We start from the raw sequence: 131,720 nt of genomic DNA on the forward strand, positions 1-131,720 counted from the left end.
ATGGAGTGAAAATTAAACACTATTTGTTCTAATTTCTTAAGACTTCACTCACTCAATCAGTTCTCAGTACACACTCTCTGGTTTGTTCCTGGTTGAAGTAACCTTAAGCTGAAGTAGAAAGAAACAGCTTTATCTGTGAGTGCTTTAGGAGAATGTAGGCAAATACCCATGTACTGAAATAGCTGAAAACTTTTTAGGTTGGATTTCTTTGATACTGAGCAAGATTTATTCTTTACCTAATCCCACTAGGCTTTCCAAATCTGGGTCTTCTAGGTTCAAAATTTAGCTGTTGGGAGCAGTTTGCATTTCATGTTTTACTTCATTTTTCCCTATAGGGATGAATGGAAAGGGAAGAGAAAATCAAACAGGGTTTGCACATACTGCTTGAAACTTCACCTACTCAATCACTTCTCTGTGAGAACTCTTCAGTTTTTCCTTGTTGAAGTAGCCTTAAGCTGAAGTAGAAAAAAAAATCTTTATATTTGATCACTTTAGTAGAAAGCAGGCACATGCCAATATACTGAAGTAAATGCAAAATTTTATTGGTTGGATTTCTATGATACTGAGCAGAATTCATCCTTCTCCTAAACCCACTAGTCTGCCAAAGTTTGGGTCTTCTAGGTTCAGTGGTTTGCTTTAAGGAGCAGTTTGAATTTTCATGTTTTATTTCATTTTTCCTTATTCAAATAAATGGAAGAAAAATCAAACAGGGTTGGTGCGAGTTTCTTGAAGATTCACTCACTCAATCAGTTCTCAGTGCATATTCTATGTTTGACCCTTGTTGAAGTAGTCCAAAGCTGAAGTAGAAAGAAACAGCTTTATCTGTTAGCACGTTAGGAGAACATAGGCAAATACCCATGTACTAAATTAGCTGAATATTTTTTTGGTCGGATTTCTTTCATACTGGGCTGGATTCATCATTTGCCTAACCCCACAGGCTCAACAAGTTTGGATCTCTAGGTTCAAAGGTTCTCTAACAATTTAGGTTTAGGTTTAGTGTTAGGGTTAGGGTTATGTTTATGGTTGGAGTTAGTGTTAGGGTTAGGGTTAAGTTTGGTCAGATTTAATTGATACTGGGCAGGATTCATCTTTACCAATTCCAACTAGGATCCCCATGTTTGGACATCTAGGTTCAATGGTTTGCTAACAGGTTAGGGTTAGGGTTAAGATTAGGGTTATGTTTAGGTTAAAGGTTTGGTTTAGCGTTAGGCTTAGGGTTTAGTTTGCTTGGATTTCATTGATACTGTGCAGAATTCATCCTTTACCTAGCCCCAGTAGGGTCCCCAAGTTTGGGAATTATCAGATCAATGGTTCGCTGTCAGGAACAGTTTGAATTTTTATGTATCAATTCATTTGGACTTAAGGAGATGAATGGAAATTGAGGTGGAAATCAAATATTGTTTATGGTAGCTGTTTGAAACTTCACTCACTCAATCAGTTCTCAGTGTGCACTTTCTGGTTTGTTTCTTGTTGAAGTAGCCCTAAGCTGAAGTACAAAGAAAGAGCTTTATCTGTTAGTGCATTAGAATAAATCAGGCAATTACCCATGTACTGAAATAGCTGCAAAATTTACTTTTGCAGGATTCCTCTGATAATGTACAAGATTCATCCTGTCCTTAATCCCAATAGGCTCCATGTATGGGTTAGGCAAATAACTGTGGGAAGCCATTCTCGCACGTGATTGGGCACCTCCCTGATTGGGTGTGAGGCGTTCTGGCCAAAGTGTGTTGGAGCTTATCCCCACCCTCTCCAGGTGCGAGAGCCTGTCCGTGCGGGGATGTGACTGACCATTGACCCTGAGACCAATCACTGACCCTGACCTTGGAATGCTGCCCCCCTCGACCTTCATTGGATGGAATTTTCCCCTGAATTTCTTGTTCCCCAATAAAAGGCCACTCCCTGGCATGCTTTCTCTCTCTGTCTCTCTCCTGCTACTCCTGAGTAAGCCTTGCTGCCCCACCAGGTGGTTCAAGGTGAGAGCTAGAGGGAGGGCCATCTCGGACCTGGTCAAAGAAAAAGGTAATTGAGTCTTGTGTGTTTATTTTGATCTCACTAGTTAACTTCTATGCTACAAACCTCTTGTATGAAACCAGCATGCTGGTCGCGTGGTGGAAATAACCATGTACTGAAATAGCAACAAAACATTTTGGTCAGATTTCTTTGATCTGGGCAGGATTCATACTTTACCTATCCCCATTAGGCTCCCCAAGTTTGGATCTTCTAGGTTAATTGGTTTGCTGTTAGGAGCAGTTTGAATTTTCATGTTTCACTTTATTTTGCCCTCCAGGAATTAATGTAAATTGAGTTGGAAATCAAACAGTGTTTGCACTAGCTGCTTGAAACTTCACTCACTCAATCAGTTCTGTGTTCACTCTCTGGTTTGTTACTTGTTGAAATATCCCTAAGCTGAAGTAGAAAGAAACAGCTTTATCTGTGAGTACTTTAGGAGAACACAGGCAAATAACCATGTACTGTAATAGCTGCAAGGTTTTTTGGACAGATTTTTTTCATACATGGCAGAATTCATCCTTTACCTAACCCCACTAGTCTCCCTAAGTTTGGGTCTTCCAAGTTCAATGGTTTGCTAACAGGTTAGGGTTACATTTAGGGTTAGGGTTAGGGTTAGCATTAGGGTTAGTGTTAGTATTAAGGTTAAGTTTTGTAGGATTTCATTGAACCTGGGCAGGATTAATTTTTTACCTATCTCCGCAGTCTTCCCAAGTTTGGACTTCTAGGTTCAATGGTTCACTGTCAGGAACACTTTGAATTTTCATGTTTCACTTCATTTTGCCCTATATGGATGAATGGAATGGGATGTAGAAATCAAACAGGGTTGGTGCTAGCTGCTTGAAACTTCACTCACTGAATCATTTCTCAGTGCACACTCACTGATTTGTGCTTCGTTGAAGTAGCCCTAAGCTCAAGCAGGCAGGAAAAACTTTATCTGGGAACAAAAGAAAATACTCATGGACTAAAATAGCTCCAAAATTGTTTTGGTCGAATTCTCTTTATACTGGACAAGATTCATCCTTTACCTAATGTGACTAGGCTTCCTAAGTTTGGGTCTTCTAGGTTCAATTGTTCATTAACAGGAATAGGTTAGGTTTAGGTTTAGGGTAAAGGTTAGGGTTAGCGTTACGGTTAGGATTAGGTTTGGTGGGATATCTTTGATACTGGGCTAGATTTATTCTTTCACTAACACCATTTGGATCCCAAGTTTGGTTCCCCAGGATCAATGATTCACAAGCAGGAAGTGTTTGGATTTTCAGGTTTCATTTCTTTTTGCCTTGTAGTGTTATATGGAAATGGAGCTTCAAGTCAAACACCATTTGTGCTAGCTCCTTGAAAGTATACACACTCAGTAAGTTCTCAGTGCTCAATCTCTGATTTGCTCCTGTTTAAAATATCCCTAAGCAGAAGCACTCAGGCATAGCTGTACCTGTGAATGCTTTAGGAGCTCACCATAGAATATCCATGCACTGTAACAGCTGCAAAAATTTTTTCATTGGATTTATTTGATACTGGGCAGGATTTATCTTTTCACTATCCCCACTTGGCTTCCCAAGTTTGGTTGTCCTAGGTTCGAGCCTTCTCAGGCAGGAACAATTTGAAATTTCAGGTTTCACTTTGTTTTGCCCTGTAGTGATGAATGGAAATGGAGCTTCAAATCTAACACCATTTGTCCTAGCTCCTTAAAACTTCACACACTCAATTAGTACTCAGAATGCTCTTTATAGTTTCATTCTGGTTGAAGTAGACCTAAGCAGAAACACACAAGAAGAACTCTCCCTGGAGTACTTGAGGAGCTACAAAAAGCATACCCATGTACTGAAACAGCTGCAAAATTTTTTTCATTGGATTTCTTTGATACTGGGCAAGATTTATCCTTTCACTACTGCCACTTGGCTCTCCAATTTTGGTTCTCCTGGGTTCAACCGTGTGAATGCAGGAACAATTTTAATTTGCAGGTTTCACTATGATTTGCCCTGTAGTGATGAATGGAAATGGAGCTACAAATCAAACACCATTTTTTCTAGCTGCTTGAAACATCACACACTTAATCAGGTATCAGTGTGCACTCTATGGTTTGTTCCTGGTGAAGTAGCCCTAAGCAGAATCATGCAGGAACTACTTTCCCAAAGAGTACTTTAGGAGCTAGCAGGAGAATATCCATGTACTGAAATTTCTCCAAAAATTTTTTTCATTGTATTTCTTTGATAGTCAGCAGGATTCATACTTTCACTAACCTTTGGATCCCAAGTATGGTTCTCCTAGGATCAATGGTTTGCAAGAAAAAATAGTTTGAATTTTCAGGTTTCATTTTGTTTTGCTCTGTAGTGATGAATGGAAATGGAGTTGCAAATCAAACACCGTTTGTGCAACTTGCTTGAAACTTCACACACTCATCAGTTCTCAGTGAACACTCTTTGTTTTTTTTTCTAGTTAAAGTAGCCCTAAGCAGAAGCACTCAGAAACAGCTTTCACTGGGAGCATTTTAGGAGCTACCAGGAGAATACCCATGCACTGAAATAGCTGCCAAAATTTTTTTGTCTGACTTCTTAGATACTGGGCAGAATTCATCCTTTCAGTAACTTCTTTGATACTGGGCAAGATTCATCATTTGTCCTAGCTCCTTAAAACTATGCTGCAAGTTTGGTTCTCCTAGGTCATAGGCAGGATCAATTTGAATTTTCAGGTTTCACTTCATTTTGCCCTATAGTGATGAATGGAAATGGAGCTACAAATCAAACAGAATTTGTGCTAACTGCTTGAAACTTCACACATTCCATCAGTTCTCAGTGCACACTCTGGTTTGTTCCTGATTGAAGTAGCCCTAATCAGAAGCATACAGGAATAGCTTGTTCTGGGAGCTCTTTAGGAGGTAGCAGAAGAATATCCATGTACTGAAATAGCTGGAAAAATCTTTTCATTGTATTGGTATGGCACTGGGCAGGATTCTTTTTTTCACAACCCTCAGTTGGCTTCCCATGTTTGGTTCTCCTTGGTTCAACTGTTTTCGGGTAGGAATGCTTTGAATTTTCAGGTTTCACTTAATTTTGCCCTATAGAGATGAATGCAATTGGAACTGGAAATCCAACACGGTTTGTGCTAGATGCTTGAAACTTCACACAGTTAGTTCTCAGTGCGCACTCCCTGCTTTGTTCCCTGTTGAAGTAGCCCTAAGCAGAACCATTTCCCTGTGAGAGCAAGAACACCTTCATTCAGGAGTACTTGAACAGCTTTCAGGAAATTCTGAATTTAGTGGAATCTCTGCCCAAATTCTTCTTGTGGATTTCCTAGATACTGGGCAGAATGGATCCTTTCACCAGTTCCATTGTACCACCAAAATTTGGACCACCTAGTTTCAAAGGGTCACTGGCAGGAATGCTTTGAATTTTCAGGATTTATTTTGTTTTCCTCTATAAGGATGAATGCAATTGGATCTGGAAATCCAATTCAGTTTGTGCTAGCTGCTTGAAACTACACATCCTCAGTTAGTTCTCAGTGTTCACTTCCTGTACTGTTGCCTATTGAAGTAGTCCTAAGCAGAAGCATGTGGAAGAACACCATCTTTTGGGAACGTTTGTGCAGCTTGCAAGAAAGTCCAAATTTACTGAAATCTCTGCCCAAATTTTTCCTGCCAATTTCATTGATAATGGGCTGGATGAATCAATTCACCAGTTTCACCTTGTCCCCCACATTTGATCCTCCTAGATTCAAGAATGTGATGGCACAAACGCTTTGAATTTTCCCGTTTCACTTCATTTTGCCCTAAGGGGATGAATGCAATAAAAAGTGTGAATCCAACATGGTTTTTCTAGCAGCATAAAACTTCACATACTCCATTAGTTGCAGTGTGCACTCCCTGCTCTGTTCCCTGTTGAGGTAGCCCTAGGCAGAAGCATTTCCCAGAGCCTAGAGAAACACCTTTCTGGGGGAGCATTTGAGCAGCTTGCAGGAAAGTCTGGATTTATTGGAGATTTTGCCCAAATTTTTCCTGCAAATTTTGTTTATTCTTGGCAGGATGGATTATTTCATGAGTCCCACCTTGCCTCCCAAATTTGGCATCCTAGGTTCAGGGGTGCACTGCCAGGAATGCTTTGAATTTTCAGGTTTCACTTTGTTTTGCCCTATAGGGATGAATGCTATTGGAACTGGAAATCTAACATGGTTTGTATTAGCTGCTTGAAACTTCACATGCTCAATTATTTCTCCATATGTGCACAATAGTTTGTTTCTAGTTGAAGTAGCCAGAACACAGAAACACATTTTCCTGTAAGTGCTTTTGGAGATAGCTAGAATATAACTTTACTGAAACAGCTCCAAAAAATTTTTCATTGGATATTTTATGTACTAGGCAGGATTGATCCTTTCACCAGAACCACTTGGCTTTTCAAGTTTGGTTTTCTTAGGTTCAATGATTTGCTGACAGGAACAGGTTGAATTTTCAGGTTTCACTTTGTTTTACACTGTAGGGTTGAATGGAAATGGACCTAAAATCCAAACACGGTTTGTGCTAGGTGCTTCACATTTCACACATTCAGTTAGTTATCAGTGGGGGCACAGAGGTTTGTTTCTAGTTGAAGTTTCCCTAAAAAGAAAAAAAAGATGCAGGAAGATGTTATACTTTGAATGCTTTAGAAGCTAGCAGGAGAGCAGCTATTTACTGAAAGTGTTCAAATCTTTCTTTTTGTCAAATTTCTTTGATATTGGGCAGGATTGGTCATTTCACCATCCCCAATTGGCTCCCCAAGTTTGTTTTTCCTAGATTGAATGGTTCCATGTCAGTAACAGTTTGAATTTTCATGTTTCTCTTCATTTTGCCCTGGAGAGTTAAATGGAATTGGACCTGTAAATCAAATACAGTTTGTGATAGCTGCTTGAAACTTCACACACTCAGTTAGTTCTCAGTGTGAACTCCCTACTTTGTTCCCTGTTGAAGTACCCCTAAGCAGAAGCATTTCCAAGAGCAAGCAGAAACACCTTCATTTGGGAGAATTTGAACAGCTTGCAGGTAAGTCCAAATTTACTGTAATCTCTATCCAAATTTTTCCAGCAGATTTTGTTGATACTGGGAGGAATGGATCCTTTCACCAGTTTTATCATGCTCCCCAAGTTTGGTCCTCCTAGATTCAAGGGTTCGCTTGCAGGAATGCTTTGAATTTTCAGGTTTCACTTTGCTTTACCTTATAGGAATGAATGCAATTGGAACTGGAAATCCAACACAGTTTGTGCTAGCTGCTTGAAACTACACATATTCAGTTAGTTTTCAGTGTGCACTCCCTGCTATGTTCCCTGTTTAAGTAGCCCTAAGCAATCATATTTCCGAGAGCATGGAGGAATACCTTCTTTGGGGAGAGTTTGAGCAGCTTGCAAGGAAGTCTGAATTTACTGGAATCTCTGCCTAAATTTTTCCTGCCAACTTCATTTATACTGGGATGGATGAATCCTTTAACCAGTTTCACCTTGTCCCCCAAATTTGGTTCTCCTAGGTTCAAGAATGCAATGGCATGAACACTTTGAGTTTTCCCATTTCACTTCATTTTGCCCTAAGGGGATGAATTCAATTAGAAGTGGAAATCCAACATGGTTTGTGCTAGTATCATGAAACTTCACATATTCAGTTCTCAGTGTGCACTACCTGCTCTGTTTCCTGTTGAAGTAGCCCTAAGAGAAGTATTTCCCAGCACAAAGAGGAACACCTTCTTTTGGGAGCGATTGAGCAGCTTATAGGAGTGTCCGAATTTACTAGAATCTCTGCCCAACATTTTACCTGCAGATTTCATTGATACTGAGCAGTATGGATCCCTTCACCATTCCCACTTTGCCCTCCAAATTTGGTTCTCCTAAGTTTAAGGGTTCACCTGCAGGAATGCTTTGAATTTTCAGGTTTCACTTCATTTTGCCCTATAGGGATGAATGCAATTGGAACTGGAAATACAACACAGTTTGTGCTAGGTGCTTAAAACTTCACACAATCAGTTAGTTCTCAGAGTGAACTTTCTGCTTTGTTCCCTGTTGTAGTAGCCCTAAGCAGAAGCATTTCCCAGTGAGAACAGGAACACCTTCACTCTGAAGCATTTGAACAGCTTTCAGGAAATTCTGAATTTAGTAGAATCTCTGCCCAAATTCTTCCTGAAGATTTCCTAGATACTGGGCAAAATGGATCTTTCACCAGCTCCATCTTGCCACCAAAATTTGGTCCTCCTACATTCAAGGGTTCAAGGGTTAGGTGGCATTTTCCAATGGACAGGTAAGATGTCTTTGAAATTTGTGGCTTTTGCCAAAATGATTTTTGGTTTGCAGAGTACGGATCAAGAATTTATGGGCTCCTCTACCAATCTGAGGATGAAGTTTGTGTTCTTTGGGTGGAGCAAGCCTTATCTTGCCCAGATACTAGGTGGGATATATAGCTGTCAGCAAGATCCAGAAGGCTGCAAGTGTAGATAATATAGGCAAAGTTCCATGTATGATTTTTCTTGGAGAAAGTGGCATAAATAAGAGATGGAAAGAACATGTAATAGAGCTGGAACCAAGGGACAAGAGAACTGAGGCACTGGCAGGGGAACATGAGAGTGAAGCAAGCCCCTTCCATGTAGTGTACAGGGGAAGAGAAAGGGGGAGGCTGGCTGTCCATTCACCAGGATGCTTGGATTTAGTCTCCCTAGGATTGGGACTGAAAACTGGAGGGGTCTATCAACCAGACCATTTTAATAAATAGCAAAATGGAAACATAAGTTTATCTGTTTGCCCATCCCCATTTATCATTCCCCTGATAAAATGCTTTATTGGATATTTTAAAGTGTTTTGCCTTTTAAAAATGAAGTATATACAGCATTTTAATTTTAATGTATTTATTTACAAAACTATAATGTTACACACACCATAGAAAGATGTATAAGAAATACTACCCATAAAACATCAACTTCAGGGCTACAGTTTGTTTGATTAACACTTAATATCTATCAGTGTACATCTATGTATGTATATATTTTCAATGAGAAATCTTTCAAGGAATCTCTGGTAAAAATGACTGGGTGTTTGTTTTTATAAAAGTTCTTTTTTATTGGCTTAAATAAGTGTTCCATTCCACTCCACCATAGATTTTTTGTATTAGCCATATGCCTTTCACTCATTTTACATCCTCTAGCTTTCAAGTGTTTATTCATTGTCATTTTGATCAATGAATCATCTTCATAACATTTGTTGAAAAGCCCTGGGTTTTCTGAAAGTGCTTCATTAAGCTTTAATCTCTTACTCTGATAAAGAATGGCATTCACTGGCAGCTTTCACACTTTCTAAGATACCAAAATCATCTTGATTTTTACATTTTTTCCAAATTCAAGCAGACTACAGGAAACACTTCCCCAAGCTTCCTATGAAAAATTGGTGATTTCAATTGTTACAGTCCACATCATTTCCTATAGTTTTCTAGGAAATATGACAATCCCCATCATCCCAATACAATTTCCTGATCTTATTCATTCACATTTCTCTGAAATGTTAGGCAAGGAGGGCAAACCCTTATCCCCAAAGGGCCATGGACAGTGTGCAGATGGCACCCAGCCTGAGCAGTGTGCTGACAACAGTCCTGAAACTCCTGGTTTTGTCTGTAGGGTATTATCAGAGTACCCAGGGTTACCTGAAGCACCTGAGCCCTGGTTTCCTGTTCTTGAATAAGAAGACTCATTATTCCCAAAGTGCAAATTTTATGTTGATCAATTTTTCATAAACCAAATAAAGATACTTTTAATATTTTTAATTTCCACATGCTGTCTTTTACTATTGTGACCAAACTAAGAAAATGTATGCAATCAGCAAAGATATGCTCTTCTAGTTATCAATGTATGCTCTTGATTTTTACAAATTAATTATTTATTAATAACCATATAGGTGGAACAAAAAACACCCAATTATCAGTAAAAATTTAGAAGTGAAGGCCTGCTGACATTTCATATTTGTAGGAGTAGAAGAATCATTCATGAATAAAATAGCTTTTAATTGGTTGGAGAAAATTAGCTGCATTTTGTTGTTGCTATTTCCTACTGGAGATTAAAACCAGGGATTCTTTACAACTAAACTATATCCCCAGTCTTTTTATTTGTTATTTTGACAAAGATCTTGTTGAGTGGCCTAATCTGATCCAGAACTTGCCGTTCTGCTTGTTGAGCATTGCAGTATCTGGGATCACAAGTACATGCCACCATGCTCATAAACTAGTTATATTTTGATGTCACAAACATAAAGTGCATGACAAAACATTTAATTTTTTCAATAATACAAAATGACAAAAAAAATTAGAAGCAAATATAAATGCCTACTTATACATATTATGTTGGCAAAGACTTTGCTAAAAATGACCTGAAAAGCAAGTTGGCCACTGTTTTTCTCTTCTTTGAGGGTTTTAGATATTAAAACCCAGGACCTGGCATCTAAACCAAAACTCTACCTTAGAGTCATACCCTCAGCCCAAGAGCAAGCATTTTTAATTTCAGTTTATCAAAATAAAAATCAACCCTCCAACACCTGCACCACCTACACTGAGTCCGAAATACCTGCACTGCCTGTTCAGAGAGGAACACCATGCTGATGTTCCCTATCCATCAACATGCAGTTCCACCCAAACTGCCTCAATCTTGGGACATTTGAGCCACTGCCATAGGCCTCCCCACACTGTAATCTCTACCAAGGGAAAATGGATAGGACCAGGAGGAAGCATGATACACCACACTGTGCATCACTGAACAGGCCACCCATTGACATAGCACAGTCCATCCTTCCAGCCTCATCTCTAAAAATGGTTGCCTCCATCTTGGGACATCTCTGCCACATCTTGGGTTACCTCTGCTACCATCTATGCAATATTTAGTTGAGGGAGCTTCCACCTTGAGATACCAACTGGGGTCTGGAAGCCTAACATCAAGGTAACTATAGATTTGACACTACTGCTACCACCAACTAAGGACATGGCCGGTTCCATTTAAGGACAACAACCAGGACTTGGAAGACCATCACCAAGGTCCCTGTGGGCCAGGTTTGCACCAGAGGTATCCCTACTAGGTTTGTTGACAGACCCCACCCTGTTGCATAGGCAACAGGGAGTCTTGCATAGAGTCACCTTTCTCTCTTTTTTTCTTCTACTAACAGCCAACTTCTTTTAATTCCTCTTTCACTCATCCTATAATATAATTCCTCTGTATTCTCATATCTTGCCTCATAAACATCACAACATACCCCCAACCCCATTCTCTCTCTATCCACCATTAGAAACTATAAATCCTTATGCAAACCTACTGGCTATGTGGTAGAAGAAAACAAACTCATTGTTTCTGTTTATAGCAAAAAAAATAAACAAAAAACTGTAAATATCTAAATAGAAGCTAATTGATTTATGGCTGCATATTTGTTCCATTTGGTGCTAAAAACATTGATTTCACCTTTAAAGATGAAGTATTGGTAACCTGAAGGGAAACTATAAGATTATAGAGTTGAAACTTCAATATCTCAGAGCCATACTGCAAAAGAGGAAGACACATGGACAACATAAAAAAAAAAACAAGGAAGAAAAGTGCCCCAAACAAACCAAGATACTACAATAATAGAATCTACTGACAGTGCAGTAGATGTAATGTCAGAGAAGAAGTTTAGAATGTACATAATTAAAATGATCTACAAATTAAAAATGACATAAGAGAGCAAATACAGGGAAAAATTGATCACTCCCACAAAATGATAAGAGAGCAAAGACAGGCAACCATTGATCACACCAACAGAGAGATAAGAGAGGAAATACAGATAGGAAAAGATTATTTCAAGAAAGAATAAAAATTTTGAAAAAAAAAACCCAGAAGTCCTTGAAATAAAGGAAACAAGAAACCAAATAAAACACTCAATATAAAGCATGACCAACAGACTAGATCACTTGGAAAACAGAACCTTAGATAATGAAGACAAAATACACAATCTTGAAAATAAAGTTGATCACACATTAAAGATAGCAATAAACCGTGAACAGAACATACAAGAATTATGGGATAACATCAAAATATCTAAGATTTATCAAGATAGAGGAAGGTGCAGAGATTCAAAACAAAGGAATGTAAAATCTTTTTAATGAAATAATATCATAAAATCTCCCAAATATAAAGAATGAATTTAAAAATCAAATACAAGAGGCTTATGAGATACCAAAGGTACAAAATTATAACAGATCTAAATCAAGACACATTATAATGAAAATGCCTGGCATACAGAATAAGGATGGAATTTTAAAGGCTGCAAGAGACAGGAAACAGATTACATAGAAGAGGAGACCAATTCAGATCTCAAGCAATTTTTCAACACAGACCCTCAAAGCCAATCTCTGAAATAAAATGAATCCCAACCAAAAATCTTATATTCCAGCAAAATTAAGGTTCAGATTTACTGACAAAATAAAAACTTTTCATGATAAACAAAAGTTAAAAGAATTTACAGTGAGAAAGCCTGCAGTACATTCTTTACAAAATATTCTATGAGGAGGAAATAAAAAACAACGATGAAAATCTACAAAGGAAGGAACTACAATAAAGGAAAGATTAATCAAAGGGGAAGATGGGCATAATGGTACATGCCTGTAATTTCTGCAGCTAGGTAGGCTTAGGCAGGAGAATCACAAGTTCAAAGCCAGCCTCAGCTACAATGAGTCACTATGAAACTCAGTGAGACCCTGTCTCTAAATAAAATACAAAATAGGTCTGGGGATTGAACTCAGGGTCAAGTGCCCCTAAGTTCAATCCACAGTATAAAAAAAAGAAGAGACTAAGTCCTGCTAAAATACCAAAATAAACCAAAATGACCTGGAATACAAAATATAGCTCAATAATAACCCTGAATGTGAATGGCATACACTCATCAATTAAAAGACAAACTCACAGAGTGGATTAAAAATAAGACCCAACAATATGCTGCCTTCAATAACATTTCACAGGAAAAGACATCCACAGAGTGGAGGTAAATGAATGAGATAAGGGCTGGGGATGTGGCTCAAGCAGTAGCGTGCTCGCCTGGCATGCATGTGGCCCGGGTTTGATACTCAGCACTACATACAAACGAAGATGTTGTGTCTGCCGAAAACTAAAAAATAAATATTAAAAAATTCTCTCTCTCTCTCTCTCTCTCTCTCTCTCTCTCTCTCTCTCTCTCTTCTTTAAAAAAAAAGAATGAGATAAAATCTCACACATGGACCACATAAACAAGCAGGGTTCTCATCCTCATATCAGATAAAGTGGACTTCAAACCAAAGTTAATGAAAAGGGATAAAGAAGGTCATTTCATACTACTTAAGGGAATCATACATCAACAAGACATAACAATTTAAATATCTATGACTCAAACAATGGGGCATATATGTATATCAAACAAATCCTTCTCAACTTCAAGAATCAAATAGACCACAATACAATAATACTGGGTGACTTTAACACACCTCTCTCACTGCTGGATAGATCTTCCAAACAAAAACTCAACAAAGAAACTATAGAACTCAATAAAACCATCAATAATTTAGACTTAACTGACATGTATACAATATTCCATCCATCAGTGAGTGAATATACTTTTTTTTTCAGCAGTACATGGATTCTTCTCCAAAATAGACTACATGTTATGGCACAAAGCAAATCTTAGCAAATACAAAATAATAATAATTATAATTATAATATATATAGTACCCTATATTCAATCTAACCATAATGGAAGAAAATTAGAAATCAATGGTAAAATTTTAAAAAATAGAAACTATTCAAACAGCTGGAGACTAAATAATACACTCTTGAATGATGCATGGATAATAGAAGACAGAGAGAAGATTTTTAAAAAATCTTAGAGGCAAATAAAAACTCCTATACAACATATCAAAATCCCTGGGACACTATGAAGGCTGTGTTAGGAGAAATGTTCATTTCATTCATTAAAAGAAGAAAAAGTCAACAAATAAACAACCTGACATTACATTTCAATGTCCTGGAAAAAGAAAAACAAACCAACACAAAAAGTAGTAGAAGACAGAAAATAATAAAATCAGGGCTGAAATCAATGAAATTAAAACAAAAGGAACAATTAAAAATACTGATAAAACCAAAAGTTTGTTCTTCAAAAATAATTAAATAAAATTGACAAATCCTTTAGCTACCTAATAAAAAGAAGGAGAGAGAGAATTCAAATTACTAAAATTAGTGATGAAAAAAAGAAATATCATGATAGAATCTACTGGAATACAGTAGACAATTAGAAATAATTTTGAAAATGTATACTCCAGTAAAATAGAAAAACTCAAAAACACTGAAAAATTTCTAGAAGCGTCTGGTCTACCCAAAATTAACCATGAGGACATACATAATTTAAACAAATCAATTAAGTAATAAAATAAAAAACACCATTAAAAGCCTACCAACCAAGAAAAGCCCAGGACCAGATGGATTGTCAGCTGACTTTTACAAGACCTACAAAAAGGAATTAATACCAATACTCCTCAAATTAATCCATGAAACAGAAAAGGAGGGAACACTTCCAAACTCATTCTACGAGGCTAGTATCATCCTGATACCAAAACTAGAGAGAAACACATCAAAGAAAGAAAATTTCAGACCAATATCCATGGTAACATGGATTCAAAAATTCTCAAAAAATTTTTGGAAAATTTCATTCAAAAACATATTAAAAAATAGTGCACCATGATCAAGTGGGATTTGTTCCAGGGATGCAAGATTAGTCCAACATTCAGAAATCAACAAATGTAATTTATCACATCAACATACTTAAAGATAAGAATCATAAAATTATGTTAATTCATGCACAGAAAGCATTTGACAAATACAGAATGCTTTCATGTTCAAAACCCTAGAAAAACTAGTGCTATTGAACATACCTCAGCATTGGGAAAGCTATCTATACTAAACTCAAGGCCAAAATTATTCTAAAGGGAGAAAAATTGAAAGCATTCCCTCTAAAAACTAGAACAAGACAGGGACACCCTCTTTCACCACTTCTATTCACCATACTCCTTGAAACTCTAGCCAGAGTAATTAGACATATGACAGAAATTAAAGGGACATGAATAGAAAAAGAAGAATTTGCCAACAACATGATTCTATACTTAGAGGATCCAAAAATTTAACCAGAAAACTTCTAAAATTAATAAATAAATTTATTAAAGCAGCAGGATTCAAAATCAATACCCATAAATCAAATGCATTTCTATATATCAGTGATGAATCCTCTGAAAGAGAAATTAAGAAAACTACCTCCATTCACAAAGCCTCAAAAAAATACTTGGGAATCAACTTAACAAAAGAGGTAAAAGACCTCTATAATAAAAACTACAGAATGCTAAAGAAAGAAACTAAAGAAAACCTCAGAAAATGAAAAGATCTCCCATGCTCCTGGATAGGTAGAATTAATATTGTCAAAATGGCCATACTACCCAAAGCACTATACAGATTCAATGCAATTCCAGTTAAAATCCCAATGTCATTCCTTATAGAAATATAAAAAATAATCACAAAATTCATGAGCTGTGCCTCAGTGGTTAAGTACCTCTGGATTCAATCTCTAGTATAAAAAATCCTTAAAAACATTAAATTCTATTTAATATTAATATTTGAATATTAAACTCTATTTTTCATCTGTTTTATTCCATTTATTAACCAGAAACAATTTTAACACTTTTTATGTAGCAGATAAACTGTACTATTTCTTAGAATCCTTCCATCTTTAAAAAGTTTTTGCTATCCTCCTCCATTTAGCAAGTGAGAGATTTAAAAGGAAGTAATAGAAGGCAATTTCAATTGAAAAATTTCCTCTTCTTTTTAAACAAAAGCATTTCTGAAGGAAGGTAATTATAGAAGATAAAATATAACTTGCATTTGGAAATTTTCTAACAGTGTTAAAGACTGATATTAAACCTGGAAATATCTAATTTCCATATTTTCTATAAGTCTAAATATTGAATAAAGTGAATCATACTTCTTCATTTGAATCTTGAGTTTTGTGGGGACAAGTGCATAGAGTACTGCATATGTGGCATATGTTGACGGTGCCTGAATGGCAAACCAATCCCCTTGTCCTAGGCACCTGAGCAGCAAACCACTTACCCTATAGGCACAACCCTGGGCATAAGGCTACATGTTGCACTCACAGCACTTGCTCAGTGGCCTGCTCCTCAATTGGTTGCTGCAAGAAGAGTTGAAAAGAAATTGTATTGGTGGTTGCCTATAATCTGCTTAACTACTGCCTGAGTATATATACATGGTAACTACACAATAAAATCAGACCTGCTTCCAGCTTGGTCTCCAGAAGGCTTGATTCATGACTCCACAGCCACACTCTCCTCTACCCTCTTCCATGGACCTCCTTACTGAATGGGAGAGAAGAGAGTCCAAGCAGAGTTTCCTTTAGCTTCAAGTTCTCTGAAAATCCAAGTAAAATTTCTTTTTTGTTTTTAATTTTTGCTGTTCTCATTGTTTTTTAACCCTCTTTATTCATAATAATTTCCTGCTTTGAAGAGGACAGATTGTTAAATTTATCCAGGATAAAATTTAAAATTGTTAACAAAAGTTGTTCTGACAGTACTACAGCAAAGATGAGTTTTTATCAGAGACAATCTTTGCTATCATGCTTCTAGTCTTCTTCTGGTAGCTTGTTTAGTAGATATTTCTCTTGCTTCTATAATTTCCTCACCAGCAGCATTAATTAAAATTTTGCTCCATGTGGTACCAGCTTTCCTAAATTTGTCTTGAAAGGAGACTAGGACAATCTTTTCTCTCCTCCCTTCTCTCTCTCTCATTCCAGGACTTTGCTGTCCAATCCCTTATAGTACAGTTATGGAATTAGAGATAACATATGAAAGTTAAATCACCACAGATGATATTTTAGAAGTCTCAATACATATTTTTTATTAATCCAAGGAGTAAATTCCATGTACCCCAGAAGAGTAGAAAGAGTGTACTTGCTTCTTTGATATAAGGAGAGTAACTAAGAACAGAGTAGGGTCGAAGAGCATGAGAAGAAGATTAACATTAAACAGGGATGAGAGGTGGGAGGGAAAGGGAGAGAGAAGGGAAAACGCATGGAAATGGAAGGAGACCCTCAGAGTTATACAAAAGTACATACAAGAGGAATTGAGGGGAAGGGGAAAAATAATATAAGGGGGACAAATGAATGTCAGTAGAGGGGGCAGAGAGAGAAGAGGGGAGGGGAGGGGAGGGGAGGGGAGGGGAGGGGAGGGGAGGGGAGGGGAGGGGAGGGGAGGGGAGGGGAGGGGGGATAGTAGAGGATAGGAAAGGCAGCAGAATACAACAGACACTAGTATGGCAATATGTAAATCAATGGATGTGTAACTGATGTGATTCTGCAATCTGTATATGGGGTAAAAATGGGAGCTCATAACCCACTTGAATCAAATTGTGAAATATGATATATCAAGAACTATGTAATGTTTTGAACAGCCAACAATAAAAAATTAAAAAAAAAAAAAAGAGTGTACTTGTCTGATGCTACCAAACAATAACTTGGGTAGGACTCCATCCACTCTCCAAGTTCCAGGATACTTTGCTCTTCTGAGAATTCTTGGAATTAATGTTGTACTTTAGTTAAGGAACATGATGTTCATTGATAGAAATCCTGTCAGGTTACTTTAGTTTGAGCTTTCAGCCCCTTTTTAAATATCTTTTAATCCCTATGTAAGAAAATCATTACAGGAGAATTTTTCTAAGCTTTTTTGACTAGCTGGAAGTTAGGCTCACTCATAGCTTGAAACTGGGAATTTTCTCCATACTTTAAGTCTGTGTTTTGTTTTTTTTTTAAGAAAAGTTGAGAGTTTTGATTACCTATCCCATAACTGAAAACATATTGAGGCTTCACAAACAATAACAAAAAAAGGCATGTCCCAGGATGTTCTTAAGTTCTTCAAAGATAATTTGATTCCTCAAAACATTTTTACAGCTACTTTCAAAAATATTTTCCTTGTAAGATTTCTCAATTCAAAGCTTTTTTTCATAGTCACCCTATTGACATGAATATTTGGCCCTTAGCAACTGTAAGTTAGACATTTATAGTTGGCTTAGTTTGTGTTGGGATTGAGATTCTAATTTTTTTTCTAATTAAGTGTGTATTTTAGCTTCTTAGAAGAAATCTTTGCATTTTGCTTGCATTTTATTTTAGTATGGTTGGTTATTCTTTAAAAGGCTTATGCCTGCAATATTCAGAAGACCATAATTAATGCACTAAGAAAAATATTGTGTCCATCCCTCTCCAACATAAAGCTTACTAATAGAATGAGAACGCATTTTTTAAATTTGCAGAAGCATTAACTTTTCAAGAGTACAAAAATAAAGCAGAGTCATTTTCTCTAGCATAAATAATTTAGGAAAGCTTATTTTGCATAATATATAAACAGATATAATTCTAAAATAACTACAAATGGAGTCATGTAATTTCTTGAAAGTTATCTTGAAAAGAAGCAAATCTGAAGAGTGATGGACAACTTCCAAATGTCCCAAATCTTAATGAAATCCAAATTAAGACTCAATAATAATTTCCTTCATCTTAGTATGTTTACTATAAATAGCTCTAACATCAACTTTGATTATTTATTTGCCATTCTTCATTTTACTCTAGTGTCCAATATCGTTCTCTCTAGCCATCTGATTTTCTTCTAATTTGATATTTCTTCCTATGTTTTAAGGCATTTACTGGAACCATTCTATCTTTGTTTTCCTAGCTCAGGTTTAGATTTATTCTCCTTTTCCCTCTTACATTATCTGGTACTGCTTCAAATTCCCCTATCCATTTTTTTGTCATTTTACTGTGAAGAACAATATCAACAAGTCATTGGATTTTCCTAAGGTTGTATAATATGTGGCTTTGCTCTAAAGTGATTGTAGTAAATAGAACTTAATGTCTTCTTTCAAAGTGGTGCTGATACTGGGAGGGAACAGCAGAGTACACACATGAGTGTGTTTTAAAGAAAAAAAAGAATGAGAAGTTGTGCTCCATTTATGTACAATGTGTCAAAATGCACTCTACTGTCATATATAATTAATAGAACAAGTAAAAAGAAAAACAGAAAAAAATAAAAGAAAAACAGGCACATTCTACTGTCGTGTATAAGTCGCAAAACCTCAGACTTGGATATAGTTCATTGGTAGTTCCTGTATTCAACATGAACAAAGCCCAGCTTCAATCAATAAAACAAAAGTAAAGATGCAAAACCAAACTTCTATGTCTTTCAGCCTCTGCTGATCCACATTTCAACATAGTACGATTTCTCATCTTCTCACCCCCACCAATCCACATCATTACTAACTACAAATATACTGAAGGAGACAATGCCTTTTAATGAGTTCTCTGCTCTGTTACTATGAGGATGCTTGTAAAGCTGCCTGGAAATCTTTTCTCTTTCCCCTTGTTTGCTTGGCTAAATCCCACTCCTCTTCAGATTGAGGTTAGGAGTCACTTCATTCAAGAGCTTATTCCAGACCTCTATGCCAGCTCAATCTTCTCCAAATGTGCTCTCAGGACTCCTGATATTATCTTCATGAATAGTATTTATTTTTTGATACATACCTCTCTCTCTCCTCTCCTCTCCTCTCCTCTCCTCTCCTCTCCTCTCCTCTCCTCTCCTCTCCTCTCTCTGTCTCAGATGCTGGAGCTTGAACCCAGGCCCTCATTCATGATAACCATGTGCTCTACCATTAATCTATCCTTAGCTACACCTCCCAGCCCTCCTTAGCCTCTCTCTTTCTCATCACATTTTATTCCACTGAGGATAAGATAGTGACTTCCTTACCATAGCATCTAAAGCAACTGCACCCATACCTGGGATATCATAGGTGGATATCTACTGAATGTATAAATGTACTTCGTCCTTACATTGTATTAATGCTGAAGTCATAAGAAAGGTTGATTCACCCTATGGTCTCTGCCTATAGTAATTTCAAATAAGAACGTGGCAAGAAGACAAGCAAAGAATTAAAAAAAAATACGGTATGATTAATAGTAATAATAGGTGGCAATAAATGTTTAGAGAGATGTCAAAGTGCTTGACGAAATGATTGAGATAAAATAAAATCCTTGAAGCTTTTACATTTTCTCTTTGGTATTTAAACAGTTCTGGGAAAAGGGTATTTTGCCCTTGTTCAAGGCAGTGAATGATTAATTTATCATCATTTTTTCCCAAAACTGAAAGTGATCATGCCAAAGAGAAGTATGGCAGATTGCCTTATGACTTTCATCTGGAAGAAGTTTAAAGCTTGTGTTTTCAATTCACTACTTTTTTTAAAAATTCAGTTCATAATTGATCACAATTAATGTAGGCAGACATGAGATTGTATAGAAATTTTATTGCAGCAAATAGATTACAATGTTCCTCCAAGAGGAACATGAGGAACTACTCTACTTGAAAAATATCTAATGGTGTCTCATTTAAACTGATCACCAAGTGAGCTGCTTCCCTTTGCCACACTCTTCTGCCATTATGTTCTGCCTCACCTTGAGCCCCAGGGAATGGAACCAGCCTTCTATGAATTAAGACCTCTGAAACTATGAGTCCTCAAGTAAACTTTTCCCCTTCTGAATTTTTTTTGAGAAGATCTTTTAGTCACAGCAGCAAAAGAGCTGACTTAAACATGTATGTTGAACCAACTCTGCATCGCATGTATGAATCCCACTTGCTAATGGTACACTCTTTTTAATATGTATTTTATGTGCTTTGCCAGAATTTTATTGAGAATTTTTAATCTATATAAATTAGAGATATTTGTCTGAAGTTTTTTTTTCCTTGATGTGTCTTTGTCTGGTGATACTATCTACATAGAATGAGTTTGGAAGTGTTCTCTCCTTTTCTATTTCATGGAATAATTTCAGGAGTATTGGTGTTAATTCTTCTTCAAAGGTCTGATAGAATTCAGCTGAGAATCTGTCTAGTCCTGGGCTTTTCTTAGTTTGTAGACTTTTTAAAATTTTTTAAATTTGTTTTAATTAATTATACATGAGAGTAGAATGCATTTATGCACTTTAATATATAATACATAGATGGAATATATTTTTTCATTTTTCTGAGGGTTCATGTCACAGAATTACATTGATCATGCAGTCACATATATACATAAAGTAATAATATCTCTTTCATTCTACTATCCTTCCTATCCCCACATTCCTACCCCTTTCCTCCCATCACTTCCCTCTACCTAATCTAACTATTCTCTAGGGCATCCCACCTCATTATGAATTAGCACCCACATATTAGAGAAAACATTTGGCTTTTTTGGTATTGGATTATTTCACTTAGCATGATATTCTCCAACTCCATCCATTTACTGGCAAATGTCATAATTTCATTCTTCTTTAAAGCTGAGTAATATTCCATTGAATATATATACTACATTTTTTTTAACAATTTATCTATTGAAGGACACCTAGGTTGGTTACATAGTTTAGTCATTGTGAATGGAGCTGCTATAACTGTGATGTGGCTGCATTACTGTAGTATGCTGATTTTAAGTCTTTGGGGTATAAACCGAGGAGTGGGATAGCTGGGTCAAACAGTTGTTCCATTCCAAGTTTTCTGAGGAATCTCCATACTGCTTTCCATAGTGGTTGTACCAATTTGCAGCACCACCTGCAATGTATGAGTTTACCTTTTTCCCCCACATCCTCACCAACATTTTTTGTTGCCTGCATTCTTGATGATTGCCATTCTGACTAGAGTGAGATGAAATCTTAGAGTAGTTTTGATCTACGTTTCTCTAATTAATAGAAATGTTGAACAATTTTTCATATGTTTGTTGATCAATCGTATTTCTTCTGTGAAGTGTCTGTTCATTTCCTTAGCTCATATATGGATTCGGTTATTTGTTTTTGTTGTTGTTGTTTCTTTCTTTCTTTCTTTGGTGTTAAGTTTTTTGAGTTCTTTATATATCCTAGAGACTAATGCTTTATTGGAGGTACATGTGGTAAAGATTTCTCCCAATCTGTATGCTCTCTCTTCACATTATTGATTGTTTCCCCTGCTAAGAAGAAGCTTTTTAATTCAAATCCATCCAATTTATTGATTCCTGATTTTATTTCTTCAGCTTTAGGGGTCTTGTTAAGGAAGTCAAGTCCTAAGGCAGCATGGCAAAGATTTGGACCTACTTTTTCTTCTGTTAGGCCCAGGGTCTCTGTTCTAGTGCCTAAGTGTTTGATCCACTTTGAGTTGATTTTTGTGCAGGGTGAGAGATACAGGTTTAATTTCACTTTGCTACATATGGATTTCCAGTTTTGCCAGCACCATGTGTTGAACATCATTTCTCCAGTGAATGTTTTTGGCACTTTTGTCTAGTATGAGATAACTGTATTTTTGTGGGTTTGTCTCTGTGTCTACTATTCTGTATCATTGGTCTACAAGTCTATTTTGGTGCCAATACCATGCCATTTTTGTTACTGTGTATAGTTTAAATTCTGGTATTGTGATGCCTCCTGCTTCACTTTTCATGCTAAGGATTGCGTTAGCTATTCTGGGTCTCTTATTTTTCCAAATAAATTTCATGATTGCTTTTAATATTTCTATGAAGAATGTCACTGAGATTTTAACTGGCAATTCATTTAATCTGTAAAACACTTTTGGTAGTATGGCCATTTTGACAATATTAATTCTGCTGAAAATAAAGTAGATTTGCTTGTTGATGTATGAAATATTTTATGCATGTCTGTTAAGTCTAAATTATTGATTTATTATTTATTTCTATAGTTTCTTTATTTAGTTTTTGTTTGGAAGATCTGTCCAGTAGTGAGAGAGGTGAGTTAAAGTCACCCAGTATTATTGTGTTGTGGTCTATTCTACTCTTGAAATTGAGAAGGGTTTTTTTTATGTACATAGATGCTTCATTGTTTGGGGTATATATACTTTCCTTTAGAAGTATGAAATGCCCTTCTTTTTCTCTTCTAACCAATTTTGAAGTCTGCTTTATCTGAGATAGTATGGAAACCCCTGCTTGTTTATGCATATGAGTGATAGTTTTTTTCCTCTTCTTTCATCTTCAGCCTGTGAATGTCTTTGCCTATGAGGTTAGTCTCTTGAAGACAGTATATTGTGGAGTCTTCTTTTTAATCCAATCTGCCAGTCTGTGTCTTTTGATTGATGAGTTTAGGCCATTAACATTCAAAGTTATTATTGAGATATGATTTGTATTCCCTTTCATTTTTATTTATTTATGGTTTTTAATTTGACTTAGTTTTTCCTTTGTTATTCCTTGAATTAGTTATTCCTTAGTATAGATCATTCCTTTACTAGTTTTTACTTTTTTAAAATTTAATCCTCATGTAATATTTTGTTGAGGATGTTCTGTAGTGTAGGCTTTCTAGTTTTAATTTTTTTAATTTTTATTATCATGTAAGATTTTTAATTTCATCTTCAAATCTGAAACATAATTTTGCTAAATATAAAATTCTTGGTTTGCATATTTTTTCTTTCAGAGTTTGAAATATATAATTCCAGGACCTCCTAGCTTTGAGGGTCTGCATTGAGAAATCAATTGAGATATAAATTGGTTTTCCTCTATATGTAATTTGATTTTTTTTCTCACAAGGCCTTTAAGATTTTATCTTTATTCTCTATTAGTCATTCTCATTATATAATTCTCATTATACTGTGTCCTGGTATAGGTCTACTATAATTTTGTACATTTGGGGTCCTGTAAAGCTCTTATATTTGATTTTCCATTCCATTCTTTAGGGGTTTGGAAAATTTTCTGCTATCATATCATTTAAAAGATTGTGCATTCTTTTGGTTTGTATCTCTGCTCCTTCATCTATATTGATAACTCTTAAATTTGATCTTTTTATGTTATCCCATAATTCTTGAATGTTCTTTTCATGGTTTCTTACTATCTTCTCTGAATGGTGAGCTCTACTTTCACAATTATATTTTGTCTTCATTGCTTGAGGTTCTGTTTTCCAAGTGGTCTAGCCTATTGGTAATGCTTTCTATTAAATTCATAATTTGGTTACTGATTCCTTCATTATGAGGATTTCTGCTTGTTTTTTTTCTTCAATCTTTCTTTATTGAAGTAATCTTTCACTTCCTGTATTTTTTCTTTGATTTTGTCCTTTATATTATTCTGTACTTCACAGAGCAATTGAACAATGTACATTCTGAACTCCTTCTTGGACATTTTTTCCACTGTGTTATCGGTAGTTTCTATTGTTGAAGCATCTTGGTTTGTTTGGGGTCCCTTGTTTTTTTATGTTCTTCATGTGTATTCCTATCTAGAAGCATGGCTCTAAGGCAGTACAAATTCTACCCTGTAGATCTAATTGTTCTAAATGTTTCCAGAACCTCACCTTTAATGGTCATACTGATATCAACAACATCCAATAAAAACAATATATAGTTTTAAATATAATAGCTCCCACTAAAGCATCTACTGGTTTCTCACATTAAACCAAAATGATGAGTTCAATAACTATCTATAATATAAATAGAAAATTTGCTAAAACAGTTTACAATTTCAAATAGATGAGAGAACAGAAGTAGTGTAGTACACAAAGTTAGCAAGTGAGGAAGAGAATACCTAGAAGCAAAAAATTACAGAAAGAGTGGAAGAGAAGCCAAAAGAGATTGGATATTTTTTGGAGAAAAGTTGGAAAGAAAATCTAAGAAAAAAGACAAGTGAGAGGAAGAACATGAACAAAGAGAAAAAATTAAAGACTTAAGAATACAAGAAAGATGCAGACACCATTCATATAATATTGTCCTCCATACACTGATACATTAAAAATACCATGTTCCAAATATGGTAGAGATATTAGCAAATCAAAAAATAAAATAAATCTCAATGGAAAGTTGAACTTTCTGTGTCAGTGTTCAAAAGTTTCTCAGTCATGTTTTGGACATCTCTCAGGATCACCAAGCCCAGATCAGCCCTCACAGACCCAGGCACTATGTCACTGATCTGGGCTTCAGATACCTCAAGCTCAACCATGCTGCAGTCCCAATATTTCAGTGCTGCTCCTACTTGCAGAGAGGTCGCCAGGGATACATTCATGCAAAGGAGCAACCCTGAGATGCAGCAGCAAGACAAGGGCTACCAGCACTCCCAACAGGAAGACCCTAGGCACCCCCACACTGGACCTGTAGGTCCTGGCCAGAGTTCCCATACAGAGGCTCTTGTGGTGGCAAACCTGCTATAACTCTGGCCCCAGGCCCTGGCCTGCATCCCAAAATAGGTGCAGCCACGTGCAACCAAACCTGGAGTCTCCTGACAGTAGACCTCTAGGAGATGTTGGCAAAGGTAGTGGTAATGGTTGGTGCCAGCAGGCAGCAGGTCAGCAGCAGCGGTAGTAAAACACTGTCAGCAGCACTGCAATCACAGCTGTGAGGGCAGTGATCTCTGGGTGGCAGCAGCTTGTCGCTATCAGTCACATTGGGAGCACATGTGTCTATGGTTGCAGCAGCGGGTGGCTGTAGCTGCAAGGGCAGCAGCACCCAGAAAGAAGATCTCCAGGTGACCTCGAGGTGGCAGTCACAGTAACAGAGGCAGGGGTTATGGTGGTAGTGGTGTAGGCATAAGCCAATTGGAGAAGAACCTATGGTGAGTCAGCAGAAGTAACCTCAAATGTAAAGTCCAGTTGGTAGGCTTTTGATGGTGTCTTCTACTTCATTGCTTGATATCGATCGGTTTAAATTGTATGTTTCCTCCTGATTCAGTTTGAGTAAATCATATGTCTCTAGAAATTTGTTGATGTCTCCAAGATTTTCTACAACAAATATATGAAAAAATATTCAAAAGCTCTAGCAGTTAAAGAAATTTCAATTAAAACTAAGTGTAGGGCTATGGTTGTAGCTCAGTGGCACAGCACTTACCTAGCGTGTGTGAGGCACCACATATAAATAAATAAAATAAAGATTTATTAACAACTAAATTTTTTTAAACTACACTGAGATTTCATCACATTTCAGTCAGAATGGCAATTATCAAGAATACAAGTAACAATAAATTTTGGCAAGGATGTGAAGGGAAGGGCATACTCATACATTGATGATAAAACTGCAAATTGGTGCAACCACTCTGGAAAGCAGTATGGAGATTCATCAGAAAACTTAGAATGGAACCACCATTTGACTCAGTTATCCCACCCAAAGGACTTATATTCGGCAAACTACAATGATGCAGCCTCATCTATATTTATATCAAATTAATTCACAATAGCTAAACTACAGAACCAGCCTGGGTGCCCTTTAATGGATGAATGGATAAAGAAAGTGTGATCTATATACATGATGGAATACTACTCAGCCATAAAGAGAAATTAAATTATGGCATTTGCCAGTAAATAGATGGAAGTGGAGACTATCATGCTAAGTGAAATAAACCAATCCCCAAAATCAAAGGCCCAATATTCTCTCTGATATGGAGATGCTAAACTCACAATAAAGGGAGGTAAGAAAGAATAGAAGTAGCTTGGATTAGACAAAGGGTAATGAAGAAAAGGGAAAAATGGGAGTTGGAAAGATAGTAGAATGAATTACACATTACTTACCTATGTGCGTATATGAATACACAATCAATGTAACTCCATATCATATACAACTAAGAAAATAAGAAGACATATATATATAATATATTTTATATATATATATAATATGTGTGTGTGTACACACACACACACACACACACAAACACACCATGTCAAAATTCATTCTACTACCATGTATAACTAATGAGAACAGTTTTTTTTTTTTTAAGGGGCTGGGGATATAGCTCAGAAGCAGAGTGAAGCCCTGGGTTTAATCATAGTACTTAAAAACAAAAACAAACAAACAAAACTCTAACAAAGATGTGACTTCTTATGTGTAAGAAGCAATTTTGGTTTTGCTATCACTGCTACAGATGATTATCAAGTGATATTATCACTCTTGATCATATTTTTACTTAAAAAACTAAAATAATATTATCCATATTTATATAATATATAGTGCTACAAATAACCTAATTGTATCTGGAAATAAATACTCAGAAAAAAATGTAAGACTTCAAATAAAAGTTTTCAATGAAGAAAGGTGAATTGCAATACATGAGCCAAAACTTAACTATGTAAATGCAGACCTCAAACAGGAAACCTTGAAGACTAGAAAGCCCTTCTGGTGATATGATTTGAGGGATAAGGAGGTTAATTGAGGTCCATGGGAGGCAATTTTGAGTAGAAGGTCAACAACACACAAGGACTGCAGTTTGGTAATGGGTGAGGGAAACAGGGATGCAGTCAGAAGGTTGCCTTAGGCAGAGTTGAGATTGAACCTCATGTAGAAGGATAAGAGGGTTAGAAATGTATGCAGATGCCAAGTAAATCAATTCTGCATAAAGTAGGGGGATACTGAGGAATGAACACAAATAGGAATGTATCAGAATATATTAAAGTAAGGGTAAAATTACTGGAGAACATGATCTGTGGTAGAGGTAAACAATGGGAATGAGATGGGGAATATGTCTTCATATGTACAATGCACAGAAATGACATTTTGTAAGACCAATACTGTATTATTTATAGAACCTTTATTCTATTTTAAAAATATAGATTTTTTAAAGAGTAATAAAGGTCTTCAAGAACAAAAATTATAATGTCTGCAAATAAAAATAAAGAAATTGTTTTTCAATGCCATTGAAAGATTGGATGAGATTAAGGAGGTCTTAAGAGAAAAAATAATTTTATTTTGAGGGCTAGGAAAAATATCATATGCCATGTAGGAGTTTTTGTTTGTCTGTGGTACTGGAAATCAAACTGAGGGCCTCATGTGTGGACATACACTATTACTGAGATATACCCCTAACCCTGCCATGTAGTAGTTTTGTGATATCAATAAATGAATAAACAAAATGACATATAAAATATATAAAATTTATTAAGTAGTTAGAAATTATTAAAATTTTAAAGGAGTTAAAATTAACATACTTCAATGATGCAGCACATCAATGTTTATAACAGATCAATTCACAATAGCCTAGCTATGGAATCAATCTAAATGCCTATCAACAGATGAATGGAATATTATTCAGTCATTAAGAAGAATGACTTTATGACATTTGCTGGTAAATGAATGGATGGATTTGGAGACTATCATGTTACATGAAGTAAGCTAATCCCAAAATCTAAAGTTCACATATACTCTCTAATAGTAGATGCTAAACCTAAATAAGGGTGGGAGGGAAAAAAAGAAGTTCAGTAAACTAGAAAAAGAGGAGTGAAGCAAAGGGTGGGGGGGAATAGATAAAGGAAAGACAGTGGAAAGACTCTGACATAACTTTCCTATATACAATATGAATACATCACAGTGAATCTCAACAACATGTACATCCATAAGACTTGGATCCTAATTAGAAAAAGATATATTCTATGCTTGTAAAAATGTATCAAAATATATTCTACTGTCATATATAACTAAAAATAGCAAATAAAATTTCTTGTTGTTGTTGTTGTTGTTGTTTTAAAGCCACAGATGGTTTAACTCTATGTATTGTAGAGAAGGTTCAATAATGTCAGAAAATTGGACAATAGTTAGTAGGGTTTGGGTTAGGGTCAGTGATTGAATATGTTAATGATGAAATCTGAAAATGCAGGGAATGGCCCTATGAGCATGTGTTAGCCAAATTGACTTCCAAATGCCTTCCTAAGGAATGACATGAAATTATCATCACCCCAAATCAAACACAGAGAGGGAAGAAGAAGGATATCTGTGATGTAGTATCTGTAATGGAATATGCTCAAGAGCTCACAAGGATGGTGGAGGCAGAGAAGTGTGTAAAAGTCAGGTAGGGGGTAAAACTTCAATAAACATGGAGGTGAGCTGACTTAACACTTTCTTCACAGCCTGTCTCTAAGCTTTTGGTACTTGAGCTTGATGTTGCTGTCAGGAGCATTGGTTTTCTTGGACCTGATACCATCACAACTGGATATCTTTTATGGTGATCTGGAAGACATGGTTTTCTATTTTTAATGTGCCTGAGGCAGAACAGCTGAATCCTCTTCCTATAGGTGAACCATGGCCACTGGGGGATGAATGTCTCCGTGTGTGCATTGTGTATCCACTGAGCTATTCTCAAGATTTTACTGAGGCTCAAACTCCATCACATGGAATTTGGTATTTGCTTTAAGAAGAATATGAAGACCAACTGGAACATGGTGCTGGAGGGAGTGACATCACAGGTGGTGAATTAAACTCTGCAGGAGAAAACACCAACCTGACAGCTATCACATACATCTTTCTCATTTCAGACTAGAAACCTGTTTCTCAGCATAGCTCCCAACCATACCCATAATAGGATGCCATGATATATGACAGTCTAGTGGTTGCATGATGTCAAAAACATGCTGTTTGGAAGCCAATGCCAGAGTTATGTGGCCTTGTCACATATTTCTTGGCCAACACCTTTTCTCTTCTGACCCAGGTCCATCATCAGTAGGCTCAAACTTACTGGATCTGTTATCTCAAGCATTTTCATGAGTTGCAGTCAATGAAGTCCCACCGTGGTGCAAATAAAATTAAAAAAAAATAAAGTGAGTCATTTTGCAGACAAAAAAATTAAACATTTTGCATATCATTATACACCTAGTTTTAAAAAAAATACAACAAAGGTTTGGTCATGTGAATAATTGTAGGGTGCATGCTTCATATGCTTGAGGCCCTGAGTTCATTCCTCAGCAACAAAAATAAATGTATATGATATATGTACACATGTAATAAGCATTGAAATATTGAATATACTTTGGCATCAAAATTAAAGAGAGCTCAACATAGTTAACTGATTCTTCCTGTAAGCTTACAGGATACATGAGCATTCCTCATAGCCTGCACAGAAGGATAATATGCAGATCATTTATATTCAAAATCTCAAATGCAGCCACTTGTGTAGTTAAGAAGAGAAGTAAATACTTCTTTCTTCAATTAATTTGCTTATAAATAATGTTGCTTAAAATATTGAACAAGTTTTTATTTGTCTACTGTGCTTTATAAGGAAGTTAGTTTAAAAACATAAGGGATTAAAAAAAAACATACAGACTAGCAAAAAGCAGAAGTTATCTTTTCATGGAAAACATATTTTAAATGAGGCTACTAGGTGTGGTGGCACATGTCTGTAATCCCAGCAGCTTGAGAGGCTGAGACAGGAGGATCACAAGTTCAAAGCCAGTGTCAGCAAATGTGAGGCACTAAGTAACTCAATGAGACCCTGTCTCTAAATAAGATACAAAATAGGGCTGGGATGTGGTTTAGTGGTCAAGTACCCTGAGTTAAATGCCCAGTACCTAAATAAATAAATAGGCATATGGGATTTTTTTTTTTGCATTGCTATAAATTTTATATTCCACTTTAAAGTTTAACTATAATTTTCAGGCTGATGGCTTGGGCAAAACTCATGGCAACTTCTAAAAATCAGACAAAGTTCAAAATTACACTGTGACTTCTTGAAGCAGATGTGGAGGAAAGTTAAGTGTTTAAAACCCTTTGATTAGCTCTTCTTGCAGTAGATTAACAATTCTAATTTTTATGGCACAGAAGCAGATGCTGAAGCAAATTCATAGTTAATGATGTTATTCAAGCTCACTAAGTGAATCAATTGCAGATCTAGGGCTAGACTTCTAACAACAGAGTCACTATGTACAGTCTGTCTCCTGAGCTGCTCTTGCCATTAACTGACACTCTAAACTTTGGATTTTCAAAACTGGTTTAAAAATTTAATGTGATAAACTGGGTGTGGTGGCACATGCCTATAATCCCAGGAATTTGAGAGCCTGAGGCAGGATAATAAGTTAGAGACTAGCCTTAACAACTTAATAAGACCCTGTCTCAAATTTAAAAGTAAAAAGGTCTGGGGACATGGCTCAGTAGTTAAGCACCCCTTGGTTCAATACCCAGTACTCAAAAACAAACAAACAAACAACAAAAAAAAACCTTAATGGGATGAAACTATAAAAATGAAATATATCTCTCTCTCTCTCTTTCTCTCTCTCTCTCTCTCTCTCTCTCTCTCTCTCTCTCTCTCTCACACACACACACACACACACACACACACACACACACACACCTTTATCTACTTTGCAGATTGAAACTTTTTTTTCTAAACTGCTAGTTTAGGAACCTGTGATTAGTCAACTTTTTCATCTCTGTGACCAAAAGATCTAACAAGAACAATTAGAGAGGGAAAAGTTTATTAGGACTAATGGTCTCAGAGGTTTCACACAATAGACAGCCGACTCCATTACTCTGGGTAAAAGGTAAGGCAGAATGCCACCACAGATCTCAGGCAAAATGAACAAATTTATCATAATGCACCAATTTCTAACAATGGAAAGCAAGCTCCATTAAAACAAAATATAGATTCCTAGTATTTGGTGTTCAATATATTGTCCATCTTATTAACTTGACCATTTTTATCTGTGAGTTTCATATTTTTTAGTTCAACCAACCATGGATCAAAACTATTCAGGAAAAAGATCGCATCTACATTAATTGGTTCAGGCTTTTATCCTCACTCCTTTAAAAAAATATAGTATAACAACTGTTTATGTAGCCCTTTATAGTTTATTAGGAATTATAAGTAATTTAGAAATAATTTAGAGAATATGTAGTTTAAACAATAGTATGAAAGTCTGTACCTTTTTTAAAATAAATCTACATAGAGGAAATGCAAGAGGGTCATGGAACTAGTAACCTATAGAAAATGAAGGAAAAACTATAGTAGGTAGAGATGCTTGAATGTTGCTCACAGATAATAAATGATACTGATTTTCTTCCTACTCCTCACAACCAAGAGTATGCATGAAATCCAGAAAGCTACCTTGCATACTTTTGTTTTATTTATTTATTTATGTGTTTACTTATTTATTTATTTTTGTTTTCTTGATTTTATATTTTTAAATAAATGACAGTGGAATGCATTACAATTCTTATTACACATATAGAACACAATTTTTATATCTTTGTATATAGAGTATGTTCACACCAATTCATGCCATTATACATGTACTTTTTTTGCATTACAATTCTTATTACACAAATATACCACAATTTTTTATATCTCTGTTTATACATAAATTATGTTGACACCCAATTTGATTCTTCATACATGTACTTGGATAATGATGTCCATCACATTTCACCATCCTTGCTAATCCCCTGCTCCCTCCCTTTCCCTCCCACCCTTCTTCCCTATGCGCCCCCTCTCTACCCCACTATGAGTCAGCCTCCTTATATCAGAGAAAACATTCAGCATTGGTTTTTTGGGGATTGGCTAACTTCACTTAGCATTATCTTCTCCAGCGCCATCCATTTACCTGCAAATGCCTGATTTTATTCTCTTTTATTTCTGAGTAAAATTCCATTGTGTATATATGCCACATTATTTTATCCATTCATCCACTGAAGGGTATCTAGGTTGGCTCCACAGTTTAGCCATTGTGAATTGTGCTGCTATGAACACTGATGTGGCTGTGTCCCTGTAGTATTCTGTTTTTAAGTCCTTTGGGTATAGTCTGAGGAAAGGGATAGCTGGGTCAAATGGTGGTTCCATTCCCAGATTTCCAAGAAAATTCCATACTGCTTAGCATATTGGCTGTACCAATTTGCAGTTCCACCAGCAATGTATGAGTGTACCTTTTTCCCCACATCCTCACCAACACTTATTGTTATTTGTCTTTCTAATAGCTGCCATTCTGACCGGTATGAGATGATATCTTAGAGTAGTTTTGATTTGCATTTCTCTGATTGCTGGAGATGATGAACATTTTTTCATTTATTTGTTGATTGATCATATATCCTCTTCTGAGAAGTGTCTGTTCATGTCCTTGGCCCATTTGTTGATTGGGTTATTTGGTTTCTGTTTGTTTGTTTGTTTTTTGTGGGTTTTTTTTTTTTGTGTGTGTGTGTGTGTGCTTAGCTTTTTGAGTTCTTTATATACTCTAGAGATTAGTGCTCTATCTGATGTGTGAGGGGTAAAAATTTTCTCTCAGAATGTGGGCTCTCTGTTCACTTCACAGATTGTTTCTTTTGCTGAGAAAAAACTTTCTAGTTTGAGTCCATTCCATTTATTGACTCTTGGTTTTAATTCTTGTGTTATAGAAGTCTTGTTAATGAAGTTGGGGCCTAATCCCACATGATGATGTTTAGGGCCTACTTTCTCTTCTATTAGACACAGAGTCTCTGGTTTAAATTCTAGGTCCTTGATCCATTTTTAATTGAGTTTTATGCATGGTGAGAGATAAGGGTTTAATTTCATTTTGTTGCATATGTATTTCCAGTTTTCCCAGAACCACTTGTTGAAGATGCTATCTTTTCCCCACTGCATGTTTTTGGCACCTTTGTCTAATATAAAATAATTGTAATTTTGTGGGTTAGTCTCTTTGTTCTCTATTCTGTTCCATTGGTCTACCAGTCTATTTTGGTGCCAATACTATGCTGTTTTGTTACTATTGCTCTGTAGTATAATTTAAGGACTGATAAAGCAATGCCACCTGCTTCACTCTTCCTGCTAATGATTGATTTAGCTATTCTGGATTTCTTATCTTTCCAGATAAATTTCATGATTTCTTTATCTAATTCTATGAGGAATGCCATTGAGATTTTGATCAGAATTGCAAAATATCTGTATAGTGCTTTTGGAAGTATGGTTATTTTGATAATATTAATTCTGCCTATCCAAGAGCAAGGTAGATCTTTCCATCTTCTAAGGTCTTCTTTGATTTCTTTCTTTGGGGTTCTGTGGTTTTCACTGTATAGATCTTTCACCTCTTTTGTTAAGTTGATTCCCAAGTATCTTATTTTTTTCGAGGTTATTGTGAAGGGAGTAGTTTTTCCTCATTTCTTTCTAAGAGGCTTTGTCACCAATATATAGAAATGCCTTTGATTTATGGGTGTTGATTTTATATCTTTCTACTTTGCTGAATTCATTTACTAGTTCTAGAATTTTTCTGGTGAAGCTTTTTGGGTCTTCTAGGTATAAAATCATATTGTCAGCAAATAGTGCTTATTTAAGTTCTTCTTTTTCTATATATATCCCTTTAGTTTCTTTTGTCTGTCTAATTGTTTTGGCCAGTGTTTCAAGAACTATGTTGAATATAAGTGGTGAAAGAGGGCATCCCTGTCTTGTTCCAGTTTTTAGAGGGAATGTCTCCAATTTTTTTCCATTTAGAATGATGTTGGCCTAAGGCTTAATGTAGATATCTTTTATGATGTTGAGATATGTTCCTGTTATCCCTAGTTTTTCTAGTGTTTTGAACATAAATGGTATTTTGTTGTGCAGTATTTTGTCAAATGCTTTTTCTGCATCTATTTGAAATGATCATATGGTTCTTATCTTGGAGTCTATTGATGTGATAAATTACATTTATTGATTTCCATATGTAAAACCAACCTTGCATCCCTGGGATGAATCCCAATTGATCATGGTGCACAATCTTTTTGATATGTTTTTGTATTGATTTGCCAGAACTTCATTGAGAATTTTTGCATCTATGTTCATTAAAGATATTGGTCTGAAGTTTTCTTTCTTTGATATGTCTTTGCCTGGTTTGGGGATCAGGGTGATATTGGTCTCATAGAATGAATTTGGAAGTGCTGTCTCTTTTTCTATTTCCTGAAAAAAAATTGAAGAGTATTGGTATTAGTTTTTCTTTAAAAGTCTTGTAGAACTCGGCTGTATATCCATCCTATCCTGAGCTTTTCTTGGTTGGTAAGCTTCTGATGGCATCTTCTATTTCCTCACTTGATATTGGTCTGTTTAAACTGTGTATATCTTCCTGACTTAATCTGGGCAAATAGTATGACTTAGGAAATTTGTTGATGCCTTCAATGTCTTGTATTTTATTGGAGTATAAGTTTTCAAAATAATTTTTAATTATCCTTTTCATTTCTGTATTGTCTGTTGTGATATTACCATTTTCATCATGTATGCTGGTAATTTGAGTTCTCTCTCTCCTTCTCTTTGTTAGTGTAGCTAAGGGTGTGTCAATTTTATGTATTTTTGCAAAGAACCAACTTTATGTTTTGTCAATTTTTCCAATTGTTTCTTTTGCTTTGATTTCATTGATTTCAACTCTAATTTTAATTATTTCTTGCCTTCTACTGCTTTTGCTGCTGATTTGTTCTTCTTTTTCTAGGGCTTTTGAGATGTCGTGTGAGGTCATTTATTTGTTGACTTTTTTTTTCTTTTAAGGAATGAACTCCATATAATGAATTTTCCTCTTAGTACTGCTTTCATAGTGTCCCATAGATTTTAAAATTTATATCTATTTTCTCATTTACCACTAAGTATTTTTTAATCTTCTTCTTGATGTCTTCTGCAACCCATTGTTCATTCAGTAGCATAGTGTTTAGTCTCCAGATGATGGAGAAATTTTTATTTTTTTATTTTGTTGATTTCCAATTTCATTTCATTATGATCAGATAAAATACAAGGTAGTATCTCTACTTTTTTGTATTTGCTAAGAGTTGCTTTGTGGCATAGTATATGGTCGATTTTAGAGAAGGACACATGTGCTGTTGAGAAGAAAGTATATCCGCTTGATGCAGCTTGAAATACTCTCTCTCTCTCTCTCTCTCTCTCTCTCTCTCTCTCTCTATATATATATATATATATATATATATATATATATATATATATATCAGTTAAGTCTAAGTTATTGATTGGGTTACTGAGTTCTATAATTTATTTATTCAGATTTTGTTTGGAAGATCTATCCAGTGGTGAAAGAGGTGTGTTAAATTCACCCAAGATTATTGTGTTGTGGTCAGTTTGACTCTTGAACTTGATAAGAGTTTGTTTGATGAACATAGCTGCATCATTGTTTGGGGCATATATATTTAAGATTGTTATGTCTTGTCGGTGTATGCTTCCCTTGAGCTGTATGTAATGTCCATCTTTATCCCTTTTGATTATCCTTGGCTTGAAGTCTACTTTATTTGATATGACTATGGAAACCCCTGCTTGCTTCTGCAGTCCATGTAAGTGATATGATTTTTCTCAACCTTTCACCTTCAGTCTGTGTATGTCTTTTCCTATCAGATGAGTCTCCTGGAGGCAGCATATTGTTGGGTGTTTTTTTTTTAATCCAATCTGCTAGCCTGTGTCTTTTGATTGGTAACTTTAAGCTATTAACATTTAGGGTTATTATTAAGACATGGTTTGTATTTCCAGCCATATTTGTTTATTTTGTTATTTTACTTGAATTATTTTTCTTCTTTGATTAGTTTTTCCTTTAGTGCACTACCTACCTCTGCTGGTTTTCATTTCTTCTTAATGAAATATTTTACCAAGGATGTTTTGTAGTGCCAGTTTTCTAGCTATAATTTCTTTTAACTTTTGTTTATTGTGGAAAGTTTTTATTTCATCTTCAAATATAAAGCTTAATTTTTCTGGATAAAAAATTCTTGGTTGGTATCCATTATCTTCCAGAGCTTGAAATATGTTGTTCCAAGATCTTCTAGCTTTCAGTGTCTGTGTTGAAAAATCTGTCCATTATCCTAATGGTTACCCCATATGTAATCTGATTCCTTTCTCTTCTGGCTTTTAAAATTCCCTCCTTATTCTGTATGTTGGGCATTTTTATAATAATGTGTCTTGGTGTGGATCTGTTGTGATTTTGCACATTCAGCATCCTATAGTCTTCTTGGATTTGGATTTCCAATTCATTCTTCATGTTTGGAAAATTATCTGATATTATTTCATTGAATAGATTGTTCATTCCTTTTGTTTGCACCTCTATGCCTTCCTCTATTCCAATAACTCTTAAATTTGGTCTTTTTATGCTATCCTATATATGTTTTTAATGTTCTGCTTGTAGTTTCTTATCATTTTTTACTGTGTGGTCTATGTTCTTTTCAAGATAATTATTTGATCTTCATTGTCTGATGTCCTATCTTCTAAATAGTCTACTCTGTTGGTGATACTTTCATTTGAGTTTTTAATTTGGTTTATTATTTCTGTTTGTTGTTGTTGTTGTTGTTGTTGTTGTTGTTTTGTAGAAACTTTATCTCCCTGTTGAGGTTATCTTTTGCTTCTTGGATTGTTTATGTAGGTCCTCATGGAAGTGATGTTTCACTGTTTGTATTTTTCTCTTATATCTTCCTTCAATTCACAGAACATATTAACCATGTATATCCTGAACTCTTTCTCTGTAATTATTTCTGCTGTGGCTGCCAATGTTTCCAATAATGTGATGTTTATATAATGTGATAATGTGATTTGTTTGTGGTAATTTCTTCCCTTGTCTTTTCTTTTTTTTTAATTTATTTATTCTGCTTATAAATCTTAATACACCATTATACAAAAATTTATCATTTCTCTGATTATATATATGGTATGTTGACACCAAATTCACATCTTCATACATGTATTTTGTATAATGATGAGGGTCTTCTTTCACCATCCATGCTATTCCCCTTCTCCCTCCCATTCCCTCCCACCCCAATTCCCTATCTAGAGGTAATCTTCCTCCCTTGCTCTCCCTCCCAACCCCATTTTGAGTCACCCTCCCCCCTTATATCAGAGAAGACATTAGGCATTTGTTTTTTGGGGATTGGCTAGCTTCACGTAGCATAATCTTCTCTAATGCCATCCATTTTCTTCCCTTTTCATGTTGCTCATGTGTCTTCCTTTCTAACTCTGTGAGTCTTGGAGTTATTGTTTTTACTCTATAGGTTTGTAATGCTCTTGTAGGATTCCAGGATCCCTCCTTTGTGGGGAAGGACTATGTTAACAGATCCCAATATCAACAATATATCACCTATGAACAATTTATTGTAATTAAGACATTAACAGTTTAATCTCAATGTACAGAAATGTTGGGTTCAATTATGTTTTAAAATATAATCAGTAGTTTTGTAAAAAGATATACAGTTTCTGACAGTGGTCAATATACTAGGGGTGGGGCATAGTACAATATGCTGAGGGGAAATATTGTGAAGGTATAGAGTTAATATATCTTAGGAAATGTGAAAGGGAAATCTAATGAAGAGGGTTAGTAGCAGGAGAATAGACAGGAAATAATTTAGGGTAGATAGGTACATGGAAAGACAGTAGATTACATAAAACAACACATATACATATTTAGAAAAATACAGGATGTTAAAATAATAAAATTTGGAGAGGGAAATGAAAATGAAAGAAGAAAAATGGAGCATACACAATGTTTTTTGTTTTATATTATTCAGATGACTCAATCCTCAAAATCCTATTTTATGCAGAGTTCTTGGTTTCACATATGTTGGGGATGTGAGGGCCAGAGAATAGAGGGGTAGAAGAGAAAGAGAAAAAAAAATTCAAAAGAATTTCTTTTCTCCTCCAATAGGTGGTGTTTTCTGTTTTAAACTGGTATCTCTGCCCTCAGGATGGTATAGGTAATCAGGGAGAGAAGACTGGTCTTGGTGTAGGGTGTCTGGGAGTTGGAAGTGCCACCTGCCAGTCACTGCAGGAAGATTGTACCTCACAGGTCTCCTTTTGGAGCCACTCATTTGACTTGAGCACCCAGTATCATCTCTCTCTCTCTTGCCTGGAGATTTCCCAGTTCCTGGTCTCTCTGTTAGGCTCCAAGCATTAGTCCCAACCCCTCTCACTTAGCAGTTCCCATCTTCCAGGTCTCTCACACCCAGGCTCACACCAGGTGGGCAGAACCCTGGTCATACTTTACACCTACCCAACTGAGAGCTGTTTTTGTGGTGGGTGGTCACTGTGCTTAGTTATCGCTGCTGGGGGCAGGGGTTGGGGGGAGTTGGATATTTGGTTCCTGGCAAGATGGAGACCCAATCTGAGAACTGCCACCACCAAATATGGCAAGAAAGGTTATCCAAGATGGAGTTGATCTCCTTCCAGTGCCAGGGAGTCTAGTGAAGTGGGGGGAGCCAGGCGATGGCATTGTGCTGTGGGTAGGTAGTAGCTGAGTGACCTGCGTGAGAGCGGAGTGCAGTCTGGAATTCTGCAGAGGTGCTTGTAGGTGATTCTGCTTAGCTGCTTGAGAGTTATGCATGGGCTAGAACTGCGGGATCTGGGTTTCAGGAGCCAGGGGCCCGGAGTCCTACTCAAATACTGAGGCTCTGAGCCCTGTGTGGGGGTCACAGTGCTGGTGATTTCTGCAGATATCAGCTGTATATGAGTCCTCTTACACTCTCTGATATGCAGTATCTATATTTCTTCTTCTATGAAGTCTCTGTTCAATTCCTTAGCCCATTTATTGATTGGATTATTTGCTTTTTTGGTGTTAAGTTTTTTGAGTTCTTTATATATCCTAGAGATTAATGCTTTATAGAAGGTGCATGTGGTAAAGATTTTCTCCCAATCTGTAGGTTCTCTCTTCACATTATTAATTGTTCTCTGCTGAGAAGAAGCTTTTTAATTTGAATCCATCCAATTTATTGATTCTTGATTTTATTTCTTGAACTTTAGGAGTCTTGTTAAGGAAGTCAGATCCTAGGCTAATGTGGTGAAGATTTGGGCCTATTTTTTATTTTATTAGCTGCAGGGTCTCTGTTCTAGTGCCTAAGTCTTTGATCCATTTTGAGCTGGTTTTTGTGCAGGGTGAGAGATAGAGGTTTAATTTTATTTTGATACATATGTATTTCTAGTTTTGACAGCACCATTTGTTGAGTAGGCTATCTTTTCTCCAGTAAATTTTTTGGCACCCTTGTCTAGTATGAGATAACCATATTTGTGTGGGTTTGTCTCTGTGTCCTCTATTCATACCTTTGGTCTACAAGTCTATTTTTGTGCCAATACCATGCCATTTTTGTTACTATAGCTCTGTGGTATTGTAATTCCTCCTGCTTTACTTTGCTTGCTAAGAATTGCCTTCACTCTTCTGGGTCTCTTATTTTTCCAAATAATTTTTTTTTTTTCTCAACTCTTCATCTACAGCTTATTGGCCCCTGCTCTGGAGGCCATGTTCTGAGTTCTCTGTTGTTTTGTATATTATGAAGTGTTTATTTTTAACTCTGGCTGTGGGGAATGTGAACTATTCCTGGGCCTGTGTGAGCTCTGAAAATTGTATCACCTGCTCCTTTCCAGGCATTTTTTTTCACCTTTGGGAAGTTTCTCCATAAGTTTGAGGGGGCCCCTCTACAGGTCTCCAGAGTTCTCTTCCTTTGGGACTCTAGTTCTCTTTCCTCTCCTTTCCAAATAAATTTCATGACTCCTTTTTCAATTTTGATGAAGAATTTCATTGAGAATTTAATTAGAATTGCACTAAATATGCATAATGCTTTTGGTAGTATGGCCATTTTGATAATATTGATTCTGCCTATCCAGAAGCATGGGAGATCTTTCCATCTTCTGAGGTTTTCTTCAATTTCTTTCTTTAGTGTTCTGTAGTTTTATTGTATATATTTTTTACCTCTTTTGTTAGATTGATTCTGAGGTTTTTTTATTTATTTGTTTTGTTTTGAGGCTATTGAGAATGAGGTAGTTTTCCTAATTTCTCTTTCAGTGGATTCATTGCTGATGTATAGGAATGTACTTGATCTATGCGTGTTGATTTTATATCCTGCTACTTTGCTGAATTTATTTATTAGTTCTAGAAGTTTTCTAGTAGAATTTTTTGAATCTTCTAAGTATAGAATCATGTCATCAGCAAATAGTGATAGTTCTTCTTCACCTATTTGTATCCTTTTAATTTCTTTCTTTTGTCTAATTGCTCTGGCTAGATTTTCAGCGATGATGTTGAGTAGAAGTGGTGAAAGAGGACATCCTTGTCTTGTTTCTGTTCTTAGCAGAAATGCTTTCAACTTTTCTCCATTCAGAATGCTGCTGGTCTTGGGTTTAGCATATATAGCTTTTACAATATTGAATTATATTCCTACTATACCTAGTTTTTCTGGTGTTTTGAATATGAAGCTTTGCTGTATATTGTCAAATGCTTTTTCTGCATCTATTGAGATGATAATGATTCTTGTTTTTAAGTCTCTTAATATGATGAATTATGTTTTTAGATTTTCATATGTTGAACCAACCCTGCATCCCTGGAATAAATCTCAATTTATCATGGTGTACTATCTTTCTGATGTGGTTTTTATGTGATTTGCCAGAATTTTATTGAGAATTTTTGCCTCTGTGTTATTCAGGGATATTGGTCTGAAGTTTTCTTTTCTTGATGAGTCTTGTGTGGTTTTGGTATCAGGGTAATATTAGTCTCATAGAATGAGTTTAGAAGGATTCTTCCTTTTCAATTTCATGGAATAATTTGAGGAGTATTCATGTTGATTCTTCTTTGAAAGTCTTGTAGAACTCTGCTGAGAATCCATCTGGTCATGGGCTTTACTTGGTTGGTAGACTTTTGATGGTGTTTTCTATTTTATTAATTGAAATCCGTCTGTTTAAATCATGTATGACCTTCTCATTCAGTTTGGGTATGTCATATGTCTAGAAATTTGTCAATGTCTTTGACATTTTTTATTTTATTATAGTATAAATTTTTAGAATAGTTTCTAATTATCTTCTGTATTTCAGATGTGTCCATTGTGATATTTCCTTCTAAATAATACACAATTAAATGATGAGTGGATAGTCAAAGAAATCAAGGATGAAATAAAATAATTCTTAGAGGTAAATGATAACACTGATACTATGTATCAAATCTCTGAGACACTACAAAGGCAGTATTAAAAGAAAAATTTATTGCATTGAGTGCATTTATTAAAAAATAAAAAGTTAACAAATAAATGAACATGATGCTCTCCACTTCATCCATTTACCTGCAAATGAAATAATTTTATTCTCTTTTCATGCTGAATAATAGTCCATTGTGTATATATACCACAGTTTCTTTATCCATTCATCTATTGAAGGGCATCTCGGTTGATTCCACAGTTTGGCACTTGTGAATTGTGGTATTATAAACATTGATGTGACTGCATCACTGTAAAATGCTATTTTTAAGCCCTTTGGGTATAGGCAGATCAGTGAGATAACTGGGTCAAATGGCATTTTGTTTGTTTTGAGACACAATCTTACTATGTAATTCAGTCTGGCCTCAAACTCCTAGACTCAAGTGATCCTCCTATTTGAGCCTCCCATGTAGCTGGGACTATAGATGCACCAAACTGCTCCTAGCTACTTAATTTATTTTCACAACAGCATCTTTCGAAGAATGTGTCTATTTCTTCTAAATTATAATTTATTCATATAAAATCATTATATTATTTTTAACCACTGAGACACATCCCCAGTCATTTTTTGGTTTTTTGTTGTTTTATTATTTATTTATTCTAATTTGTTATATATGATGGAAGAATGCAATTCATTTCATATTACACATATAGAGCACAATTTTTCAAGTCACTGATTGTACAGAAAGTATTTTTACACCATTCGTGTCTTCATACATGTACTTAGGGTAATGATGTCTAACTCATTCCACCATCATTTCTATTTCCTTGTCCAATTACTTCCCCACCATCCCCTCACCCTATCTAACATTTCTCCATTCCTCCCATGCTCTTCGCACCCCCCCAATATCGCCATTATGACTCAGCATCCTTATGACTTATATCAAAGAAAACATTCGGTCTTTGGTTTTGGGGGATTGGCTTACTTCACTTAGCATTTTATTCTCCAGTTCCATCCATTTACCTGCAAATGCCATGATTTGATCCTCTTTCAATGATGAGTAATGTTCCATTATGTATTTATGCCAAAGTTTCCCTATTCATTCATCTACTGAAAGGTATATGGGTTGGTTCCATAATTTAGCTATTGTGAATTGTGCTGCTATAAACATTGATATGGCTGTGTCCCTGTAGTAGGATGTTTTTAAGTCCTTTTGGTATAAACTGAGGAGTGGTATAGCTGGGTCAAACAGTGGTTTCATTCGCAGTTTTCCAAGGATTCTCCATACTGTTTTCCAGATTGACTGCACCAATTTGCAGTGCCACCAGCAATGTATGAGTGTATCTTTCTTCCCACATCCTCACCAACACTTACTGTTCTTTGTAGTCTTGATAGTTGTCATTCTGACTGGAATGAGATGAAATCTTAGAGTAGTTTTGATTTGCATTTCTCTAATTGCTAGAGATGTTGAACATTTTTTCATATGTTTGTTGATTGGTTGTATATCCTCTTCTGAGAAGTGTCTGTTCAATTCCTTGGCCTATTTATTGATTTGGCTATTTGTTTTTTTTTTTTTTTTTTTTTTTTGGTGTTAAGGTTTTTAAGTGACTTAAATATCTTAGAGATTAGTGTTCTATCTGATGTGCTTGTGATAAAGATTAGCTCCCATTGTGTAAGCTCATTCACCTCACTGATTTTTTTTTTTTAGTTTGAATCCATCCCATTATTGGTCATTTTTGTTTTTGTATTTTATTTAGGGTCTCACTGTGTTGCTTAGAGTCTCATAATTATCATGCCTCAGTCTTTCAAGCCACTGGGATTACATGTGTGCACCATCACACCCAGCAGTTTCATGCTCGAGACTGGCAATTTTTAATTTGTCTCTCCTGACCACATTGGCAAAAGATTCTTTTAAAAAATGAGGTTTTGGTTTCATTTATTTTGTTCTTTTTGTTGTTGTTGTTGTTGTTTTCAATTTGGTTGATTTCTGTTCTGATATTTACTATTGCCTTTTTTCTGCCTACTTTACATTTTGTTTGTCTTTTTTTTAAGAAAATTACTTTATTCTAATCAAATCACAAATAATAACATCACAGGAGATGGCTTAAGGAGGCCACAACAATTTCACCAGCCCTGAATTTTGTCCCATCTCAGTGAACTTTTATAAAGTCAGAAAACATTCTTCCCTGGAAGAAGGGGTTTAACTGATGCTTTTGTACTGTATGTTTTCACTGTCTATTAAATTTTTATATCTTTAGTTACTTTATAACTAGGTCAGGACAGCTGACTTTTATTTCTAAATTTAAACTTCTTGATTAGACTAATTCATTTGCAAGTCTGAACTGTTTCCATCCCTGATTCCCGGAATTCAGGGCACACTCCAAAAACTGTTTTCTCTTATAAAATCAATAGCCACTAAACAGCTGCTGCTGTGACTGGGTTTCCTAAGAATCCTGCTAAGTGACATTAGGCCTTGAGAGCTCACCATTACTTTCTCCATGGAAGTGTCCTCTAATGGAATGACCTAGTGTGAGCCTGAGAGCACAGACCATAGCCATGCCAGCTGCAGGGGTTGCCATCTGGGCCACAGAACTTGCTATGGGGTGAAACATTGGAAAACCCACTGTAATTAGTAGGGATGCTATTGATTGTTGAGCTGCTGTGCTGGGCTTATCTCCCATATGGGGGTGCAGCTTGCTGCAGAGGCCTTTCAGAGAAATAAACTTTTCTTCCCCCAACATTGTAAATGTGTAGTAGAAATCCTCAAAGTCCTCTTCTGTGGATAATGACAGTATTCTTCTTCTATTTTTAAGGTGGAAACAGAGGTGATTGCTTTGTGACTTTTATTTCTTTTTTAAAAATCAAAAAGGTAAACTCAATTCAATAAAAATAATAATATGAGGATAAATAAATCCACAACAGGCTCTGAAGTTTGGAACTATTTTTTCTGTTTTTTTGCCAAGAAAATGGATTTCTGAAAGCACCTAGAGCTGAAGATGTTAAAATAAAACTGAATTTCTTAATATATGGGTGGAACAGGCTTGGTGCTCCCAGTTGTTCTCCTAACATTCACTGTGGCCAAGGTGACAGCCAAGGTTTCTTGGTGCCCTCATGGTGAGTTAGTTAGTTTCAGAAGTACCTGTAGAGTTTTTTTTCCTGAGATATTATCTTGTGAGCCCATACTCTTTTGCACTAACTGGAGTTCCACTGTGTCCTTCTTTTCTTTATAAATATAGGTATTTAATACTGTAAGCTCTTTGGAAACAATTCTGAACAAATCTCTTACATTTCTAGACATTTAAACATAGAACAACAGGGATAGCTTCCCTGGAAAGTTATATATATATATATATATATATATATATATATATATATATATATATAGGCAGCCTGGAAGGATGGAAAACATGATTTTTCCTGAATGAATTTATTTTTATCCCTGATTAGGAAAACCAGAGAGAATTTGTCTCCCTTCCACAGAGAGATAGTTTACAATCAAGGATAATAAATATCATGACTCAGAGCTTAAAAGGCAGGTAGACAACACCCACATATATATGAATTACCAGAGGAGCAATAAATTTAATTTATGTACTTAAGGGTCTTCTATACTAAATTTGAGTTTAGTTTTTGACTACCCTGGAAATCAGTTTCCTTTTACTGTGACAAAATATCAGAGATGATCAACTTAGTAAGTGAAAAGGTTTATTTTGGTTCATGGTATCTGAGGATTCAGGCCACGGTTTCTTGGAACCCTTGCTCTGGACCCATAATAGCTCAGTACATTACATGAAGAGGTGGGCCTGTTTGCCTCATGGTATCCAGGAAGAAGAAGAGAAAAATAGAAAGGGACGGGTTCCACAATCCCCTTCAAGGACATGCTTCCAGTGACCTAAGTTTCTTCCACTAGACCCAACCTCTTAAAGGTTCCACCACCTCCCAAAGCACCTCAGCCTGGGACCAAGATTTTAACAAGTGTGACTTTGAGAAACACTTTAAACTATAATATTTAGGCTATCAGAAGTTAATGCTATTAGGACACTGATCAAAAATTGAACAGATTTTTGTCAATTTTGAAGAACTTAAGGATTTACACTCACTATTTCTTGTTGAAGCTTTCCAGTCTGTCATATTTAGACAGACTCTAAGCTTTGACTTTTTATCTTCACTCCCTGATTTATTGAGGACTCAGTTTGATCCCCCAATGCATGTCCTTAGCAAATATTTTATTTCAGATGACTATAGGTATAATATAATTACTTGTAAAGAAATCAAAAGGAAACAGAAACAAGATGTAGAGCCACAAGTGACCCCTTTGCCAAGCTGTCAGCTTTATTATATCAATAGGTTACAGTAGATCACTGGCATCATTAGTACATTATTATTCATTGCATCATTAGGCAGGTACAGAGTTAACAACATTATTCAGCATATTCCTCAGTTATACACTAAGACACAATGTACAATGTTAGAAGCCTGTGTAGCTCTCAAGAAAGTCCATTGTTTGAAGTTAATGTTATGCAAACAGGTTTAGGAGGAGCAGAACTTGGTGAAACATTGTGGTTGTGTAACAAGAGAGCTGCTTTACGCCCAGGAGCTGAGTGTCTGAAATCAAGTTCAATGCTGACAAGACTCTAGCTCTAATGAGAGAAGAAGAAAATTTGGCTATTAGTGAGAGAAGAGTAAAGGAGAAGCAATAAGAGGAATAAAAAAGGTACAAACAACAAATATAAGATAGTAACAACTCAAACCTACATATTATTTTACCCCACCTAAGTCAACTTAAGGCTAAATAATTATGGGTAAAGATGAAAGCAATTAAAACAAAGGTAAACTGATATATATATATATATATATATATATCTTTTGTATGCTGAGAAAACCCCTCTACATACAATCATACAGAATGGAAAATAGAAAATAAATAAATAAATGAAATAAAATTTTGAAAACATTTGAAAAAAAATTTTTTAAAGTTTAAAAATGTGGGGAATACAAAAAAAAGAAAAAAATTTGATGAGAAATAAATAAAGGATTATTTCTGCTGAGGTGATCGAAACTGTTGGCAATGATGAATTTTCATTTATTCTATTTATTTTGGGGCTCTGTAACTCTTGTGTCAAGCAAGAGCTGGGGATTGTTAAGTTCAACTTCTTTGTGTTCCTCACTGAGCTGCCAATTGTGAATAGGAGCCTAATCTGATTGTAGTAGCTCTTGGTTTCATATTTCCCAGTATCGCATGGTTTAGATTGGGGAATACTAACAAATTGTGTACTCCTGTAGCAGGGATGGCACAGAATTACAAATTGGAAGTTCCAGTAGTTGGGATCTGGTCTTGGCTGAACTTTGGAGCTCTATTGGTGATTATTTGAGATTTCATCCATACCTCTCTTGAGAGCTGTGTTCCATCTTCAATCCTTCAAAATTAAAATTTTTCAAAATTAAGCAAAATAAAATGAAGCAAAGCACAAGAAATAATCCATAATCCTAAAACCAGGAAATAATCATTATACGAATTTTGGTCTATATCCATTATTATTCTCTTCTTGTATGTTTATATTTCTAGGTCTCTCTCTCTCATATGACGTATGACAAAAAGTGAGGGAAACCCTTGATCCCAGTCCCCCATACAGACTTCAACATGTCTGAATTTCAATATATAGGCAAATTTGTTTCTACTCTCACATCCTCACTGTAGACATAGTAAATGAGTTTGCAATGAAGTTGTGCATAAAGGAAATATTAGCTGTCGGTATGTGTCTGATTTGAAATTTATATTAGGACTAGATCTTCAAATGTATATACTATATCCCATTGTATAAAATGTTATTTGCCATTTCTTATATTCTTCTAGAACTTTCCTTCAGTATTTCAACTGAAATTCTTTCAAATTTTGCTTCAACAATTGCTCCTCATGGAATATGTGCCTGCAGAATCTCGAAAGGACTCCAAGATTAAAGATCCAAGCCACTTCACATGTTTGGTCTCTAGATGGCAGCAATCACCACCACACAGGTGTAAAATCCACCAGCAGATCACAGGGACAATTTTTTTTTTCTCTCTATAAAATTTTGCAGAAGAGAATTTCTAAAGGAATAAAACACTGCTCATCGTTATGTAACAGTATAATTTGTAAACTTATTATTGTAAATTCTCTGTTCCACTATTTTAGATTCTTCCAAGTCCTTTTAAGACTTTTGAAAATTGGGTAAATACCCCCATAATTCTGCAGTCTATTTGTGCATTCTTCCTCCATGTTCAGGAATAAGAATATTTTGTAATATATCCGAAGTTCTGTAATGTGCAGCATTAACGTTGTATAACACCACACATTAGAGCACATACTTCACTGTGTAGCTACTTGTACTACTTTGGTCAGATTGGATCGTAGCCAAAGTAAAAGCTCATTTTATTCTTTATTTTAAGGAAATGATAGCCTCCAAAGATATCATGCCTCAGAACATTTCATGATATGTATATGCAAATATATACATACATGAAATATATCTAGCATGTGTACATATATATGTATGTATGTGAATATATATATATATATATATATATATATACTGATATATATCATATAAGCCTTTTATATTTTTTATAAATATATCATATAAGCTTTCTATATCTAATATATCTGTAGTAAGCAATATATACAAAATAAAAATGTAAAGGGCTGTGGGGTTGTAGTTCAGTGGTTGTCCCAGGTATTCAGGAGACTGAGGCAGGATTGCTTGAGCCTAGGAGTTCTAGTACTGCCTGGGCATCATAGTGAGATCCTGTCTTAGTTGTATGTTGCATTATTATAATAAAAATGCCCAAGTAGAATAATTTAGAGTAGGAAAAGTTTAATTGTGACTTATGATTTCAGAGGTCTTAGTCCAAAGGTCTTAGTCCAAAGGCAGCTGACTCCATTAATCTAGGCCCAAGGTGAAGCACCACCAAATAGATAAATAATATAATTCAGTTGTTTGTGTTACATTGTGGATCAAAACCCACCACAATGTTGAACAATGTTGATGAATATTTTCCAAGCTATTATTTTACACAACAAATTATTCTCCCACTCCTATGCTTATTGTCTGGCATGGAAAAAAAGATGAGGATGGGACAAGTAGATCCAACCTGAAACTAAGCAGCCATCTCATACACTAACTCATCTGGACCCCACAGTCCCAAATACCCTTCAAGTGACATCTAAACTTCTAAAATAGACAGAAAATAACCCAATAGCAAGCAAATTTTCTTATATGAATTAATTTGTAAATTATAAATAAACATAAATTATATATAAACATACACATGTATGTATATGACATAATTAACCTTAGAAAGTTATATATATATATGGTGTGTGTGTGTGTGTGTGTGTGTGAGCACTTGCCTAAAAGATAGGAAAAGTGAATACGATGCTCTGATACACTGGTTCTAACTGGCTAAAACTGTTAAATAGCCACAAGCTTTTAGTTATTCTGGTACATCAGGTCCTGGATGCACTAACTCAATTCTCTTTCCTTTCCTCATCAGCAGATGGTGACATTAAAGATATACTGCTCAAATGACTTTTAACAAAACTCTGGATTACTGCCTTCCTATTCAGATTGCTGGCATGTCTTTTGCTTAGTTTGTCTGTTTCTTTGTTTATTATCATGGTAGGCTGGTGCTCTAGAGTCTCCAAGTCCAGAGTACTGGTGAGAAATCATCATTTACCATCATCTCAACTGGAAACCCTTCTTGCCTATTAAAAGTGCTCCTTGACTTTTCCTTCCTGCAAACTGCTCAGTGAATTTCTTCCTTGTTGTCGATTTCCTTAACTGGAAAAATGATTAATTCCCATTTGGCTTTTGTTTTGAGGGATGTTGTTGCTAGATTTTTGTTGTTGTTGTTGTTGTTCTAACTTTTTGGCTTTTGTCTGAACTTTCTTATTCCTAACAAACACTTTAATTTAAATATATATGCAAATTTGTTTACACACTATCCTTCTCTATATTTAAATATTTCTTAAAATTTCAGGTGCTTATGATGTCCTCTGTATTTGAGCTCTCTTATATACATTGCCTCATTTCATCATCCCTAAAGATGTAGGGAGTCAGTGGAATAAATTACCATCTGTTTGTATTTTGTTTTTGTTTTTGTTTTTTTGCCTGGGTGATCCTCCCTACCCCTTTTCAGTTGGGAGAATCCCCTTTCATGTGAGTTATTACAAAGCTCTTGGTGTTTTCTTCCACTCTAGAAAACAAAGAGGTCATTTCCCTTCCTCCCCTGCCTCCAGGGCATAGCACCAATGCCTCTGTATGGAACTTTTCATCTTGCAAAGATACACCTATTATCATGTTTGATTTCTGGTGACTTAGTCCTCAGATAGCTTCAATATGTAGCTGAAGCATGTGGAAATTTGCATCAGAGGGACTAGTCATGTTGTTCTAATTCCTAAAACTTCCTTTTTACCTTTTCATTTTCTTTTTTTTTTAAAGAGAGAGTGAGAGAGGGAGAGAGAGGGAGGGAGGGAGGGAGAGAGAGAGAGAGAGAGAGAGAGAGAGAGAGAATTTTAATATTTATTTTTTAGTTTTCGGCAGACACAACATCTTTGTTTGTATGTGGTGTTGAGGATCGAACCCAGGCCACACGCATGCCAGGCAAGCGTGCTACCGCTTGAGCCACATCCCCAGCCCGTACCTTTTCATTTTCTAAACTTAGTTCTTCAACTTCACCATCAATTTTGCAGGTTACTGATAGTCTTCCAAAAGAACTTCCAAGTTCTTTTAATGTAAGTTATATGTAAGTTATCTGGAGCCATTTCTATTGTTTTCAGCTGAGGAATGTGACAGAAAATGCAACCATGTTCTAAGTGGTTGGCAGTAGCCAACCCCTTTGGAGAATTATAGGGAACCTGAGACTTGTCTGACTGCCTGGAAGCTGAAGGCATTAAACACCAGGCACGAGACTCTGATGGTTCACAGTGTATAAAGTGACAAAGTGACTAATTATATTATACCTCACTGTCTTGTGAAATAACATGCTCACTAAGAACACGAATTGGGGGATTACACTGAGTTCTCAATAAAACAGGGAGTAAAGATTAAAAAGTCAAAACTTAAAGCTTGTCTAAATATGACAGACTGGAGAGCTTCAACAAGGAATAGTGAGTGCAAATCCTTAAGTTCTTCAAAATTGACAAAAATCTGTCAATTTTTGATCAGTGTCCTAATAGCATTAATTTTTGATAGCCTAAATGCTATGGTTTAAAATGTCTCTCAAAGCCCCATGTGTTAAAAACTTGGTCCCAGGCCAAGGTGCTTTTGGGAGGTGATGGAACCTTTAAGAGGTGGGGCCTAGTGGAAGAAATTTAGGTCAAACATGCCTTTGAAGGGCATTGTGGGACTCTGGTTCCTTCCTATTTCTCTATTCTGCTTCCTGGATGCCATGAGGCAAACAGGTCTGCTTCTTCATGTAATGTACTGAACTACTTACTATAGGCTCATAGCCAGAGGTCCAAGAAACCGTGGCCTGAATCCTCAGATGCCATGAACCAAAATAAACCTTTTCACTTATTAAATTGATCATTTCTGATATTCTGTCACAGTAAAAGGAAGATTATTGCCAGGGTAGTCAAAACTACACTTAAATTTAGTATAGAAGATCTTTAATTATACAAATTATAGGTCTTTCTTGAGCTCTGGAGGAGTTAATCATACAGAGGTGAGGCCTGTATTTCTGCCCTTTATGCTCTCAGAGACATGATGTTTATTATCCTGGAACTTAAGTAATTTCTCTGGAAGGGAGACATATCTCTCTGGTTTTTCTGTTCAGGAATAAAAACAAATTAATTCAGGGAAAAGTCACTGTCTCTATCTTTCCAGGGCTTCTTATTTACAAAACATATTCTAGGAAAGATAGAACTGGTGGTCAATATCTAGATATCTAAAAGCTTATATAAGAGATTCTTAGAGAATTGTCTCCAAAGAATTGTTGCTGGATTTTTGTTGTTGTTGTTGTTGAGTTTGTTATTGTAAGTTTTTGGCTTTTGTCTGAACTTTCTTATTCCTAACAAACACTGTAATGTTCACACACTATCTTCTATATTTAAACTATTTCTTAAAATTTCAAGTGCTTGTGTTATCCTCTGTATTTGAGCTCTTTTATGTACATTGCCTCATTTCATCATCTCTAAAGATCTAGGGAGTCAGTGGAATAAATTACTATCTGTAATTAACTTACATTAAAAGAACTTATTGGAAGACTATCAGTAAGCTGCAAAATTGATGGTGAAGTTGAAGAACTAAGTTTAGAAAATGGAAAGGTTAAAAGGAAGTTTTAGGAATTAGAACAATGTGACTAGTCCCTCTGGCTTGAACTTGCAATCCTCCTGCCTTAGCTTCCAGAGCTGCTTGGATTACAGGCATGCCCCACCACACCCTGCCAATTTGTTTGTTTATTTTTAAAGAGAGAGAGAGAGAATTTTAATATTTATTTTTTAGCTTTTTTTTTTTTTTGGCGGACACAACAACTTTGTTTGTATGTGGTGCTGAGGATCGAACCCGGGCCGGGCCGCAAGCATGCCAGGCGAGCGCGCTACCGCTTGAGACACATCCCCAGCCCCAAACTGCCAATTTGTTTTTTTTGTTTTTTTTTGTTTTTTTTTTTATCGAGAGAGTGAGGGGGGGAGAGAGAGAGAGAGAGAGAGAGAGAGGTTTAATATTTATTTTTTAGTTATCGGCGAACACATCTTTGTTTGTATGTGGTGCTGAGGATCGAACCCGGGCCGCACGCATGCCAGGCGAGCGCGCTACCACTTGAGCCACATCCCCAGCCCGCCAATTTGTTTTTAATGGTATGAACTAATAAAGCTCATCCAGAAGAGAGAGAGAGAGAGAGAGAGAGAGAGTAGGAATAGCCCTATATATATATTAAAGAATTTGGATTTATAATTAAAAACCTATCCACAAAGAAAATTCCAGGCACAGGTAGTTTTGTTACAGAATTCTACCAAAAACTTTGTACTCTACATAAATTATTCCAGAAAACTTAAGAAGAAACACTTCCCAACATATTCTGTGAGGCTTGTATTAACTTGATATAATTCATGAACAAAGAAACAAATATTTAATGAATAAAATTAAACAATATATTTTTTAAAAGAGAGAATACATTTTGACCAATAAAATGTGCATCCCAATAATTCAAGACTGATTTGACCTGTCAGAAACAGTCAGTAAGCAAGCTTGCTGTTTGTCATAGAGGAAGGACTACTTCATCCTTAAAGGTTGCTCCCTGCAAACACAAAACTGAGAAATGCCCCAGAATGAGAATGATCAGGGTCTTGCATTCTTGGAATACCTCTCAATATGTACAGCAGTATAAGAGATGTATCCGAAAGTATCACTCAATTCCTATCCAATTCCCCTTCTCATCCCCTTCCTTGTTGGAATAACTTTCAGTCTCAGCTAGCAGCTACTAGCAGCTCAGAAGTGTCTGAAATATCCACCTTCCTTCAGGCCTGACAGGAGTGCCTGCAGGATGGGGTGAAACCACATCCTCAGCACTTGTGGTTAGCATTGCCAAACTGCCTGGTGGGGAAACTGAGAGTCAGGGGTTTCAGGGCATGAAACCTCTGACTCAGTAAGGGCCAAAGACCCTTCCAGATTTCTTTCTGCCACGACAGCAATATTTAGAGTTTCCTCACAGTACGGTTACGTTAGGCAGAAGATGATTGGCTTATGGATATTGTCTTGCTTAGGTATGATTGACAGGCATGCCCCACTCAAACCCTATAACAGTTGTGTGCATTCCAAAAATTAACTGAGCTACTGGATGATGACCTGAGGTGGGTCTCCAGCCAGTTCTCTCACCAGCTCCCAGAGTCTGTGTGTTGAATCCGTGTCTCTACCCCCCGCAACAAGGTAGCCGAGTGACCAACAACCATGAAGGGACTAGGAACACATGCACTTCCTCTTTTTCTTTTTTTTTTTTTTAATAGAAACTCTCTGGGTTTGGATATGAGGTGTCCCTCAAAAGCTCATGTGTGAGACAATGCAGGAATGTTCACAGGTGATAAGATTCGATTATGATCACTGTAACCTGGATTAATAATTTGAATGTATTAATGATCATGAAAATAGGTAGCTAGGGTATGGAGGAAGTATGTTTCTGGCAGCATGCCCTTGGGGATTAGGTTATCCCTACTCACAGTCTCTCTGCTTCCTGGCTATAAAGAAATGAGCATCTTTCCTCCATCATGCCCTTGCACCATGGTGTTCTGACTCACCTTGGGCCCAGATCTATGAAGTCAGTCAACTACAGAACTGTGAGCCAAAATAAATTCTTCCTTCCCTAAGTTGTTCTTGTCAGGTCTGTGGGCCACAGTGATGAAGAGCTGACTAACACCTCCTCCTTTTTACTTTTTGTTTAAATAATAGATCCAAGCTGAGAGAGGTAGCACAAGCCTATAATTCTAGCAACTTGGGAAACTTAGACTGGAGGATCACTTGAACTCATAAGTTGGATACCAGCTTGGGCAAAGGAAAATGATCAAATAAATAAACAAATGAATAAATAAATCCACATTCAAGGATAAAGTATATTAAAAAGTAAAATCCAAGCTGAATATGGCAGTACATGCCTATAGTTTTAATTACTTGGGAGGCTGAGGCAGGAATCACTTGAACCCAGGAGTTCAGGGCTAGCCTGGGCAACAGAGAAGACACTGCCAAGAAGAAAAAAGAGAAGGAGAAGGAGAAAGAAAAATGAAAATTCTAGCTAACACTAACAATTCATGCTGCCCTGATCAGTGAACAATAGGACTTGTTATCACCCAATGTATGCCTGGCTCATGAACTCTTATCTCTTCTCCACAGTCTAGTTTTCAACACTTAAATAGCATAAGCACAAACTCCTTTTTACTCTTAGTTAAAGAATCCTGACTTTTCCCAGTGAGTAATTTTTTTTATTTTTTATTTTATTTTTTTTTTTTGCTTTCTATTCCCTTGCCTAGAAAGTTTATGGAATAAGCTTTATTTTGTTTGTGTCTTTTTTTTTGGGGGGGGGGAGGGGTACTGTTGTTATTTTAGTTCAAGTCACTGTCAATCTTATTTGTCAATGTAACCATGACTGTGCCATCCCTAGCTTGTCAGATACTTGTCAGATACTCACAGTTTTGCCCAATAAACAAGAACCAATAAAAAATGGGAACCCAGTTGGGAAATTTCTGGTCATATTTTTCCTCCCTAATAGGACAAAGCTATTCTTCCCACACCCATCTTTCAATTGTAAGGCAACAATGGGAAAGCAGAAAGCTCACAAACTTAGAAAGATGAATTAGAAGAATCTGGAGTACCGAGGTTCTTTATGACATTTTTAAAATTTGAAGTCAATCATAAGATAATAAGACAAAGCTAAAAAAAATATAAAAACCTTGGATCTTGGAATTGAGTTGTTATTCCAAACAGACCCTAAAATAAAGAAATGAAGGAAGGAGGTATAACAGGACAGTAAGAACTCAAATATTCCAGGCTGATAATATCGGCAAATATTTCTTAATTCTGTGTTTCAGGGAAGTCATAGAGGAGAAATTAAAATAAAGAAGCTGGTGATTGAAAGAAAAATATAGCTTTATAAAAAGTGGCATTCAAGCCAGGTGTGATGGCACACACCTGTATTCATAGGAAGCCGAGGCATAAAAATCACAAATTTGAGACCAGCCTGGGCAACTAAGTGAGAATCTGTATCAAAATGAAATTTCAGATGGGACTGGGAATATAGCTTAGTGGTAGAGGGCTTGCATAGCTTGTGCCAGGTCTTGAGTTTAATCCCTAGTACTGAAAGAAAGAAAGAAAGAAAGAAAGAAAGAAAGAAAGAAAGAAAGAAAGAAAGAAAGAAAGAAAGAAAGAAAGAGAAAGAAAGAAAGAAAGAAAGAAAGAAAGAAAGAAAGAAAGAAAGAAAGAAAGACATTTACCTGGATAGTAGCTCAGCAATAGAGTACCTCCCCAGCCCTTGAGAGGCCCTGGGTTCAATTCCCATCAGAGTAAAAAAAGAAGAAAAAAAAAAGTCAGAGGAAATCACTATTAATTTGTTGAGCTGGTGGCACACACCTGTGAGTCCAGGAGTTCCAGATGAGCCTGAGTAGCATAGCAAGACCCATCTTAAAGGCAAAAAAGCGGGGGAGGGGCAAGAAAAGGAATTAATTGTAATCTGTAGTGTTAATTAATTGATGCTCAATAATTTGGAATCCAACTGGATTGGAAAAACAAATATCTATACCCAAGCTAAGCCAAGCTTCAGTGCCGAAGTGATAGATTAATAGCAAGTAGTATTTACAAGTCTGAAGCTCTAACTTTGTTGGAAGATATCTATCTAGTTATTTATTTATTATTTTCTTGTTGTGTGGGATTAAAGCAATGGTCTCCTTCATGCTATTAAGTGTTCTTTGACAGGCAAAAGAAATAAATATTGCAGAAAGATTGTTAATCTTAGTAAATAATATATTAATATATATTAATATATATAAATAATATATTATTTAAAATTGCCTCAGATGACAGACCATTTAGGACTAGAAGAATGCACAGCCTCAATATCAATACTGTACTTAGGAAACTGGAATATTCTGACTTAAAACCTATGTATAATCTGGGCACAGAAGAGTGTGCTTGTAGTCTCATCTACCCAGGAGGCTGAGGCAAGAGTATTACTTGAGTCAGATGTTCAAGGCCAGCCTGGACAATAAAGCAGGACCCCATCTCAAACAAACAAACTATGTGAAGACAAAATCTTTGAAAATATAATTATTAGGACACGGAACTATTAGAATCAACTAAAAAAAGAATTTTTTTTAGTTTTTGAAAGAATTGTATTGTGAAAAAATCATGAGGCCTGTCTATATTTTGCATGTGACTGTTCAACTCCTAAGGAAAGCCTGGGTTTTATAACTTAAACCAAATAGTTTGCATCTACCATAAATTACCTCCTACCACTATGTGCCTGTGAGGTCATGAATAATACTGAAAAATAAGAATTCCCCTAAAGATCATAAATACATGTGGACACATTAGATTGTCCAATTGGGGAATTTAATGCACTGCAAAGGGTATTTACTCTTGGACAAAACTGGGACAGAGGTGAGGCAAAAGAGGAACTCACCAGAGGCACAAGTTAAAGTGAGGGATCCATATGTAGAAAATGAAATTAAACCCCTCTCTCTATATATATGCATAAAATTCAACTCAAAGTGGATCAAGGACATAGGAATTAGACCAGAGACCCTGCACCAAATAGAAGAAAAAGTAGTCCCAAATCTTCATCATGTTGGATTAGGCCATGACTTCCTTAACAAGACTCCTAAAGTGCAAGAAATAAAATCAAGAATCAAGAAATGGGATGGATTCAAACTAAAACTAAAAAGCTTCTTCTCAACAAAAGAAACAATAAATGAGGTGAAGAGAGAGTCTACAGAATATGAGCAACTTTTACCCCACAAACATCATATAGAGCACTAATCTCTAGGATATATAAAGCACTCAAAAAACTTAACACCAAAAACAAAACAAAATACAAACAACCCAATCCATAAATGGCCTGAGGAATTGAACAGACACTTCCCTAAAGAAAGCATACAGTTGATCAACATAAACAAGAAAAAATGTTCAACATCTCTAGTAATTAGAAAAATGCAAATCAAAACTACTTTAAGACTTTATCTCTCTCCAGTCAGAATGGTAGTTATCAAGAAATAAAGCAACAATAAGTTTTGGCAATGATGTGGGGGGAAAGGCACACTCATACATTACTGGTGGTACTGCAAATTGGTGGAATCAATCTGGAAAGCTATATGGAGATTCCTTAAGAAGCTTGGATGTAACCACCATTTAACCCAGCTATCTTACTCCTCAGTCTATACCCAAAGGACTTAAAAATAACATACAACATTGACGCAGCCACATCCATGTTTATAACAGCACAATTCACAATTGCCAAACTGTGGAACCAACCTAGATGTCCTTCAATAGATGAATGGAAAAAGAAATGGTGGTATATATACACAATGGAATATTACTCAGCAATAAGAGAGAGTAAAATTATGTCATTTGCAGGTAAATGGATGGAGTTAGAGAATACCATGCTAAGCAAATTAAGCCAATCCCAAAAAACCAAAGGCTGAATATTTTCTCTGATAAGTGGATGCCTTCCATAATGGGGGGTTAGGGGCATGAGATGAATGAAGGAATGTTGGATGGAGCAAAGGCAGGAGGGAAAGGAAGGGGACATGGGAATAGGAAAGATGGTGGAATGAGACAGACATCATTATCCTAGGTACATGTATGATTGCATAAATGGCATCATTCTACTTTGTAAACAACCAGAGAAGTGAAAAATTGTGCTCCATTTGTGTACAATGAATTGAAGATCATTCTGCTTCATCTGTAACTGATTAGAACAAATAAACAAATTTTTAAAAAATAAATGAAACACTCAATAATTAAGATAAATAAGAGAGAAGATGAAAGATTAGAGGATGGGTGCATTTCCCAGCAGTTCCTTAGATCAAGACTTGAAAAGCAGGAAGATTTATCCTTGGTGAGGTGGGTAACTCACTGAAATTCAATTCTGTACAGTAAAAGAAATCATTGAGACACAGAAAGTCAGAAACTCTGAACATACTATAAGATAAAATATGTTATAGATAGCCAAATTAGGTGGCATGGTAGTCGTAGATGCTAAGAGGACAGGAACAAAGGCAAGAGAGAAAAAAGTGTAGTGAAAAAATTAGCTTGGGGAAGTTGTGGAATAGATAGGGAGACTGATTTTTGTGGACCAAGTATGAGTGGGGGAAGTTGTTGAGTGAAAAGCAACCAAAATCACTCTGCCCCTGGATGAATAGTTTAGTAGGAAATGAGTCACTAGAGCAGGGACCATTAATTAGTTCTCGGTAGCAGAGGCAGAAGATAGAGAAATCATAAAGAAAATTGCCACCATAATCCAGCAGGCACCTATTATGGGCCCCAGAGTGTGCCTGGGCCAGTATGACTGAAACAGGCAAAAGAAAATTGTGACTAAGTCATCTAGGCTTCAGTTTTCATGGAGAGAGAGCAAGATCTCTTTGTTGCTGGTATCCCATAAGAGCTATTGGGAAGATGCCAATAATGGCCAGACAGGAGCATATGCACTTCAGGTCTGAACCTGAGTAATTCACATTCATAGTGGTGAATGTAAACCTTGTGAAGGTTTAGACTCTGCACCATAAAAGTGGACTTTACAGGAGGCCTCTGAGATCAAGACATGGGGCAGAGATCAGCATCCCCCAAGCAACAAGAGAGTTATGAATAAAATCTCAAATAATCACCAGTAGAGCTCCAAAATTCATCCACGACCAGATCCCAACTACTGGAACTTTCCATTTAGGATTCTGTGCCATCCCTGCTACAGAAGTACACAATTTGTTAGTATTCCCCAATCTAAACCATGCTATACAGGGAGATACGAAACCAAGAGCTACTACAATCAGATTAGGCTCCTATTCACAGTTGGCAGCTCAGTGAGGAACACAAAGAAGTTGAATTTAACAATCCTCAGCTCTTGCTTGACACAAGAGTTACAGAGCCCAAAAATAAATAGAATGAATGAAAATATTTCAAACATAGTATATTCACACCAATTCTTGTCTTCATACACGTACTTTGGGTAATAATGATCATCATATTCCACCATCATTGATAACCCCATGCCCCCTCCCTTCCCTCCAGCCCCATGGTCCTATCTAGAGTTTGTCTATTCCTCCCATGCTCCCACTCCCTGTCCCACTATGAATCAGCCTCCTTATATCAAAGAAAACATTTGGCATTTTTTTTTGGGGGGGGGGGGGATTGGCTAACTTCACTTAGCATTATCTTCTCTAACTCCAACCATTTACGTGCAAATGCCATGATTTTATTCTCTTTTATTGCTGAGTAATATTCCATTGTGTATATGTGCCACATTTTAAGTCCTTGATCCATTTTGAGTTGAGGTTTTTGCATGGTGAAAGACAGGAGTTTAATATCATTTTGTTGAATATGGACTTCCAGTTTTCCCAGCAGCATTTGTTAAAGAGGCTATCTTTTTATATCTTATTTTTAAGTCTAATATTGTAGTTTTGTGGGTTAGTCTCTGTGTCCTCTCTTCTGGACCATTGGTCTACTGGTCTATTTTGGTGCCAATACCATGCTGTTTTTGTTACTATTACTCTGTAGTATAGTTTAAAGTCTGGTATACTGATGCCACCTGCTTCACTCTTCTTGCTAAGGATTTCTTCAGCTATTCTGGGTCTCTTATTTTTCTAGATGAATTTCATTATTGCCTTTTCTATTTCTATGAGGAATGTCATTTGAATTTTGATCAGAACTGCATTAAATCTGTATAGTGCTTTTGGAAGTATGGTTATTTTGATAATATTAATTCTGCCTATCCAAGAGCAAGGTAGATCTTTCCATCTTCTAACGTATTCTTTGATCTCTTTCTTTAGGATTCTGTAAATTTTCATTATATAACTCTTTCACCTCTTTTGTGAACTTGGTTTCCAAGTATTTTTCTTTTTCTGAGTAGTTTTTTCTGGGGTAGTTTTCCTTATTTCCCTTTCTGAGGATTTGTCACTGATATAAAGGAATGCTTTTGATTTATGGGTGTTCATTTTATATCCTGCTACTTTGCTGAATTCATTTCCTAGTTCTGGAAGTTTTCTGGTGGAACTTTTAGGATCTTCCAGGTATGGAATCATATCATCAGCAAATGGTACCAATTTGAGTTCTTGTTTTTCTATGTGTATCCCTTTAATTTCTTTCATCTATCTAATTGCTCTAGCCAGTGTTTCAAGAACTATGTTAAATAGAAGTGGTGAAAGAGAGCATCCCTGTCTTGTTCCAGTTTTTAGAGGGAATGCCTTCAATTCTTCTCCATTTAGAATGATGTTAGCCTGGAACTTAGCAGAGATAGCCTTTATGATGTTGCTAATTTTTCTAGTGTTTTGAACATAAAGGAGTGCTATATTTTGTCAAATACTTTTCTGCATCTATTGAGATTATCATCTATATTTTGTCAAATACCTTTTCCTGCATCTATTGAGATGATCATATGATTCTTATATTTAAGTCTATTGATGTGATAAATTACATTTATCACATGTAGTATGTTACATGTATGTTAAGCCAACCATGCATCACTGGGATGAATCCCACTTGATCATGGTGCACAATCTTTTTGATATGTTTTTGTATTCAATTTGCCAGAATTTTATTGAGAATTTTTTCATCTATGTTCACTAGAGTTATTGGTCTGAAGTTTTTTGTTTGTTTGTTTGTTTGTTTGTTTTTGATATGTCTTTGCCTGATTTTGGAATCAGAGTGATATCAGCTTCATAGAATGAGTTTGGAAGTGCTGCCTCTTTTTCTATCTCCTGAAATAAATTGGAGAGTGTTGGTATTAGTTCTTCATTAATGGTCTTGTAGAACTCAGCTGTGTATCCATCCAGTCCTGGGCTTTTTTTGGTTGGCAGAATTTTGATGGCACCTGCTATTTTGTCACTTGAAATTAATCTGTTTTAATTCTGTATATTTTTCTGATTCAATTGGGCAAATTATATGATTCTAGAAATTTGTTGATGCCTTTGATATTTCTATTTTATTGGAGTACAGGTTTTCAAAATAATTTCTAATTATCTTCTATATTTCTTTGTGTCTGTTGTGATATTTACTTTTTCATTACGTATGTTAGTGATTTGAGTTTTCTCTCTCCTTCTCTTCGTTAGCATGGATAAGGGTCTGTCTATTTTATTTATTTTTTCAAAGAACCAAATTTTTGTTCTGTCAATTTTTTCAATTGTTTGTTTTGTTTCAATTTCATTGATTTCAGCTCTGAATTTAATTATTTCCTGTCTTCTGTTGCTTTTGGTGTTGATTTGTTCTTCTTTCTCTAGGGTTTTGAGATGTAGTGTTAAGTCATTTATTTGTTGAATTTTTCTTCTTTTAAGGAATGAACTCCATGCAATGAACTTTCCTCTTAAAACTGCTTTCATAGTGTCCCAGAGATTTCAATATGTTGTATTCATGTTCTCATTCACCTCTAAAAACCTTTTAATCTCCTGATTGATGTCTTCTGTAACCCATTGTTCATACAGTAGCATGTTATTTAGTCTCCAGATGTTGGAGTGGATTTTATTTTTTATTTTAATATTGATTTCTAATTTCATTCCATTATGATCTGATAGAATGCAGGGTAGTATCTCTACTTTTTTATATTTGCTAAGAGTTGCTTTGTGGCATAGCATATGATCTATTTTAGAGAAGGATCCATATGCTGCTGAGAAGAAAGTATATTCTCCCATTGAAGGTTGGAATATTCTATAGATGCCAGTTAAGTCTAAGTTATTGGTTGTATTATTGAGTTCTATAATTCCTTTGTTCAGCTTTTGCTTGGAAGATCTATGTAGTGATGAAAGAGGTGTATCAAAGTCACCCAAAATTATTGTGTTGTGGTCAATTTGACTCTTAACTTGAGAAGAATTTGTTTGATGAACGTAGCTGCTCATTTGTTTGGGGCATATATATTTATAATTGTTAAGTCTTGTTGCTGTATGGTTCTCTTGAGCAGTATGTAGTGTCCTTATTTATCCTTTTTCATTGACTTTAGTTTGAAGTCTACTTTATCTGATATGAGGATGGAAACCCCTGCTTGCTTCTGCAGTCCACATGAGTGGTCTAATTTTCCCCAACCCTTCACCTTCAGTCTGTGAATGTCTTTTTCTATGATTATTGGTATTAGTTCTTCATTAATGGTCTTGTAGAACTCAGCTGTGTATCCATCCAGTCCTGGGCTTTTCTTGGTTGGCAGAATTTTGATGGCACCTGCTATTTTGGGTCATATTGGTGGGTCTTTTTTTTTTTTTATCCAATCTGCTAGTCTATGTCTTTTGATTGGTGAGTTTAAGCCATTAACATTCAGGGTTATTATTGAGACATGATTTGTATTCCCAAACATTTTTGTTTATTTTTGGTATTTAACATGACTTGGTTTCTCCTCTGATTAGATTTTCCTTTAGTGTAGTCCCTCCCTCTGCTGATTTTCATCATTGTTTTTCATTTCCTCTTCTTGGAATATTTTGCTGAGGATGTTCTCTAGTGCAGGCTTTCTAGTTGTAAATTCTAACTTTTGCTTATCATGGAAGATTTTTATTTCATCAACAAATCTAAAGCTTAGTTTTGCTGGATATAAGATTTTTGGTTGGTTTCCATTTTCTTTCAGAGCTTGGTATATGTTGTTCCGCGATCTCTTGAATTTGAGGTTCTGGGTTGAAAAATCTGCTGAGATACGAATTGGTCCCCCCCCCCATATGTGACCTGATTCCTCTCTCTTGGCGGCTTTTAAGATTCTATCCTTATTCTGTATGCTAAACATTTTCATTATAAGGTGATTTGGTGTAGATCTGTTGTAATTTTGTACATTTGGTGTCCTGTAAACCTCTTGTATTTGGTTTTCCAATTCATTCTTCACGCTTGGAAAATTTTCTGAAATTATCTCATTGAAGAGATTGTACATTCCTTTGGTTTGAAACTCCATGCTTTCCTCTATCCCAGTAACTCTTAGATTTGGTCTTTTGATGCTATCCCATAATTCTTGGATGTTCTGTTCATGGTTTCTAACTTTCTTCACTATGTGATCAACTTTATTTTCCAGATTGTATATTTTGTCTTATTATCTGATGTTTTTTTCTTCCAAGTGATCTAGTCTGTTGATTATACTTTCTATTGAGTTTTTTATTTGATTTATTGTATCCTTCATTTTAATGATTTCTGACTTTTTTTCAGAGTCTCTATCTCTTTCTTGAAGTAATCTTTTGCTACCTGTATTTGCTCTCTTATCTCATTGTTGGAGTGATCAATTTTTGCTTATATTTGCTCATTTAGGACATTCTTTAACTCACAGATCATCTTAACTTCTGAATCTTCTGAACTCCATCTCTGACATTTCATCAACTTTTCTGTCTATAGGTTCTGTTATTATAGTGTTCTGATTTGTTTGGGGCACTTTCTTCCCTTTTTTTTTTTTCATGTTGTCTATGTGTCTTTCTTTCTTGAAGTGTGGATCTGAGATATTATAGTTTCTTCCCCATATTCTTATAGTACCTGTGCAGATTATCTGTAACTCACCTTGATGTTGGGCTTCCAGACCCTGCTGGTGTCCCTTAGTGGATGTTACTGCATCCTGTGTCTGGGACCTGAGTAAGTTGGAGTGGGTGGATCTGGGCTGCTGGGTTTGACCACCCATGGTAGTCTTCTGGTAGGAGGGGCAGTCTTGTGCCAAAGGCAAGGCTCTGGCAGTGTTTGCCCCACCGGGGGAGAGGTGAACCAGGCCTGCTGAAATCCTGAATCCCACATGGGCTGTTGTGAGCCATCTGGACTAGATCTCGGTTCTCAGGGCAGTGCACTAGTCAGAAGGGGTGGTCCTGCCTGAACTTCTCTTTCAAATTGACAGAGAATCAAATATTTCTATGACAGGGATAAACTAAAAGAATAAAATAAACTAAATAAAAGAATAAAATAAGCTAAAAGAATAAAATAACAAAGAATAAGAAAAAATACTAAAAGACATACTACACACAGAGGAATCCAAAAACAAAACCCAAACCTCTTGAACAGAGGAATATTATTTTGCTAATTAAATGAAAATCAAGATGGAATTAAATATAGCAAGCAAACAAAAATGGGAGGAAACTACAAATATATCCATAATAACATGATGTAAATAGTCTTAACTACCCAATAAAGAGACATATTAGAAGAATGGATTTAAAAATAAGTTTAAAGTATATGCTGTTTGCAAGAAACTCATCTGACAGGCAAAGATACCCATAGAAATAAAAGTAAAAGGAATATATATATATTCCTTTTACATATATATATATATATATATATATATATATTCCTTTTACTTTTATATATATCAGATGGACCCCAAAACAAAAATATTGATTATTAAAATGTTCACACCCTTATTACCAATATACAAGTTATCCAAACATAAAATCAATAAAGATATTTTCATCTTAAATAATACTATTAATCAAATGGGTCTAATAGACATATACAGAATATTTCGGGACTGGAGTTGTGGCTCAGTGGTAGAGTGTTCACCTACCTACCATACACGAGGCACTGGGTTTGATCCTCAGCACCACATAAGTGTAAAATAAAGATGTTGTGTCCATCTAAAACTTAAGAATAAATATTTTAAAAAAAGAATATTTCATTCCCAAACAGCTGAACTTACTTATTTCTCAGCAGCACACAGAACCTTTTTCAAAATGACCATATTCTAGGTCACAATGTAAATATATATATATATATATATATATATATATATATATATATATATAAAATTTCATGCATCCTACCAGATCATAATGGAATAAAACTAATAACAAACAAAAACAATTAAAAATAAACAACCTAAATACATGGAAATTAAACAATGTTCTTTTTAATGAAGAATGGATAATTATAAGAAATCAAGAAATTCTTAGAAAAGAATGAGAACAGAGATACAGCATATCAAAATCTCAGTAAGAAAGCAATTACAGAAGGAAAATTTATAGCATTGAGTGCCTACATTAAACAATTAGAATGAGTTTGTTGGGATAAACACAACTAGTATGTGTAACTATAAACCTCTAATAAAAATAAATAAATAAATAAACCTTTTCTCTTAAAAAAAAATTACAGAGATCCCAAACAAATAGGCTTACACTCCACCACAAACATTTATAAAAGAAAAAATAAATGAATTCCAAAATCAGTAGAAGAAAGAAAATAATTAAGAGATAAAAGTAATGAATTTGAGAATAAAAAACTACATAAGATCAATTCAACAAAGAGTTGGTTCTTCTAAAAGATAAATAAGACTGATATACTTTTAGCCAAATTAAGAAAAATAGAGAGAAAGATGACCCAAATCAACAAAACTGAAGATGAAAAAGAAGATATCATCAGAGGTACTTCTGAAATCCAGAGAATCATTTGAAACTATGTTGAAAATGTGTACTGAAATCAACTGAAATATCTAGATAATATTGACAAAATTTCTAGACACATATGACTTGCCCAAAATTGAACCAAGAAAATACAGAAAACTTTGACAAACCCATGCAAAGTAATAAAATCGAAATAATTCTAAGTCTTCCAACCAGGTGCAGTGGCGCACACCTGTAATTCCAGCCACTCTGGAGGCTTAGACAGGAGTATTGGTGTTCAAGGCCATCCTTAGCAAAAAGCAAGGCACTAATCAACTCTGTGAGACCCTCTCTCTAAATAAAATCCAAAAAAAATAGGACTGGGAATGTAGCTCAGTGGTCAACAAGAGCCCCTGAGTTCCACCCTTGTGCCTTCTAAAAAAAAAAAAAAAAAAAAAGCCTTTCAACAAACAAAAAGCCAGGACCAGACATATTCTCTTTAAAGATTTCTACCAAACCTTTAAAGAAGAACTGAACCAATCTTTCTCAAATTATTCCATAAAATGAAAGGGTGGGAACAATCCTAAATACATTCTATGAAGCCAGTATAACTCCAATTCTAAAATCAGACAAAGACACATCAGGGAAGGAAAAAAACAGATCAATATCCCTGATGAACATAGATGCAAAAATCCTTAATAAAATACCAGCAAAACTGTGGGGACAAGTGTATGAAGTACTGCATACATGGCATACGTTAAGGGCATCTGAGTGGCAAACCACTCCCCTCATGCTAGGCATGTGAGCAACAAACCTCTTACCCTGTAGGTACAGCCCTGGGTGTGAGGCCATGTGGTGCAGTCCTGATGCTTACTCCATGGCCCGCTCCTTGATTGGTCTCTACAAGGACAGTTGGAAAGAAATTGTATTGGTGGCTGCCTATAATCTGCTTAGCTGCTGCTTGAGTATATATATGAGATAACTGCACAATAAAATCAGACCTGCTTCCTGCCTGGTCTCTGGAAGTCTTGAATAGCAACTCTGTAGCCACACTCTACTTTACCCTGTTCCATGGACCTCCTCACTGGATGAGAGAGAGCCCATGTAGCAAACCACATTCAAAAACACATTGAGATAATATACCGTGATCAAGTGTGAGGAAATGCAAGGTTGGTTCAACATATGAAAATCAATAAATGTAATTTGCCATATAAAGATAACTGTTTATCTCAATAAATGTAGTAAAGGTCTTTGTTAAAATCAAGCAGCCATTTATGTTAAAGACTCTGGAAAAACTAGAGACAGAAGGAACGTACCTCAACATTTTAAAGTCTGTATATGACAAACACAATGTCAACATCGAACTGAACGTACAAAAATGGAAAACATTTTTTCTAAACTCAGGAAAAGAAAAGGACATCCACTCTCACTATTTCTTTTCAATATGGTTCTCAAAACTCTAGCCACTGCAATTAAATAAGAACAGAAAATTAAAGTGATACTAATCGAAAAAGCAAAAGTCAATTATCTCTATTTGCTGGTAACATGACTTATATCTAGAAACCCCATAAAACCCACTAGATTTCTAGAGCTGATAAAGGAATTCAGTAAACCAAGATTCAAGATCAACATTCAGAAATCAATAGCTTTCTTGTATTTCAACTGATTATGCTGCAAAAGGAATCAGGAAAACTATCCCATTAACAATAACTTCAAGAAAAATACTTGGGAATTAAACTAACCACGGAAGTGAAAGATCTCTACAATAAATATTATAAAACACTGAAGAAAAAAAAATAAAGAAGAGACTAAAAGATAGAAAGACATCTCATATTCTTGGATGAACAGAATTAATATTGTTCAAATGGCCAATAAAAAATATTATACAGATTCAATGTGATCCCCATCAAAACCAATGACATTCCCCACATCTCTGAAATTTATTTGGAATAATAAGAAACTCAAAGTGCCCAAAATTACCCAGATCAAGAAGAGAAATGCAAGAGACATTGCAATACCTGATTTCAAATTATACTGCAAATTTATAGTAACAAAACCAGCATGATATTAGCATCAAAATAGACATGAAAATTAATGGAGTAAAATAAAAAACACAAAGACAAACTCACGTAAATACAGGTATCTGATAATAGACAATAGTGCCAAAAACATACATTCAAGAAAAGATAGGGGGCTGGGGATGTGGCTCAAGCGGTAATGCGCTCGCCTGGCATGCATTCGGCCCGGGTTCGATCCTCAGCACCACATACAAACAAAGATGTTGTGTCCGCCGAAAACTAGAAAATAAATATTGAAAAATTCTCTCTCTCTTCTCCCTCTCTCTCTCACACTCTCTCTTTAAAAAAAAAAAGAAAAGATAGGCTTTTTAACAAATTGTGCTTCTATCTATATATAGGAGAATGACACTATAATCCTATCTCCCACGTTGCACAAGTTAAATCAAAGTGGATTGAAGATTACTATCTCTTTTTGCTGATAACATGATCTTATATCTAGAAAACCTATAAAACTTCACTAGATTTCTAGAGCTGATAAATAAATTCAGCAAAATAGCATGATACAAGATTAACATTCATAAATCAAGAGCTTTCTTGTACTTAAGAGTGATTTATAATTAAAATACAAAAAAAAAGAAAATCAAAAAGCTTTACACCAAAACAATAACTACAACAACAAAAATAACCCAATCAATAAATGGGCAAATGTCCTAGACAAACATTCCTCAAAATAAGAGACATGAATAGCCAATAAATACATGAAAAAAATGTTCAATACTTATAAGTATCAGGGAAATGTAAATACAAATTACATTAAGATTTCATCTCATTCCATTCAGAATGACAATAATACATGTATATCTAAAAGGAAAAAATAAAAATAAAAACAAAAAGGACACAAATAATTATAAATTCTGGCAAGGGTGTGGGGGAAAGGGTACATTTGTACATTGTTGTAGAGCAAAGTAGTATAACCACTCTGGAAAGCAGTATGGAAATTCTTCAAAAAACTAGGAATGGGACTACCATATAACCCTCCTTCCTTACTTTTTGATATTTATTACAAAGAACTAAAATCAACATACTATAATGACACAGCCACATCAATGTTTATAGCAGCATAACTAACAATAGCCAAATTATGGGACCAGCCTAGATGCTCATCAATAGATGAATGAATTTTAAAAATGTGGTATTAAGAAAATGTGGAGTTTTACTCTTCCACTAAAAAAAGAAACTATATCATTTACTAGTAGATGGATTGAAATGAAGAACATTATGCTAACTGAAATAATCTTGAGGAAAAAGTCAAGCATTGAATGTTTTGTCTCACATGCAGAAGCTTGAGCAAAATAAGAGGGAAAGTAGGGAGGAGATCATATATTATAAATAGATTGGGAAGATCAGTTGAGTAGAAGGATATTGAGAATAGGGGAGGAGGAGCAGTAAAGGGGAGAAAAGGCAGACTGAATTTAACAAACTCACACCATGTATAAGTATAGATATATCATAGTGAATTATACCTGTAAGTATATGTATAAAGCACCAATCAGAAATAAATTAATAACAAGTGAAAGGAAGATCAGTATTTGAGGAAGGAGAATAGGAAGAGGAAAGGGGGAGGAATGGAGGCCCCTGGGGACTTAAATGGAGTAAATCAAATTCCATGTATGTATGATTTTGTCAAAATGAACTCAACAATCATGTATAACTATTGTTATGGTTGGATGTGAGGTTTTCCCAAAAAGCTCATGTGTGAGACAATGAAAGAAGGTTCAGAGGAGAAGTGATTGGGTTATGGGAACCTTAAACCAATCAGTGAAATAACCTCCCTGATGGGATTAGCTGAATGTTAACTGAAGGCGGGTGGTGTGTAGCTGGAGGAGGTGGGTCATTGGAGGCATGCCTTTGGGGTATATATTTTGTATCTGTTGAATGGATTCTCTGTCTCTCCTTTCTGAGCATCCTGTAAGCCACTTCCCTCTACCACACTCTTCCATCATGATGTTCTTCCTCTCCTCCAGCCCAGAGGAATGGAGTTGGCTGTGTATGGACTGAGACCTCTGAAACCAGGAACCCCTAAATAAACTTTGCCTTCTCTAAAGTTGCTCTTGTTGAGTCTTTTAGTGCAGCAGCAAAAAAAAGCTGACTAAAACAACTATAATGTTCTTTTAAATTGATAAATAAAAATAATTAATGGGGGGATGGAAGAATGAAAGTTCATTGTATCAGACAAAGGTAAATGAAGGGAAGGGATTGAGGAAAGGAATAGGAAAGAAAGTAGAATGAATTGGACATAATTTTTCTATATTCATATATGAATACACAACCAGCATAATTCCACATCATGTACAACCACAAGAATGGGATATTATACTCCATGTATATATAATATGTCAAAATACATTCTACTGTCATGTATAACTAAAAAAAACAAATTAAGAAAAAATAAATTTTAAAAAATAAAATATAGTACAGTAGAAGAATTGCAGTTTATAACAATAAATTGTTGAACAAATAAATTGTGAATAACTCTGCTAAAACTATAGGCATACAATAATTTCTTCAAGATCCTGCTTTCAATAATTTGGGGTATGTACTCAGAAATGAAATAATTTTGTATGGATAATATGGTAAATCTATTTTTAATTTTTGAGAAACTGCCATACTGTTTTCTACAATGGCTGTATCATTTTACATGCCTCCCAACAGTATTCAAGGGTTCCAATTTCTATACATTCTCACAATACTTGTTAGTTTGAGGTATATATATATTTTTTTAATTGACACATGGTAATTGTACATATTTGTGGGGTAAAGTGTGATATTTCAGTACATGTTGACAATGTATAATGATCAGATCACAGTAATGGGCATATCTATCACCTCAGGCATTTATCTATTCTTTATGTTGGGAACATTCAAAATCCTCTATACTGGTTATTTTGATATGCTTAATTTATTATTATAAACCATATTTATTCTACTATACAGAGAGCATTAGAAGTTATTTAAAAAATAATAAAGATCATAATGTAATATTTTGGGTAGTGGTATATCTCAGTGGTAGAACATGTGCTCAGCATTCAGGAAGCCAAACAGTCACTCATCGGCATCAAAAAAATAAAACATAAATAAATAATATTTAATAAAAATTTTAAAATCTAAGATAAAACCATAGATATGTGCAAGACAATGTAATTGTATCAATTAAATTTTTTAACATAAAGATTTAAGTTGAAGCAAAAATCCCATAATGAACAAAATATCAAAATTTTTTTAAACTTTTTTTTTGAATATTTATTTTTTAGTTGTAATTGGACATAATATCTTTATTTTATTTTTTGTGTGGTGCTGAGGATCGAACCCAGGGCCCCATACATGCTAGGCGAGCACTCTACCGCTGAACCACAATCCCAGCCCCTCAAAATTTTTAATAAAGAGCATTATTAGTGATTTTTATCTTTGCCAAGGATTGCTAAAGTCATTCCTTAATTTTCACTTTTCCAAAAGCTTCACTGTGGATCTCTTATTTTTTCCTGTCATTTTATTTTGAGAGTGTTTGTGGCAGACAACCTGGCCTTTGAGGAATTGGTCACCAAATGTAAAAAGCTAAATGTGACATGGTTTTCTCTTAAAATGTTGAGCTTCCAGCTAAACAAAAATTGGGTGAGATTTGAGATAGGATCACATTTGTAGGAATCATGGAGAATTGAGGACCAATGTTTAGCTGCTACATGAAAAGAAGAGCATATAGATAGCAGCCAGGTAAAGAAGAAGACACTAGTGGGTGCTTACTCAACACCAACCTCCAAAGGCCACTCCTAGCTATTAGGATACATTTTCTCTTGCCATCTGCCTCTCTTGTGGTTAGATGTGGTTATGTAACTCCAGCCTAACAGGTAAATGTAGAAAGTCAGGGGGAGGAGGAGCTTCTGGAAATTGTTTTTCTTCCTGGTAAAAGAAAACCTACTTTCTTCCCATCCTCTAAACCTGCCTTTGAAGAAAATCGCTGTCTAATGTTGTTGCAGATAACTTAGATCCACAAGGGAACAAGCAAGAGGATGAAATACAACATACTCATAATGGTAAAGTAGAAGGACATGAAGAAACTGGATTCTTGCTGACCTCTGCAGTAGATGTTGCAATACTAAGTCAAATTCTCTCCAGCCAGTACATTCATACCTCAATGGAAGTGTTAGCCTAGGGTGAGGAGAATTCCCAACACTGAAGGGGGAAAAGACAATGAGTACTGGGATCCACTATTCTCCTATTGTAAATTTCCCTCAAAATTGTCATCAACCAGAATCCTGGAGGGACTGGGAATGTAGTTCAGTGGTGGAATACAGGAGTACATGCTTAACATGCACAAGGTCTTGAGTTCAATACTCAAGATTTAAAAGGAAAAAATAATCCTAGAAAAATCATGCCCACATGGAATAAGTTAATATGAGGGAAAAATGGGTTTTAGTGATCCAATGATCAGAACAACATTAGTATCATTAGTATATGTTGGTATCAACCCAGATCCCCTTTATTGGACAAGAAGGGCACCATCCTCTAGCTTCTCTAAATGTTGGATGCTAATAACTTACAGCTGCATCCTTCTAAAAATCTTAGGAACTCACTTCTAAATGGCTTTAAGGCTACAGCCCATAATCAATGGCTGACTGATATGGGAGAGAGGGGGGCAAATGATTGACTGTCTCATTTTTCCAATGTAAAACAATTCTGTAATACCACGCATGCTCTATAACTCCCCAGTGACATAAGCCTAAAGTCTGCTTGCTTCCCTTGCCCTATCCTGATTTTCCTCACTCCCTTACAATTTCACCTGAGAGCACCCCCTCAGCAAATCACATACACAAGTTTTATTTCTAAAAAGTCTAACCTAAGACCACATCATTTACTTTAAAATGCTCATACTCTGCTATTGTTAGGTGAACAGTAGGAAATGTCATCCTTAACACATGGTCTGAGTTTTCCTGATAGAGCAGTTCAGAAAAAAAAAAAATTCCAAATGTCAATTAGAGAATTGTAACTGTTTCATAAATGAGAAATATGGATTCTACCCATTGTTCTCTTCTTATTTTCTCATATAATCATATAAATATGTAAGTTTTCCAATTAAATTCACTTTTCAATTTCTTTCACACTATTACACATGGTCATGATTAGTGATGCTTAAATTTGATATTATTTCATAAGTGCAAAAAGAAAAAAATAGCATTAGAAACTGAAAGTCTCCAGAGCCAAACCTGTTAACTTCAATGCTAACATGCTCTTCCATGAATTTTAACACCGTTTGTTTTTTGTCTCATAAGAGCAGCATTATTGGTAGAGTGTTAGTTGCCTACTGTTATTCTAACAAGGAGCTTAAAACATCACAAATGTCTTATTTTAGAGTTCTGGAGGACAAAGTACTGAAATGGATTTTATTGGGCTAATGAAAATTTGAACAAGGCTGAATTCTTTTTTGGAAGATACAGAGGAAAAATTGTTTTCTTGTGTTTTCCAGATTCTAGAGGCTGACTTATTCTTTGGTTCATGGCCTTTGTTCATCTTTAAAGCCAGCAAAGATCATTCAAATCTTTCTCACCTTGTTCTCTTTGGTAGTGGCTTTTCTCCCTCTCTCTTTCACTTTGAAAGATTCTTGTAATTACATTGGGCCTATCCAGATAATAAAGGACAATTTTAATGTTATAAGACCAGCTAGTTAGTACAATTCATTCTATCCAGTTTTATTCTCCCTTGCAATGTAACAATATATTCATAGAATCCATGGATAAGACACAGGCATCTTTGGGGGACTGTTGTTTTGACACAAATAGAGCTAGATTAAGAATAATAATTTTAGTCAGTAGATGTGGTACTGAATTAGCCATACTCTTTAACTATCTGGCTTTCAGTTGATGTTATTTCCCTGCTCCTCCAAGTAAAATTCTCATATTCCTTAAAAAAATTCAAGAACTGAATCTAAAAAATATAGACCAGAATTCAGCAGAATACTATTTCATGACATCTTCTATCCTCCCCCACAAACACACACCATCCTGAGTAAATAATGCTTGCTGCAGGAATCCATCAAATTTATGATTGTTTAAAATATACATAATCATGGAAGAAGTAGGATGGAGAAAAATTTTATAAAGAACTAAGACTGATTTTCTGGGTATCTCAAGGACTGAAATATCATGCAAAGTTAATGCAAGAAGAAAACTCTCAAGTGATCTGTCTGGTAGTGTAAAGTGTATAGAATTCTAGTATATTCTGTGTACTGCAAAAATAACTTGGTGGTAGTGAGGATCAAACCCAAGGATTTTCTACCACTGAGTAACACAAGTATGCTATAACTTTTATTTTTATTTAATTATTATATTACTAAAATCTTAATAAGAAAATTGTTTCAGGCTGCTTGTAGAACTTGGCATGGAAATCATTCTTCAAGTATTTAGCCCACTAACTCATTTATATATTTTATTTGTACATCATAAATTAAAACAAGAAATAATACATGGGAGCATGCTTTGTACACTTCATTTTTTAACTTAAAAGTATATATAAATATACTTTTCCCATACAAAAATTGGAACAGTATGTATCCCAATGGAAAAATCTTATAAGTGTAGATAAGAGAAAAAATAACTATCATGTGCATCTCAATCATCTAGAGATACCAAATACTAATATTTTTCATATTCATGGTTAGGGTGCTGACAGGAAGAGTAACATTTCCAAAATAACTAATTTGAGTTGAGTTTATCAAAAATATTTTCAAAGTTGTCAGTGGAGTGTGGAGAAACTATAAGAATTAGTGTAATTCCTCAAGTCTAGTAAGAGTTAGGCTTCCATACACTCCTAAAACCTGAATGGGTAAGTAAAGAAGAAATTATCCTGGAGAAAGAGAGAAAGAGGGAGGAAGGCAGAGTCATGAGGAGGGCTATCTCATAAATATAATATTAAGATTGATACAGGATCTCAAATGTGTTCACCCAAGAAAGGGGTAAGTATAAGTACTCAGATATTCCCATCCTCCCTTTTTCTAGCTCCTCACTGGCCAAAATCAACTGGAAGTCAAGGCAAGGAAGGCCACTTATCAAAAGAACAGATGGGAGAAGTAAAGGGTTCTCTGGAGGAAAAAATGGAAGATATCCAGGAGAGAGAGAGAGAGAGAGAGGCCTTCATTCATCTATGTACTCCTGTACTCATGCACCAAATAATCAATCATGAAAGTGACCAAAGACCATATCCTGGGCTTTACAATTTTTCTCTATTTATATCTCTCTTCCTCTAATAATGTCTAATAATTATTTACTTGGTATTTTAGTAGCTATCTGGTTTGGGGGAGGATTTTTTGGTTGGTTGGTTTTGCCTGCCTAAACCTCATTTCCCCTCTGGATAGCAGCACTCTGATTTTCTTACTGTAAGTCATTCCACCATACTCAGTCCTTGTTGTTCTAACACCACCCCCAGCTCATACCAGGCATATAAGCCATGTCTTATCCCATTTCTACCCACAATAATCATTTCAAGAATGGGAACAAAATCCAAGTTTCAGTCAATGAGAATCAGGCCCAAGGCTCTTGTTGAAATAATTAAAAAGAAAATGCTGTCTTCCTTTGGCCATGAGTTGGTAAGATGAAGGGTGAGATGTGCTGCATGTGCTGCAGGTGCTGCACATAGAATGCACTGGGGATAGCACCAAGGCCGACAAGAGCATCTCTTCAGGGTGGAGAGAAAAAGAGCAAAATCTAATCTGGGTTTCTGCTACATATCTGCCTACACTTAACTCCTACATTGATGCCTATGCTTTTCAATTATGTGAGGTGATCTATATATTTTGTTACTGGTGTTGTTGTTGCTGTCATTGAGTCAAGGGCCTCAAACGTGCTAAGCACATGTTTTATCACTGAGTCACACCTCCCAGTCCCTTTAAGTGGATCTTTTTGATTAAAACTATTTGGTTTGGATTTGGAGTTAAGAAAATCTGGAGTTCTAACTGATGAGAAAATATAACATCAATATATGTCCTCATCAGTAAACATATAGGCACACCTTGTTGTGGCTGATTGTTTCAGTCACCAGATATAGAAATGGACCCTAGTTTATTAAATAGTCTGGCTATTTAATAACAGACTCTTTAATAAACTAGGGTCCATTTCTTAGCCAGACTCAGTGCTATGTGTCATCACTTGACCCAGGAGTTTGAAGCTCAATTTTGGGATATTTGTAATGATTCTAACTTATTTATATCATAGCAACCTTTGACCAACATGACTTTATATGCATCTTTTGACAATTTTCTGATTTCATTGGGATAAGTCCCTGGAAAATAATTTTGGAAATAAATGTTGTACCTACTTTTTAGGATCTTGATATACACTTTGTGTCTTCTGAAAGGTATCTATGACCTGGGTATGGTAGTGCAGGCCTGTAATCTCAGTTACTCAGGACACTGAGGCTGGAGGATCCCAAGTTTGAGGCAAACCTGGGCAATTTAGCAAGATCCTGTCTTGAAATAAAATTGTAAAAGGGGTGCAGGTGGAGTTCAGTGTAAAGCATCTGCATATGCATGCATGAGGCTCTAGATTAAATTCACAGCACCAAAAAGGAAAGTCACTAATGCCAAAGCACTATGATCTTCTGTTCCAAATTCTAAAAATATTAACAGGCATTTCTGGAAAAAAATGTACATAAAATCTGCTCTTACAGCTAATGCATATGTGGAAAGCTCTCAGAACCCAATAAAAGAAATAAAAATTGTAAACAATCTCAGGACTGTGCTCAAGGAATAGCATTGAAAACCCCCCTTTCTTCTCAAAATAAAACCTGATGAATTATTTTCTTCTGAAATTCCATATTCTAGCCCACTGGCCACTTTGAAACGCTGCAAAAGCTAGAAGATAGGTTTTCACATACTGTCATTTTTGCTTGAAAGGGATGAAGCTTCGGGAGGTCTCACTTGGCTTGGTATCTTCACAGAAAGTCCTAGGAGAGAAAAACATGTTAAGAACTTTGTGAGAGTGGGTGGGAAAGTGGGTCATTGTGAAATTTCTGATGAAATGGAAAAGCCAGAGAGAAGGCTGATCTATGGAATATATCTCAATGGGTAGCAGGAAGAATTTTGTGGGGGTTTCAAATTCAGCCAAGATGCATGTGAGCTAAGAAATGAAACAGGTTTAAGATCTATGCATATGGGCTTGGAGTAAAGAGCATGCAAGAGGCTCTTACTGATTCCCAAACACACATATATGCATGCATACACACACACACACACTCACATATACACAATCACACACTCACACAAACACACACACATGAGATTAAAAACTATATCAATAAAATAGGACAGATTTTACAAACAAAAGCATAATTTGGCATGAACATACTTTACATACAGAGTTACAAAAAATTGTGCTGTGAATGGATAATTATGAATGTAATGCATTCCACTATTGTCATGTATGTATGTAAGAAATAAATTTTAAAAAAGAAATTGTAGAACTAAAAAATACAATCAATAATTTAGACTTAACAGATATGTATAGAATATTTCATCTATCAATGAGCAAAAATACTTTCTTCTCAGCAGCACATGGCTCCTTATCTAAAATAGACCATATCTTAGGCCACAAAGCAACTCAGTAAATACAAAAAAAAAAAGAAAAGAAAGAAAGAAAACAGAGATAATACCACACAGTCTATCAGACCAAAATGGAATGATTTAGAAATCAATGATACAATAAAAAATAGAAGCTTCTGTAAAAAATGGAGACTAAGTAATATACAATGGAATGATGAATGGATTGTAGAAGAAATTAAGAATGAAATTAAAAAAAACTTACAGGTAAATGAGAACACTGATACAACATATCAAAATCTCTAGGACACTATGAAGGCAGTACTAAGAGGAAAGTTTATTGCATTGAGTACATTCATTAAAAGAATAAAAAGCCAACAAATAAATGATCTAACACTACATCTCAAAGCCCTAGAAAAAGAAGAACAAATCAACACCAAAATCAGTAAAAGACGGGAAATAATTAAAATCAGAGCTGAAATTAATGAAATTGAAACAAAAGATACAATTTAAAAATTGACCAAAAAAGTTGGTTCTTTGAAAAAATAAGTGATAGATAAACTTATTTTTTTTAAAAAAATATTTTTTAAATTTGTTTATAATAAGAAAATAAGAAATAGATAAATCTCTGGCCAGGCTAATGAAGAGACAAAGAGAGAAAACTCAAATTACTAAAATACAAGATAAAGAAGAAAATATCACAATGGACATTAGAAAATATTCTGAAAATTCATACTCTAATAAAATAGAAAATATCAAAGATATCAACAAATTTCTAGAGACATACAATCTACCCAAAATGAATGAGAAGGTCATACCTGATTTAAACAGATCAATTTCAAGTAATGAAATAGAAAACACCATCAAAAGCCTACCAACCAAGAAAAGTTCAGTACCAGATAGAGTTCTACAAGACTTTCAAGAAAAATTAACACCAATACTCCTCAAATTATTCCATGAATTAGAAAAGGAAGGAACCCTTCTAAACTCATTCTATGAGGTCAGTATCACCATGGTACCAAAACCAGACAAAGACACATCAAAGAACGAAAACTTCAGACCAATATCCCTCATGATCATAGATGCAAAAATTCTCAATAAAATTCTGGAAAATCGCATACAAAGACATGTTTAAAAGATAGTACACCATGATCAAATGGGATTTATCCCAGGGATGCAGGGTTGGTTCAACATATGGAAATCAATAAATGTAATTCATCAGATTAATAGACTTAACAACAAGAATGATATGATCATCTCAATAGATTCATAAAAAAAAGCATTTGACAAAATACAGCACACCTTCATGTTCAAAACTCTAGAAAAACTAGGGATAGTAGGAACATACTTCAACATTGTAAAAGCTATACATGCTAAACCCAAAGCCAGCATCATTCTAAATGAAGAAAAATTGAAAGCATTCCTGCTAAAGTCTGGAACAAGGCAAGGATGTCCTCTTTCACCACTTCTACTCAACATCATCCTTGAAACCCTAGCAAGGCCACTAGAGAAAAGAAGAAAAATAAAGAAATACAAATAGTTAAAGAAGAACTCAAAATATCACTATTTGCTGATGACATGATTCTATGTCTAGAAGATCTAAAAAGTTTCCAACAGAAAACTTCTAGAACTAATAAATGAATTTAGCAAAGTAGCAGGACATAAAATCAACACCCATAAATCAAATGTATTCCTATACATCAGCAGTGAAGCCACTGAAAGAGAAATTAGAAAAACTACTCCATTCACAATAGCCTCAAATAAAATAAAATAGCTAGGAATCAACCCAACAAAAGAGGTGAAAGACCTAAACAATGAAAACTACAGAACACTAATAAAAGGAATTGGAAAAAACCTCAGAAGATGGAATGATCTCCCATGCTTCTGAATAGGCAGAATCAATATTATCAAAATGACCATACTACCAAAAGCATTATACATATTTAATGCAATTCTAGTTAAATTCCCAATGACATTCTTCATTGAAATTGAAAAAGGAGTCATGAAATTTATTTGGAAAAATTAGAGACCCAGAATGGTGAAGGCAATCCTTAGCAAGCAAAGTAAAGCAGGAGGTGTCACAATACCAGAACTTAAGCTATACTACAGAGCTATAGTAACAAAAATGGCATGGTATTGGCACCAAAATAGACTTGTAGACCAAAGATACAGAATAGTAGACACAGAGACAAACCCACACAAATATGGTTATCTCATACTAGACAAAGGTGCCAAAAAATTTACTGAAGAAAAGATAGCCTATTCAACAAATGGTGCTGGCAAAACTGGAAATACATATGTAGAAAAATGAAATTAAACCTCTATCTCTCACCCTGCACAAAAATCAACTCAAAGTGGATCAAAGACTTAGGCACTAGAACAGAGACCCTGCAGCTAATAAAAGAAAAAATAGGCCCGAATCTTCACCATGTCAGCCTAGGATCTGACTTCCTTAACAAGACTCGTAGAGTCCAAGAAGTAAAATCAAGAATCAATAAATAGGATGAATTCAAATTAAAAAGATTCTTCTCAGCAAAGGAAACAATTAATAACATGAGAAGAGAGCCTACAGATTGGGAGAAAATCTTTATCATATGCACCTGCGATAAAGCACTAATCTCTAAGATATATAAAGAACTCAAAAAACTTAACACCAAAAAACAAATAACCCAATCAATAAATGGACTCAGGAACTGAATGGACACTTCAAAGAAGAAATACAATTGATCAACAAATATATGAAAAGTGTTCAACATCTATAGCAATTAGACAAATGCAAATCAAAACTACTATAAGATTTCATCTCATCATTATCCAAAGTACATGTATAATGACACGAATTGGTGTCAACATACTTAATATACAACCAGATATATAAAAAAATGTGCTGTATATGTGTAATAAGAAATGTAATGCATTCTGCTTACATTTATTTTTTAAAAAAATTAATAAAAAAATATTGCATCTTACTCCTGTAAGAATTGCAGTCATCAAGAATAGACTATTATTAAGATAGTAGAATGAAACAGACATTAGGATGTTTTAAAACTGTGTATTAAGATATTAGAATGTTTTAAAACTGTGTATTCAGATAATAGAATGAAACAGACATTATAAATGTTGGTGTGGATGTGGGGGAAAAGGTAAATGTTGGTGAGGATGTGGGGGAAAAGGAACACTCATACGTTGCTGATGGGACTGCAAATTGGTGCAACCACTATGAAAAGCAGTATGGAGATTTCTTAGAAAACTTGGAATGGAACCACCATTTAGCCTAGTTATCCCACTCCTTGGTTTATACCCAAAGGACTTAAAATCATCATACTATACTGATGCATCCACATCAGTGTTTATAGGAGCCCAATTCATAATAGCTGGACTATGGAACCAACCTAGGTGTCCCTCAATAGATGAATGGATAAATAAAATATAGTATATATACTCAATGGAATATTACTCAGCTTTAAAGTAGAATGAAATTATGGCATTTGCCAGTAAATGGTTGGAGTTGGAGAATGTCATGCTAAGCAAAATAATCCAATCCCACAAAACTAAAGGCAGAATGTTTGCTCTAATTCACAATAAAGCAGAGGACATTAGGGAAGAATAGCTTTACCTTAGATTAGGTGGAGGGAAGTGATGGGAGGGGAAGGAAAGAGATATGGGGATAGGAAAGATAGTAGAATGAAACAGACATTATTCCTGTATGTATGTGACTACATAACCGATATGATCCTGTAACATGTACACTCAGAAAAATGAGACATTATATCCCACCTATATATAATATATCAAAGTGCACAAATGCATTCTACTGCTATGTATAACTAATTAAAACAAATTTAAATTTAAAAAAAAATAAGAAAAGAACCTTGGGTGTGCGTACAGTCACATAGAAATGTTTGGAAGTAGAAAGAAAGCAGTATTAGGATGTTTTAAAACTGTGTATTAAAATAAAGCATACAGGGGCTGCAATTATAGCTCAGTGGTAAAGTTCTTGTTTAGCACAAACAAGATCCGGAATTTACTCCTCAACACTAGGAAACAATAATAATAAATAAAATGAAACTTAACATACATGTAGAAATATGCACAAATTAGAGAAGTTAGCTTGTTGAATTTTGGCAAACTTAAAATCCCCGTATAACCACACCAGAGGAAAAAGCAGAATATCACCCTGGACCACAGGTGATTCGCGTGTGTGTGTGTGTGTGTGTGTGTGTGTGTGTGTCCGCGCACGCGCACATGCATGCATGTATCATTATTTCACTTCAAATATATAAACATTATTTTTTTAAAGTCCAGAGTTTCTTTTTTTAAACCAGGGGTCAGCAATCTATGGCCTGAGGGCTAGGTGCCATGTTTTTGTAAATAGTGATATTGCAGCATAGCCATGCCATTCATTTTCATATTGGCTATAGCTGTAAATATGACCTCATGGTCATGAAACCTAATTTACTCTCTCACCCTTTAGAGGAAGAACTCTGCTGATCCATGACCTAAATCCATGACCTAGTTGCTCTAGATCCTAGAGTACCTGTGATATTAAGTAACAGGTTTACTGGAAATTAAACCATTGAGAACAAGTGTGATAGAATTTTAGTTATTAAAGTAATAAAGTAATACTTTGCTACTCCAGCGTTTATTTAATGGATGTTATCAATGAATTGAAAAATTTCATCAATCACATTTCGTTTGAGGCTCACTTCACCTAAACTTGCTAGAGACATAAAAAACCATTTACTCAAGATATATGCCTCTGTCTTTTCACATATTTGTTCTATGTTAATGACATAGGTCACTCACAACAATGTGCCCTCATATCTGTAGGCCACAAGTAGAAAATTAAAAAGTTCTCCTGAGTTTTCCTTCACATAAAATCCTACAACTAGCCCCTTAATAATGAAATGGGGGTGGGGGGCTTGGGTTGTGGTTCAGTGGTAGAATGCTTGTCTAGCATGCGTGAGGCATTGGGTTTCATCTTTGGCACCATATAAAAATAAATAAATGAAATAAAGATGTTGATAGAATTATAGAGTCCATCTACAGCTAAAAAAATTTAAAAAGAGTGAAATTGAGTCAAACCTATGTCCATCTACATGCTAAGTACTCATTCTACCATTATTATTTTTAAATAAAGAAAAGAAGGAGATGGAGAGTTCTTCTGAAATTATCTAAGTAACTTCCTACACCCATATGCTAGGACTTCTTCATATAAAAACCCAGGGTAAATAAATAATGTCAATATTTGCTATGATTTTTATGTAGAAACCTCATGACCAAGGTGATGAGGCCTTAGGGAGACCATTAGGTCATGAATGTGGGGCCCTCATAAGTGGGATTATTGCCCTTTAAGAAAAAAAAAAAACCCAGAGATCTCCCTTGCCGACTCCACCAGGGGAGAACACATCAAGAAGGTGACATTTAGGAAGCAGGAAGTAAGTCTTCACCAGACATTAAATCAGACTGTGCCTTAATTTTGGACTTTCTAGCCCCTAGAAGTGTGAGAAATAAATGTGTATAATTTGTACTCCATTCTGTCTGTGGTATCCTGCTATAGCAGCGCCAGAAGACTAAGGCAATATCACAGATATTACTACAACTATATGAGAATGAAAGCCTTATAAAATGTTATCTTGCTCTCAAGATTTATAGACCATTCTAAATATGCAATGCTTTACTTTGATTTTTGTTTATTTTTTAAACACAGGATCTCACTATGTTCCCAGGTTGACTCAAACTCCTCAGCTCAAATGATCTTCCTGCCTCAGCATCCTGAGATTTTGGAATTATAGGTATGTATCAACATGTCCAGCTAATACAGTACTTGGAAAAGAAAAAAATATCTTTACCACAGAATGGTATTTAATTAACACTATAATTCTATTTGTTGATAACTTTGCATAAAATCAACTCATTTTCTTAATTGAAAGTGTACTCTCTGTCAAGGATTTGAACAGAGTCTCAGAGTATGCCTAAAGTCTATAGAGAATGTATTGAAAATACTGTATACAAGTATTTTTTGCAAGGATAGGTATCAGATTTTAAATCATTATAAATAAATCTGGAATGCTCAAAAGATTACATGAAACTGTATCTGAATTTTTCCATCTACTCATCCCTCACACTCTAATTCCAACCATCTAACCCTAAATTTACCCTTTTCCCTGATTTTCTCCAGATAGAACACTATGTACATAGGAAAATCAAAATGTTAATGAAGACTCTTCCCACATCATCTATCTCATTGCCCCTCTCATTGGCTCTCTATACCCTTCATGTAGTTATTTTTCTTCCTCACTGTTTCCCTTCCTTCTTTGACACAAAATATGATAATAAAGAAGATATGTTCCTTCTCAAATAGGCACAGTGGTGAAGAAAAATATATAAAAAAATAATTGCAGTAAAACAATGTAAGTATGTTGGTGCCAATTCGGATAAGTGCTATGGAATTAAAGAAGGATAATAATTTTCTCTGGAGGATGTCACCCTGGAAGTGGCATTAGGAGAATCTTGGAAGGTGATAAGTTTAATAAGCACCAAGGGGTGACAGAGAAATGGGAGCAGGGTTATGTGAGGGGAGAGACTCGTGGGCAAAGGCAGAGAAATTAAGAGTGTGATATATTTAGGGAATGTTAATAGTGGATATAATTCCTAAAGGAATAAACTTTTATGTTATGAGTTTTGTTTTTCAGTGATAGGGGATTGAACCCAGACCCTTGAGTGCTGCCACTGAGCACATCTCCAGTTCCTATATTTTGTTTTAAAATTTATCTACTAGAACCACTTGATGATCATCCTTGAGGGGAAAATGTGCTAAAAGGAAAAGGTAGAAAAAAAACTTTGATTTAATTTTAACGAGAACAATGAAGACATAGAATTGTTAGACTGGAGAACAATTCCTTTTCCAGTAACAAATATTTTTTTAAACCTGAGGTGAACAAACAAAATTCCCTATAATGGAAGATGAAATTAAAACCTTCCACGATAAACAAAAGTTAAAAGAATTTGCAGCTAGAAAACCATCTCTTCAAAACATCCTCAGCAAATCATTACAGGAAGAGGAAATGGAAAATAACAATGAAAACCAACAGTGGGAGGTAGTACAGTAAAGGGAAAAAATAATCAAAGAGGAAAAACAAACCATGTTAAGTAACATAAATAAACAAATATGGCTGGAAGAACAATCCATATCTCAATAATAACCCTAAATGTTAATGGCTTAAACTCACCAATTAAGAGACACAGGCTAGTAGAATGGATCAAAAAAAAAAAAAAAAAAAAAGATCCAACAATATGCTGCCTACAGGAGACGCATTTGATAGGAAAAGATATACATAGACTTAAGGTGAAAGGTTGGGAAAAATCATATCACTCATATGGACTTCGGAAACAAGCAGGAGTGTCCATACTCATATCAAATAAAATAGATTTCAAGCCAAAGTTAATCAAAAGGAATAAAGAGGGACACTACATACTGCTCAAGGGAACCATACACCAACAAGACATAACAATCATAAATATATATGCCCCAAACAATGGTGCAGCTATGTTCATCAAACAAACTCTTCTCAAGTTCAAGAGTCTAATAGACCACCATACAATAATTATGGGAGACTTCAACATACCTCTCTCACCACTGGAGAAATCTTCAAAAACAAAAGTTGAATAAAGAAACTATAGAACTCAATAATACAATTAATAACCTAGACTTAATTGACATATATAGAATATACCACCCAACATCAAGCAGTTACACTTTTTTCTCAGCAGCACATGGATCCTTCTCAAAAATAGATCATATATTATGTCACAGGGCAACTCTTAGACAATATAAAGGAGTAGAGATAATACCATGCATCTTATCTGATCATAATGGAATGAAACTGGAAATCAACGATAAAAGAAGGAAGGAAAAATCATGCATCACTTGGAGAATGAACAATAGGTTACTGAATGATCAATGGGTTATAGAAGACATCAAGGAGGAAATTAAAAAATTCTTAGAGATAAATGAAAACACAGACACAACATATTGGAATCTATGGGACACAATGAAAGCAGTTCTAAGACGAAAATTCATTGCTTGGAGTTCATTCCTTAAAAAAAAAACCAAACAAATTAATGATCTCACACTCACTCCAGTAAGATTGGCAGCCATTATGAAGTCAAACAACAACAAGTGCTGGCGAGGATGTGGGGAAAAGGGTACACTTGTACATTGCTGGTGGGACTACCAATTGGTGTGGCCAATTTGGAAAGCAGTATGGAGATTTCTTGGAAAGCTGGGAATGGAACCACCATTTGACCCAGCTATTCCCCTTCTCAGTCTATTCCCTAAAGACCTAAAAAGAGCATACTACAGGGACACTGCTACATTGATGTTCATAGCAGCACAATTCACAATAGCAAGACTGTGGAACCAACCTAGATGCCCTTCAATAGATGAATGGATTAAAAAAATGTGGCATTTATACACAATGGAGTATTACTCTGCATTAAAAAATGACAAAATCATGGAATTTGCAGGGAAATGGATGGCATTAGAGCAGATTATGCTAAGTGAAGCTAGCCAATCCCTAAAAAACAAATGTCAAATGTCTTCTTTGATATAAGGAGAGTAACTAAGAACAGAGTAGGGAGGAAGAGCATGAGAAGAAGACTAACATTAAACAAGGACGAGAGGTGGGAGGGAAAGGGAGAGAGAAGGGAAATTGCATGAAAATGGAAGGAGACCCTCATGGTTATACAAAATTACATACAAGAGGAAGTGAGGGGAAAGGGAAAAAAACAAGGGGGAGAAATGAATTACAGTAGATGGGGTAGAGAGAGAAGATGGGAGGCGAGGGGAGGAGGGATAGTAGAGGATAGGAAAGGCAGCAGAATACAACAGACACTAGTATGGCAATATGTAAATCAGTGGATGTGTAACCGATGTGATTCTGCAATCTGTATATGGGGTAAAAATGGGAGTTCAAAACCCACTTGAATCAAAGTGTGAAATATGATATGTCAAAAACTATGTAATGTTTTGAACAACCAACAATAAAAATTAAAAAAAAAATTCCCTATAACTATTTTAAAGTTGGTTCTGTATAATAAAACTTTATAAACTCAACATTACATATCAATAGTCTTTGGGATGATTAAATTAAATATCTGAATATCCTAGAAAAGTCTATAATTCAAATTTTTGATGATAAGACATAGCATGAATATAAATTCAAATTGAAATATACAATATGTAAACATCCTAATTTGCTAAGCCTCTATTGTTTTTGAAGCTGAGAAGTATCTCAGTATTATCTCAGGCACTTGTTACAATAATGAAAGTTACCTAACACACTAGATATACACAACTATTCCAAGCTCTGAAAACAGGAAGTATTTCTGGTCCCAAGCATTTTGGATAAGGGATACTCAATCTGTACTTACTCTTTTTAACACCAGTTCATACTATATAATCTCCAAAAAACAAAACCAAAAAATAATCTATTTTTACATGGCTGGTGATTAGATGACATGAGGACTAAAAATGTCAGCAGTCCTTCCCCAAAATGTGACTCATGGACAGCAGCAGAAGACCAGTTTCCTTTAACGTAGTATATAGAATGGGAAGTGGTGGATAGCATTATATATAGCAGCATTATGTAAAACTAAATGAAGAAATTCTGGGGGTGTGACTCAGTGGAAAACTGCATGTTTAGCATATGCAAGGCCCTGGCCTCAATTTCCAGAAATGAATAAATTAAACAAATAAACCTCGACAAAGATAAGTCATCAAGGGAAATTGGAATAAACAAGGCAGAAGGAAACTCAGGAGGTAAATTTGAGAGGCCAAGGGAAAAAAAAGTTAAGGAAAAGGGGATAGTCAACATGGTCAAAAATTTCAAATAGTTTCACTGGAGTTATAGGTTAGTGGCAGAACACTTACTTAGAATGAGGCTTTAGGCATGGTCCCCTACACCTCACATGCCAAAAAAATTTTCAACTTTTTTCAATGGATGAATACTAAATATTATAGGATTTTGTAAGAAGGAAAGTACAGTCACTCAATCAAAGAAAATATAAATGAAATTGATTTAACTACTATGTACACATATAGATGAGTCCCATATATCAACATGAAAGCAACTTCAGTAGATTGAGTAAGAAATGCTCATACCAGAATAGTATTTGTTAAGAAATAAATAAAAAATTAGAATCTGGGTATAAATTTGTTTGCAAGGGCTGTCATAAACCAACAGAAATTTATTTCCTAATGCTGTAGTTCAGAAGGTTAAAAGTGCAAGACCAAGATATGACAGAGTTGGTTTATTCTGAGGCCTCTCTCCTTGGCTTACAGATGGCCATCTTCTTATGTCTTCACATAGTTCTTTCTCTCCGTGTTCTAATCTCCTCTTCTTGTAATGTCACCTGTTATTTTGGATTAGGGACCACCCATATTACCTTGATTATATCCACAATCAGGAGCCACTTGTCAAAAGAAACTAACTTTATTTTTAGAACCACACACGCCAAACAAAACAGCCTCTCAGGAAAAACCCTCAGAGCCTCAACTGCCACCACCGGCTTTCCACAAGCCTCTCTCTCCCTCACAAGCTTCTCTCCACCTCCCGCAATCCTCCTGCTCTTGAGGCCGATTGGCTGGGTCACGTGGGCGGAGCCAAAAAAGTCCCCCAATGAGCAGCTCCGTGGTCTGAAAGGGCAGGGAAACAGCCCAATGAGCATCACCGCAGAGGAGCCAATCAGCTAGATGTTGCTGGGGCCGCTGTGAGCCAATCATAGCAGGCAGCTGGAAGTTTGCTGGCAGCTGGAAGTTTGCTGGGGCCCCTTTGGCTGTGGCTCTCAACATCTTTAAAGGTCATGCTTCAAATACTTATTCCGAGGTCACTGGATTCAGGATTTCAATATATTAATTGAAGTAGTGACACAGTTCAGCCCACATCAGGTCATGTGTCCTTTATTTTTTAGAAGTTTCATTATAAAGCTAAAGTCAAACAAAAAGTTGAAAACAAGCAGATTTAAAGAAAGAAGATAGGATTTAAAGAGAAATTTTATACTCAGAAGACAAATGTACTGAAAGAAATTAGATAATTACATATGTGATTCATCAGAGAGGGTGTAGAAGTGGCACATTATGGCTCTCAAAAAAAGATTCTTGAGAGAATAAACAGTGACCATAATGATAACGGTTAAGCCAAGACTTAATTACAGAATTTCTGTAGCATAGTAGTGAGCTCTTATTTGCTATGAATGAAGAAGACAGATGTGAGGAAAAGACCTTGAGGAGAGAGGGAAAGAATTGGAATACCTTTTGAGGCGAATTAATGAAAAAAAAAAAGAAACTGAGTATTGAGTATTAAAAGGGCTAAATCATAATATATAAAAGCACAAATGAATATGGAAGCATTGTATTAAAACTACTATGCACACCAGATCAACTGGAGGCATATTTTTTAATTAATCCAGAATTTAGGATGGACCAAATTATTTTATTTTAAAAAGTTTTAATTAATTAATTAATCTTTGGTGATGCTAGGGATGGAACCCAGGGCTTCTCACATGTTAGGCAAGTTATAACTCCAACCTCTGGAACTATTTTAAATTAATATTTGTTTCATTAGAATTTTTCATTTTCAGGTTTGTCTTAATTGCTTAATTTAAATATTGATTTTAATTGAAAATTATGGCTTAGAATTGGAAAAATGCTTCATTAATCATCTATTCCTATGTATTCAAATTAGCTCAAAACTTGGGACTCGGGCTGGGGATGTGGCTCAAGCGGTAGCGCGCTTGCCTGGCATGCGTGCGGCCCGGGTTCGATCCTCAGCACCACATACAAACAAAGATGTTGTGCCTGCCGGAAACTTAAAAATAAAATAAATAAATAAATATTAAAAAAAAAAACTTGGGACTCAAAACAATAAACAAGTATTAACTTGCCATTTCCCTGAGTCATGAAATCTGGGTATAGTTTAGCTGGGCACCTCTGACTGAGGAACTCTCATAAGGCTTCCATCATTCTGTCTGCCAGGACTATGGTCTCATCCAAAGGCCTGGGGGCACGCAAAGGGTCCACTTCCAAGGTTATTGATATGGTTGTCTACAGGATTCAGTTCCTGAGGCATTGTTGGAGATAAGGAACTCAGTTCCTCCAGAGCTGTCAATGGAAGCTCCTGCCTCTCTAAATGGTTACTAACAACAACAACAAAAAAATGTCTTTAGGTAAGGGCCTGGCAGTAAAGAGAATTAAGGCAGATGAATAATTAAAGGTTTTAGGTATAGTTACAATTTAGGGGATTTAGGGCCTATGATGAAGATGAAGCTAGAGCGACCAGATAGTTAAGAAAATTGTGTATCCTGGTAAGGCATTTATGCTTCACTTTACAAAGAAGGGAAACATCAGAAGAAATTTAAATAGAAAAGAACATGAAATAATTTGACAATAGTTTTCAGGCAGGACTGGAAGCCATAATTGATAAAAGACCTATTAGAAAGTATAATTATGGTCAATATAAGAATTGATTAGAGGCTAAGAACAGGAGCACACACCTGTAATTCCCAGCTACTTGGAAAGCTCAGGCAGGAGGTTCACAGATTCAAAGCCAGTCTGGGCAACTTAATGAGACTCTGTCTCAGAGAAATAAAAGGGCTAGGGATGTAGCTCAGTGGTTGAACAATTGCCTAGCATGTGTAAGGTCCTAAGTTTAATTTCTAGTACCACACATACACATAAGAAGAAAAATCAAACCTAAATTAATCTGGAATGAACAGGTAAAGGAGAATGTTAAGGCTATTGTTCAAAGATTCAGTCAAATAGACATAGTAAATTGGAGGCTGGTGATACTGGCCAAGGAAGACTTCCGGAATCCTGAATTGAATCACTTGGATGGGTGGTGGGTCCATTCTTCTATATGGGAACAGTACAGGAAACAGACACAGGGAGAGGAAAGGATCCATGGTGATAAATACTGTACAGATATATATGATGAATAAAGGACAGAATATTTTTCTTTTAAAACAAATGTATACCAAAACCAAAATCATTGGGTTAAGCTAGATAGAAAGAAAGAAAGAAAGAAAGAAAGAAAGAAAGAAAGAAAGAAAGAAAGAAAGAAAGAAAGAAAGAAAGAAAAGAAAAATGACAACGGAACTTGGAACATTATTTCTGAATGAGAAATAAAATTTTGTCATGATAACTTTGGAAAAGCCATTTGCTAGAGATTTGTTTCCTCATCCAAAATATGACAAATTTTTGTCCTTTTTTATGATTCTGATATCTTATGATTTAAAGAACTATAATTTCCCAATTTTTCTATTAACCTTAGCTGGTCTCCTAACTTAATATCTGATTTTCACTGTGATGCCACCTGACTTTTTCTTCTGTTGACCTCATTTTTTCATACCACTTATTTCGTATTTCAATAGCTTTTGTTCATATCTCACACATCTAATTTTTTTAATTTTTTAAAATATTTTTTAGTTTTTAAGGGAGTCTCTAGGGAAGAATAAAATAAGTAAAATATTTCATGCTGCTCTTCACAATAAACCCTCCCCAAATTTGGGGCCAAAGCATGAGATATGTAAATAATTTGGAATAACCATCAGTTAATAGAAAATATTTTAAAAAATTAAAGAAGCTACTCCATGCAGTGAAATTTTATCATTTTTCTGTTGGATTTCAAAGGAGGTTAAAACTATCAGAAGAACAATTTAAGGTCTTAAGCTCAAATGTACAAGTGTAAATATCCAATGGTTCTCACTAAATTTTATTGCAGAAGAAACTCTGGGAAGCCACTGAGAATCTTACAATGTATCCTTACCAGTAACATGTTCCCTTCATGTATTGAAGAGAAGAAGAACACCTGCTAAGAATAAAAAAGGTAGAAACTTTCCCCCAGAGTGAGGTTACTATGATGTTCAAATACAAATATCTGGATTAAAAACTCATTTCTATATAACGAATAACTCCCAGGTACTTATTGAAGTGATATTTTTCCTGGTTTGTCATGAAATGAAAATTCCCAGTGTGCAGAGTTTGTTAATACGACACATACTAAGCATTTAATGAATTATATCTTGATGATAATGATGTACAACCACTGATTAAGTCCATGGATCAAAAGTTAATTGGAAATAGTTTTTTAAAAATGTAAATAAGCAGAAGATCAGAAAGGAAACAGGGAGAGGGAGGAGTGGAGGGAAATGTGAAATACTGGGGACTGATTTGTAGCAAATTTTATTCCATGCTAGCATAGTTATGTCAAATTAATCTTAACAATATTTTAACTAAAATGAACTGATAAAAATTAAAAAGTAAAAAAAAAGTTAATTAGAAGAACTATTTTATCTTGACAATCACAACATTAATGACCAAATGCAATGATGATGGTACATGGAATTCTGGTCAAGACAGTGTCCAACTGGGAAATATTATGTCTTCTACTTTTCTTATTCATGAGGGTATGTAGTTCTTGGTTTGAACACTGGGAAAAAGAAAAACCTCTATAGCACCAGAATAGTGGCAAATTCTCATTCTTTTTCTTTTCTTTTTCTTTTTTTTTTTTTTTTTGTAACTAGGAATTGCAGACTGGCAAAGTGTGTTATGAGACAGCCATAATAGCAGTGGAATCCAATGGATGACAATTTTTTTAAGTCTCACGTAAATTCTTTGGGAAATCAAACACCATCCTTAGTGAGATATAAAAATTAATACACTATATAGTTCCTACACTGGAGACGTGAAATTCAAAGCTGAGGATGTAGATCAGTGGCAGAATGTGTGCTTAGCATGTGTGAGCTCCTGGGTTCAATACTTAACATTCCCGCCAAATTGTACAATTCAGTGTTGTTGTTGTTTTTACAGAATATAGCTTTATTTATAGAATCTTACAAATAAAACATTTACAGTCCACATAAGTTATTTTCTTTCCTAATTTTTCTCATAACACCTGAGTTTTTTTAAAAAAAATACTGTGATGTAATTGTAGAACTGTAAAGGGAAATATGAATAATAAAAACCTAACCTCTTTCTTTTGCCAAAAATCAGACTTTATTATTATTATTTTTTAAAGCAGGTTTCTGGCATATTTCTGTCTCTTTGGAAGAGGACTTCCTAAAAAATAGATCTTAGACTACTCAAACAGAGAAGTCTTCATTTTACAAACCCAGGGTGAAGGACCACCGAAGAATGGCCCCCAGGTAACACTAGACACACAATCTTTAGGGGCAAAGACAGAAAGTGAGAAGTAGCAGGACCCTGTCCCTGGCTTATGGCGCCTACGTGACATGTACTTTCCTTGCTGACATTAATAGGAACTGGTCCATCTGGAAAGAAGTGGAAGGTGCCTTTGGGGTGCCAGGTGGAAAAGTCCTCTAACAACTCACTACTCCTCAGACTTCTAATATGTACAGATGCCTAGAACAGCAAATTCAACACTTAAAAGTCAAAATGAAATTGCCACATTTTCAAATCATGAGGCAGATCTGTTGCCAATGGGAACTTCCATTACCATCTCCCTCCTAAGCTCCAACTGGGCTGGCCTCTGCATCCATGCAGGCGAAAGAGGAATTCCCTCTGAGGCAGTCGTCTGTGAAGGTGAAGCTCTTGAGTTAATAATATAGGTGTCCATGAAAAGGGCAAGCACCCTACTAGTTCATATTTATTTTTCAATTTGTTAAAGATTATGTTTTTTTAAGCTCCTCTCCTAAACTTAGAAACCCACTAACTCTAAGTCAGTACTCTACTCCAAGACAAAGGATATTTTAAAGGAATGACAGGAACTACAGGGAGTGCTAAAATTAAAATTGTAATAGATTAACGTGAGTTAGATAAAGTAAATCTTCCAGTCTTTTTTTGGGGGGGTGGGGTGGGGGTGGTGTGCTGGGGATGGAACCCAGGCCTTGCACATATACTGTGCAGGAGCTCCATCTGTCTACCACTGAGCTACCCTCCCAGCCTCAGAGTGTCATTTTCTGCTACCTCTTGAAAGCAGTTTGAGAAAAATAAAACAGAAAAGACAAAATCATTTTAAAATAATAACAACAATGATGATGATAAATATAAAAAGTTAGATTCTAACATTTAAGGAATTGGTTCTTTGGTAAAACTGGACCCTAACTCTATCAGGAGTCGGTCCTGACATTCAATCTAGAATCTTGATTGCTAATGGTTTATCCTTCTTCAGCCTATTCTAAATCCATCTGAGTCAACAGGCAGGGTTGAGAGTGAGACTTAACAAAACCCCCAGCACTTTTCCCATTCATACTCTTTTCAGGAATATTCTTGGTTTGAGGAACATTTCCTAAGAACAAAAACAAAATAGATGTTGATTTTAATTAACAACAGTAGACAGTTTTTCTAAGGAAGGATAGAAACACTCAGGCGATGGCAATGAACCAGCACTCCTGTCATCATGTGAACACAGCCTCTGGGCTGCAGCTGTGGCACCACTAAAAAGGCTTCTGGAGAGACTGGCTCCCCAAAGTGGCTAAAGAATCTCACATTATCAATATGATAATAATAAATCAATTCACCTAGTGAACCTGGAGATTAGCTCCCCTTGAAGCCAGAGTTCTGAGGAGGGGGCTTCACAGTGCCTGAGGCTGGCCCATAGTGTTAAAGCCAAGTTCATCAATCCATGTTCTGGAGAGAATTAGAGGAATTTATACTGAGTTCAATACAGGATTCTACTTCTGATGTCTGGGGCCAGGGAGGAAGCAGTAACCAAGACAGTGCCACTCAAATTCCACCCGCAGCAATACCTTCGGCCATGCCCCAAGTTTTTGACCTTATAGTCCAGTGTTCCCCGGTACTCAAACTTTTATTTATGTAATTACTAAGTCATAAATTTCGCCTGCACTCATTCCATTTCTGACTACCCTTGTCATGGTAAAGCATAAACTACTGCACTCTAATTCTACAGGTCGGCTTGCCACACTGCGCCAGTCATGACCAGGGGAGGTGAGTGCGCAGTCTCCCCTCCAACCCCCACATCTTGACTGCACTCACAATGTGCTTCTAGGGAGGGATCTGAACAGTCTCTTAGAAGGGAGCTGGGAAAGGGAGGTGGAAATCACAGCAAAAATAATTTGTTTTCTCGCAGATCTTCTGCTCCTCCATTCTGTTAGCATTAAGCCGCAAGAGAAGGTCCAGGTAACCGAACCTTCATGGAGGCTCAGTTGGGGAGCCAGAACATAGGAGCTGCACAAACCGACACCCGACGTCCCAGGAGAACAAGCGGGGATCACGAGAGGAGATCCATCACTGGCTGCTTCCTATCACACTCAGGATGGTCCTTGCCTCTCTCCTGCACTACTCACCTGCTGACCTTAAATTCTCTTTGAGAGAATAGGCAACTCAACAGACTGGGGTGGGGGTGGGGGTCCCTTGTCTCCTGTCCCTTCTCTGTAAGAAAAGAAGAACCCGCTTCACAGTCCACAGGCCCCAAAGTATAGATTCACCTCCTGATGATTCTTTCTTTCTTCTTTTTTCTTCATCTCCTAATATTTCTAACCAAGTTATGACCACGAGCTCTATTTTTACATTGCAGGGTAAAAGACTGAAAATCTCTCAGTGCTGCTTCCAAGAGAAAGAGTCCAGAGTGAGTGGAGAGGAAAGGGAGTCTTGTCTTGTACACAGCATTCAGGTTCCAGAGCCACCGTGAAGAAGGGGGCAGGGAGGGTTGAGGCACTACCTGGAAAACGTCACCAGGGCAGCTTCTTCCTAGAACAGAGCACTTTAAATACAGTTGATATCTGGAGCAGGCAGACAGGCTGTTATCAGTTTAATCCAATTGCCTCCTCCATGGAGGTTTGTGGAGGCCGTGTCCTGTGGCCAGAACCCGACCTGCAGTCCCACTGGCTCTTGGCAGGGCCCTATCCGATCTGGATCTGCCCTGAGTACATAGTGAGGAGCAGCATGATGGTGAAGCCGGTCAAGAGGCCCAGGTTCTGAATGACAAAGGGGATCAAGATGCTGCCCTTCCTTTCATCCTCCTGGCAGACCTCATACATCTCAGGAAACATGTCAGCTAGAGCAATATATAAGAACATTCCTCCAGCCAGTGCAAAAATCCAGTTGTCCGAGAAGTGGCTGCCGGCCAGGATGCCAAAGGCCAGACCCACATAGCAGCAGCAGGCAGAAAGGAAGTTGAAGAACAGAGCCTGCTGGATACTCATCCCAGCATTGAGCAGGATGACAAAGTCTCCCAGCTCATGTGGGAACTCCTCACAGAGGATGACCACCGACGTGCTGCTGCCTTGGAAAGCAGACACAGTGAAGGAGGCACCTGTGGCCAGGCCATCGATGAAGTTGTGGAGGCCGTCACTCAGGGTGATCATCCAGGCCAGGGTGCCGATGTCAGAGTAGCGGACACCCTTCAGCCAGTAACAGGCACTTTGGGAAGCCTGGAGGTCCTGCACGGAGAGTGAGCCCACGATGACCTTCCTGTCCATATCCAGGGCCTTGCCATCGGGCTCGCTGTTGCAGTGCTGAGGAATCATGTGGTCCAGATCCCCATTCTGCAGCTTCTCTGTCACACCCTCCTCCTGGTCCTTCTTGGAAGGAAGTGTCTCCGAGGCAAAATGGTTATGTCCGTGATGATGCTCATTTTTCTGCTTAAGAAGCATCTTTAAGATCTTCTCTGTGAAAAAGAAAAGGTAGAAGCCCCCAAACACCATTGCAGACTTGGGGACATAATAATCTTCCAGAGGATTGAAGCCAAAAGCCTCAGGGATGAGCTGGAAGAGGGCGTTGGAGTAGAGGGTTCCAATCGCCAGAGCTATGAAGTAGAGCAGCAGCCGCTTGTAAAAGGTCTTCTTCATGAAGGGCACCACTCTGGCCCCCATGAGGCAGCAGAGGGAGACACAGAGGAGACCGTATCCCCACACTTCGATGGCACTCGGCTTCCCCTCCTCGGTCTGCTCGTTCTCTTCATTCTCTTGGTTCTCAGACGTACAGGCCCCAGAATCCAGCTGCTGGAGAATGGTGGGGCAGAACTCCTGGAGCTCACTCCTCCCGATCCGAGACTCCTCGCTGAAATTGTGAGCAGCAAAGAAGTCTCCAGAACTAAAGCACTTGGAGAGGTTCCTGTGACCCTGGCCAGGCTGTGTGGCGTTATTCCGGTCTACTCCCACATTCAGGTGGATGAGCAGTTTCTTCAGCTGCTGCAGGGTGAGGCTGCCACCCTCACCATAGCGATGCATGAGGTTCTCCAGGAAAGAGGTGGCGCTGACTGCCTGCATGTCCATGGATGAGGCGTGGGCCTCGGGAGCAGCTCTCCATATGTTCAGCAGGGTCAGTAGGAAGCAGCTGAGGAGGGCTGGGCTCGGCAGCTTCATGGTGACCAGGTACACCTGCAGCCGGGAAGGCGGCAGTGGGGCCTGTGCAGATTCACCCGCCAGGCCCTAGGATGGCCGGCAGCGGTAGGAGCAGTTCAGCCGGTGTGTCGGCAAAGACAACCTCGCGCCCCCGCTCCCAGCCTCGGGCCCCCGCCGCCGCGCCTCAGTGTGTTTTTCATTACCACAATGAACTTTAAGATTTTTTTTTCATAACCCTAAAGGAAATATGTACATATTTGCAGTCACACCCCATTTCCCCCCAACCTATCCAAGCCTCTGCAACCTCTAACCTGTCTTCTGCTGCATGGATGTGGATATCTGCACATTTTATATAAATGGACTCATAAAATGGGTAGCAACTTCTTCTGGTTTTGAGGGAAAGTAAAGGGAAAGAATAATGGTCTGCTTTATTGTTATACTGTTTCTTGCCTTATAACATTCGAAATCCTCTGTCCCTAAATAGTATCTTTCTAATGCCTATTACAAGTAGTAACAGGAGGGAGGATGGTCCATTACTGATTCTCTATGGAGTTTTTATGTTGTCTTACTATACAAAATACATACTTCTGGCAAGGAGGCACAGCTTAGTAACAGAACACTTGTGTACCATGCATAAAGCCCTAAATTTCATCCCAGCACTGCTAAAAAAAAAAAAAAATCATAAAATGGACAGTATGTGATACAGTGTATCAGTTCCTTGAAATTGAGAAGTGGGTGCACAGAAGGAGGGTGTTTGTTTTATTTTTTGGTCTTTGGGGTTTTGTTTTTGCTTTGCAAGCTGTTCTTTGTTTGGTGCTAGGGACCCAGGGCTTCATGAATGCTAGGCAAATGCTCTATCACTGAGCTCCTTACCCAACCACCCTTTTCTTTCTTACATGCCAGGCTTACATCTGAAGTGTTTTGGGTTGTGTTACAACTAGGCCCACTAACCAGGACTTCATGTATCAATTTCCCATAGTCTGCTTCATAAATATTTAAAGCCAGGCTGGGGTTGTGGCCCAGTGGTAGAGCACTAGTATGTGTGAGGCACTGGGTTCAATTCTTAGCACCGCATATAAATAAATAAATTAAATAAAGATCTATCAACAATGAATAAAAATATTTTAAAAAATTTAAAGCCAGGACTTAACTAGAAACCAGAACACTTCATTTTTTTATATTTATTTTTTAGTTATAGGTGGACACAATATTTCTATTTTATTTTTATTGGTGCTGAAGATAGAACCCAGTGCCTCATGCATGCTAGGTGAATGCTCTACCTCTGAGCCACAAACCCAGCCCCAGAACACTTCATTTTGATTTATATATTTATTTGTGAGTAAGGCTAAGAGCAGGGACATATTATGATATTTCTCAGAAGCAATTTTGATGAGTTTTAAGCAAGAAATTTGTGTCTTTTTTGAAATTAGAATTTTAATTTAAATTTCTGCTACCTGGTAGTAGCAACTGTACTACACTATTTCAATTATCTACGCTCACATTGTAGAAAATCAAGAATCAAAAACAGCTTTGGGAGCCAGGTGCAATGGTGCACACCTATAATCCCAGTGACTTGGGAGGCTGAGTCAGGAGGATCGCGGGTTCAAAGCCAGCCTCAGCAAAAGTGAGGCACTAAGCAACTCAGTGAGACCCTGTCTCTAAATAAAATACAAAATAGGACAGAGTGGATGTTTTCTCTGATTAAGGGATGCTGATCTATGATGAGGGGGGCATGGGAAGAGTGGAAGAACTTTGGATTGAGCAAAAGGGGGGTGTGAGGAGAGGTTATGGTAGTAGGAAAGATGGTGGAATGAGATGGACATCATTACCCTAGGTACATGTATGATTGCACGAATGGTGCATCTCTATACTGTGTACAACCAGAGAATTGACATGTTGCACTCCATTTGTGTACAATGAATTGAAATGCATTCTGCTGTCATGTACAAATAAGTAGAACACATTAAAAAAATAGGGCTGGGGATGTGGCTCAGTGGTCAGGTGCCCTTAAATTCAATCCCTGGTACCCACTACCCCCCCAAAAAAGTAAAACAGCCTAGGGACTGGAGGTGTAGCTCAATAGTAGAGAACTTGCTTAGCATATGGGAGGCCCTGAGTTCCATTCCCAACAATGAAAAAAAAAACTATATTTCCTTCAAGCAAGTACCCCTGTCTTCAAGAAGGAACCTGTTGTATAACAAGCCGTTTAAACTATTTCAGATAAATCCAGGGTGTTCCTTGACTACACCTAGCATGAAATTCTGCTGCATTGTCAATGGTCTTGACCACAACTTTCCTCCTACAAACAAGTAAGAAAATGAAAACACCATGCTTTCAGGTCTCTGCATAAATTTTGGGCTTCATATGTTCATTAAAAACAAAATAAAATTAAGCAAGGTAACTTGTTGGGTTTCATGCAAACTGTTGGTTTTGAAGAATACAAAGAAAAAACAGAATCTTATAGTATCTATGAACAGCATTCAAGCATTTCAACCTAACTATAGTTTTCCCTTGATTTTCTATGGTACTTGATCTATAACTCCTTAGACACAAATATCTTCAGATTTATTTTTAAAATGATGCATTTGCATATAAACTACTCATAAATATCTGCAGACTTATTTTTTAAATGATGTATTTGCGTATAATTATATTGGCATATAATCCTCTCATATACTCTAAATCATCTTTAAATTACTTATAATGCCTAATGCCGTGTAAATACTACATAAATAATTGTTATCCTGTATTGTTTATGGGATAATTATAAGGAAAAAATATGCACCTATTCAATGTAGATGCAGTTTTTTCCTGAATATTTTTGATCCAAAGTTGGTTGAATGCACAAATGTGAAACCCACAGATGCAAAGGGTCAACTTTGCATAAGATAGACAATAATTGAACACTAGATACCAGGCATCTGTATTTCTTTTCTCTATGCCATGCTTCCCATGGTTAGGAATTGGTGCATTATAACAAATATATTCATGTTTCCAAAGATATGTGTCAGGGCTCCTGAATCAACAACTCAGATAAACATGTCCTAATTCTTCTTTTTTGGTAGGTTGAGCTGGTTGGGCCATGGTGCCAGCCTAGCAATAGTGCTTGTGTTAACAGGGAGAAAGAAGGGGGAGGATCTTGAGGAGGAGGAAAAAAGTAAAAAAGTAAGGGTACCCTATCAAAAGTCAAATGGAGCAGAAGGTAGAGAAGACATTCAGATCCTGAGGTAAAAGATAGAAATAACACAGGGCAAGGGGTAAATAAGTATCCAAACTACCATAAAACAAGTTGCTAGGTGCTGTGATAAAAGATCAAAGTTGAAAAAGTGAGAATAGGATGAAGGTGGGTATAATTTGGGAAGTCTTTACTCAAAGTAATATTGGAGCTGATTTGCCCTGAGGAATAATTCTGGGGAAGGCTTTTTTTTTTTTTTTTTAACCTCAGTGCTCGGCATTGAACCCAGTACCTTACACATTCTAGACATGTATTCTACCATTGAGCTGAACCCCAGTCTTTGTTTTTTCCTGGTAATACTGTGGATGGAACCCAGGAGTCTGAGCATGCTGATCACATACTCTACCAATGAGCTACACTCCCAGTCCCAAGAAGGCCCTTTTAAGCAAGGGAAATTGGGAGTACACATGAAATCATGAATATCAGGGACACAATGAGTATTTTGAAGAGGAAATGGTGTATTAAAATAAAGGGAAAGTTTCCTGGTTTGCAATGGAAACTGGAAGATGATGGTAGGACATAGAGAAAGATAAAATAGATAAGTTGTAAAGGCTTTAAATGACAAACCCAAAAATGTCTTGAAAACTATGGGAAATTCTAATTTGGTAACATGACTAGATCCCTCCACTCATTTGCTTATAGAGGCAAGGCACTTAATATAAATGATAAAGAAGCCCTGTGCAAACAATGATCAACTATGCCCACTGAAAGAGGGCTCTGCTACCCAGACTCAGGGGTATTTTATTTTATATTATTCATTTTGGGTAGTGGTATACTACCACTGAGTTATACCCCCAGCCTGTGCTCCAGGGAATTTTTACAGTTTGGGGAGTTAGAGCAGTTTCTCCAAGTCCTTTAAAATTTTTAAAAGAAGCCAGAGAACCAGCTATGTGAAACTCCTAACTTCTAAATGTTGACAACTAATTTTGAACCAAAGTTTTCAACACTCCAATATTCTGTTGGTCAAACACATTTCTACAACCTGGATTTGTATCAATCTGAAGCTTTCCAGATTTTACTCAGCACTAAACAATGCTGCAAAATAGATAAAGTGTGTGTGCGTGTGTGCGTGTGTGTGTGTGTGTGTGTTAGATCCTATTTTTATACTTTCATTACATTAAAATTTTAAACCAGATTTGAAACTCCAAGTTTAAAGGGTCAATTAATGGCAACACCAGCTCAGGAGACAGCCTGCACATAATGACTCTGTGGTTAGAAGTCTAGCCCTAGGACTGAAACTGATTTACTTACTGACCTTGAAAAAGGTCATTAACCATGAATTTGCTTCATCATCTGCTTCTGTGCCACAAAGATAGCAACTGTTAAGCTACCGCAAGAAGAGGTAACTAAAGAGATTTAAACACAGTTCTATTCCAAAGGTGATTCAAGAAATCACAATAATTTTAAATTTTGTCTGATTTGAACAGTTGTAAATTTTGTCCAAGCCATCAGTACAATAAAACCCCTGAAAATGACAGTTAAACACTATTGATTGAATATGAACTTTTACAGCACTGAAGGAAAACAAAATCCCAGGTACCTCTTTTGTAAATAACAATATACTCTTTTTGTGGAAAAAATACTTCTGTCTGTTGCCAATTGGTATGTTTTTTTTTTTTTTCAGTTCTTTAGGCTCTTAAACTAACTTCCTTATAAAGCATGCTACCATGCTACAACTACAAACCTGTTCAATATTTTAAGCCTCATTTCTCATAAGCAAATAAATTGAAGAAAGAAGCTAATATTTGCTTCTCTCCTTAACAACTCAAGCAGCTTCATTTGACATTTTGAATATAAATGATCTGCATATGATCCTTCAATACAGACTATGGGGATTGCTCATATGCTGTAGCTTATAAGAGGACATCAGTTAACTAAATGAGCTCTTTTTAATTTTGATGCCAAAGTATATTCAGTGTTTTCATGCTTTATATCTGTTACACACACACACACACACACAATTTTGGTTCTGGGATCTAAATCAAGGACTTATCCATGCTAAGCATGCATCCTACGCTGAGCTACAGACCCAGTCTTGAGCTGTATTTTTTAAATCTGGATATATACTGATACGAGATGGTTATACTTTTAATAATTTCAAATCAATTAATACATTATATATGTGTGTGTGCCTATTTATTTATTTGCATTACAGAATTACTAAGTGGCAGGGTTAGGGGTATAGCTTAGTGGTGGAGTACATGCATATGTGAGTCCCTAAATTTGATCTCCTGTACCACAGACAGATAAATTTTCACAGGGCATATCATACCATATTTCCTGTATCCACCAAAATAAGATTATTTTTTCCTTGAAGTAATTTGTTTTGATTTGTTATTGCTCCCTAAATCTCAGCCAATATATCAATGGCACTGAAAAATATTTGTGTTTCTTATTTTCACACTTTGTGATTGTTTTCCTTAATATTAATTATTTGTCTGCTCTTCTTGAACCCCTATCGATATTCTCTAAAGAATTATGTATATTTAAATAGATAATAAGTCTCTGTTCTGTAAATAAATAATATACAGCATCAGTCTTACAAAATAAATGTCCTTTTTGTGCATATTCCCTACCTTATTCCCACTGCTCACCTCTGACCCTTCTTCCTTTGCCACAGATCACCTGCTTTAATAATTTCACCCTTGTTTTGATACATTCTTATTTTGTCCCGCATCTTTTTTCTTATTTGTGTCAGCATCCCCCTACTTCATACAGAATTGATTCACTTGGCATCTGCATATATTTCTGACCCTCTGCCCTCCTACACAAGGCCCAATCTCTATTCTGCCCAAGGCCATCTTCTGACTGCATCCTTTGTCTCCCTCGCCCACTCCCAAACTCCAGTGCTTGTTTTTTATTGACTTTTCTGCTCAGAACTGCCTCCCACAAACATTCATAACCCTCCTTACTGCAATCCCGCAAAATATATCACTTTCAGAAGGGCTTTCTAGTCTGTAAGGATTGCTATATTTACAGTTAGTTGTTCTGGTCTGTGTTCAACAATTTACTTTTTTTCCCTGACACATTTATTTGGAGTCTTAATTTTTCTAAGTACCCTCTTTTCAGGTATAAGAATGTTATCTGTAGCAATATATGTTAGGCATACAAAGTTTTTTTATGAAAATAAATCAAATATATGATCAGAAGTGATACTGTTGTCTGATGGTTATCTGCAGTAATAATAGCAAAACAAAAATAGCTTCTTACATATGGGAAACTTAGTTCTTTGCTAGAGTTTTGTTTGTTTTTAGTACTGCAGTTGAACCCAGTGCCTTGTGCACGCTAGGCAAGCACTCTGCTATTAAGCTACATTCTCAGCCCTTTGGGAGATTATGTTAATAACTTTTGGATTTTACAGTGCTGACATGGGCCATATACATGCTAAGTATGTGCTATACCACTTAGTTACACACTCACCAACTTAATAACCACTTTCTGATAAAAGTCCCAGGTCAACATTTGTTATGGTTTTAATATCCAGTGTCCCCCCAAAAAATCATATGTGCAACAATTCAAGAATGTTGAAAGGTGAAATGATTAGGTTATGGGAGCTGATATAAATTAACTGGGCAGTAACTATAGACAGGTAATGTGCAACTAGTGGATATAGGTTACTGGGGGTGTGCTTTAGGGGTTCATATTTTGTCCCTGGTGAACAGAGCTGTCTGTCTCTGCTTCCTATTTGTTGCCTTTCTCTGCCATGTCCTTTCACTAAAATGTTCTGTTTTACTTTGGGCCCAGAGCTATAAAGTCAGCCAATCACAGACTGGACCTCTAAAACCATGAGCCAAAATAAACTATTTTTTCCTCTATATTGTTCTTGTCAGTCTTTTGGTCACAGCATTGAAAAAGCTGACCAGAACAATATTCTAAGAGACATATTTAGACATGTCTTGATTCTATACATGAAAATATCTGATTCTTAAAAATCACTGTGTAAGCATATAAGATCTGAATAAAATTGTATGTGTTTAAATGTCTTTAAAAGCAAGCCCTGTTTCATGTTTTTCAAGTACAAAAATTCCCAAAGTAGCTCGTGGAGGAACTCTGTCATCCACCTGCTGCAATAAAGCTACTATGCAGTTTCTAAAAATGGAAATCTCATGTCTGCCTATATTAATTTTGTGATCAGATATGAACTGAATGCTAAACAATAGTAATCAATAGAAAGCACAAGCTTTGGACTTGTTGCAAATGAAGGTCATAAGGCAATCTGCCAAAATTCTCTTTGTTATGGTCATTCTTGTTTGGGAAAAGAGTGATACTAAATAAATCATTCAGTGCCTTGCCCAGGGGCAAAAATGTCCTTTGCCTAGAATTGTTTAAATACTAAAGAGGAAATATGAAGCTTCAAGGTCTTCATTTGGTCATCTCCAATCATTCCATGAAACACTTTTTCTCCTCTCTAAACTTCTTGCCATTTATTCTCCCAGTTAATCATACTCTGTATGATTTTTTACTCTGTACATATAATCTTTTACTTATAATCTTTTACTCTGTACTTATCTTCTTGCTACATTCTTATATGAAATATACTATAGGCAGGGCCCATAAAGTATACTAACCTTTCTTATGACTTTGGCATTACCGCAATGTAAATAAGAAGTACATTAATTCATTCAGTAGGAATTTGTTGCATACCTATGATATGCCAGATATCACATGGGGGTCCTTGAGATTCCATGGTAAAGAAGACATTATCCTATCCTTAGATAACTGTTATCTAGAGGGAGACAGAAAGGCAAAGGGCTGGGGAGGTATAGCTCAGTGATAGAGCACGTGCTTAGCATGCATGCGGGCCTGGGTTCAAGCCCCAGCATCTAAGAGAAAGAGGGATAGATAAGAGATAAGATAAAGAGGTAGGTACCATAAAATAAGTGCCATCAAGTAAGCCAAGTTTGGGAGTCCTGAGAGCACATTTGGAGAAGATTGTGCTAATGTAGAGTCTGAAATGAGCCTTTGGATGAAGTGACTCCTAACCTCAATCTGGAGAGGAGTAGGACTTAGGCCAGCAAAAAAGGATGGTGGCAGAGAAACAGAACAGTTTTCCAGGTAGCTTTAAGAGCATCCTTGTAAGTAAGAGAAAGCAGAGAACACATTAAAGAAGCAACGTATCCTTCAGTATATTTGTAGTTAATAATTATGTGGATTGGTGGGCGTGTTTTTTTTAAAGAGAAAGAGAGAATTTTAATATTTATGTTTTAGTTTTTGGCGGACAAAACATCTTTGTTTGTATGTGGTGCTGAGGATCGAACCTGGGTCACACGAATGCCAAGTGAGCGCTAAACCATTGAACTGTATCCCCAGCCCCAGAATGTCAATTGTGTATATACAAAGAAGGTTACTTAGATTTTTAAAAATTTATGTTAATAGATTAAAGTCACAAATTCAAACCTTTAGTTGTTCCTAAAGTTTTTAGTTCCTTAACATAATATTCTTTTGCAGAGTGGGCAGGGATTTGCTGTAAATAGAACCCAGAGGCTCTTTACCATTAGCTACTTTCCCAACTCTCCTTTTTTTTTTTTTTTTAATTTTGAGGCAGAATCTGGCTAAGTTGCTGAGGCTGGCCTGGAACTTGTGATTCTCCTCTCACAGTTTCCTAATGTCCCACTTACCTGGATTTTGCTTTTTTCTTTTCCTTTTTCTTTTTCTTTTCTTCTTTTAATTCAGGATTTTGTAAAGTTGTCCAGCTGTTCTCCAGCTCCTAGACTCAAATATTTCTCCTGCCTCAGTCTCCTAAACAGCTAGGACTTTAGGCATGGGTCACTGGGCTGGAGTCCAATATTCTTATTTTATTTTATTTTTTTTTTTTTTTTTTTAAGAGAGAGTGAGAGAGATAGAGGTAGAGAGAGAGAGAGAATTTTTTAATATTTATTTTTTAGTATTTGGCGGACACAACATCTTTGTTTGTATGTGGTGCTGAGGATCGAACCCGGGCCGCACGCATGCCAGGCGAGCGCGCTACCGCTTGAGCCACATCCCAGCCCCCTTATTTTATTTTGAACAACTGTTCATTGTCAATTCTAGGGGACCGCTTATTAATGCTCACCTGGGGTCATTTACAAACTTTATGCCCTTAATCTTTAAACTTCATTGGTAAATTTAATATTTTCTATTTCCTTCAAAATATTTCAACTTAATTTTAAAAAATCTATCTGAGTATTAGGTAATTCTTAAAAATGTGAAATGTAATAACTCCATATATTTTTTGTGGTGCTAGGAATTGAACTCAGGGCTTTGCACATGCTAAGCAAGTGCTCTACCATCAAGCAATATCTACCTCTTTTATCACTATCACTTTGAGACAGAATCTCACAAAGTTGCCCCAACTGGCCTGGAACTTGTATTCCTCTTGCCACAAAGTTAGGAATACAGGCATATACCAGCATACAGGACCACATAGAACTTCTAAATAAAATGAGATATAAAACAACATAAATGTTCCAACTTAGGAAGATTTCAAGTGAAGCTCACAAGTCTAAATCAATTAATCAATTTTGCATATTAGAGTTAAAAGGCTGAAGTTCTAATAGGCTAATGTATTTTATATATAAAAAATAAGTAAGAAAGGGCTAGGGTGTGGTTCAGCAGTAATGTGCTTTCCTAGCTTACTTCAGGCCCTGCGTTCAATCCCCAGCACCACACATACATGCAAAGACATAAGTAAATTTCTTTTTTCAAAAAGGACTGGGGATATAGTTCTCTAGTAAATGGAACAAATGTTACATAGCACATAACTATAGTATGATTTTGACTTTTCTAAATATTTAGAATCTTTTTGAAACTGAGAAGATGCTTACTCACTGAGGAAAGTTTTGTACTTCAATGTTGATTCATTGACTATAACAAATGCACCATTGTAGTGAGAGATGCAGATAATAGGGAAGTTTGGGAGGTTGGGCGTATATGTGGGAATCATGTACTTTCTGCACTATACTGCTATGAACCTTAAACGGCTCTAAAAGACACAATCTGCTAAGCAAAAGAAAAAGAATGGATCCAGAGAGTTCTTTTGAAAACAGTTATTATGTCTGTTAATAGGAGATTTTGGTTGGTATGTTACATTATTGTCCAAACCCTCAACTCCATTTAAAATTTCTCTGTCAATGATTCCAAAACTTTAAGAGGAAGGCCATGTTCCTGTGTTCAAGATATACATATAACCTAATTCTTGAGTCTCTTATAATCCATGCTAGTTGGTCACTTAATTGGATTTTGTAAAACTTTAGTTTTTACAATAAGTCAATGTTTGTCAGATACGCAGCATGTGCCTATATTTCCAGCTACTCAGGAGGCTGAGGCAGCAAGGAGTTTGAGGCCAGTCTGGGCAACATAGCAAGATTCCAGCTCAATATAAAAACAAAAGCAACAATAAAAAAGTGTTATATCTTGGAATCTTGTGTTTTCAGAAAGTTTTTCTCTGGCTAGTAATTTTAATTTACAAGGTAATTCTAGCAACCATTATCCCTCAACTCTTAAAGCTTCCAGAAGAGATGTGAACAAATAATTGTACTATATGGTGAAATATTAAATTACAGAGGAAGTGCACACAAGTGAAAAATAGAGGATTACTTTACTTAATCTTTTTTTTTTTTTTTGGTACTGGAAATTTAACCTAGGGGACTAGGGGCATTTTACCACTGAGCTATAACCCCAGCCCTTTTTTAAATGTTTAAGTTTTGAGATAGGTCTTGCTAAGTTGTTGAGGCTGGCCTCAAACTTGCAATCCTCCTGCATCATGTTTTGAGTTGCTGGGGTTACAGACATGCACCACCACACTTGACTGAGTGAGTGAGTTTCGAAGGGGAAGGTATCATGATATATTTTCAGAGCACTAGGTAACTAAGAAAAGCTTAAAATAATAATAAAATAAGCTTAAAATAATAATAATAATAATTCTCTATTTAGTTTATGCTAAACTAAATAGAGAAATAAACTTCAATAAGAAATGCCTAGAGGCATACTGAGTAGTTTGCCATAAAACCATGCCTAACATGTTGCATAGTTCTCAATAATCATTTTGTGAGTAAATTGAAGTATACAATAATGAATAAGTACAGTATAAAGTGTTCATAGGACATTGGCTTTGTGTAGGAAAGTGTAAATTAGATTTGACTTACAGTAAAATAAAACACATTCTAGGTATTGGGGGTGTAGCTCAGTAGTACAGTTGTTGCTTACCCTGTGTGAAGAAAGCCCTGGGTTAGATTTCCAGCACCACAAGAAATAAACAAAATAAAATGTATTCTACCTCTCCTAAAAATCCCCTGGATCCTACCTTTTCATCCATCTCCCCTCTCCAAGAACCCCTGAAAACCAATGTTCATTTTACAGTCTCTAATCTTATAATTTCCAAAATGTCATATAGTTGGACCAAGCAATATGTAGGTTTTTTATTCTGAGTTTTTTTCTTTAGCAATATGCCTTTAAGGTTACCCCATGTCTTTTTATAGCTTCCTTTTTATCATTGAATAATATATTCCATTGTATGGGTATACTACAATTTGCTTATCCATTTATCTGTTGACAGACATCTTGGTTTCTTCTAGTTTAGGCAATTATACATAAAACTGGTATAAACATTCTTTTGCAGAACTTTGTGTGAATATAAGTTGTCAAGCCAATTGGATAATATTGCTGGATTGTATAGTGAGACTATGATTAACTTTGTAAGAAACTGCCAAACTTTTTTCCAAAGTGACTATAAAATTTTGCATTCCCACAAGGAATGAATGAAAATTTCTCTGGCTTTACATACTTGCCAGTATTTAGTGTTGTGTGTTAGATCTTAGTCATTCTAATGTGTAGTGATGCCCCATTGTTATTTTAATTTGTAGTTTCCTGATGACAAATGATGATGTGCATCTTTTCATATGCTTACTTGCCATCTGCATATCTTATTGAATCACTCAGTCAAGTCTGGTGGTGCATGTCTGTAACCCCAGACTTTTGGACCATTTTTAAATTAGGCTATTTTCTTAATTTCTAGTTATAGGAGGTGTATTTTTAGATACAAGTACATAATATATATAAGTTTTGCAAATATTTTTCCCTGTGAGTTGTGTTATGATTCTTTTAACAGTGTCTTTCACAAAGAAATTTTATTTTCCATTGTTTGTGTGCATGTATGTGTGTGCCTTGTACATGCCAATCACATTCTCTACCATGTTGTTGTTGTTGTTTTGTTCTATTTTGTGTTAAGTTTTTTTGTTGTGTTGTGTTGTGTTTTTGTTTTGTACTGGGGATTTGTGGATTGAACTCAGAGAAATTTTAGTAAAGTCTAAAAATCTAATATCAGTTTTTCATCCAGAAAATGTGATTTTGTTTATTTATTTACATATAGAAGTCTATTTGGGCAGTATAATTTGTTGAAAGGCTATCCTTCCTCTACTGAACAGCCTTTGTCAAAGATTAGTTACTTATATGTGTGTGGTTCTATTTCTGGTATCCCTCTTCTGGTCTGTGATCTATGTATCTGTCCTTGCATTTATTTTTATATAGTGTTGGAGATCAAACCTAGAACTTTGAGCATACTAGTCAATGCTCTACCTCTGAGATGTATCCCCAGCCATATATGTCTATTTTACCAATATAACAGTGTCTTAACTACTATAGCTTTGTAATAAGTCTTACAATCTGATAGCTCCCCTGACTTTGTTCTTCAGTGTTATGTTGACTATTCTTGATTTTTCCTTTTCATATAAACCTTAGATCTATCTCGTCAAAAGCTACAAAAATAGTTTCCTGGTATTGGGGTTGTGTTGAATCTATAAGACTAGATTGGAAAGAATGGACATCTTAACAATACTGAGTCTTTCATACAGAGTATCTACATATTTATATAAATCCCAGGTTAAATATATTAAATAATGAAAGGAGTTTATTACTCACATAATTTAAAGTGCCTAAGATAACAGCTTTCAGGCATAGTTTCATGATTTATCCTAGTTCAATGATAGAACATTTGTCTAGTATGTGTGAGGCCAAGGGTTCAATGGTCTTATAATCTAATCATGTCACCTTACCACTTTATCATCTTACCCCACAGAGGTCATATTTGACTTTGACTAGCTTTCCTCCTGGCATTGAGTGGAGTTCTAGCATTTCATGCTTCATGTCTACCACATCACCCTAAATTTTCTTCAATCATTTCTAACAATTGACCTGGATCCATTCCAATTTGACTAATAGAGGTCACATGCCCATTCTTGCAATAATATTTCTATAGTAAATCATATATTTCACTCTAGATACTAGACGGGGGTGGAGTCAGCTTCCCAAGAAGCACATAGATTTCCAAATGGAAACTGGATGCTAGTGTAATATTCTGAAAAATCAATCACATATGCAAAACCACGGCTTCAATGCTCAGCACCACACATACATATAGAAGGTGAATTTAGGAGACCGGGTTGTGGCTCAGTGGTAGAGCACTTGCCTAACATGCATGGAGCACTGGGTTCAATCGCCGGTACCACATAAAACAAATAAAATAAAGGTATTGTGCCCATCCACAACTAAATATATATATATAAAGGATTTCAGGCTGGGGATATAGTTCAGTTGGTAGAGTGTTTGCCTTGCAAGCACAAGGCTCTGAGTTTAATCCCCAGTGTGTGTGTACACACATACATACCCACAAAAGGTGAATTTATGATTTGTAAATGATACCTCTATAAACCATTAATTTTTAAAAAGTATAATACTGTCTGAACCTCAGTTTAGAGGCACCGATCTCCTGATGAGAAATGGCCTAAATTTAATTGCTTTGCTGCTTTGTCCTGGATGACCAAATTCAACTGTATTCTTGGGTCCAAAAGGAAAGCTAAACTAAATTCCAAAGACAAATATTCTAAGGAATGAAGACTAGGTGTTAGAGTTTGGATATGTTATGTCTCATGACAGCTCATTTGTGAGACAATGCAGGAATGTTCAAAAGTGATATTATTAGATTATAAGAGCATTGAACCTTTGGCCTCACACTTGCTTGACAAGTGCTCTACCACTGAGCTAGACTCTCAGTCCACTACAAAATTTATTTAAGTTATTTTTAGTATATTTACAGAGTTGTGTACCTTCTGGTCTATAAAATTTAGTTTTCTGAGCCTTTCACACAAACAAAATTAAGATTAAGGTCATGATTCTTATTCTGGTTCTTTTCCCTTAGCATAATGTCTTTGAAGCTCATGAATGCTGCAGCATGTATCAATACTTCCTCCTAATTGATAAATAATATTCCATGATATGGATATACCACATTTTGTTCATTCATTTGCTGAAACATTGATTTATAATACCAGGTCATGCTCATAAAATTCATGCTGAAGAACCTTTCATATCCAGAGTATATGGGACAGATTCATGTCTGCACTTTGTTGACAGGCTATCCTGGGAATTCTTAGATAAATATGAATGAGGGGTTGGGGATGTGGCTCAAGTGATAGCGTGCTCGCCTGGCATGCGTGTGGCCCGGGTTCGATCCTCAGCACCACATACAAACAAAGATGTTGATCCGCCGAAAACTAAAAAATAAATATTAAAATTCTCTCTCTCTCTCTCTCTCTCTCTCTTAAAAAAATAAAATAAATATGAATGAGTATTCCATCTCTGAAGTAGACACAAAGCTGGGTTCAGCCCAAATCTTCTGGTAAGGATTCTAGGCACAATGATTCTGAGCTTGATCTCCTCTCCTGGCCCACATCTCGAGGCTGTGGTGGATGAAATCCAGCATTTAGGGGCAGGAAATCACTGGACCAATCAGAAAAGCACTTACCCCTTGGCATTCATCTGAGGATGGCATAAGTATAGGGTCTTTGTTAAAAATAGTTCAGTATACCTAGCAACAAAGCTTGAGCCTTCATGCCTGGCAGGCTCCCTCAGCTTGGGTGAATTAACAATTCTTCCTTTTGTGTTTTCAGGGGGGCTTGGCTGTAAAAGGCCTGGAAATACTTGAGTTACATAACTGGCTCTTATATTTTTGTTGAACAACTATGGAGCATCAAATATCTGCTAGGCCATTTGTATACATAATCTAATTAAATGTTTGCATTTATTAAATAGTTACCATCATATTTATTTTACAGATGGAGCAATTGAACCTCACAGAGATTTATTTGCCCAAAATCACCCTGGCAATAAAGAATAAGGTCAAGATTTGAACTCAATTTCTCTAAGACCAATTCTCCTAATTCTAATATGCAATTTTGAAAACATATCATTTAAAAAGTTCAGAGGCCTTGAGCTCAATCCCCAGCACCATTACTACCACCAAAAGAAGCAGATGGAGGAAATTTTAATTTATTATGGTAGAATTACAAGGGCAGAAGTAACAGATGACTCAAACAGTTTTCCCCCCTTTCCATAGTGCTTGGGATCCAGCCTGGGGCCTCATGTGTGATGGGAAAGTACACTACTGAGCTACAACCCCAATCCCTTGAAGTGAACCTTTCCAGTCATTTTTGAGGAGAGTAAAAATACAAGGACTTTATACCAATCAGAATTATAGGAGTGGGGGAAATGTTGAGGGAAGAAGAGCCCACCTATTTAATCTGAAGGCACTACCAAGAAGATTACATTCCTTTCTGTTTCCCCATTTGATACCATTAGTTGAATCATACCTGAGCTACATAAATAATTACAAAGATCAGATAGTTCTTAAAAGATATTAAATAATTAATTCTTCATTCTGTTATATTGAAAACAGGTGAAAAATGGAAATATAAAATATTAAAAGAGAGTTCCTAGGATCTTAAATGCTGTGGAATTAGGGTAATAGATTCTGGGGCACAGAACTTCTTTTATCACTTGTTCTTATTAATAAACCTCTTGTCTTCCTAACTTTAATTCATGATTTTCCTTCTGCTCAATTTTTTTTTAACATATTTTGCTTGCTTGAATCCTTCTCACCTGCATTTCTCATCATGAAATATCAGGGTATTCAGAGAGGCTTCTGTTGACCACACCCACTTTAAAATAGTTTATTCTGGGCTGGGGGTATATCAGTGGTAGGCACATTCTTAGGAAATACAAATGTCTGGGTTCAATCCCTCAAAACAGAAGACAAAACAAAAAGACCATTCCCCATATTAGAGCATTTGTTTTGGATTTTTTTGTTTTTATTTTTTTTGGAACCAGGGATTGAATCCAGAGGCACTTAACCACTGAGCAACATTCTTAATCCTTTTTAAATTTTTATTTTTATTTTTAAACAGGGCTTTGCTAAGTTACTTATAGAGCATTTGTTCTTAACCTCTAAATCCTTAATGTTAATTTGTAATTATCTATTTGTTTACTGACTGTCTTGGCCTACCCCTATTTATATTGCAAGATCCCAGTGGACAGGGAGCAAATCTGTTTTGATCATACTGTATATCCATCTTTTACCATAGGAGTTCTTAAAGGAGCTCAATGAATCATGAAAAACAAATCAGGAGTAAAACAAATAAATCAGACTTTAAGCAATGTCTTCAAAGTTCCCTTTTAAGTGTCTTAAAGACTAAAAGGAAGTGCCACTTTGAGGGGATATGTAGAACAACATGCTTCTGGCTGTGCAGCAGTTGAGCAGCACTCTACCCACTTTAATCCCTGAAAATGAGATTGACTTGGTTGGAAGCTCCTTACCCATCACTGCCTAAGGCCTATCAACTATTGCTTGATCCCCATCAAATTAGAATATCTTGGGCCTTTCTAACCAGGTACCACAGAATCACCAACTCCAAACAGTCCAAGGAAGGTACTATTGAAAAAAATTATTATTTTATTTATTTATTATGCTGTGCTTCAAACCCAGAGCCTCAAGCATGCGGAAGAGGTGCGCTACACTGAGCTACCTGCAACCATTCTCTTCATTTTAATTGTCATTTTTAAATCTTGTATTTAAATCTTCCTTAAAGTCCCAGGGTCTTTAGTAGTACAGAAGAAGAAATAGAAAAGTTTCCTGAGCTGGCAGAGTACACAAGCCCTAAATATCTCTGCCAATCTTAAGTTCATTGTCCTAAGCAAGGAAGGCAGACTGCCAAATCAGTTTTCTTATCCTGCCTCTCTAATCTCTGAGGAAGCAAAGATTTAAGTATCATAGATACTGATAAATTCCCAGTAATCAAGTAATGCAATATCTTTTCTCTGAAACTGACAACAGCCATTTCTACACCATTATGAGAAAAACTAATTATATTATGGATTTTAAAATTTTCCTCTTCTTCAAAAGCCCCCAAGATCATCTTTATAGACCTGATGCTCCAACACAGGTGAGGGCAATCAGCCTTTTTTTTTTTTTTTTTTGCTTTTCAAAGCTGATATAGCTACCTTTTTTTTTTTCTTTGTGGTGCTAGGGATCAAATCAGAGATCCAGGAGTAGGCGAGGAAAGTGTTCTACATTGAGCTACACCCCCTACCCAAAGCTATCTGTATTATAAAACCTCACCATGCCCTAGGAAGCCTAACTCTCCAGAGGGCAATTCTCCAGAAAGATCTGCAGTGGGAGATGTGAGTTCCAAGCTTCTTTTGGATCCATTTCTGATCAGAATAAATTCCTCTTAATTTGTATGTGGAAGTGAAAAGAATTAAGGTATCTGTTTTATGGCCAGTAAGCCATTGCCCTTCAATTAAAAAGTTTGTATCCTCTCCTTCAGCTTTTTCCATTTTCAATATGGTTATAATTAGCCAGATTGGCTCTTATATACTAAGAGAAAGTGCTTATGCTTAGAATTCAAGAAGAAAGCATTTTATACATATATATGAAATATATATGTACACATACACATACATACATATATATATATATATATATATATATATATATATAGAGAGAGAGAGAGAGAGAGAGAGAGAGAGAGAGAGAGAGACCACCATAGGGACAAAGGCAAATGCCTTAACTCATGCCCTGATAGCTATTAAAAAATTGTATAATTTTTTTTCTGTCCTCTCACCTAACTCATAACTTGTTAGTTATTAAAAGCTTGGTGTGTGCCTTAACCATCCTGCTCAAATCACCTTATCAGCTTTAGAGACCAGGGGCATCATTAGGGCCAGGAGATTCTTGCCATGACTCTTTAGGACAAACAGCACTAAGGATAACAACTGTTGACAGGCAATTAAAATGGTAAATTCTCAGGGCCTTTAACTTCTTACTTTCCAACCTATGTGTTCTTCTAAGAGCTACAGCAATTCATTCCCATTATAAGACAGAGATGTGATATAAGATGTGGCACAATATGGAAAGCTAAAATTTGGCTAGAATGATTGACCAAATGAGCATGCCTCCTTCAGAGTAAAATGTGTCCTCAGATGAAAAGAAAAATAAACCTCTGAAAAGTACCTAAAGCCAATATACATTTCTAAACCTTAGCAGAAACACTCCCACCTTACAAACTGCACTTTTACATGAATAAAACTATCTTCCATTATTCCAGGAGCCAGCCTGACACTGTAGTCAGTGCTCTGTCTCCTTCTCAAATAGAAGCTTTAAAAAAAAGCTTTTCCTGTATGTCCTCTTGCCTGACTTGTTTCATTTCTACCATTGATAAGTAACAGACAGATATGAGAGGTGGAAACATAAGATTAAGGGGATAGTTCTGAAAAAAAAAAAAAAAAAGGGGGGATAGTTCTATACACTGGGCCTCCTGTGCTGACCCTACATGCTATCTTTTAAAAAGCAATTTACCTGCTGTCCTATCCAGGCTGAAGCCAATAGGATATGCTATATTCTTTTTTTTTTTTTAATTGGTGAACTCTCCTTATCTTTTATTTATTTATTTAATTTTTTATTTGTTTTAATTAGTTATACATGACAGTAGAATGCACTTATATACTTTGATACATCATACATACATAGATGGGATATAATTTCTCATTTTTCTGAGCATACATAATGTAGAATCACATTGGTCATACAGTCACATAGATACATACAGTAATAATGTCTGTTTCATTCTACTATCTTTCTTATTGTATATTCTTATCTTCAGGAGAAATGCAGGCCCAAAGACCCATTTTCTATGATAAACACACACACACACACACACACACATACACAACCTCAAAGAGAAAGACTTTTATGAATGGTCCAACCAAAGCTTCCAGAATGCGGAAAGGCAGATTTTTTACAGGTTTTGGTGCTATTGTAATCCCAGGAAACTTTCTTATCACATCAAAAGGGAGTGAGCCTTCCTGGGGCCAACATCTACATTGTCCAGATTTCAGCTGGAAGAGGGTATCCAAATTCATTTAGTTTTAGTCCCCTTAAAACAGAACAAAAAGAAAACTGGTTCTGTGAAAAATGCTGTCCACTCAGTAGCTTTTACTGTATGCTAATCTCTCTTCTTATTTTCCCAAATCAACCCCTGCTTGTGCAACCTGCTCTGAGAGTTTGCAAAGAACCATCAGTCTTTAGGACCCTGAACCTATTTCAGCTCTAGGCATCTTGGCTGCTGCAGTTTTCAGCTTGCAAAGGCTCCCCTGCTACAACACAATCACCAAGTCAAAGTGCAAAATTCAATTATTATTTTTTTTTTGGAGCAGTGTGATTTAAATCAATGTTACTGACATCATTAAGCAGGAGAATCACATGTGTACGCTTGTGATTCTTGTTGTTATTCTTGTCTTGAGTAAAATCCATGCATTTGGCCCAATTTTTGTAGGTATCCTTAATTTTAGTATTTAAGTCAGAGCAAAGATTATGAAAACCAATGCAATGTCAGGCTTGGTGATAATTAAGCTACCTGTAGTGCTCGCTTCGGCAGCACATATACTAAAATTGGAACGATACAGATAAGATAAGCTACCTGTAATTCCATCTACCTGGGAGGCTGAGGCAAGAAGATAACAAGTTTGAGCTTAGTATGGGCAATTTAGTGAGACCCTGTCTCAAAATGAAATGTTTTAAAAGTGGCTGCAGATGTATCTCAGTGGTAGTGCATGCAGGAGGCTCTGGGTTTGAATCACAAAACTTTAAAAAAAAAAAAAAAAAAAAACAAGCAAACAAACAACAAAAAAAATTGTCTGTGGAAGACAATTTTCCTTCTTCTGTCCATATTTATACTAGAATCATATTTCCTCTTTCCCATTCAAGGATCATTCTTGCTCTGTGAATTCTTTATTTCAATGGTGGTAAGCTCTGTCAAAAGTATGGACTTATCTCTAATAAATTCCTATTAAGTTGGATGGTTTAAAAAAAAAAAAAAAAGCTGTTCAACCCCAGGGATACAAAGCCTCTGGACACTTTATTACTCATGGACTCGTTGGTGACGGCAGGCCAGGACAATATGGAGGACCACAACCACATCTATAAACAGAAGGAATATATACAGGATGGGTTGTGTGCCCTTTGCCCAGGTAGATTTCTCCAGATGATTTATCAGTACATTCCTTTACTTTACAACCAAGGTCACTCTGCTTTAACCTAAAGATTGAAGACAGGGAAAATGACCAGTGTACCTTCTCCTTGCCTACATTGTCACATTCTTTGAAGCCCTTTTTTCCCCTATGGCTTTATTGAGGTAAAATCAAAGTACATTAAAATGCACATATTTGCAATTTGATCAATTTTGACATGTATGTAACCAATATACTCAATATAAAAAGCATTTTCATTGCTTTTTTAAAATTTGAAACTATGCAGACTGTGTTTCCTGCATGATTTATTACATTAGAAATCAATCATCTTGAGATACATAGAACCCCACCCCGACATGTCATTATTTCAAAATTAAATGGCACCCCTATAAATATTTCAGAGGTCAAGGAAGAAAACACACACAAAAAAAAGTAAATAAAAAGTGCTTTGAACTAAGTGATAATAAAATCTTAAAATACCAGGATTTCTGGGATGAAACAGTACTCAGATGAACATTTATAACTTAAAAGTATTTGTATCTGAAAGATACAAATAACAATCAAATTATTTTCACATTATGTAGTAGGAAGAAAAAAAATAAGAGTAAGAGCAGAAATATATGACATAGAAAAGAAATAATATATCTGAAATTTGATAAAATCAAAGAAGTATAATCAAGAAAAAAGCAAGAATACAAAAATTAATATCAATGGAAAGGGAGCTATCAAAATAGCCTTATAGATGTTAAAAATATACAAAGGTAATATTACAATTGTATGACAACATATGTGATAGTTTACATAACATGGTCTATACTAGACAAGGATCTGTGTGCTGCTGAGAAGAAAGTGTATGCAGTCATTGATGGACGAAATATTCTAAATATGTCTGTTATATCTAAATTATCATTTGTATTTTTTTTAATGCTTTAGGTGAGCAATTTTTTTTTAAATTTTAATATTTATTTTTTAGTTATCGGCGGATACAACATCTTCGTTTTTTGTATGTGGTGCTGAGGATCGAACCCGGGCCGCACGCATGCCAGGCGAGCGCGCTACCGCTTGAGCCACATCCCCAGCCCATCATTTGTATTTTTTACTTCTATAATCTCTTTATTTAGTTTTTGTTTGGAGGATCAATCTGGTGGTGACAGAGGCATTTTAAAGTTACCCACTATTATTATGCTGTGGTCTATTTGATTCTTAAAATTGAGAAGGGGTTGTTTGATGTATGTTTATGCTCCATTGTTTGGGGCAAAAATATTTGCAATTGTTATGTCTTCTTGATGTATAATTCCCTTAAGCAGAATGAAATGGCCTTCTTTGTCCCTTCTGTTTAATGTTGGCTTAAAGTCCACTTTATCTGAGAATAGAAACCCATGCTTGTTTATATGATCCATGTGAATGATTTGTTTTTTCTCATCCTTTTACCTTTAGTCTGTGGATGTCTTTGCTTATGAGGTAAGTCTCTTAGACAGCATATTCTTGGGTCTTGTTCTTTAATCCAATCTGCCAGTCTGTGTCTTTTGATTGATGAGTTCAGACTACTAAATGTTCAAGATTATTATTGAGATATAATTTGTACTCCTGGTCATTTTGGTTTATTTCTAGTTTTTAATTTGATTTAAGTTTATCCTTTGATTGACTATTCCTTTAATGTAGTTCCTCCCTTTGCTGTTTTTCACTTTTATTTTCATTTCATCTTCATGGAATATTTTGAGAATGTTCTGCAGTGTAGGCTTTCTACTTTAGCAAATTTTTAAAATTTGTTTATCAGAGAAGGATTTTATTTCATCTTCAAATCTGAAACTTAATTTTGCTGGATATAGGATTCTTGGTTGCCATTCATTTTCTTTCAGAGGTTGGTATATGTTATTCCAGGACCTCCTAGCTTTGAGGGTCTGGGTTGAGAAATTATCTGAGATCCAAATTGGTTTTTACCCTATATATAATCTGATATTTTTCTCTCATAGCCTGTAAAATTCTATCCTTATTCTGTATGTTAGGCATTTTCATTTTAATGTGCCTTGGTATGGGTCTGTTGTAATTGTGTCCATTTGAGTTCCTGTAAACCTCTAATATTTGATTTCACATTTCATTCTTTAGGTTTGGGAACTTTTCTGATATAATTTCATTGAAAAGATTGTACATTCCTTTGATTTGTATCTCTGAGCTTTCATCTCAATAAATCTTAAATTTGGTATTTTCATGTTATCTCATAGTTATTGGAAGTTCTGTGCATGGTTTCTTAATGTCTTCTCTCAGTGTTAAACTCTATTTTCAAGATTATATATGTTTTCTTTATTGCCTGAGGATCTGTCTTCTAAGTGGTCTAGCGTGTTGGTGATTCCTTCTATTGAATTGTTAATTTGGTTTATTGTTTCCTTCATTTTGGGGATTTCTGCTTGATTTCTTTTTTTTAAGAATCTCTGCCTTTATATTGAAGTAATATTTCACTTCCTGTATTTTCTTTTTTTAAATTTTTTAATTTGTCTTAATTAGTTATAAATGACAGTAGAATGCATTTATGCACATTGATATATCATACATAGATGGGATATAATTTCTCATATTTCTGAGTGTACATGTTGTAGAATCATATTGGTCATATGTAATCACATATATACATAAAGTAATAATGTCTGTTTCATTCTACTATTCTTTCTATCCCCACATCCACTCTTCCCCCTCCCTTCACTTCCTTCTACTTAACCTAAGATAATTCTATTCTTCTCTAGTGCCCCCTGCCTTATTGTGAATAAGCATTCACATATTAGAGAAAACATTCAGGCTTGGGTTTTGTGGAATTGATTTATTTTGCTTTTACGGGATTGACTTATTTCGCTTAGCATGATATTCTTCAACTCCATCTATTTACTGGCAAATGCCATAATTTCATTCTTTTGTAAAGCTGAGTAATATTTCATTAAATAACTATACCACATATTCTTTATCCGTTCATCTATTGAAGGACATCTAGGTTGGTTCCATAGTCTAGCTATTGTAATTAAGCTGCTATAAACATTGATAGGGCTGTGTCAATGTAGCGTGGTAATTTTAAGTCTTTTGGGTATAAACTGAGGAATGGAAGAGCTGGGTCAAATGGTGGTTCCACTCCAGGTTTTCTAAGAAATCTCCACACTGCTTTTCATAGTGGCTGCACCAATTTTCAATCCCATCAGCAATGTATGAGTGTATCTTTTTCCCTACATCCTTGCCAACATTTATTGTTGCACGTATTCTTGATGATTGCCATTCTGAATGGAGTGAGATGAAATCTTAGTGTAGTTTTCATCTGCATTTCTCTAATTGTTAGAGATGTTGAACATTCTTTCATATATTTGTCAATTGATTATATTTCTTCTTCTGTGAAGTCTATGTTCAGTTCCTTAGCCCATTTATTGACTGAGCTATTATTTTTTGTGTATGTGTTAAGTTTTTTGAGTTCTTTATATATCTTAGAGATTAATGTTTATCCGAGCTGCATGTGGTGAAGATTTTCTCCCAATCTGTACAATCTCACCTCATGTTATTGATTGTTTCCTTTGCTGAGAAAAAGCCTTTTAATTTGAATCCATCCCATTTATTGATCCTTGATTTTACTTCTTGGACTTTAGGGATCATATTAAGAAATTCAGAACCTAGGCCAACATGGTGAAGATTTGACCTTACTTTTTCTTCTATTAGGCACGGGATCTGTGTTCTAGTGCCTAAGTCTTTGATCCACTTTGAGTTGATTTTTGTGCAGGGTGAGAGATAGAGATTTAGTTTCATTTTGCTACATATGGATTTCCAGTTTTGCCAGCACCACTTGTTTTTGGCACCTTTGTCTAGTATGAGATAACCATATTTGTGTGGGTTTGTCTCTGTGTCTACCATTCTGTACCATTGGTCTACAAGTCTATTTTGGTGTCAATACTGTGCCATTTTTGTTACTATAGCTCTGTAGTATAGTTTAAGCTCTGGTATTATGATGCCTCCTGCTTTACTTTGCTTGCTAAGGATTGCCTTCACCATTCTGGGTCTCTTATTTTTCCAAATAAATTTCATGACTCCTTTTTCAATTTCAATGAAGAATGTCATTGGGAATTTAACTAGAATTGCATTAAATATGTATAATGCTTTTGGTAGTATGGACATTTTGATAATATTGATTCTGCCTATCCAGAAGCATGGGAGATCTTTCCATCTTCTGAGGTTTTTTCCAATTCCTTTCATTTGTATTCTGTAGTTTTCATTGTTTAGGTCTTTCACCTCTTTTGTTAGGTTGATTCCTAGCTACTTTATTTTATTTGAGGCTATTGTGAATGGAGTAGTTTTTCTAATTTCTCTTTCAGTGGATTCACTGCTGATGTATAGGAATGCATTTGATTTATGGGTGTTGATTTTATGTCCTGCTCCTTTGATGAATTCATTTATTAGTTCTAGAAGTTTCCTGTTGGAAAATTTTTTGGATCTTCTAGATATAGAATCATGTCATCAGCAAATAGTGATATTTTGAGTTCTTCTTTAACTATTTGTATTTCTTTATTTTTTTTTCTTTTCTCTAGTGGCTCTTGCTAGAGTTTCGAGGATGATGATGAGTAGAAGTGGTGAAAGAGGACATCCTTGCCTTGTTCCAGTCTTTAGCAGGAATGTTTTCAGTTTTTCTTCATTTAGAATGATGCTGGCCTTGCGTTTAGCATATATAGCTTTTACAATGTTGAAGTATATTCCTACTAGCCCTAGTTTTTCTAGTGTTTTGAACATGAAGGTGTGCTGTATTTTGTCAAATGCTTTTTTTTCTGAATCTATTGAGATGATCATATGATTCTTTTTGTTAAGTCTATAAATCTGATGAATTACATTTATTGATTTCTATATGTTGAACCAACCCTGCATCCCTGGGATAAATCCCACTTGATCGTGGTGTACTATCTTTGAGGTATGTCTTTGTATGCGATTTGCCAGAATTTTATTGAGAATTTTTGCATCTATGTTTATCAGGAATATTGGTCTGAAGTTTTCTTTCCTTGGTGTGTCTTTGGTTTTGGTACCACGGTGATACTGACCTCATAGAATGAGTTTAGAAGGGTTCCTTCCTTTTGTAATTCATGGAATAATTTGAGGAGTATTGGTGTTAATTTTTCTTGAAAGTCTTGTAGAACTCTGCTGAGAATCCATCTGGTCCTGAGCTTTTCTTGGTTGGTAGGCTTTTGATGGTGTTTTCTATTTCATTACTTGAAATTGATCTGTTTAAATCATATATGACCTTCTCATTCTGTTTGGGTAGATTGTATATCTCTAGAAAATTGTTGATGTCGTTGATATTTTCTATTTTATTAGAGTATGAATTTTCAAAATATTTTCTAATTATCTTCTGTATTTCAGACAAGTCCATTGTGATATTTTCTTCTTCATCTTGTAGTCTAGTAATTTGAGTTTTCTCTCTTTGTCTCTTCACTTGCATGGCCAGGGGTTTACCTATTTTATTTATTTTTCATAGAACCAACTCTTTGTTTTGTCAATTTTTTTTCAATTGTTTCTTTTCTTTTAATTTCATTGATTTCAGTTCTGCTTTTGATTATTTCCTATTTGATTTCATTTCTTATACCATCCTTTACTTCACAAGCCAGTTTAACTATGTACATTCTAAACTCCTTCTCTGACATTTCTTTCTGCTGTAATGTTAATAGATTTGGTTATTGGAGTATCTTGGTTTCATTTTTAATTTGTTCCCTTGCTTTTTCATGTTGTTTGTGCGTCTACCCATCAAATAGTATGGATCTGAAGCAGTAGAGCTTCCACCCTGTGGACTGATAGTGTCCTCACTTTTTAGGGGGAGACAAATAATAATAACAACAACCAATGCAAAAAATATATATAGCATTAAACCAAGTAGTTTCTACTATGATATCTATAATGTTAATTATCAAAATATACAGAAATGATATCATCAGTTATTGCCTACTACAAAAACAGTAAGTTTGAAAAGTTTTATAATTTCAAATGGTGGACAGGCAGAGAAAAGAAGTGATATAGGATATGATGATTATGAGAGTGGAGGAGAGAAGAAGTAAAAAATTAAAGGAAGAGTGAAAGAGAGAACAATGGGTATTGTTAAACAAACAACAAAACAAAACAAAACTAATCCATGAAAAATAAGTGGCTTCAAAAATGCTAGAAATGAGAAAAAATATGAATATGTACAAAAATATGTACATGTACAAATCCCATGTGCCATTAAGGTCACAATTAAACAGAGAAAAAGAATTTTTAAAAAATCTTGATGAAAAGTTAAAGAATTCTTTCCATTGGAGTTCAAAAGATCCTCAGCTTCTCTTCACAGCAGTTTTAGGTGGGGTTGTCTGGCACATGAAGCTCCATTTTCCAGATGCCTCAGTGAGAAAAGTAACCCCATAGGCAGAATTCCTGGAGGCAGAGTTTGAGCTTAGGTGGACTCCAGGATCTTTGCTGAATACCAATTGGTCTGGAGGTTTTAAATCAGTACACCTCCAGCACCTAGTACTTGCTGGTCCATGCTGGAAGACTGTACCACAGGGATCTCCCCTGGATTCCACTTGTGTGGTAGGGGACCCAATTCTTAGTCCCTTTCATCACCTTCAGACCCCACATTTCCTGGTCTTGGGTTCAGTCTTCAAACAATCTCTCCTGTCCCTGCCCTTCCAAGTTCCCCACCAGATGCATCTCTCCCAGCCAGTCCTGCAAGCAGTCAGATTGAAGAGGGAGGAGTAGAGCCAGTAAGTTTTCATGACCATCGGGCAATGTGTGTCACTAGGCCTGTATTTCCGGCCAAACTGAGATTTGCCAGGAATCAGCCCCCTCAGCTGTGGCCCTGGTTCTGTGACTGAAAATGGTTCCTTCTTTTGTCTTTTGTCCAATAGAGGGAGAGATGGTGGCTTCTTTCCCCCCACACAGATATTGTGCAGCATGTATTTCAGATTTGCCAGGCAGTGTCCTTGATCTCTAAACACTCTGTACCCAGACACACCTCAGACCTCCTCACAATGTGGGCTCCTTCCATTCCCTTATCCTTCCACTATGCTCATGGAGGGAAGGCTCTGGCTGGTGCTTGTAGCCTGGCAGTGGTAGTAGCTGTGAGGCTGGGGATTTCTTCCTTATTTTATTATATTCAACCTCCTGAGTCCCAATCTGCTTTGAATGTTCAGTTTTAAATTCCAGTAAAATTTCCCCACTTTTTTTTTTCTTTTTACCCACAGTACTAAAAAGCTGCTTTCTTGGTCAGTCTATGGAACAGCCAGGAAAGTTACCTCCTCTATTCCACCATCTTGAAAAGTCTTTGAAGCCCCTCTTATCTCACTGTCATGAACAACAGAATTTCCTAGGCACTCACTGGTGTTTGCCCCAACAAAATTCTTATTTTTTTCCTTAATGTATCACTAAGAATTGGTTTTTTTTTTTTTGCTTGCATTTGAAAGCATATCATACTCTAATATTTTTTTAAGTCTATCAAATGCTAATAATCTAAACTCAACAAAGTATAGATTATCACTGAAGCTTCTGAAAGTTTCTCTAGGAGGGCTGGGACTAGGGATCAGTGGTAGAGCACTCGCCTAGCACATGTGTGAGGCATTGCGTTAGATTCTCAGCACCACATAAAAATAAATAAATAAAAGTTTCTCTAAGAACTCTAAAAAATGTTCAAAACAGTATTCATTAGCCATATGTCATTATAGAACAATTGAAGTGTGGCCCATCTAAATTGAGATATAGCTCTTAATGTAAAATATGCATTTATCTCAAAGACTTAAAGTGAAAAACTGCATATAGAATATCTCATCAATAATTTTTAATAACTTTTCTAATTGAAATTTTGCATATTTGAAGTTAAATTATATAGGCTCTTGCCATGGTGCCCAGATGAATAATTTTATTAAAGTTAAGTTTATCTGTTTCTTTTTGCGTTTTTAATGTGGCTACTGTACCATTTTAAATTATGCATGAGGCTCACACTATTGCAGAGCACTGCAGAGCACTGCTCTAAGGCCAAGAACTCCCTTCCTGAAACTTAATTTCTTTTTGTCTCTGTGTTTATAATGTTTTTTTGTTGCTTTTTCCCACTGAACAAGGTACATGGGCTAAGTTTCTGTCAGTGGGCTTCCTACTCACAGTTCTAAATGTTTTTGACAACTCAATTAAGAGAAGCTGATTGGTTCCTTTTAGGTAGAAAGGCTCTGTCTTCACTTACCAAGGATATGTCTAGAGACTCAATACCAGAACTTCAGTTTTGTAAGAATTTCTCTGACATAAGAATAAAATAAATGTTTCATTTTTTCCTTTGTTTCTCAGTTGCAAATAATTTTTTTAAAATGGCTAACGTGCTGAAGGCTAAAAAAAATGCTGTGTTGCTTTTATGTAACTGTATTAAAATACCTGAGACAATAAACTAAAAAAGGAAAGTTTGAATCCATGATTTTGGAGATTTCAGTCCATGATGGCTTGGTCCAGTTGCTTTGGGCCTACAATAAGGCAGTACCTCATGGTGGGAGCACATGGCAAAATTGTACACCTCATGGTCTGGACTTAAAAAGGAAAGAGAAAAGGACTAAACTCCCAATATCCCCCTTTGAGAACACACACCAAATGACCTAACTAAATCCCTCTTTGCCTCGCCTCTTAAAGGTTCCACCACCTCCCAATAGTGCCACAGGCCAGGACTAAGCCTTTAACACACAGGCCTTTGAAAGAGATTTAAGATCCAAACTATAGCACAAGTCTTCCTTAGAAGGGAAGCTTTCAGAAGAAGCTAATGAGTTTTCCAAGGTTGGGAGATAATATTTCATTTGCAGCAGGGGGGATCTTAAGTAAACTAGAATTCTTTTCATTTAACTTTTTCCTAATATAGAAACAAATTTTTAGTGCATTCCATTTTGCTTGGGAAAGTAATAATTGATATTTTCTCTGTTTCTTAAACATTTTATTTCCAAATGCTACCCTGATGAAAAATTAATGATGGTGATAAACACTGAAAGCTACGTAACTGCTTGTTGGTGGTGTACATGATCACCTCTGTGAAAAGAGCTCTGGGGAGGTTGGAGGTGTAGGTAGGACAGTGGTAGGACACCTGCTTAGCATTCACAGGTCCTGGGTCCAATCTCCAGAGCCAAAACAATAAAAATTATAAAATGAAAAACAAGAGCTCTGGGAATTTAGGAATTCAATCTTTACCTAAAATTCTTCTGTTAATCACAAGGAGTTTTAATCATGGTGTCAAGTATATGAGGATTCAGAATATTTATACAGATTGTATAGTTTTATAACACAAGGTCACATCATGTGAGCACTAGAGGGTTCTTTTCTCATGCATTTGAAGAATGAAGTGTGCAGATGACGGAAGGTGAGAATTCAGCAGCAGATTTGGTGGAAGCAAGCAAGGAAAGCTCCCACATTCTGGGAGGATACCCTTGATGACTGTCTTGTGGTTTTTTTTTTTTTTTAAGAAAGAGAGAAAGAGAGAGAATTTCAATATTTATTTTTCAGTTTTTGGCAGACACAACATCTTTGTTTGTATGTGGTGCTGAGGATCGAACCCAGGCCGCACGCATGCCAGGCGAGCGCGCTACCACTTGAGCCACATCCCCAGCCCTGTCTTGTGGTTTTTATACTGCTTTGATGAGGAATTAATCTTTCTTTGGAAATTTTTTCTTAATTGTTCCCTTTTTCTGACTTGGTTGAAGGCATACAAATTTTTGAGAGGCGGGAGGGGTACTGGGGATCAAACTCAGGGGTACTGAACCGCTGAACCACATACCCAGTCCTATTATGTATTTTATGTTGAGACAGGGTCTCACTGAGTTGCTTAGTACCTTACCTTTGCTGAGGCTGGCTTTGAACTTGTAATTCTCCTGTTTTTCAGCCTTCCAAGTCGCAGGTATTATAGGCATGTGCTACTATGCTCAGAAAAGGTATACAATTTTAATTACTTGTTCCCATAATGGGATGGTTTAATGTGTTTTTTAACCTCAGTTTGTCCTGTACTTGTTCCTTAAAATAATTGCTTGGGTTCAAAACAATTTTGGGGGATTGACTAATGTTAGGGTAATCAAGGTAGCCTGGGGCAACAACAGAATGTATGGGCATCTAAGCCTGAGTGAAGCCTTCTAGCCAAGCAACCAAAAACAAACAAACAAACAAATAAAAAAACAAAACAAAAAACAAGCTTTAACCTGTAAGGGTCCCGCGAAACGTCGGAGAAAGAGACCACCAAATGACCACTCATGCAATTGGCAGAAGGGGATTTATTGAACCAGCATGCTGGGGCTCCGTGCCCACTCAAGAAGGGAAAGCAGCCCAGAGCCCCGAGCAGGGGCTGAGCACTGCTTAAGTACACTTTTTGGGGAGGGCGGAGGGCTTTGTATACATCAGAACAAATCATCATGAGGCGCGGGAAAATTGAACAACAACTCCTAAACATGATTAGTTCATTCATTGGCAGGAACAGGTCAGGCTGGAGTGATAGGTCATTCCTAAGGAGAGTACACATTCAGACTGATTGGTTCAGGCCCTGCAAGGCCTACGTGCAACCACACAGACCCCTTCAGTTATTAAACAACCAGACAATCAGGGGAAATGTTTACTGGGCGGTTCTAAGCATTGTCTTAACAGCTACAGAAATTTCAGGTTTTGCAGGTAGCATAGAAACCTAACAATACCTCCTTTACATTTTAACTCAGACCTTGCAGCTTAGAAACTTTTACAACACCTGGTCTTTTACCCTTTAACTTTTACGCTTTAACTTCAATTTCTTTTACCCTTACAAACCTAGAGTTTTAATTTGGTGTGGTGGGATCTCGTTCTCTGAGGCCCTTATTTCTATCTCTTGCCTCAGATTCACGGAACTTCAAATGTCTTAGACAAGAGTTAATTCCTTGTATAAGAAATTTGGTACTGTAGATATAGTGCTTAAAATCTTATTTGTCCTGTTAGTTTCTGCCTTCAAGTTTCTGAATCAGTTTGATCAACTGGAAGATACAATTTTAGTTTCTTCATCCTTTTATTCATTTAATAAACAATTATTAACTGCAAACCTTATTACTTATTCCCATGAGTGACTTTATGATAAAGCAAGTGTTTTCAACAACAGAATTGTTGACATTTTGGGCTGGATCACTTTGCATTGAAGGTAGGGGCTGATCTATGCATTATATTTAGCAGCATCCTTCCTCCATTTTGACAACTAAAAAATATCTCCAGAATCCATCTATGTATGATACATCAAAGTATATAAGTGCATTCTACTGTCATGTATAACTCATTAAAACAAATAAAAAAATATCTCCAGACAATTCCAAATGTCTCCTGGGGAGCAAAATCACAGTTGAGAGGCATTGGTGATAATGGGACAGAACTGATGGGAGTTGGAAGTGGGGGTGGGAGAGAAGTAAGAGAAGTGACATTTGGGATGGGAGACATGAATGGATCTGAGATAATAAGGAGGAAGAATAGAGAAATCTCTGGGACTGGCAAATTGTGGGGGCTGCGGGAAAAGAAGGAGTCAGCCAGTACTCTGGTTTGGGCAACTGGAATGATTGTGACACTTTTCTGAAAAAAAAATAAATAAAAGAGGAAGAAATATGCAAGAAGAAGAGTTGAATTTCAGACCTGTAGTTTTCGATTCAACTTGGGCATTCACCAAGAAGTGGGTTCAAAGACCCGTTGTCCAGGAGCAAGTTCAGAAGTAAGAGTGGATTTGGATGGCAGCAGCTTAGTAATTGACAGCAGAAGAGAAAATATGTCTTTTTTTTAAGGAGGGATCATTCATTTGCTGGAGAAAAGGATGAATTGGATCATTAAAAGACAACCTAATTCCTCTACATTCCACCAAGGTTGAGTAAGGTGAAGTAAGGTTAAAAAACACTAGAAAAGCCTCAAACCCAATTATTAAAAACATTTCATTATGTTTTATCCCTTCTGTGGTGCTGGGAATAGAATCAGGGCCCTGCACATGATATATAAGTGTTCTACCACTGAGCTATACCCCCAGGCCCCCATTTGAGTTTACTGAGTGCTATTAACCATGACATGAAAAATTCATGTCATGAATTTTTTTTTTTAGAAATTCACAGCTTTTGAAATGTGCTTTTCTCTCCAACTGATTAGTATGAAAGTTTTCAAACATTCAGAAAAGTTACAGGAATTTCTTATATCTACCATATAAATTATACTCTTAACATTAATATATTTGCTTTATCATATACGTGTTCATGTACCCATTAAAGCATTTTATTTTTTTTCATTAAAGCATTTTATTTTTCATGAATTTTAGCGTAAATTACAAAGATTAGGATACTTAACTATACAATATACATATTATGAACCAAACTTCAATATTTGTTCAAAGTTTATCAACCTACTTCTGTAAATTTTATTTATTTATATATTCATTCATTCATTTTTTTTTTATGTGTTGGGGGATCTAAGTCAGGGCCTTGTGTATGCTAAGCATCTTCTCTACCACTGAGCTACACATCAGTTCACTAATTGTTTGTTTAAAATCCTTATCCAGTGGAGTACACATGCCTGAAATCCTAGAGACTCCAAGGGCAGAATCAGAAAGATTGCAAGTTTAAGGAAAGCCTGGGAAACTTAGCAAGACTAAATCTCCAATAAAAATTTTTATAAAAGGGTTGGGGACTTACCTCAGGGATAGAATGTTCCTGGGTTCAATCTCCAGTACAACAAAAATCAATCAATCAATAAAATAATAATAATAAAGTCTATATTAAATTCTCTATGTTGAAAAACAGGTAGCACTGCTTCTTATTTTATGTGCAGTTTTGGTGACCTTTTGGGGATGCTAATAGTTTAATTTTTACCAACAATTACGAAGTGCTATTATCTTTGAATGTAGGAGCTGGTCATATTTGTCTTTCTTTTCTGTATCCTTGTCACCTAGGATGTGGCTGGGCATAAGGTGAGATCTCTAATTTTCTGTTAAATGTAATTTTACAACCACAAATCAATCTATCTTCCTTCCTTCCTTCCTTTTTTTTTTCTTTTTGGTGGTACTGGGTATCGAACCCAGGCATGCACTCTACTGCTTAGATATGTCACCAGCCCTGATGCTCTTTCTTGGTCAGATGAACTTAAATTTGGGCCTTGTCACAGGCATTCTGGGATTACTAAATAGCTACTAAATATAAACAAATGCTTTGGCAAAATATCCAGGTTTTCCTTTGCGATACTTTTACCATCCCTCCAAAAAGTAAACAATGTGGTGTTGTTTGTTCTAAAAAAATTGTGACTTAAATTTGTGGGCTCAAATATTGCGTTTCCTCCTGAGAGCTTTGACAAATCTCACAGTTTGTCTGATCTTATGCATTAATTATTATTGGGTTAAGAATATCTACCTACATTTGATACCCACAGCTGTAATTTTCAAATGAGTCTTTGCATGTAATAGAACTTTGTCAACGGTGATCTGCAGCCCAACTCCCGCCTTTTGTCTCACAAAGGATGTGAAAAAAAAAAAAGAATCAGCAGCCTTCTCACTATCTCCCTTCCTCCCATTCTCTATTCTTCCCTGCCTTTTGTCTTCTTCTAGAATACATCACAGAAGAAAATAGTAAGGGAACAAATAATTTAGAATCAAAGATGATCTGTTAAAGAAAGAGCAAAAAATAAAGATTTCTAAGTACTTTGGCAAAGAAGTAGAAAATTCTAATATCTACAGGCAAATTGTGCCCTCTGGGAAGCCTGTATTCTAGAAAAAAGAAGAGAGCAGTCTTGTGAAAGAGGTGAAACAAAGGCTTTTCAAGCATTCCGGAATTGCTTAGAGACTGGAATATTACCCTGGCAAAGTTATTAAAGTTGATTTCTCCAAACCATTTGCTCAAAAGGGCCAGCTAAGGACAACTGGCTACCTGCCCTGAAGTTACATTTATTTTTTAAGATTATAGTTTGAAAACGGATAGTACTAATTGATGTATATGCTTTTCCATCTTTCTTTTTCTTTATAAAGATGTTAAAGGAGACACTTTAAAAAAATGTTGGTTCATACTATGCAAGAAAGGACTATATATTTGCTTGCTGCATTTAAAATGGATCATAGAACACGTTCTACTTTTCCCTCCTCTGTGTTTACTAGTCCATATTTTCAAAGTAGTTAACATAGAATTTCTAACTTAAATACTTATAACATTATTGATTAATGACACTTTAATCTCAGTTTACTGCTTGGAACTTCTTTCACTACCAATGGTGTTTTAAAATATTTTAAAACAAAGTTAGCCAACTGTAGTAAGTAATTAAAGTAATGACAAATTTACAATGAGGAAAAGTTTTTATACTAATATTGAGGCCAGAATGTTAAGAAGTCCTGGTACAGAACAAAGTGTACCTGGGACGACTTGCTTGGGAAAATAGTGGTTTATATAGTAATATCTGATTTCACATATTTATGCCAAGGGTGTTTCCTTTTGGTAGGAGACCACAATAGTGACATGTTTAATATTGATGAGATTGACCTCCTGGGAGTTATAGTATATGTACCCTTTTGGAATACAAATGCTGTTTAATTTATATGGTAAACATAGAATTTTGGAGATTAGCATTTTAATCAGCTCTAATCTCAGTATTTCCTGCTTCACCCACCTCTTCTTTGTCTAAAGCAGTTTGAAATGCCAACTTTGGAAATGAC

General features: G+C 36.0%; 1 protein-coding gene and 1 long non-coding RNA gene across 3 annotated transcripts; one reads left to right on the plus strand and one right to left on the minus strand.

Annotated features, from left to right (window-relative positions):
• Nucleotides 1-1,923: 1,923 nt before the first annotated feature.
• LOC131423747 (uncharacterized) lies at nucleotides 1,924-94,254 on the plus strand. Of its 2 annotated transcripts, none has more exons than XR_009225712.1 (3): nucleotides 1,924-2,019; nucleotides 82,880-82,964; nucleotides 94,098-94,254. It is a non-coding gene; the product is annotated as an uncharacterized LOC131423747 (long non-coding RNA). The 2 variants fall into 2 exon arrangements; XR_009225711.1 differs by lacking the exon at nucleotides 94,098-94,254 and adding an exon at nucleotides 83,865-84,503.
• A 268-nt stretch (nucleotides 94,255-94,522) lies between these two features.
• Nucleotides 94,523-96,637, minus strand: LOC124085040 (metal cation symporter ZIP14-like). The gene has a single exon (XM_046432531.2). The coding sequence runs from the start codon at nucleotides 96,511-96,513 to the stop codon at nucleotides 95,050-95,052; it is 1,464 nt and encodes a 487-aa protein (XP_046288487.1). The 5' UTR covers nucleotides 96,514-96,637; the 3' UTR covers nucleotides 94,523-95,049.
• Nucleotides 96,638-131,720: the final 35,083 nt, after the last annotated feature.

This window comes from Marmota monax, unplaced genomic scaffold (assembly GCF_021218885.2).
Source record: "Marmota monax isolate L192 unplaced genomic scaffold, Marmota_monax_Labrador192_F-V1.1 WCK01_AAM20220418_F8-fsc00090, whole genome shotgun sequence".
NCBI classification, from domain to species: Eukaryota; Metazoa; Chordata; class Mammalia; order Rodentia; family Sciuridae; genus Marmota; species Marmota monax.

Excerpts from the sequence above, each read along its gene's own strand:
- LOC124085040 (XM_046432531.2), bottom strand. The coding sequence starts at position 96,513 with ATGAAGCTGCCGAGCCCAGCCCTCCTCAGCTGCTTCCTACTGACCCTG.